The sequence below is a fragment of the Haliotis asinina genome, chromosome 1, assembly GCF_037392515.1.
Source record: "Haliotis asinina isolate JCU_RB_2024 chromosome 1, JCU_Hal_asi_v2, whole genome shotgun sequence".
NCBI lineage: Eukaryota > Metazoa > Mollusca > Gastropoda > Lepetellida > Haliotidae > Haliotis > Haliotis asinina.
The window spans coordinates 37,711,920-37,826,665 of record NC_090280.1 but is presented as its reverse complement, the minus strand read 5'-3'; the positions used below and the strand labels follow the sequence as shown (position 1 = coordinate 37,826,665).

Genomic DNA, 114,746 nt, shown 5'->3' with positions numbered 1-114,746 from the left:
CTTTAAACGTGTGGTGTTAAAATATCAGATTCTAGCACGTTTACTACCTTTACGTCTTTAAACATATGATGTTAAAAAATCAGATTCTAGCACGTTTACTACCTCTACGTCTTTAAACATGTGGTGTTAAAAAAATCAGATTCTAGCACGTTTACTACCTTTACGTCTTTAAACGTGTGGTGTTAAAAAATCAGATTCTAGCACGTTTACTACCTCTACGTCTTTAAACATGTGGTGTTAAAAAAATCAGATTCTAGCACGTTTACTACCTTTACGTCTTTAAACATATGGTGTTAAAAAATCAGATTCTAGCACGTTTACTACCTTTACGTCTTTAAACATATGATGTTAGAAGAAATCAGATTCTAGCACGTTTACTACCTTTACGTCTTTAAACATATGATGTTAAAAAATCAGATTCTAGCACGTTTACTACCTTTACGTCTTTAAACATGTGGTGTTAAAAAATCAAATTCTAGCACGTTTACTACCTTTACGTCTTTAAACATATGATGTTAGAAAAAATCAGATTCTAGCACGTTTACTACCTCTACGTCTTTAAACATGTGGTGTTAAAAAAATCAGATTCTAGCACGTTTACTACCTTTACGTCTTTAAACATATGATGTTAAAAAATCAGATTCTAGCACGTTTACTACCTTTACGTCTTTAAACGTGTGGTGTTAAAATATCAGATTCTAGCACGTTTACTACCTTTACGTCTTTAAACATATGGTGTTTAAAAAATCAGATTCTAGCACGTTTACTACCTTTACGTCTTTAAACATATGATGTTAAAAAATCAGATTCTAGCACGTTTACTACCTTTACGTCTTTAAACGTGTGGTGTTAAAAAATCAGATTCTAGCACGTTTACTACCTTTACGTCTTTAAACGTGTGGTGTTAAAAAATCAGATTCTAGCACGTTTACTACCTTTACGTCTTTAAACATATGATATTAGAAACAATCAGATTCTAGCACGTTTACTACCTCTACGTCTTTAAACGTGTGGTGTTAAAAAATCAGATTCTAGCACGTTTACTACCTCTACGTCTTTAAACATATGATGTTAGAAAAACAGATTCTAGCACGTTTACTACCTTTACGTCTTTAAACATGTGGTGTTAGAAAAAATCAGATTCTAGCACGTTTACTACCTTTACGTCTTTAAGCATATGATGTTAGAAAAAATCAGATTCTAGCACGTTTACTACCTCTACGTCTTTAAACATATGATGTTAGAAAAAATCAGTTCTAGCACGTTTACTACCTTTACGTCTTTAAACATATGGTGTTTAAAAAAATCAGATTCTAGCACGTTTACTACCTTTACGTCTTTAAACATGTGGTGTTAGAAAAAATCAGATTCTAGCACGTTTACTACCTCTACGTCTTTAAACATATGATGTTAGAAAAAATCAGATTCTAGCACGTTTACTACCTTTACGTCTTTAAACGTGTGGTGTTAAAAAATCAGATTCTAGCACGTTTACTACCTTTACGTCTTTAAACGTGTGGTGTTAAAAATCAGATTCTAGCACGTTTACTACCTCTACGTCTTTAAACATGCGGTGTTAAAAAATCAGATTCTAGCACGTTTACTACCTCTACGTCTTTAAACATATGATGTTAGAAAAAATCAGATTCTAGCACGTTTACTACCTTTACGTCCTTAAACGTGTGGTGTTAAAAAATCAGATTCTAGCACGTTTACTACCTTTACGTCTTTAAACGTGTGGTGTTAAAAAATCAGATTCTAGCACGTTTACTACCTCTACGTCTTTAAACATATGATGTTAGAAAAAATCAGATTCTAGCACGTTTACTACCTTTACGTCTTTAAACATGTGGTGTTAAAAAATCAGATTCTAGCACGTTTACTACCTCTACGTCTTTAAACATATGATGTTTGAAAAAATCAGATTCTAGCACGTTTACTACCTTTACGTCTTTAAACATATGATGTTAAAAAATCAGATTCTAGCACGTTTACTACCTCTACGTCTTTAAACATATGGTGTTAAAAAAATCAGATTCTAGCACGTTTACTACCTTTACGTCTTTAAACATGTGGTGTTAGAAAAAATCAGATTCTAGCACGTTTACTACCTTTACGTCTTTAAACATGTGGTGTTAGAAAAAAAATCAGATTCTAGCACGTTTACTACCTTTACGTCTTTAAACATATGGTGTTAAAAAAATCAGATTCTAGCACGTTTACTACCTTTACGTCTTTAAACATGTGGTGTTAGAAAAAATCAGATTCTAGCACGTTTTTCTACCTCTACGTCTTTAAACATATGATGTTAGAAAAAATCAGATTGTAGCACGTTTACTACCTCTACGTCTTTAAACGTGTGGTGTTAAAAAATCAGATTCTAGCACGTTTACTACCTTTACGTCTTTAAACGTGTGGTGTTAAAAAATCAGATTCTAGCACGTTTACTACCTCTACGTCTTTAAACATGTGGTGTTAAAAAATCAGATTCTAGCACGTTTACTACCTCTACGTCTTTAAACATATGATGTTAGAAAAAATCAGATTCTAGCACGTTTACTACCTTTACGTCCTTAAACGTGTGGTGTTAAAAAAATCAGATTCTAGCACGTTTACTACCTTTACGTCTTTAAACGTGTGGTGTTAAAAAATCAGATTCTAGCACGTTTACTACCTTTACGTCTTTAAACATATGATGTTAGAAAAAATCAGATTCTAGCACGTTTACTACCTTTACGTCTTTAAACATATGGTGTTAAAAAATCAGATTCTAGCACGTTTACTACCTTTACGTCTTTAAACGTGTGGCGTTAAAAAATGAGATTCTAGCACGTTTACTACCTTTACGTCTTTAAACATATGGTGTTAAAAAAATCAGATTCTAACACGTTTACTACCTTTACGTCTTTAAACATGTGGTGTTAGAAAAAAATCAAATTCTAGCACGTTTACTACCTTTACGTCTTTAAACATATGGTGTTAAAAAATCAGATTCTAGCACGTTTACTACCTCTACGTCTTTAAACATATGATGTTAGAAAAAATCAGATTCTAGCACGTTTACTACCTCTACGTCTTTAAACATATGATGTTAGAAAAAATCAGTTCTAGCACGTTTACTACCTTTACGTCTTTAAACATATGGTGTTTAAAAAAATCAGATTCTAGCACGTTTACTACCTTTACGTCTTTAAACATGTGGTGTTAGAAAAAATCAGATTCTAGCACGTTTACTACCTCTACGTCTTTAAACATATGATGTTAGAAAAAATCAGATTCTAGCACGTTTACTACCTTTATGTCTTTAAACGTGTGGTGTTAAAAAATCAGATTCTAGCACGTTTACTACCTTTACGTCTTTAAACGTGTGGTGTTAAAAAATCAGATTCTAGCACGTTTACTACCTCTACGTCTTTAAACATGCGGTGTTAAAAAATGAGATTCTAGCACGTTTACTACCTTTACGTCTTTAAACATATGGTGTTAAAAAAATCAGATTCTAGCACGTTTACTACCTTTACGTCTTTAAACATGTGGTGTTAGAAAAAATCAGATTCTAGCACGTTTACTACCTTTACGTCTTTAAACGTGTGGTGTTAAAAAATCAGATTCTAGCACGTTTACTACCTTTACGTCTTTAAACGTGTGGTGTTAAAAAATCAGATTCTAGCACGTTTACTACCTTTACGTCTTTAAACGTGTGGTGTTAAAAAATCAGATTCTAGCACGTTTACTACCTTTACGTCTTTAAACGTGTGGTGTTAAAAAATCAGATTCTAGCACGTTTACTACCTTTACGTCCTTAAACGTGTGGTGTTAAAAAATCAGATTCTAGCACGTTTACTACCTTTACGTCTTTAAACGTGTGGTGTTAAAAAATCAGATTCTAGCACGTTTACTACCTCTACGTCTTTAAACATATGATGTTAGAAAAAATCAGATTCTAGCACGTTTACTACCTTTACGTCTTTAAACATGTGGTGTTAAAAAAATCAGATTCTAGCACGTTTACTACCTCTACGTCTTTAAACATATGATGTTTGAAAAAATCAGATTCTAGCACGTTTACTACCTTTACGTCTTTAAACGTGTGGCGTTAAAAAATGAGATTCTAGCACGTTTACTACCTCTACGTCTTTAAACATATGGTGTTAAAAAAATCAGATTCTAGCACGTTTACTACCTGTACGTCTTTAAACATGTGGTGTTAGAAAAAATCAGATTCTAGCACGTTTACTACCTTTACGTCTTTAAACATGTGGTGTTAGAAAAAAATCAGATTCTAGCACGTTTACTACCTTTACGTCTTTAAACATATGGTGTTAAAAAAATCAGATTCTAGCACGTTTACTACCTTTACGTCTTTAAACATGTGGTGTTAGAAGAAATCAGATTCTAGCACGTTTACTACCTCTACGTCTTTAAACATATGATGTTAGAAAAAATCAGATTCTAGCACGTTTACTACCTCTACGTCTTTAAACGTGTGGTGTTAAAAAATCAGATTCTAGCACGTTTACTACCTTTACGTCTTTAAACGTGTGGTGTTAAAAAATCAGATTCTAGCACGTTTACTACCTCTACGTCTTTAAACATGTGGTGTTAAAAAATCAGATTCTAGCACGTTTACTACCTCTACGTCTTTAAACATATGATGTTAGAAAAAATCAGATTCTAGCACGTTTACTACCTCTACGTCCTTAAACGTGTGGTGTTAAAAAAATCAGATTCTAGCACGTTTACTACCTTTACGTCTTTAAACGTGTGGTGTTAAAAAATCAGATTCTAGCACGTTTACTGCCTCTACGTCTTTAAACATATGATGTTAGAAAAAATCAGATTCTAGCACGTTTACTACCTTTACGTCTTTAAACATATGGTGTTAAAAAATCAGATTCTAGCACGTTTACTACCTTTACGTCTTTAAACGTGTGGCGTTAAAAAATGAGATTCTAGCACGTTTACTACCTTTATGTCTTTAAACATATGGTGTTAAAAAAATCAGATTCTAGCACGTTTACTACCTTTACGTCTTTAAACATGTGGTGTTAGAAAAAAATCAGATTCTAGCACGTTTACTACCTTTACGTCTTTAAACATATGATGTTAAAAAAATCAGATTCTAGCACGTTTACTACCTTTACGTCTTTAAACATGTGGTGTTAAAAAAATCTAATTCTAGCACGTTTACTACCTCTATGTCTATAAACATGCGGTGTTAGTAGAATCAAATTCTAGCACGTTTACTACCTTTACGTCTTTAAACATATGATGTTAGAAAAAATCAGATTCTAGCACGTTTACTACCTCTACGTCTTTAAACATGTGGTGTTAAAAAAATCAGATTCTAGCACGTTTTCTACCTTTACGTCTTTAAACATATGATGTTAGAAAAAATCAGATTCTAGCACGTTTACTACCTTTACGTCTTTAAACATATGATGTTAGAAAAAATCAGATTCTAGCACGTTTACTACCTTTACGTCCTTAAACGTGTGGTGTTAAAAAATCAGATTCTAGCACGTTTACTACCTTTACGTCTTTAAGCATATGATGTTAGAAAAAATCAGATTCTAGCACGTTTACTACCTCTACGTCTTTAAACATATGATGTTAGAAAAAATCAGTTCTAGCACGTTTACTACCTTTACGTCTTTAAACATATGGTGTTTAAAAAAATCAGATTCTAGCACGTTTACTACCTTTACGTCTTTAAACATGTGGTGTTAGAAAAAATCAGATTCTAGCACGTTTACTACCTTTACGTCTTTAAACATATGATGTTAGAAAAAATCAGATTCTAGCACGTTTACTACCTTTACGTCTTTAAACGTGTGGTGTTAAAAAATCAGATTCTAGCACGTTTACTACCTTTACGTCTTTAAACATGTGGTGTTAGAAAAAATCAGATTCTAGCACGTTTACTACCTTTACGTCTCTAAACATGTGGTGTTAGAAAAAAATCAGATTCTAGCACGTTTACTACCTTTACGTCTTTAAACATATGATGTTAAAAAGATCAGATTCTAGCACGTTTACTACCTTTACGTCTTTAAACATGTGGTGTTAGAAAAAATCAGATTCTAGCACGTTTACTACCTTTACGTCTTTAAACATATGATGTTAGAAAAAATCAGATTCTAGCACGTTTACTACCTTTACGTCTTTAAACATATGGTGTTAAAAAAATCAGATTCTAGCACGTTTACTACCTTTACGTCTTTAAACATGTGGTGTTAGAAAAATCAAATTCTAGCACGTTTACTACCTCTACGTCTTTAAACATGCGGTGGTAGTAGAATCAAATTCTAGCACGTTTACTACCTTTACGTCTTTAAACATATGATGTTAGAAAAAATCAGATTCTAGCACGTTTACTACCTTTACGTCTTTAAACATATGATGTTAGAAGAAATCAGATTCTAGCACGTTTACTACCTTTACGTCTTTAAACATGTCGTGTTAAAAAAAAATCAGATTCTAGCACGTTTACTACCTCTACGTCTTTAAACATGCGGTGTTAGTAGAATCAAATTCTAGCACGTTTACTACCTTTACGTCTTTAAACATGTGGTGTTAGAAAAATCAGATTCTAGCACGTTTACTACCTTTACGTCTTTAAACATATGATGTTAGAAGAAATCAGATTCTAGCACGTTTACTACCTTTACGTCTTTAAACATGTGGTGTTAGAAAAATCAAATTCTAGCACGTTTACTACCTCTACGTCTTTAAACATGCGGTGGTAGTAGAATCAAATTCTAGCACGTTTACTACCTCTACGTCTTTAACCATATGATGTTAGAAAAAATCAGATTCTAGCACGTTTACTACCTTTACGTCTTTAAACATATGGTGTTAAAAAAATCAGATTCTAGCACGTTTACTACCTTTACGTCTTTAAACATGTGGTGTTAGAAAAATCAAATTCTAGCACGTTTACTACCTCTACGTCTTTAAACATGCGGTGTTAGTAGAATCAAATTCTAGCACGTTTACTACCTTTACGTCTTTAAACATATGATGTTAGAAAAAATCAGATTCTAGCACGTTTTCTACCTTTACGTCTTTAAACATATGATGTTAGAAAAAATCAGATTCTAGCACGTTTACTACCTTTACGTCTTTAAACATTTCGTGTTGAAAAAAATCAGATTCTAGCACGTTTACTACCTCTACGTCTTTAAACGTGCGGTGTTAGTAGAATCAAATTCTAGCACGTTTACTACCTTTACGTCTTTAAACATGTGGTGTTAGAAAAATCAGATTCTAGCACGTTTACTACCTTTACGTCTTTAAACATATGATGTTAGAAGAAATCAGATTCTAGCACGTTTACTACCTCTACGTCTTTAAACATATGATGTTAGAAAAAATCAGATTCTAGCACGTTTACTACCTCTACGTCTTTAAACGTGTGGTGTTAGAAAATCAGATTCTAGCACGTTTACTACCTTAACGTCTTTAAACATATGATGTTAGAAAAAAATCAGATTCTGGCACGTTTACTACCTTTACGTCTTTAAACATTTCGTGTTAAAAAAAATCAGATTCTAGCACGTTTACTACCTCTTCGTCTTTAAACATGCGGTGTTAGTAGAATCAAATTCTAGCACGTTTACTACCTTTACGTCTTTAAACATGTGGTGTTAGAAAAATCAGATTCTAGCACGTTTACTACCTTTACGTCTTTAAACATATGATGTTAGAAGAAATCAGATTCTAGCACGTTTACTACCTTTACGTCTTTAAACGTGTGGTGTTAAAAAATCAGATTCTAGCACGTTTACTACCTTTACGTCTTTAAACATATGGTGTTAAAAAAATCAGATTCTAGCACGTTTACTACCTTTACGTCTTTAAACATGTGGTGTTGGAAAAATCAAATTCTAGCACGTTTACTACCTCTACGTCTTTAAACATGCGGTGTTAGTAGAATCAAATTCTAGCACGTTTACTACCTTTACGTCTTTAAACATATGATGTTAGAAAAAATCAGATTCTAGCACGTTTTCTACCTTTACGTCTTTAAACATATGATGCTAGAAAAAATCAGATTCTAGCACGTTTACTACCTTTACGTCTTTAAACATTTCGTGTTAAAAAAAATCAGATTCTAGCACGTTTACTACCTCTACGTCTTTAAACATGCGGTGTTAGTAGAATCAAATTCTAGCACGTTTACTACCTTTACGTCTTTAAACATGTGGTGTTAGAAAAATCAGATTCTAGCACGTTTACTACCTTTACGTCTTTAAACATATGATGTTAGAAGAAATCAGATTCTAGCACGTTTACTACCTTTACGTCTTTAAACATGTCGTGTTAAAAAAAAATCAGATTCTAGCACGTTTACTACCTCTACGTCTTTAAACATGCGGTGTTAGTAGAATCAAATTCTAGCACGTTTACTACCTTTACGTCTTTAAACATGTGGTGTTAGAAAAATCAGATTCTAGCACGTTTACTACCTTTACGTCTTTAAACATGAGGTGTTAAAAATCAGATTGAAAAATCATTTGAAGGTTCAGTGTTGGACAGGGAACTGTCACTTCCACACAGTGGACGTGGAAAAAACCAAAGAGGGCTATTAATGCCTCTTGTCAGAGTGAAAGGTCAGTATCTGGTTTACCATGAATATCGATAAAGGTTTGGTTTGGCTGCGGATGCCCATAGAAAGAAGGAGATACCGAATGCTGTGTTGAGGAATGTGTTGATCCTCTTGTGGAAGGACTGCGTCCAGTTCTTGTACAGTCAGGTGGCGGATTACGCGGACTACCCATAGATGTTCAGTGGACGAAATCCGCGGACTACCCATCGATGTTCAGTGGACGAAATCCGTGGACTACCCATCGATGTTCAGTGGACGAAATCCTCGGACTTCCCATACATGTTCAACGGCGACAAATCAGATGATCAACAAAGCTATGGTAACACCTGAACGTTGTATTGCTGGCGGACGCCCTGGGAAACACATGCAATGTGTGGTCGAGCGTTGTCTATATAGCGAAACCCATTCAATGAATCTGTCACGCGCTGAAGAGTTGTCCGGCCGTTTATGATGGCTACCTGCCAACATGTGACACTCCCACGACCAAATCTATCCACCTGTGTTCCAAAGGTATCGGCGCAACGTTCGTTCCGACGTCAGTATGCGCTTGAACGTTCATCAGCACCTCTGAGAAGAAACCTAGACCCGTTAGACTACAAAATTTTCCTCCATCTTGCATACGGCCATCTCACTTGTTGTCTGCACCACTGTAGACGTTCAACCCGGTGACGTTGTGTCAAGAGGTTTTGTGGCAAAAAGTCTGGCTAAACATAGCCGACTGCGCACTGTTTGGTCGGAGATTCAGCGCAGTTCAGGAATTTGGGGTGTAGTGATGCGGATGTTGTGCGTGAACGAAGATGTCTCAACTGAATGTACCGGTCCTGGATGGCGGTGATAAGTCTTGGTCGACCTGACGTGGGTCTGTCATTGACACCCCCAGTACTGTTATATCGGGTCCATAGGTTTGGGGTGGTCTGCCTGGACACACGGAAGTGCCGTGCCACTAATGACTTTCCTTGTAAACGGCTGATGGTGTTGTTTCGTTTAGGTTTTGTCAATATTGGCATTATTTTGTAGTCTATAGTGGCTTAAAGCTACACATTTGGAGTACCGTTGATGTGGCATTTTAATGCCTACAGTCATAGACTTCAGCTCGAGGTGATTTCGCGATGCACGTGCATTTCATGTAGTTTGCGTTTTAGCGATTGACCACAAATGAGAGTGTAACGTTACGTCTTTGTTCAATGTTTCTATTATTAAACGTTTTGTGACCGGCAACCATTCCCACACATGTTGGAATTCAGCATGGATTTGTGTGTGTGAAATACTTTCCTAAAATTAATTTCTTCATATGCCAGGTATATTAATAGTCCTTAGTCCTCTGCAAAGAAAATGTACATCATGTCAATATTTTTTATCGATTTCCATTTGTTGAGCTGTGCTGTTCCAGCACCTAACCGCTGTAACATCCATGCATACGTGAAACTGTATACTGCAAAATTGTAGTTGTATATGAAACAGCGCAATACGTTTGAAATGAAAATGTCATCACTGATAATTGTATATTTAACTGGTTTAATTTCAGAGAAGAAAAAAAAACGTGACTTTGATGTGTTCAGAAGTTTGAGGATCATTGTTTTATTATGTCCGTGAACAAGAGATCCCCATTACGCCCATTCCCTTTGTTGGTGTTGGGAGGTCTTACAGCACTGTACAAACCTGGAGAAACAACAAATGAAACAGTTGACACGAGTACTGTCGTAACCGTTTGGTGTAGCTCAATAAATTCCCATATGATGGCATCATCGCCCTTACGTTTTGCAGACAGAGAGGTGTCTTGTCAATTGTTTTGAGCACAATGAACAGACTCCATTTATCATCCTCATGTGGATGTTACAAATGTCCTGCAGTCTCTTTCGAAGTTTCTGAACTCATATCTCTGCTCGGCTATCATCAGAAACCATAAACGAGTTTAGTTTCAAGAAGTGTCTTGCCACTTGTCTCAGTACAAACTGTGGTCAATATTCTATATTTCAAAAATCTTTGCTAACGATGATGATGATGATGATGATGATGATGATGATGATGATGATAATGACCTGCTAAATAAAAGTGTTAGTACCTACGCTGAAACGTTCTTTGCGATAAAGAAGTTGACCATCCATAGAACTTAAGTTTTCCTCCGACCATTTGTCAACTTGAGTGATGTGTTTGGCAAAATTAAAATGGTCTCTGGCTTCAGCAGCTTAAAGTACCTTGAAACAATCACAAAGTAGTATGTAAAGTGTTTTCGTGACATTTATTGACAACAGTCATGTACAAATATAAAGAATGTGAGTAAGAGCCAGGCAACAGTAAACACAGATATCCCTGGGAAGCCGCAGCAAGCAACAGCTGCAAGGACAAGAGGCAAATGCAAATCACAGCAGAACGCCACTCTGACAACATCACCCGAGGAGTGAACTGTCTACATCAATCAGAAATCAGATGGTCTACGTAAGTTGTAATATCATGAACATAGCAGTGATTACAAAACATGAAGCCTTGTCCGCGTTATCTCCCATTTCTTTGTTGTATGAAAGCATGGGACTGGTCAGTGTCACTGTCTTTGTTTATTTTGCCAGTTTTATCCTGAACATCAATAGGTCTAATCTCACACTGGCCTGGTGCCTCTATCACTGAAAATACAGCATAATCATGCTTCATAGGAATATCGGAACAACAACGAAGATGAAAATGTCAGTGCTACGCAGTCTCTATGTGTAGTGTAGATCAATATTTTTCTATCATTGCTTGCTGCCATTGTAAACAGATATCAGTTATTTACATAGAAGTTACCCAGTGGAACTTTATCCCACAGAACACTTCTAAAGGATCTCTGGGTAAGCAGTCTAACTTGTCAGTTACCCTAAGGTAACAATATAATTATTCCTGATTTTACATTTATGCACCTAACATCAATACTTTGTCACATATTTTTACCCATAATTAGGTCAGTGCTATAAAAGAACAAATCCTGCCTACACAACCATTTGATAATACTTGGTCACATTCAAAACTAACAGTTGGAGCCAGAATAAATTCATTTTAAATACACTTCACAGAAACTGGTCTGCTAACATATTGTCATTTTGTTTGCTTACATATGGAATTATTGCAGGTGCAATGTTGTGCTGTAACACATGTTAGCAAGCCCTGATGTTTAATCAAATTTGGGTAAGAAAGGACTCATGATACTATACATTTTTCAATTCCAAATAATTGTGAATAAAAATCCATTTTTTGAGATCGATAAATGATGTTTATCCTTGTGTCAGCTATTGCCTGCTTATGAATCATGTACTCATGTCATTGTCTTTATGATGACCAGGGTATGTCTCTGTCTTTATAATGGCCATGGCGGGACAGGATCTGCTGAAACCAATAACATTCTCACAACAAACACTGTAACATCTACCAAATGGTTAATTTCAGTCTTTGATTGCTTGGATTTGATTCAAACTTTAACACAACATGATTTTATACAAAATTTCAACATGAACTGAAAACAAATTCATTATGAGGGAATTCAAAGGGTACCCGTGATAAAAGAAAACACTAGGAAAACGTGAGAACATTAAAGCTTGTTCATCAACAACTGTTTCAGTTCACAGAACAAAATAAACCTGTAGAATTGAAGGTCATGAGATCAACAACCTTAGAGGTTTCCTTACACTGTCACTACTTTCAAATATCACTTTACTATTACATAGTACGGTGCTATGCTAAAATCACGAGTTGAAAACAAACTTGGACATGCAAAAGCATACAAAACGTTCAACGACTTGGAAACAAAAATAAACACAGCAACTTCAAACCTTACAATCCTCATGCTAAAAATTTTAAGAACTTTTTTAAAACTATTTTTCTCTTATTAAAAACCTGTCGGTGACATAAGAAGAACTAAAATCCAGCTAGTATTTCATGACTGTCTGTTACGAAATTAAACTGAGACAAGGTGACTCAACCGCTCTTGATCTTTCCATAGAAATGTTGCTACCTTAATGTAGATCTGTCAAACCTCATGGGGTGGACTCCCAGTCCCCATGACATATTTAACAATAAGACAAACTGGCATAGCCACAAGAGAAAGTGCTTAATTTGTTTCAGTGACAAAGAGATCTGCCATCTAACAGGTATCGACGTTGAACAAGAAATAAAGGAAGCACCCAGTAAAGCACAAATGAGAGCACTAATCCAATAACTATTGAAGCACTAATTGAGCTAGCATTACACTTGTTAAGCACAATGATTACATGAAATTGACAATCTTTTTTGCGTTGTGCTGCATGTGTTTTGTCCCTCATACTGAAACAGGAAACTACCTCTGTCTGAAATACTCAGATGCTACAATCTGCTGGGTTATTGTTAAGCTCTAATATTCTCATCTACAGAGATCTGCTATTAATAGGTATCTTGAAAAAATATCTATAATATGTTCTTAAAAACTGCAGGTTCCTCTTCCCATTTGAAAGTAACTTCTAGAATGTGAACAAAACAACCAAGCAGTAACAGTATCTATCTTTTGTCCAACATTTGTCAAACATTATTGTTATATTGACATGCCATGTGAAAATAATATTCATATTTTGTCACTGCTAATAATCTGTGAAGAATATTTAAAGCTTAAAACAGTGAACCATTAAATTTCAAGTTTTAGAAAAATAGCTCTTTCAAATATGAATCACAACCTTCAGATCCATCTTCAGACCTATTTCTGTCATACAATATTTGTTTGGAATCCTAATGGAAATGACTTTTCTTGTTTTCATAAATTATAGATAATAATCAATGTCAATTCTAGAAAGGACACTCTCTTGCTGCAGGCACATTCTCACGTATATGGCAATCTGCAGGATTCCTGACAACAGTCATGTTGTAACATTACCCCCATCCTTGTTATCATTGCCCTGAGTAAATTTGGGCCACCTTTCATCTACTACAGTGGCCTGAATTTCACTGATATAAAGGACGTCTTGCCCTTGCCAATTCCTTATCTTATACTGCCATGAACAGACAACTCTGCCTTTGGCTGCAAGTGCTTGAAAGGCCTGATTTCACATTGTGAGTTAAGATGGATGATGTGTCACGTCTTATTGGGAAACATGTTCGGTTTTACACGTGACTCAAGCCAGTGCACAGCCTACAAAGCCAGAACCAGACTAGTGTTGGACGGAGACAGTGATATGACATTCAGTGGATTCAGAGTCTATGCCATTTATCAAGTTGGGGAACAAGAAGAGATTTTGCTCATGTGGGGCAGGTAAGAAATGACTGGTCATGCTCAAAGTCAATCTGGAGGTTTCAACATTACAACTGAGTGGTAGTTCCTAGGTCATCTTGAGTTATTATGGTCAAAGAGAGACCTTTTTGTGTGCTATGGTCAACAACAGACCACCTGTAGTTCCATGGTTAAAGTCAGACCATCTTGGATTCCATGGTCAAAGCAGACCATCCTGGGTCCCATGGTCAAAGACCAAGCACCTGAATTTCCATGGTCACAGACAGATAAACTTAGCTTCCTCTGGTCAAAGACAGACCATCTTGTGTCAATATGAAATGTCATGACATAACAGAACAGCATCTGCAGAGCATTTGAGACAAGTAGTAACTAACACCCCAGCCTTCCATAACACCTGTTAATTCTGTGTTGTTCGGAACAAACGGAAGACAACATCAAATGAACCAAAAAGCACAGTTGTCACCAAAAATGTCATGCAAAGCTCCTGGAAAGAGGCAGGATCAGACACTACATGTAGCACTACTTGAAAATATGTCATCCTAAATGTGATTATACACAGTAGATATAAGTAACAGAAGGTGCACACTGAGGGAAACAAAAAAAGGGAACATCATGTCATGGCAGTATTCTTTCTTTATCCTCAGATCACCTGCCACAGTGTGACTCAAAGATGGTGATGAAAACTGGAAAATATTACAGGACAGCTTTACTTTTATTGTGTCACCTTATTTGTTGCTCTCAGGATATAATCAACACATTCCCTACCAAGGCAAATTTGAAAATTAGAGTTCCTGTTTAGAGTTCCCCTGTCGCGCTGCTACAGAAGCCTGACAATACACATTGAAAATAATGCAGGATAAGGTTATAGTAAATGTACAAGAAAACCTTCATACAAAAACACTTCCATTGTCATCAACACTGAACCATACACAGTAAAAGCTAATATGAATAAAACACAATATGCTACAAATGTGCCTTGTAAACCACACAAGAGCTGAATGGAAAAACATCTAATGGAATGCTATAGTAATACATCTCACTGAAGTAGCTCTACTGACAGCCAAACAAGGTGGACCTTCTTTCCATGGAGGAGTCTGTTATACCACTGGTTCTATCTTAGATTTCACTAATAATATTGTTCAGGGGCTCTCCTAAAAATTCACTTACAATATGATACCATTTAACTTGTCAGGGTTATTCAAGAACAATGGTGTGTCTATGGGGTTATCTAAATTATTCATGAACAAAGGTGTACCTGTTGCCTGGTCTAATTATTCATGCACAAAGATGTGTCAGTGGTCTTTTTCAGTCTGTTCATTAACCTTTATCCTGCTATAACTCCATTATATAAAGAGATAAATGGTATTTATAAACAATGTTGTAAAAATGGTCTTGTGCTGGATATTGATTGATATATCTAAATAGACATACAATATATGTTTAGTCATGTCATAAAAATGGTGTTGTTCTGAATATTCATGAACGACACTTGCTGTATTTCAAAGACCATTTCTGTGTATTCAAAAAGCTGGTGGATGTCTTGTAGGATATTCATGAACAATCCTGTACTAGTGGTCATGCTCTGAATACTGCTGTGCTATCGTTCTTGTGCTTGATACATAGTGTTGTTCGATCCCTGCTACCCAGTAAAAGGCTCTCAACAAAACTTTCATTGAAGACATCAAACCTTCCAAAATGGACATTTAAAAATATACCAGCCCCTTTTCACAACATTTTACATTACAATCATACTTGGGCAATGAGTCAGACAACTTGGCTGTCTAGTGCCATTCTTATAGTGTTTGACTGACAACCAATCATAACCATTAACTTCTGAAATCTACAACAAAACACAAACAATTAAAGCTTCAAAACCATGCAAAAAGCATGAAATATTTCTACATCTAAACACAAAACTAACGTTGTCCTTGTGTCGAAATACACCTTAACTACACACTGACCAAGAGTAAAAATGTCAACTTGTAAAAAGCCTAACATAAATGCTGTAAATAAAATAAAATAAAATATGTAAAACTGGTGAATAAAACATAAAAAACTATTGGTGCTTAAAACTGATTATTCATGATTATACAATGTCATTTAGAAAATTGATATTTGTTCCAAAACACTATTCGGATCACACACTGGGATTTAAACCCTCAAAAATTTCTAATGACAAATCAACAAGATAATACCATTATTTATGCTCTGAAACAAATCCAAAATAAAAAAGCTTCACTTAAATATGATTTTCAAAATATGTGTATAAAAAAGAAAATCTATAACCAAGTAATCAAGTTTTGCAGCACTGTCAGAACACAAAGTATAAAATAGTACACACAAAAAATTACACTGAAAACAGTTTGCAAGAAAAGAAACTTGGAGGAAATACATCTTGGATTGGTAATGGTCGTATTGTGGATTGGTGTCAGTAATATCAAGTGAGGCCATAATGGTTGTCTCTCAGGATATGACCAAGATACAAGTCGATGCTTCTCACAATGTTGTAATAAATCTAAACTTAATCACACAGCAATCAATGACAACTAGTGTTAGTTAAACGTGTACCACAACTTCAAAAATCACTTTCCAAACAATACTATTGTTTGTAATTAGTTTGTAATTAATTTGCTTGTTAATTTAACAACCCCCACTTTACTCCTGCCTTGTAACTAGACCTCCTTCTAACAATTGAAATAAAACACAATCCAACACTTCTTAACTTTTCTAAAAGACATCTGCTCTATTTAAAGTAAAATACACATATATATTAGTGTTCCTGAAAAATGTCATTGTTTGGATGCTAACTTTTGTCAATGGTCCTGAAAAATGTCATCATTTGGATATTCAACTACTTTTCTCTATCAAGTGCAAGAGTACCATTTTCTTAAAATCTACTGAATTTAATTTGAGCATTAAACACATATTCACTTGAAGTTTCCAAACAAAGATGTTCTCTGTGTTTCAGCAATGTCATCAATTCCTTGATCCAATCATATGAAAATCTAATGAAAACATTTTACCGGTTGCTACATTAGTCATTAATGACAAAAATAACAAATACATATGTATATATGTAAATAACGAAGTTGGACTATATTCAAAAGGCAGTGACTTTACTATTTATTTCTACTTGAATATTGAATATGTACACACAAAAAACCCTGTTCCTAAGGAAGTCAGTGGTGTTCAAAGATTATTTACTCTTTTTTTCACAAGTGAAAACACTCAGATCTAAAGTGTAAACAAAAATAGAAGCACATGAGAATCGTTATTCCAATATCATACAAAACAAAATGTGTAAAATGGCACTGGATTATGGTAATTTAACTAAATCCAAAACACCCCTCTTTGAAATATGTACAGGCAAGTCTGTTAGCAAGACACATCCTGAAGGAATCGTGTCTGTAAGATGTAAGACATATTTCAGTTACATGTTGCTATGACAACCCTTCCAATTGTATGGGTAATGTAATAAGGAATGATTTAAAAAACCATACAACTATTTGTTTTAAAAAAATTTGAAAATCCATGAGCTTGAAGACATCAAATATGAGACATGTCATGAGTATTCAGCATTATGCAAATGAGCAAAAAGTATGTAAAAAGGCATATAACTGAGAAAAAAACACCAAAACCTTTTGATGTACTGTAAGCAAAATAACAGAGGTGACTTAACAAAACGTAAAAGGGAAATCCGGTTGCGAAGATACTGAACATATGGCTAACAATTCGTCCAAACCACTAGTAATGTAGATGTCTCTGTTTAGCTCTCTACTGACAGGACTTGGTCCCTATTCTGAAAGCAGTGATACGGTATGCACAAAAGATGCCTTGGAAAGGCAAGTCAACAACTTGGTTATTTCCGAAAACATTAAAAAAACATGGACAGTTTCATTAACGAACTTGAAGCCCATCCTGACAGCAAAGCGGTTATCTCCCTTAGCTCTCACTACACTTTAGGGTCCTTGTCCTCCCCCTGTGGCTGGGGAACTGCCGACTCTGCTGCTGAATCTGCAGTGGTTGCTGGGGGGCTCTCTGTCTGGGGAGAGCTGGCAGGGGGGGCCTCTTCTTTCACTTCCTCCTGCACAGGTAAACACTTATTTCATATTTTTTTCTGCTACTAGTGACATATTTTATTGTAAGACTAGAACTTGACCCTAATTGAGGCCAATGGACTGTGTAACTCCAACCCATACTGCTTAAGTATTTATGTTTGTGTTTGTGCGTGTGTTTGTTATGCAGAAGAAGGTACAATGTGAATGACACACCACCCCCAAATTTATGTACACAGTAAGTGACCCTGCCTGTATGTCCAGTGGCGGATCCACGGGGGGTTGTGGGGGTTGCAACCCCACCATTTTTTCCAAGGTCATGTTCTGATTCTCAATCAACCACACACACACACACACCCCATCACACACACACCCCACCCCCTGAAGATAAAAATGACAAAAGTGCAACCCCTCCTTTTTCAAAAGGCTGGATTCACCCATGATGTCATGTACAATGTTAAAGCCATGATGCTACATGATAATGTAAACCCCAACCCTAGCTCCTACATGTCCTACTATTGACTGAGTGACTGTGTAACCATGGCACTACATGATAATGTAAACCCCAGCTCCAGCTCCTACAGGCCCTACTACTGACTGAGTGACTGTGTAACCATGACGCTACATGATAATGTAAACCCCAACCCTAGCTCCCACATGCCCTACTATTGACTGAGTGACTGTGTAACCATGACACTACATGATAATGTAAACCCCAACCCTAGCTCCCACATGCCCTACTATTGACTGAGTGACTGTGTAACCTTGGCACTATATAATAATGTAAACCCCAACCCTAGCTCCTACAGGCCCTACTATTGACTGAGTGACTGTGTAACCATGACACTACATGATAATGTAAACCCCAACCCTAGCTCCCACATGCCCTACTATTGACTGAGTGACTGTGTAACCATGATGCTACATGATAATGTAAACCCCAACCCTAGCTCCCACATGCCCTACTATTGACTGAGTGACTGTGTAACCATGACACTACATGATAATGTAAACCCCAACCCTAGCTCCCACATGCCCTACTATTGACTGAGTGACTGTGTAACCATGGCACTACATGATAATGTAAACCCAACCCCAGCTCCCACAGGCCCTACTATTGACTGAGTGACTGTGTAACCATGACACTACATGATAATGTAAACCCCAACCTCCACTCCCACATGCCCTACTATTGACTGAGTGACTGTGTAACCATGACACTACATGATAATGTAAACCCAACCCCCACTCCTACAGGCCCTACTATTGACTGAGTGACTGTGTAACCATGACACTACATGATAATGTAAACCCCAACCCTAGCTCCTACATGCCCTACTATTGACTGAGTGACTGTGTAACCATGGCACTACATGATAATGTAAACCCCAACCCCAGCTCCAACAGGCAGTACTATTGACTGAGTGACTGTGTAACCATGACACTACATGATAATGTAAACCCCAACCCTAGCTCCTACATGCCCTGCTATTGACTGAGTGACTATGAAACCATGACGCTTCATGATAATGTAAACCCCAGCTCCAGCTCCTACAGGCTCTACTATTGACTGAGTGACTGTGTAACCATGGCACTACATGATAATGTAACCCCTTGCTCCAGCTCCTACAGGCCCTACTATTGACTGAGTGACTGTGTAACCATGATGCTACATGATAATGTAAACCCCAACCCTAGCTCCTACATGCCCTACTATTGACTGAGTGACTGTGTAACCATGACACTACATGATAATGTAAACCCAACCCCAGCTCCCACATGCCCTACTATTGACTGAGTGACTGTGTAACCATGACACTACATGATAATGTAAACCCAACCCCCACTCCTACAGGCCCTACTATTGACTGAGTGACTGTGTAACCATGACGCTACATGATAATGTAAACCCCAGCTCCAGCTTCCACTATTGACTGAGTGACTGTGTAACCACAAGACTCCCCACAGACCTCGTGCCCCCCATCGGACTCACCGCAGACTCCGTGACTGGCTTCTCTTCTTTATCCTCAGGCTCCAGCTCCTTCATCTTGTCTTCCTCTCCTGCCTTCTCTGTCTCATTCACCACATCCACACTGAAAGAGACACCTCAAACATTAATGTCTTTACAATGAGTTACATCCAATGCCTTATAACACCAGGTCACTGGACTGTCGAGTTGCTTAGTAGCTGGAATATTGCTGAGTGCCACCAGTATACATCATCAACACTGAATATCATCAACGTCCTGACAATTGCTGATATTCAGTGTCAGCAACTCCATCACCCTAGGGAAACTAACAGCAACACCCTGACAATCAATGAGTCACCTTATCTTTGGACAACTGATGTTACAAGGATGGCAACAGGAAAGTTGGTTTTCAGCTGAAGACTTAACATTGTGTCATCAAATGGGGGTTCAGACAATTCAGAAACCTGTGAGGTCCTATGTTTTCAGGGATGGCAGTGTAGGATGATGGTTAAAGCATTCTCTCATCACAGAGAAGACATGAGCTTGATTCCCCATGTGATACAATATGTATAGCCAAATATTGGTATCCCCCCTCTTAATACTGCAGATATATTGCAAGAAGCAGCAAATGCTAAACTCACTTCGATCATTTTGGCTGTGTGTGTCAGCATGTTGACAATGCATACAGCAATGTTCAAGCTAAATAATGGTTGTTAATAAATGAGTTTGGACAATCCAGTGAATCAGGTGCAATCATCCACGTCAGTGGTGAGTGACAATACACGATCAACCAATTCCATGAGTCTGTTACCCGATTCCATTTGGTTGTCTCATGCAACAAGAGTGAATTACTGGGAACCGATTCTGGCCAAGAATCTCCACAGATGCTTGTATCTGCTACACATATTTCTCATCAAAAGTTTAGTCTCACTAGTCTAAACATACCAAAATATAGTAATAATTTATACTTAAGGCAACTGTTGTCCATTAAATTTTGCAAAATATTCCATTTTCTTTAAAGGTTCTGTTTACACATGAACTAATGTATAGTAAGATAACTTTGTAACGCTGAAAAGATTTTTGTTTGGAGCTCAATAAATTACAATAACCAGTGAAAATTGGCAAATTCTCAAGAAAACTTTACATCAAAATGCAGCTGTTCATATTTGCAAATGCTTTTTAGCACTCTCATCCGTGTGCAATTCATCTGCATTAAGTTTGCAGTTGGTTCTCCACTGGAGGTCACAGGAGGAATCAATCTTCTATATACGTGTACATAAAATACAGTGAGCATTTTAAGGGAGTCTAAATTTTTATGGGAAGTACACTTAGACATGTTTTGAAAAAGTTGTGTGGAAGACCTACTTTTCTTTAGCTGATGGCTCCTCGCTGTCCAGTTTCCCATCCTTGATGAAAGCCTCTTTCTCGTGGTCACTGCAATGGTGGAGAAACAAGGTTAATGAAGGAGAAAGAGTCTTGCCCTTGCCCTAAGCTGTTCCATGTGAAGGATTCGAACCAACTGCAAGGTTTGTTTGAAAATGTAACCCTGTGGCAGGCTGAACCACCCACCTTGTCTCCTGAGGACAAGGGCTTACTTTTTGAAACAAAACCTTGGATTTGGTTTTGATCTGACTTATGAAACGACCAAAGATACACAGTGGATATAATTTACACCTACTAATTACTACCTGCAGATTTTAAATCCCCAGGAAACTACCTGTAGATTTTACTTGGTTAAAGGGGAACCTGATGAGACCACAGAGTGACATCAGTGGAGGTTTATGAAGCATCTACACCATTTTCTAACATTGATCTGTTTGTACTGAGTCTCTGTTGCACGGTCTGTTTTGGAGCTGGACTGGACCTGTGTTGTACTAAGTTTCTGTTACAATGTCTCTTTTAGAGCTGATCTCTGTTGCATCATCTCTTTTAGAGCTGGTCTGTGTTGTACCAAGTCTTTGTTGCACTGTCGGTTTCAGAGCTGATCTGTGTTGCACTTGTAGAGAATTAATTGGCTTTAACTGTTTTGAGTGACCTGTGAGCTCATTTTGCATTTACAGTTATGAGCGCTTCTTTAACATTCTCAGGTAGAGATTTTGTGTTTCATGGTCTGGTTAATAGTCCAGGTAATTTTTCGAACCAGAAGGCAGGGAATGGGAGAAAGTGACATGAGGTCAGAAAGGTTGGGCTGGCGCTGCAGTGTACAACTTCGCAGTATAGAGATAATGATGCCCAAGGTTTCGTGAGTAAAAAGCATTTGCCCTTTTTTAGTGAACTTACACTTAAATATTGCAGGGAGTGATTAATTGTAACATTATTCGCTCTTTAATGTGTAAAAGGAATGAGTCTTAAAATCCGGAAAATGTAACGGATAAAAGCACATGGCTTTCAACTGGAAAATTTACTGGTTGAATGTAAACATAATTAAGCATTGCTACTTCATTCTTTCAAGTTTATATATAAGTATATAGACTTTGTTTCAGTATATTTCTCCACTTATTAGATATTTCTTTTCACTGACAGCTTGTACCTGTCATTACTGTCAACATATCAACATGAAATAGCAAAATAAAGACAGCGAACAAGACCGTGGTGTATTATCTTCTATGGCACTATCGGCTTTGAAGTTGATCTGTGTTGTACTAAGTCCTTGTTGCACTGTCAGTTTCAGAGTAATTCTGTGCTGCATTATCTTAGAGTTGATCTGTGTTGTACTTTGTGTGTGTTCCTCTGTCTGTTTCAGGGCTGATGTGTTGTTTGTGTTGGACCTGATTTGCACTGTACTGAATGTCTGTTGAGCTGGGTCTATGATATACTTTTATACTGGATCTGTGCAGTACTTGGTCCGTGTTTCACTTGATCTGTCTGCCACTGAATCTGTGTTACATGGTTACAAGAAGATAATGACGAATCAGGTTCCTGATGTCAGACATGAACCAAGTTGCTGGTACTGATTCCAGCAAACAAGAACTGAAGACTAAACCCATTTTTCTCAGAACTGCACTGAGTTAACACTTACGCAGCTTCAGCATCAGCCCGTTCACCTCCAGCCTCTCCACCAGTAACCTTTCCCTTGATAGTCCACAGCAGGCCACACTGCTTGGTGAAGTAGAAGGTGACATCGATGACGAGGAACAAGAGGATGATGATGGCGATGAGAATGCCAATGATGGCAGCAGTGGCCATTCCTTCTGTTTCTGAAGAAAATCAGGAAATTTTGGTATGTTAACGAGTCTTATGCCGGTCGGCAATGGCAGACCTGTGGAGCTGCAACATGAGTGGGAAATTTAATGTCATCTTAACTGACTGTAATTAGAGGCCAAGAATGATCTTTCCTGAATGAATATTACATTACAAAAAAAACTGATAAAGTGTAAATATCTAATACAGAACTGTAATCTGAATGAATATAAGACTCCTCAGATGGGTATGTAGACATGGATATTGAAGGAAGAAATAGGATTTTCACCCTACATTTCAAAATAATATGAGCATAATGTAATTATACTACTATTACTTAATTTCTATCAAATATTTAGTTTTGCATTTCTATTTCACTGTAAGATTTATTGTCGAACTCAGCCATATTTCAGTTACATGGTCACAGTCTGTAACTTGCAAAATCCAGGTCAGCGATCAACATACTAAATCAAAGTACAGAAGGTACACACATGCAAGTTAGTGAAACATGCAAAACATTTAACTTTAAACCAGAATGCAGATGCTAGCATGATACAGACATGTTGGCATAAAGCAAATTTAGAAGTTACAAGATACAGTGCAGGTGACTGTAGGACAAGTGTGTGATATGTGAATTGCAGCAAAAGTGTGTGATATGTAAACTGTAACACAAATGAGAAATGTGAACTGTAGCACAAGTGTGACATCTGAGCTGTAGGACAAGTGTGTGATATATGAACTGCAGCAAAAGTGTGTGATATGTAAACTGTAACACAAATGAGATACGTGAACTGTAGCACAAGTGTGACATATGAGCTGTAGCACAAGTGTGTGATATGTGAACTGTAGCGTGTGATATGTGAACTGTAGCACGATTGTGTGATATGTGAACTGTTGCACAAGTGTGATATGAGCTGTAGCACAACTGTGCGATATGTGAACTGTAGCATGTGATATGTGAGCTGTAGCATAAGTGTGTGATATGTGAACTGTAGCACAAGTGTGATATGTAAACTGTAGCGAAAGTGTGATATGAACTGTAGCACAAGTATGAGATGATACAAGAGGTTTTACAAAAATGAGAACTATGACAGCTGAAGCAGAAGTGTGTGATATGTGAGCTGTAGCACAAGTATGTAAAAAAAGAACTAGCACAAGTGATATGTAAACTGTAATACAAATGACATATGTGAACTGCAGCGCAAGTGTGACATGAGCTATTGCACAAGTATGTGATATGTGAACTGTAGCACAAGTATGTCAAATGTAAACTGAAGCCCAAATGTGTGATATGTGAGCTGTAGCTGAAGTATGTGATATGAGCTGTAGCACACGTGTGTGATATGTGAACTGTAGCGCAAGTGTGATATGTGAGCTATAGAAGAAGTATGAGATTTGTTCTGTAGCACAACTGCGTGATATGAGAGATTTTACAAAAATGTGAATGACAGCTGTAGCATAAGTGTGTGACATGACAGCTGTAGCACAAGAGTGTGATATGACAGTTCAGGCATGTGTGTCATATGAGAGCTGTAGCACAAGTGTGTCATATGAGAGTTTTAGCACAAGAGTGTGATGTAACAGCTATAGCACAAGTGTGTGATATGACAGCTATAGCACAAGTGTGTGATATGACAGCTATGGCACAAATGAAAGTGATAAAGCTTTGGTTCATGTGAGTGTTTGGTATGGAGGCCATCACACAAGATGTGAGAGCTATAAGCAGAGCTGAGCGAAGGAGCAGATATGCACAAGTTAACATAAAGTAAAAAAGAGTGGGTGTTAAATGAGGTACAGGACAGTAAGAAAGCGAGTCAGGGTGACATATGACAGAGCAGGCGACAGCACATGAGGAAGAAAGGCTTTGTGACATGACAGTTAAAGCACATATGGACTGGAGGCAGATTCCAAGTCTGTATTTTCTGACACACTAAATTACTTCCTTCTCAATTACAAAGGAAGAGACAGCTTCAACGGAAGTTTACCTGCCACTATAATTTCAGTTGCACATGTTCTTAACAAGATCTCCTTGAATCCACTGAACATCCCACACAAGAAGAGAAGGGAGACACTAGTTGAAGGATCCATGGATAGTAGTGATATTTCACAGATAAATATGTGTTAACAAGTGACTGCAATGAACTTTAATAAACAAAAAATCATCCAGAGTAGGAGCTGGACCAGGCAAAACACTGAAGTTTTCACAGAGTTCATCTTGGAGGAAGGCCAAACTTAAGTGGAGAGCAGTGGGGTTTAATGTCAACCTGACAACTCCATGTCTTGTACAGATATAATATTGCTCTTTGGAATGCTAATTGTGTGGGGTCATGATATGGTGTAATGTGGTCTCATTTTTGAGCGATCTCAGTCACATAAACCATGACAAGCTGAGCGTCACAAGTGGGGTGAATGAGAGATTTATCAACACAATGAGCAGATCCAGTATTCTCTGAGGGAAGAATCTCTGTACAGCACTGCTTTCTGTTAACCATGATTCTCTCAGCAGATGCCTAATAAGAAATTAGTTACATTTGAGTCTATTACACCATGCCTTCAAAACTTGTGTCTTAAAAAATTGCACTCAGTAAGCACTTTTTGGAGGTCATGTATAAAGATGTAATATGTTGTTGAGCATTTCTTAGTCAACAAAAGATTCTGACCCGTCCAAAGAAACAACTCAGCACTGCGAATTCCTCGATTAAGGATATATAAGTTCAACTGTCGAGGAAAACAATTAACTGCACAAGAGGAATATTAAAGCAACATTCTGACAGACAGCATGTGTTTTGACCAATCAAAACATCAACTGCTGAAGTTTTGTCTGCACACAATACATGTATCAAGGGAGATAATTTGTAGTTTCTGTAGTTATCTCCCCTTGGCCTTAGGATCTTCGGGTTCCTGCTTAGCGTCTGTAGACCTGATAGAATTCAGATCGGACAGTTATACTCTTCTGACGTAAATAACCACCCTCCAAAGTCGGAGTAATAATAAAAATTTTATTCAACTCATTACTAAATGGAAAATAAACAAACATGAAAATGTTAAATTACAAGTGAATTATGACAGAGAAAACTACATCGAAACATACAAACATTCAACAAACATTGATCAGAGAGAGAACTAGCTAGTTCATCAGCCTCGCATTACAATACACTAAAATACATATTGAGTCAACTGATGGAGTGACCTTACAAGCTCAGCATCTGTGAAGGCATATTTCTAGTAATCTTAGTAATTACAGAAGGACAAAGTATGAACTGTGGACTATAACACATGCTGATAAGGCGAAAGTGCGGACTTGAATATCTAGGTTGTGAAACTGTTTGGCGTAGACAATATATAGATAGATATATATGCACACAATTGACAAGGGACACTTGAGTAGTGTTGAGTTTGACATACGATAGCTTGATGGAGTTTATATTGCCACAATGTCAAGCCACATCTAATACTTTGTAGTTTCGACAACACAATTTGAAGATACCATGTGAAACTTGGGACAATGTCTACAGTGGTGGGGCAATGAATCACAACATATTCTTGGATGCTCAAATGATTTAAGTATTTCCAAGATCCATACAAGTTTTTTATATTCTAAGCATGAAGATTAGTTTTGATTTGGATATGAGCGATGTGTCCAGGATGAAGATGCCGACTAACGATGATGCTACCGATGACGATGGCGATGGGAACAATGAACTTAATGATATTGTGTATTTGCAAAATTCTCAATCTTGACTTCAAATTTAAGTCAAACTAAACCTAAAACAAAACAGCAAGCAGCAATTAATATCAAAACAATAGCACTTTATCTACATTGTAGATAACTGTCCATTTGTCATAGAGAATCTTTTCTAGAAGATATTTCTCAACTATTAAGAGGTGCTGGGGTCCTGCATCTGCTCTTGGCCATGTTTTAGGTTTGTGTGCAGAGTACAGGCACACATACATGTTTGAGCAGCAAATCTTTAACTCGACCCACACAATTAGATAGTAGTCATCTGAGTACAATGTGTACTTAACCAGGAAAAATACAGAAACATTTTTGATTGTTTTCGAAAGATAACAAAAACACTCTGTGAATGATACCAACAACTCGATTTCAAGTTCTTCACAGGTTTTACGTCTGTAGCCCACTGACAAAGGACGAACGAAAGGAACCCAATATGTGATTGCACGTCTTGCATAGTGGTGGAGAGAGAAGGGTGAAGGACACAGACAACCGAAGCTATGACGGGAAGGGGAGATAATCACCTATTTGGAAATGTACACTTGGAGCTACTAGTGAAACTGTACAGGAACACACTGTATGTAGAATCGGACAGAAACAACGTAACACACTGTATATAGAATCCACAACGAGGCTCCCTTGAGCAACCACACAGACGTGTTCTGGAGCCCTGAGTATTAGAAGGGGAAAAAAGCAGCAGACTCCAGACTGGGACACAAAATATTATAAACTGGTTACCATGGTAACATGATGAGTTTTCTCAGCAGTGACTCATGTAGCAATAACAACAGGAACGGGAAATTGAGGATATTGATTGGTGCATTTCAGGATAGCTTCCCTGACTCAACAAATCACTTTTGACGGGGTATCTATCCCTTTGGGCTAAATTTCCCCAATGGATTAACTATTGATCAAATATTTTCCCCATATGTCTAACTGTTGATCAAACACTTTTGACTGGTTTAACTGTTCAAACATTTTCCCCACTGGTTCAACTATTAAATGAACACATTTCCCACTGATTGAACTACTGATCAAACGTTTTCATCACTGGTTGAACTACTGATCAAACACTTTCCCTATGTTCAACTAGCTAGTGACCGGTCCTCAGTCCAACATCAGCTGACATGCACCAAGAAGAAGGAACTGGACAGAGATCTTACAACAAACAGTAACCAAGGATTTCAGAAACAACCAAATTATCCTACAAGTGAGAAAAGAAAATGAGGTTTGCATGTTTCCCTGTGAGCCGCAACCGAGCATGTTGAGGCAAGAGATACAATGATGGTGATCTGTCAGAGTATGTCTTACTGATATAATGCAATTTCTACCGCTAGTGTTATCTGCCACTTGATAGTAATACTGAATAATATCCCAGATCTACAAATAGTACGTGATAAATTCTTCAAATATTATTGTAGTACCAAATTGGAACCAGAAATAATTTCAATTTCAAATATATTTTTTTTCTAATTTCAGTGTGACATCATTACATAAATCAAAGCAGAATTTTCAAAAACATCTGAAGGTTAGTTTCACAAAATGAAGAATAAGTCTTGAAGATTTCAAATGTTCAAAGATCCACTTTCTGATCAACGAAGATTGAATACAAATGTACACTTATTCATCAAACCAAACAAAGGACCAATGTTCCCATTCTGATCAAACTGAATAAATATGTTCATTGTTAACTGAAGACGGATATTCCAGTTCAGGTCAATCCCAACAAAGACAGATTTCCCTTTCTGATTGATCCAAGTAAATACCAATGTGCACTTTCTGATCAAACCAATAGAAGGCAAATGTCACCGAGTGATCAAACCAACCCAGCATGACTCTTCCCTTTCAGATCAAACCAAATGATGACAAATGTTAACTTTCTCATCAAACCGAGTAATTACCCATGTATACTTTCTGATCTAAGCAACAAAGGCCCAAAGTCACCTAGTGATCGAACCAACAAATACAAACGGTAGATGGCTGGTCCCTCCCCACAAACATGAGTAGAAGATGTAGCACTGGAGTGATTATGTCAGGTTTCTACAAGTAGCATGCTACTTATAAATACATCATGAAAATATCCCCTGTCTGGCATATCGACTAAGCATATGGAATGTTATGCCCAGCTATGACACAAGCTAAATATCTAAAGAACTAATTTGCCAGGTGTTCAGGCTGTTTTTATACTGCTCACAGCTTTTCATGTAGAGTATAAGCGATAGTATGTAAGTGCAGATTGACATACCACTAAGTTCCACTAAACTATTCATAGAAAACAATACATTTCGAAAATAAATACAAACACATTGAAATTAAAAATCAGATAAAGATTCATGTTAAAGAAAAACATTGGGTTGATTTACATTCAAATTAAAATGTATTTGAAATGTTGCTAGGAAATGGGTTAGGTGGTTATTAATAGACATACTGTAGGATATCTACTACCAAACACAAATATCTTTTCAGTGTTACAATAGATATGATAATCAATCTCATCAGTAGTTTGAGTAATTTTGTCATTACATATTACCTGAAACTCTTCAGTTGATTTATTAACACTGAAACCTCAGACTAACAATAACCCTCAGTGTCACAAAGGAGAATGTCAGGAACTCTCAAGAATGCAGTACTTCTGCACTAAAACCAGGATGAGCTTTGCAGGTTTCTTAGTAACAATTTCAAACAGATTATCTGAATATTGTTAGGTGGCACATAGTCACACCATAATCGCTTGCCTAATACCACCAGCTTCCATGAAGCCAAACTTTGTCATTCAGAATACGTCTTCAAACGAAAAGTTATCTTCAGCAAAATATTTCAGATTAAAATATTTTGTAATATTTTCTTGGCCCTGATTTTGAGAATACCACAACCTTCAGGCATCATAAAAGCATTTTAATTACTGTATAAGGAATATATAAAGAAAATAATTAAGTAATAAACAATGGTGACCTTCCAATCAGAGTCAACATATAAAAAAGAAAAAGTTCTTAGTTTTTCAAACACGGCCAAAACAGTGCTGTCTAATTTGGTGAGCATGTGAAGACCGACGGTTTGGTTCAAAGATTCTCAATTTCATTACTTCTCCTGTTTCACAGATTGTTAGACAACATGTATGACAATAAACCTACCCCCCAAATATTGTTCACACCAATGAAATGGTCTCACCAAAATATACACACTGTCATGGTTTAACCATGATTCACACTTGTAAATATCCAACATTCAAACAAAACAGCATTGTTGCGTAATTAAATTATGAAAAGAATACTTATCAGCAAATATTCAACACTGAACCGTGACATCTCAGAGGTTTGATCCAAACTGGTTACAAATGTTACTCGATCAACCACCAAGTACTCAACATTGAAACATCCAAGAGCTTTTGATATCTGCGTTTAACACCATTAACATCTTATATGGCACAGAAAGAGTACCCAATGCCATAGTCATTTGTCATTAACATTCAGAGGCCAACATTGAAAAATACTTGCTACACACACCGATCCAACTGCAGCAAGCGTAACATACGTACAACTAAACTTGACTAGGCTTTTGAGGGTGGCGCACAAAATCATAACAGATTGACTTACTTCATTCATTACAATACCAGATGCTAGATCGACATGTACCTGTGTTAGCAGCAAGTTGAAGGATGGTCAACCGCGGGTCCTATGTCATCAACTTCAATTGGATTGAAATTGATGACATTTAAGTACTGAAACAAATGGAGCCACTGTCTGATCGAAGCCTTCATTCCTGCTAACACACATACGTTACAAAGCAGCAGTCAGAGCTGAACTGTCAAGCATTGAGTAAACTGCACACATTGTAAATTTGTGTATGTTGATGTCTTTTCATACTGCAAGTTGTGCCGTAATTGGAATGATTGATAGATTGGGACCAGGTGCACCGGGTTCCAGTGTCTCCGGTTCAAAGATAATCTTGATGTGCACCTCGCGTTCACTCTTTCATTCGTAGTTGCCCTGCCTATGGCGGACTGGGGAGGCGGCCGCGACGTCGCCATTATCAGCATACGGCCAGACTACGTGCCAGAAGGGCAGCGGACACAACCACCAGGGACGACAGGCTCACGTGCATTGAGATAGCGTTGCCGGTCACGGGAACTGAAAGAGCCAAATAAAAAACAGGTGAGATGCAGCTCGGAATAGTGCGGTCCCACCAAGGGGTGGGTGGGTGGATGGGTGGAGGGGGGTGGGAGGGGGCAGGGAAGGGAATGTGACACTGCATCCCACCTAGGGAAAGCAGCTGGTGTAAGCATGGTGGCGCTGATGTCCCATACAGGCAGACAAGATATATCTAGGGTAACACGGCACTGTGATACTATCCAAACAGAGGGAGAGGGAGATGGTAGTTCTGGCATGTGTGAGGCAGGTAAGAGAGGCAGTGCGGTCCCTTCAAGATGAGGGGAAGGGGGGAGTGATCACTACCAATGACAGGGAAGATGGCGTGGCAAGTTAATCCCAACCTGCAAACTAGTGAGGATGTAAGGGAGATGGAAGGGACTGACAGCCATGGCATTGCTGTCCAAAAGTGGAGGGTAAGGAAGAGAGCCACAACCTTCTCATGTGTAGAATGGTTGAAAGTGGACATGATAGAGTATATTGGTCTTGAATGGCTGGTATGTGACCTTGGTGCCTTATTGACAGATGTGGATTGTGCAGTTAAAGCAAGAAGCCTTGGAAGAGTGTAAGCTTGAAAATGGGGTGTATGTACGTTAAAAGAAATAATCAAGCAATAAGGGAAGAGTCTTGCAGTTAGTGTGAATGGAATTCTTCATACTTTAGGTTGAATGTTCTGAGGAACATACTTAGATATTTTGACATAAATCTCTTTGCCTTTTTAAAAACAAATTACAGTGTAAACTACAACATGTCTGTTGAATACGTACAAACTTCAGTCACTAAATGTTTTATTACCTTTTAGCTTTAGCTGAGGAAAATAAATTACTTTGTTTCCTTGTGTCCTTATTTATATCAACCTGCAAATAACTAACCACCAAGAGTGAGTGATTGAGCGAGTTCAGTGGGCTTCACACAATGTACCCATTAAACCCCAGCAACTGAGCCTGGGTTGTCGATGAGACAAGCAAATGCATTAACCACTAGGCCACCTCACCAAACAAATAGCCTTATCAACATAATCTTTATGCTTGATCATTACAAAGTATTAATATTTTAAGACTAACCGTTCTTGATTGTTTGTACATGCTGCTCAATTAAGGGATATTAGGATTATTGAGATTTTGATTGCTGTAACATTAGTGTTTCATAATGCAATGAACTGCGGTGTCGTTAATCAACTAAAAGAGCTCACAATTGAATACACTGATTTTTTAACAGTAATATATCAGTAATCCTCCAACACATTAGGTAGTATATTTAATCAGAAGTTTACCTTGCCCTACAAACCTAGAGGTCCTAGTGGCCCTCAAATACAAACTTCATGAATTTTGCAGGAAGTACTATAGTTGCGTCAAGTAAGAGGTTATAATTATATCTATGGCAGAAACTTTACATTCTGTAGCTGAGCAATTGTCTAAGGAATATGCACTACATCCTTTGGAATATAATAGGTACATTTCTACAAACAGTCCACACATTTCGACATACTGGATGCACTTTTCAGTGTCGCATTGATCTATGTAATAATGGTGTTCGAGATGTGATAGAATCAGATTGTTCTCTAGCGGTGTGCAAAGGGAGAGAATGTGCTTCATAGAGGTTTGTGTGCTCCTAACCCACTTGGCAGACAGACCGAGGGCATGGCAGTGATGATGATGCTGGGGAGAGGGGAGGGGAGGAAGGAGTTGGTGGGTGCAACGTTGTCACTGCTGTGAGAATTTCCTGGCACAGGGAGAGAGAGAAAGTCACATGATGTGGTTAGATCAATGGGTGGGTGATAAGAGGCACAAAGTTCATGATTGTGTTTCTCATGGTTAAAAATACAGAACCAAACAAAACTGAATTTTGGATGTTTTTTCTGTCGAAAAGTGAAATTTAAGAAATGACAACATGATACCTAAAAATGTGTGATTAGGCAAAGAGGTGATATTAGTTGATGATGATGATGATGATGATGATGATGATGATGATGATGATGATGGACAACATTCCAAGCAAGGGCATGCACTTGCAAAAGTAAGTAAAATAAAAAAATTGTAAAGAAAAAAAATCTGCACTAAACTAAATATAAAACCATGTGCATGCAATGATAAATGTGCTTAGCACCACACATGCACCCTCCTGGACTTGATGACAAAACTGTGCATCTATCAACATCCATACATGTACTTCAGGCAACTGCAGCTTCTACAGTCCTGAAGTCTGCACCAACACATCTGGCAGGTTCAATAGTCACTCTACTGATTTCCTGCACTGCAACCTTGAAATAGGCTAGGCAACAGTTGTCAAGAACATTCCCCCCACCAAATAATGTTCTCAGAATCAACCATGACTATTATGCAAGGTCACCTTCAAGGTCTTTTTTGGCAACTTACGTTACATTCTTTCTTAAAACTACTTTAAGTAAGTTAGTTATTTATCTGCCTCATGAGTGTTTTTCAGGTGTAACGTTTGCAAATCTAGCTTTGCTGTTAATTGACTTATCCTAAATGTGTTTTGCATGAGTCTGTAAGCTAGGTACAACTATAATCATGTAGGGTCTAGTCTGGGATCTGGTAGCGTGCATCTAGCCCGGTGTCTGGTATTGTATGTCTATCCTGGTACTGTTTATCTAGCCCGGTGTCTGGTATTGTATGTCTATCCTGGTACTGTTTATCTAGCCTGGTGTCTGGTATTGTGTATCTAGCACTGTGTCTGGTATTGTGTATCTAGCCTGATGTGTGTCTAACCTGGGGTTAGTGGTGTTGTGTATCTAGCCTGGAGTCTCGCCTTGTGTATCTAGCATGGTGTCTTGTCATGAGTATCACGCCTACTGTCTAGTGTTACGTATCTATTCTTGAATCTAGTACCATAGATCTAGCTTAGATCTGCCACAGATCATATACGCTTATTAATCCACTTATCAGCATGCATACTGAGACAAAGACAAATCTCTGAGTACTAAATCCAGGACATTCCAAGAGAAAGCTCTCACAGCTCATAGTAACAACACTATTCATCCTTGTCAAACATATCACGCAGTACTCGACAAAAGAAAGTTTCATAATTTTTTAAAAACCTTAGAAATTCAAACAATGTCACATATGTCCATCTCAAGGTCATTACGAATGCATTCCTTAACGTAGAGTCTTATTAGATGTTGGAAACAGAGAAACAAGATTTCACTTCATCATTATTCCAGTAGCAGTGCAAAGCAACTGAACAAACACCATGGTAATGATAGAAAGCTTCAGTCACAAGGCCTAACAAATTAACTTAACATCAGCAAGAGTCTTTCAGTCATGTCAGGGTGAGTTGGTGAAGGGTGAAGTGATTCATCACATAACACAAGCTGTTGGCTGCAATCTCATCCTGAACCAACACTACCACCAATAAACAACCTTCTAACCAATATTTACAATATGCAGACCAAGCTCTGTTCCTTGCAAATTTTCAAGTCAACATATTTATGTAGCAGATATAGAGAAACATGGAAAAAAATCTCACTATTGGACAAACAGTTCTTATTCTTATGCATCCACCGATGATGGCATAGAAGAATAAGGACAGATTAAATCTATCAACTACAGATGGACTCGTTTGAGAAAAGGGCTACAAGATCATAGACACCTCCATCAATCAAACAAGAGGTGATGATGTTTTCATCTGTTGGCATACAATGACATCTGACAGAGTCAGTGAGTCTGGCCGCCAAATCCCATTGGTCGCATGGGTTGCTGAAAAATAAATTCAAAGGAATATCTTCATCATAAACGCCAGACAAGTAAGGGGTGATGACGATGTGAATGTTTTCAGCACACCTGTGGCTGAGGCACTTTATAACTCAATAGACGATTGTGATGGTCAGGAACAAGCAACACTAGCCAGTGTCTGCACCTGCTCCTCCAATTGCCAGAGAAAGGTGGCATACCTCTTGCACCAGTTCTTCAGGTTGCTGTGCAACTATCGAATCATTCTTCTAATATTTCCAGATACCAGAAAATGGTGGTACACTTCTGCAACATTTTTTCACTTTGCCAGGAAACATTTGTTGCAGGCAACTGTGGTACAACTCTGGCTACTTCAGGCTGCTTTAGACTTTTAACAATTGACCTATAAACAAGTAATCCATTTTTTTGTTCTGGTTTCTCTTTTTAAGACTACAGACAGAAAAATAGTGAAGCTGTATGAAATCAGCCTGTCAATGTTGTCCCACTTGGGACAAAGAAACTATGGATACAATGACGATGCAATGACTACTTTAAATACATGCGTAGATAGCTGAGGCAAGTTCTAGCCCTGGATAGGGTCCACTTGCGGCTCCATTTTCACTTGTAATGGGTTAACATGAACCTAGTCACATCATGTCTGGGATCATGAAGACTAAACTTTAATTGTGCAGGCAAAATAAAGATCACTGAAGCCATGGATAAGGTAATGAGAAGTAATTTTGTCCCTGCATGAGCCAGGAACACATGCATTGTTCTCATTCTTGGACAAAATACACTGGTGTCCACTGGTACAGGACGGTTGAATTAAGGGAGTCAACTGAAGATCACAGTCGTTACATGTGAATGATCCCTACCTCAGAGAAATCCTCATGCTGGAATGGAGCTCGGGACAGTGTTACCACCCACCACCTAGACTGATGGGCCACACACCATAACATGACCTTAGGTGAGACAGGAAGTTATCTCTTGGCTGAACACTGATAATGAAATAGAACTCAGGTCTTCACTTTAACCAACTATTCCTGTACCAACGAAGCCACATGTGCACAAGGACGGAGTGGGACAAGACCATGTCCCTGGATTGAAACCTAGACATGGGAATAGAACTATGAATAGATTCTTCTTCATAAGGGAACAGATTACACACTGGAAGACAACTTTGGACTTGGTTCTGAGTTGAAATCCAACATTGAAGACAACTTGGGACTTGGGTTGAAATCTTACATAGGAATAGAACTTGGGACTTGGGTTGAAATCTTACATTGGAATAAAACTTGGGACTTGGGTTGAAATCTTACATAGGAAGAGAACTTGGGACTTGGGTTGAAACTCTATACTGGAAAAGACTTTGGAACTTGGTTCTGGGTTGAAATCTGATATTAGTGTTCTTAATGGATCTTGGCTTTGGACTCACTCCTGATACTGGAACAAAACACAGACTTGTCCCTGGGATTCAACCAGATATTGAAATAGAACTCAGGACTCAATGACATACAAAAATCATTCTGAGATTGATATCAGCAGTTTTCTGCAGGCATGGCAGGGCATCAAGGCTAACCAGTCCTGCCGAGAGAGGCAAGCACGACAAGCACCAAGCTAAGAACGGATGCAGAGTACTGTAAATCTACCTGAGTCTTCTGGTGAGGATGCAGTGACGGCCAGGCTACTTGAGGATGTGGCTAGCAAGTACACAACACACTTAAACAACTCGGCCAATACATATTGTCAAACCCCTGCTGAATCAAGTTTGACTGTGGGTCTAATAGCAATGTATTGCATACAGTATGGAAAACGTGTCATCACTTTTGGTTAGGACATCAATTAATGAATGAGTTAGATTTAACGCCGTGTTGAACACTATTCCAGTTATACCATGGCGTGTCAGCTTGACGTGGCTGGAGTGAGTGAGTTCAGTTTTACCGTGCTTTCAGCAATATTCCAGCAATGTCTGGCGAGGGACACCAGAAATGGGCTTCACACAATATACCCATGTCAGAATCGTACCTGGGGCTTAGGTGTGACGAGGGAACACTATACCCACCAGGCTACCCACTGCTCCTAATGTGGGTGGAAGTCTTTGATGGCTGTGAATGAAATGAAGTTATGGATGCCAATGTGGTGCTGACAAACCTAGAAACATAATCCGAGAGAACCAGGATTCAAACCCGCAAACACTGGTTTCTCAGATGTGTCCAAGGGTCACAACCCTGCAAGGTAAACAGTGCCACCATACGAGAGTGGGTCATTTGTGCCCATAAATAATTAATGGTGCTTAGTACTGAAAGAAGAATGAGATGACATGAATTTTTATCAAGGTTGATATGATCATCAGTAGAATGCACATAATCTTTCCTTTGATAGATGCCTAGATACTTGCTGAAAGTCATGATTTCATGATAATGTGTCAGGAAATAGATACTGGAGAAAACAGTTGAAAACAAAGTCTTAAAAATGAGCTGTACCAGAATAAAATAGGAGTTCAATAAGAAGACATTACCGACTTTACTAGGAACAATGAATCCAGAGAGAATTTACAATGAAGCTTCATTGCTATCAACACAGAAACAGATATTGGGCACTACAAAAAGCTGAAACAGGTAAATAGTAATTGTATATCTAGAAAGAGATGGTAGAAAGTTATGAAGTACCGGCTCATCAATATTTAACACAGAATTCATCAAGCAATGTACAGGCAATGGCTGGGGTGTCCCACTGTTGATGGTGTGCAAATCATGCAGGCAGTATGCCACATACATCTGTGGTAAACAAGGAAATAAAACCCAGGGAACGGTGTGCAACACTGGAACCTGATCCACAAAACGTTCATAGTGCTACGCATTCGTAATCCTATGATGAACTAGAGTTACGACAGGTCGTAACGTTACGACTGCTTTGTGGATCTGGACCCTGATTAATCTGACAACACATAGCCAGTTTACCCAAGACCGACAGCCTCTTACTGAAAAAAATCACTACGATTCTACAATATCAGATAACGATGACATGAGGCACGTCTTGGCAGTAGTGACACAACGTAAGCACAACGTCTATGGAATTCTACAAAGCAGCTGTGTCTTGTCCACCAAATATCTTCAGTTCCATTCTATTCTCAGTTCCATAAGTTAAGTACGATGCTGCATTAAGCAATGTTACAGCCAGGTCACAGCAAGGATAATAAAAACACCACTGGGATTCAAACCCGGACCTTCTTCATAACAAGTGAAGACAGTACCCTTAGGGCTACCAATCACCCATTTAACGCGGACACCATTCCCAAACAAATCTAAAAGCACATTCAGCATTCCTGCAAAATAATATGAACAGTGATGGCCGGATATTATTGAGAGAACAAAGTGACACATAGAACAGAGACTAAGTCAACCAGTGGAAATAGGTAGAGCATACAGCCACCCTGGATTCTTCCTGTGCTGGTTTGTAGGTTTCCGGCTGTATCTAAGCAACATTTAACATTCATCTAATGAAAGCACATTTGGGTACAACAGATCTAGACCGAGTGCTTCGTCTTGGTATTATACACATCAATAGCCCTTGTAAAGCAACACATAGTTCTCCATGGTGCATAAACACCCATGGGAGCGGTCTTTCAACTCTCAACTTTTCATGTGCCTCAAAAGAAATCACTTTCAGAAAACATTACACTGTCTTTGAGTCAAACTTTAAAACATCTTTCCCACGTGATCGTTAAATATACATATATATATATATCTAATTTTTAAATTTCATTTCTGATGAAGAAAATTTGTTCATATTTAGAGAAAATTTGTGAAGACTTTTTTTCTTTCACCATTGTAATGATGGATAAATGTCATTTGAAAGTAATGAGGCAGTGAAAGTTGTGAGGGTTTCATAGCGACATGCTGAATGGACGATGCATTGAATAAAGTACCTCCTCCTGTCTGGGGCCCAGTGTCGGCCACGACACCACCTCCTCTGATTCCATCGTCAGTGACTACAAGCATAAGTCAGCATTCAGTCAAGGGAGAAAATCAGTCACTCTGGCTTCAACAGTGAACCAGGTCAGAGAACATAGTTCAGGAACACGGTCGTTTGATCACTGCAGCAACAGTGCCAATTTGAGGCATTCTTGTGATGATAGATTCAGGACATCTTCATGACATTGGTAAGCCTTACAGTGTACAGATTTAGGCACTATGACAGTATACACATGGGATATTGTAAAAATACAGCTTAATGATGTAACAATGGCTCTAAAATTCCTCACATTAAACATATTCAGGGCACTGCAATGAAAATAGATTCCAGATTCTGCAGCAATAATAATTTATGGCATCACCATCTTATATTATACAGGTTTGGGGCATCACAAGGACACAGCAGGCTATAGGTGTCTTTTCAAAACTACAGATTTGGGGTACTAAAATGATTAAGACATAGGACTCTCGCTGGCCAGAAATCCTAGTTGACTTAGGGGCACCACTAGATAAATGCAGGTTTTAGGCAATAATGCTTTGAGATATGGCAACTTTTGTGTTTTCTCTTAAACTTGCTGGCACAAAATCTTGAAGACTTGTCAGGTCAGTTCTAGTTGTTGATACCACTACAGCAGACACACTTAGTGAGACTGTCGAAACCCAACGACATAAAATATACGACATAAATGTCAATCTCGAAATAACATTTTCAAGAAACAAGTGGCAATAACATGAAACAACAACAAAAATACACCCGTGGGTCAAATTCCAGGGCCAAACTGTCAATTAGTTTTCCAATAACAGAAAGAGTAACAACTTGAACAGAAGGAACAGGATGTGTTAGTAGGAATGTCAGGTCGATAACACAGCCTGTTCTTACCAACTCTCTGTTGACTACGATCAATACCCTGTAATATCTGCAGCATTGGAGTCGTTGCTACAACAAAACACAGTTGCTGAAACTTTCAGTAACTCATGGTCTAATTATTCTTGAAATTGAGTAAAACAATTCATTTCACATAACAAATGAAAACACGGCTAAGATCAACACCCTTTGATATCAGCAGCACTGGAGTGGTTGCTAAAACAAAACATATTTCCTTAAACTTTTGGCAACTCTTGCCCTTATTCTTGAAATAGAAGGAAACAATTCATCTCACATAAAAAAATGAGAACATGAATAAAGTCAATACCCTGTCATATCTGCAGCATTGTCGCTAAAACAAAATGCAGGTGCACTTATAGTAACTCTAGCACAAATTGTTCTTGTAAAAATGAACTAGAATATAATGATTCTTCTCATATTGAAAATTAGACAACTAATTTTAATACCCTGTGATAACAGCTCCACTGAAGTGGTCGTAAAACCAAATCACAGTTGAATTAAGTTATGGCAACTCTTGCCCAAATTATTCCTGTAAAAATGAAATCATGAAACAATTAATTTCATATTGAAAATGAGAACAAACTTTTGGACCAGATCTAAAGCTAACTATAACTCTTTCTTCCCGTCAGCAGGGACTAAGCGCTACAGCATATTTGATCCCAGTATCAAGTGATTCCCATGCAAAATTCGTAAGCCTTAATTAGTAACCTGTACTGTTCTTACACCTCCGCTAAAAAATCTGAAATGAGGTCTGTGAAATCTCCCATGATTGTAACAGTTACAATCCTTTACACACAACAAAATGGCTTCCATTCTGAAGAAGATGCCAAAAGGACTACTTTGACACATCGTAATTGTTATGCACATCCTTTCTCTGTCAATAACCTACAATGATGACCACATCTGCTGACTTACGTTCTAAACCATGAATTTACGAGCCATTCCATATATCTATTTAGACCAGGAAAAACTGACACAAAATACAGTCTGTATAATTATCAACCACAACATGATTCCAGTCAAGGAAATGACCAAATCATTCCTGTGCTGCCAGAATAATTGACAGATTCAATTGACTTTGTTCATTACATAGACGGATACTGTCTTTGCACGTGTCCCTGTCCCATGAACACTGAATGTTCATAATTTCAGAGTTTGTACATTTATTGATTATGCACTCAACGATTTTGTCCTTCTATGTGCCATTGTAACATGACCACTGAATTTTCATAGTTTTAGATTTTTTGTATTTAATGATTATGCACCAAACCCTTGTTACATAATTACTGAATCATCAAGCGGAATGATGGTTGGTTGACTGTTGCATAACATCGCTCTCTACAGTATTCCAGCCACGTGGCGGCAGTCTGTAAATAACTGAGTCTGGACCTTACAATCCAGTGATCAAAAGAACGAGCATCGATACACAGAATCGGGATACCTTGACAAATGAACCTGGCAACCGACACAGCCACTACATTACAATTACCCTGCAGTAAGAGCAACCCATTCCTCCACTAGACACAATTATGTATGTAATACCTTACAACAAATGCAGATACAAACTAGACTTCTATGTTAGTTCTAAGAGAGGCTACGTCTCCCGTACTACACACAAGTCATTCCAACCAAACAGACTCAGGCACAGGCATCTGTAACTAGTGATCACAACAACTTTCTTCATAACAGAGAAACAAAGAAAATAAATCAAGATTAACACTGACAAAGTATTCACCTTCACTCCCAAGAGCAAATGACAAATGTCCTTACATGCGAAGAACATCCATTCGAACTTCATCCACTCAATCTGACTTGCTTTCTAGCAAAACCCCCAAACCCTAATTGGCTTTCCAATCAAAACAAGCTTTTGCAAAATTGTTCAAATTAAAACTCAGATTATGACAGTAGTGGGACCAAATACCCTCAAACGATCCTCATTCATGAGACTGAAGAAAGTCATTGTTGTATATTTCTGGCAATGTCCCAGCCAGGATTTTATAGGAGTACTGATCTGACAGCTCCCTGGCTGACAAGGTCAAGATCTTCGGATAGTGGCATGAAGACACTCCATCAGCCAAGCTTACCTTCAGTTTCCAAGGTATGATTCGCTAAATCTCAGTAAATCAGTCAATTTCTCAACTGGTGCCAAGGACCAATTCCACCCACATGGGACCAGTTTAGTTTAATGCCACGCTAGCAGTATTCCAGCAACATCACGGCAGTAGAAACACCAAAAATGGTCATCACACAATGAAGCATGTGGGACTCAAACAGTCTACAGCTTGACAAGCAAACGCTTTACCCTCTTGGCTACCAATGCCCTTATTTGTTAGAACACATCTGGTTATGAACAAGGTGCCACTGACAGATCAACTGTGGAATCTACCACGTGCAACGTACTAATGGAGTCTGCCCATAACACTTGGAATCTGCCTGTAGAGCGCTATAAAGGTTATATCAACATGGGGATGAATGATAGTGAACAATACAAGATATAGCTTACTGCCTGTATTAGGAACTGAAAAACAAACAATATACAATCACTGCAATAAATATGATAAGGAACTGGAGGTTTGGTCTTTCGCTATAATGGGTACTAAGTATTAAATGGGTTAAGTGGGTTTTTTAACTCATTTAGAAAAATTCACATTTATTTTCTACTCAATCCACAACAAACACATGGCTCATGCTATACCATTTGGAAAAATTCAGACTCTTTTCTTTTAAAAGAAGACATGTGTTTACCATTAAGCATGACGAGCTGTTGCTCACCTAAGCAGTGTCTATTCTAGAAGTGAGAATCTAGGGACGATTTGTAACCCCCCACCACCAAACGAGGAGGGGGAATTTGGAAAAGTTGGGGAGAATGCCAGTATTACTGTATTTCAAAATAATGTACCTATGTACCTGTCACCTCATAGAAGTAAAGAATAACAAACAATATGAAATTTGTCTTTTTTTTCAAGAAGACTTCTCTATCTGTAACGATTAAAATGATTATGAACCACTCAATCAAAAAACTCAACATAATTCTGTGAAATTCACATCTTGAAAACTTTATGTAATGCTTACAAAAAATTTGATATTGGTCGCATCCTGGGCAAAGTCCAGTTTAGAACTTCTGATTCAGACTGCTACATATTGAAAGAAAATCTCTGATCCTCCTTTACTTTTCAGCTCTGAATTCCTCATTTTGAGAGGGTCATGGCCAATCTTTCAACCATTTTTTCTGAAAAACACTGATCCTCCTTTGCTTTTCAGTTCCGAATTCCTCAGTTTGAGAGGATCATGGCCAATCTTTCAATCATTTTTTCTGAAAAACACTTGGTTTGGTTTTTTTTACGAGTTGGAGGGACAGGCGTCGGTCTCTGGGTTTTGCTCGGCTTTTGATTGACAAGTCTCTTAAATAGACATATTGGTCTGGGAAAACGAGGTTGTAGCTTTCTCAAAGGGATTTTGTGAGAAAAAGTTCTTTTGTGTGACATTATTCATGGCAAATTACTACAAACCATTAAAGAATTTTGTCTTCATTTGTCATCTGCACTACTTTGAGTGACAATATTAACTGATTTTGAAAATGAAACTAAAAGGAACTCATTTTCTTAAAAAGATCGCTGAAACTGTGTCTTGAAGCACTATAAAATATGCAATATGTTAAGACTTTATAGTCTAATGTTGTCAATGAACTAATAATCAAGTCATAATTTTACTGAAAAGTTTGATCTATTTTATTATTGCCAGTAAATGGAACTTCGGTTCCCCAGTGTCAGTAGTGGTTTTAACCAAGGGCGGATACTCTGTTATGTTTCTCTCAAACTTGACTGTGACAGACTCCGATTTAATTTATAGTTTTATAAAGGAAGGCAGGGATAAAATAAATATGCACAATAGTTCACGCTATGTTGTTTCTATGGGGCTGATTCAATCATTATTGCGCAATTGCGCATCCTAGAATAGACACTGACCTTAGGATAAGAAACAATGAACAAATGTATGATTTTTAACATTTTTCTGTGTTCTTTTTCAAATCTTTTTAAACGTTTGTATACATCCTGTTCTGGAATAACATGGCATATGAGCCGAATTTGTGTGTGAACAACTCCTCTTTCAAGGTATTAATGTGTATGTAACAAACCATAGTTTGCAAATGTTTCCAAAAATAAAACCAGAATAAAATCTCTCAATGAAAAATCACTGTTGAAAGGATTTTGACACATTATATCTCCAAATCACATTCTTACTTGTTTCAAATTTGAGTAATTAAGTTATGATAGAAACAAATGCAAAACAGAACAGGATTCCTATGGAAACTAGCATGTTTGTTGGACATTTAAACACTGCTGATGAAATTTCAACAGTTTTTCTCTGTTTTTCTTAAAGTTCTCGTAAGACAAAATTAAATTCCAGAAGCCATGTTAATATTCCACATGTGTCATATCTTTAAGGGGAATGGGAGTGTGTACTGTCTTACAGTGTGTCAAGAATGGAATTTGGACAGGTCAAGCCATATGTCATTGCCAACATCAACAGATTATTCATCCATCCCAATGACCTTCAGTTGCCTTTGAGAACAAAAAGCCAATTTGGCCTTGGAACCTAAACATGGAGACTGTGTGGGGAATTGAGGAAATATTCAGGCTTAAATCCCCTCGGAAACCAAGGTACTTGTCTGTGAAAGAATCCCCACGAGGAGACTGGTCAACCAATGACCTTGTCTGTCACAGATTCCCCTTTGGTCAACTAAGGCGCCTGTCTGTGAAAGAATCCCCACGAGGAGACTGGTCAACCAATGACCTTGTCTGTCACAGATTCCCCTTTGGTCAACTAAGGCGCCTGTCTGTGGAAGAATCCCCACGAGGAGACTGGTCAACCAATGACCTTGTCTGTCACAGATTCCCCTTTGGTCAACTAAGGCGCCTGTCTGTGAAAGAATCCCCACGAGGAGACTGGTCAACCAATGACCTTGTCTGTCACAGATTCCCCTTTGGTCAACTAAGGCGCCTGTCTGTGGAAGAATCCCCACGAGGAGACTGGTCAACCAATGACCTTGTCTGTCACAGATTCCCCTTTGGTCAACTAAGGCGCCTGTCTGTGAAAGAATCCCCATAAGGAGAATATGGCCAACACTGATCATGTCTGACACAGAAACCCTGGAGACAGTATCAAGGTAACAGCTCACAAAATGTCAAAAGAATCATGCTAGTTTCCATCTATGTGTAGATGCCAGAGCATAAAGAATCACTTACGTCCGCCAGGAGGTGTTGTGAATATTTTATTTGTGGCCATGGACTCTCCGATAGCATTGATGGCAGTGATTTGTAGTTCGTAGGCAGAGTTGGGCATCAGTTCTGTCAGACTAATCTCCGTCGTATCGCCATTGTCAATTGTCTTAGTGATCATCTCGCCAACCACCTTCTCCACCTTCTCAGGGTCATCTGCTTTCAGTTCCACCTGCACACACATGCATTTCCGTGTAACAGAAATACAATATTGAATATGAAAAGCTTATGTAAGCAGGTTCTTTGTTTGTGCATGTTTTCAGTTCTGTTTGCATTCTAATACTTAGCAATATTCTAGGTACTAGAGTATTGTAGTATTGATAATCTGCATACTTTATTGGACGATAAATATATTGATATTTTTTTTCTCACATCATTGACCTCAAAATTGATAATTGTCCCCAAAAGTTGATGGTTATGTTAAAATTTAAACTGTGAGTGAGTGAGTGAGTTTAGTTTTACGCCGCACTCAGCAATATTACAACAAGCTGAGTCGCCTTTTATGGCAAGCACGGGTTGCTGAAGGCCTATTCTACCCCGGGACCTTCACGGGTCAAAATTTAAACTGTCACTTGATATCTAAATGTATGTTTGTGAAGAAAATAACTAAAGACAGAATACTGAAATGCGCATCAAATTGTATTGCATCATTCCAAGGTATCGCGACACATAGCATATCGTGAATTTTCTGTATCGTCACACCTCTACTAGGTATGACAACTTGTGGAATTGGGACACTAAGACATGCATGAATTGCTGCTTTGAAGAGCACTGATTGATTGACTGATTGATTGATTGATTGTTTTATTGACTGAAAACGGTGTAACACCACACCCAGCAATGTTCCAGCTATATGGCGGTGGTTGGAAAATGATGGAGACCAGACAATCCGGTGATCAACATCGTTTTACATAACTGAGATACAATGACACATTTCAAACAAGTCATGCAGAGTGTAAGACATTACATCCAGACATTTCTTTCACAATTAATACACTGAATGGCTGCATTAAGATGTTGGCTAATTTATTGTAACTTGCCCCAAGTGGAACCTGGTACTGAAGGTAACCTCGATTTGACATTTCTGACATGGACTAGAGCAAAACTGCACCTTGGAAACCCCCAAACATGTCACAGATGATCAACATGGTGACAAGATACATACCTGGTAATACTTGACCTTATAGCCAGTCAGGGGTTTGCCACCAGTCTCAGGTTTCTCCCAAGCCAACTTGTAGGTGTTAGGATGGTCACTAGATCTAGTGGAGGTAACTTTTGGACTGCTTGGTTGCCCTGTTGACAAACAACAATGCTTGAATGATGTTAAGAGTCTTGGTTCAATCCTCAGTCTTCACATTTTTTTTAGAGGAACTGGGCCTGTAATGACTTGATAAAAGTGAGTCAATATGTTCTAACGCCAATATTCCTGTAATATGATGGCTGTGCACACCAGAAGTGGGTTTCTTACGTTATAACGGTGTGGAGATTAGAATTTAGGTCAAAGAATGACAAGCAAATACTTTAACCATTAAGAAACTATATTAAGAAAAGAAACCATAAGTGACACCAAACCTTTCCTTTAAAAACACAACACTGATATTTGCTGCCAATGATGACAAATTGAGTTCATGTCAGAATACGGTTTGACTCATGGAGCATGTGAGTGAATCGTAATGACCCTTATGTAGTGAGTGAGTGGGTTAAGTATTACGCCGCACTCAGCAACATCCCAGCCATATGCGGGCGATCTGTAAATAATTGAGTCAGGACCAGACAATCCAGTGATCATCAATCTGTGCAACTGGGAACCAATGACATGTGTCAAACAAGTCAGCGAGCCTGACCACCTGATCTCATCAGTCGCTTCTTACGACAAGCATTGTCACCTTCTACCGTAAGCATGGGTTGCTGAAGGTCTATCCTGCACCTTCATGGGTCTGACCCTTATGTATACCAAGGTAAATCTGCAAAGTTTTCCCAAGCTACTTATTGTCAGGTTTCAACTTACGGACAGCTGGTGTCGTGTCAGCAACTTCGGCTGCAGCTCCATAGCCGACATTGTTGCGAGCCTCCACACTGATGTAGTATGTTACCTGGGCACTCAGATTATCAATGAGGAAACGTGTTCGCAATTCCTGGGCATTTGCACCTGAGAAACACAAAGTCAAACTGTTAAAAAATGACACTGAAAAGAGCTAATATCGCAGACACAACTAACAGTTCTCAGGTGATCTATGAGTACAGGAGCACCGAGAGGGGGAAAATATTACACACAAGAGGTTTGTTTCTTTGTTGTTTGACATTTAAGCGAGTGGGTTTTACTCTGCTTTTATCAATATTACTGAAATATCACAGTGGGGGATACCAGAAAAGGGCTCTACACATTGATCCCCCTTTGGGGAATCAAACCTACTCATATGTAATGAATTAAGAAATCCACTTACTGACAGGGGCCATACGTGTGACCTTGTTCTGTTCATCGCCCTCAGCATAGTACACAACCTTATAGTCAATAATGGGTTGTCCACCAGTTTCTTGATGAGGAGTTATCAGCAGGTCAATGGTTGTGGGTGATACTCCATCGATGGAAATACTTGGGGCAGATGGCACAACTGAAATTTAAAAGGAATATCAGTTACTGGGGGCAATATAATTGTTTAAGAAGGAATATCAAGAGAGACAAGGCTTTTTCTATGGTTCGGAAAGTGCACTCCGAACACAGGACACAATATTTTTATCAAAGCCTCATTCCATCATGAAAGCATTGATCGTAACTGCAAACATCAAAATAATCTTACGACAGTTATAACACTGCCACTATGATCACTTTCTGGAATAGCGTCCTGCCTCTAATGAGAAAGGTTTCAATGCTGCATTGCATTCCAACAATATCACAATGGGGAACACCAGAAATTGGCTCTAAACATTGTTACCACGTGGTGAATCAAATCTAATATTCCAAACTTTGGAACAAGAAACAATTGTTTTGCTCCAGTTTTTACCTTGCCAAGGGGGCTCTTAGTTTGGAATCCTAGATATATCCCACTGTTAAATTATCAAAAGGGGACCAGAATGTCCAGTGATCGATACTTTGATTTATGCAGTGTATTCAAGTTCTATAAAAAACAGGAAGCTAACTGGGTTGATCACTGAAAAGTGTAACAAGCCCTGTTTCAAAACCAGGAACCCCAGATATGTGTTAAAATAATGTAATTAATTAATTCCTCGTAGTTAGGTAAATTTAAACATATGCAAAAGCAAATTTTACAGAGCATAACTTGGTGGTCACTGTCGATTCATTTAGTATCACTGCCATCTGAATCAGAAAAACAGGCAAAGTCAGAATGTTCAGTATCTTTGGCAAGAATGGTCTCTACATGTTCTTCATACAATAAGCACAGGTGATTTGTAATTCTCCATGTGAAAAGTAAGCATTTGCAACAGCAAATGTATCAAATATAACATGGTCACTGAAAGCATTCTCTAGGCCAATCATGTTTAGTGTTAGACAAAAGGCTCGACTGATCTGTGAAAGTTGTCGTTTGATCATGAACTATACATACAGACGTCGTTTAGCTACAACAATTGTAAACTATTTTTGAAATACCACCTGTAGTCAACGACATGGTAAAATATATACCCATGGAAAATGTACTGGCCCACGGGGCTGGCTATAAAATTAAGCTGTAAGCCCGCCATGTAACTAGCAAGCAGCGGGCTGCCTGGCAGACACTATTTCATACACTGACTTACATCAAGTCTTTGAAAAATCCCAAAGCTCCAGCACACTATACACTTTAGTGGCATATCATCTTGTGTCCAGGTCACAAATCATTTGAAGTTAAGCAACGTTGGTCATGGAACACATTTGGATGGGTGTCTGAACTACACAACTTGACACCAGTGAGTTTCTAGTGTTTCTGTCCAGCCCCACAAGAAAGCACAGGGATACATGTGGTCTCATCTCTAGGCAAGCAAGTTTGTTAAAAACAGCATCTGTTAACCTAGCTGTAAATGAGTACCCTGTGGGATAAGTCATATATCTATCATCGTTCTAGCATCTCACAGCTCTCTTGAGCTCACCAGGGTAATAATGTCCATGTGTTGACTGCACTGAGAGCATGTTTTATTTATCATTATGACATGGAGTCATGGAAGATCTGTTATCACTGTACTGACCTGCTTGAAGTAAAGTTATGTCATACTCGGACTCGCCATGGAAGTTCTCAGCAATGCAGGTGAATTTCCCAAAAATGTTTTTCTCATTCTCAACGTTCACCGAAACCTGCAAGATAAACCACACAGTTATGCCTGACTTTCTGCTGGTGAAAACCTTAAATCCTTAAAAAGAATGAGATAAGCCTTGCAGATGGTAGTTTCAAGGATCAAAATTAGTAGTTTGATCATAAAACTAGAAGTTCAAGAAAACTTCATGACAGGTATCTCAGGTTGGTATCTCTGTACGAAGAGTGAACACTGTCACTGTTCCCCTACAGGTTGAAAAACAACAAACCTCCAGAATGCTGGTAATCTGTCGAACTCCTCTCTCTGATGTGATCTTGAAGTTTGGTCCTTCATTGATGATGGCGTCATTGTGCTTCCACTTGATGACAGCGATAGGTACGGCATTAGCCACACACTTGATCTCAGTCTTCTGGTTCAGCCAGCTGTAGGTTGATGAGTAAGGGGTGTCTGCAAAGTTGGGTTTGACTGGAACAAAAACATTCAGTCATGAAGATGTTGTTATGTTATATGTTATTGTCTATCATTTCAGGTTACAATCACTAACCCTTAGGCTAAACCCTGACACTGAATTCCACAGACACAAGTATGGAATACTGGACATCTATTCTAACTCACAGTTATTAATAGTAACAATAACAGTAATGCTCATTTTTGTGCTAAGGGTTCATCACAATGCTGTTCTCCAGTGTCACCTTTTACCCTGACAGAATTGCACTGTCAAAGCCACTGTTAAGTGCTTCTCACAACCATATAGGTGAGTACACCTGCTTCTAAGATACCCATTGTAAACAGATAGGTGAAATGTGGACAAAGTGCCTTGCCCAGGGACATAACACACTATGAAAGCCACATCACAAACTTTTGGTGTCTCCACCAGGATTAGAACCCCAACCTGTGAGAGGCCAGCATACTAACCACTAAACCACTGTGCTCAACACAATTCACCCCATTCCACAGACACAAGCAGAGGGCACTGGAGATATATTCTGACCCTGAATTCAAAACAGACACAAACACAGGGCACCTATTCTGACACTGAATTCCACAGACACATGCAAGGGTCACAATCACCCGTACTGTACGTTGACATTACAGATGTAAGCCTGCTACTCACACTCCACGAGAACCCTGCCATCCTTCTCTTGAGTTCCTGCTTCATTGGAGGCGGAGCATGTGTAGTTGTTAGCATGCTTGGGTTCCAGTTTGGCAAACTTCAGCTTCACAGTCTTCACTTTAATCAGGGGCTGTTCGTCCACAGATGATTCAATGCTGATTCCTTCATCCTGTAAAATTCGAACACATACACTTCAGGGCATACCCAGATGTTTTCTCATAAAGATTATCAAAGTAAGTTATTTATTGAGGAAGGACCAAGTAATATCATTAAGCATTTTAACTATCTTGTGGAAAATTTCTAAAACAAATGCACATGATTTTAATCCTTGTATGAACCAGAATGTTTCAATCCATGTATGTTCCTGAAGTATAGTTGATACGGTTGAAATGAGAAACAATCATGTTTAGAGACTGTAACTTTGTAAGACAACTCTTTTAACTGTGAATATCAACAGGTAACTTGCTGGGTTTTTTTTTTCAAAGCATGGGATCCACAAACAGGATGTGCTCAATATCCTTGGGTGCATGTTTGTTTGTTTCTTTCTTTCTTTGTTTAACACCACACTCAGCAATATTCCAGCTATATGGTGGCGGTCTGTAAATAATCAAGTCAGGACCAGTGATCAACATTTCATAAACATAGATCTACCTAACTGGGTTACAATGAAACGTGGGTTGTAGAAAAACAATTGCAACACTGATTCTAGTCCTGGTTGAAACCAAACAAATCAACAAATGGGCCCTTGTCATGGCAGATGTTCTAATTACTAGGTTACAACCCCAATGAATGGAAGAGAGGTAATATACAATCTTCTTGTGAAAAAGAAGCCGTGAAATACACATAAGAGTATTTTCAGGGACACATCTACACTACTTTTAGCAGGGCTGAGATAAAGGATGGATCACAAAAATAGGAGGATACGGTGCAACACATACAGAAAGACACTCAGGTCAGAAACAGATTGCAATAAGTGTTTGCCACTAACATGGCAATATCCCCCACAGCAAATAAGGTCAATTTCAGGGACTCTCCAGAAGGGACAGTTTTACAGCAACTCACCGGACTGTCTGAAATTGTGATGTCAGATCCCTTGATTCTCCAAGTAACGGTTGGTGCAGGGTCGCCCTTGGCGACACACGCAAGCTCCACTGCATTGCCCTCTGGTTCAGACTGGTTTACGATAGGCTCAATAATAGGAGGCACTGAAGGATGGAAAATGCACATTGGTAACATCATCAATGATCTTAAAAAATGGTGATTTTATCAGCAAAGAACAGGCATCTGAAACATCTGATGAGATAGAGACATGTGACACCTATGACTGGATGAAATAATTTATGATATTAACGTCTTTTCAAAAGCACAGATGCAATTCTCACCATAACTTTAAGTATTTAGAGCTATTATCTAAATCACCATGACTTATGCTTAATGTGTGCACAGAATACCACAGAAATTTTCAAGTAGATGACATTTGGGGCAGAATGGGGGTTGAGATGTTCAACTTCCTGTGCTAAAAAAATTGGCAGACTATGTACGTCAGTATTTGTGTTTTTCTCGCAGTTTAAAGGCCTTTCTGTAACCATGTGTACAGTGTGTACATGGAATGACCATTGACAGTCTGGGATATATTTTTCTAAAAACATAACACTACTTTTAGAGTCAATGGGAAAACATTTGGTGTCATGTAACCTGCATCAGACAAGTAAAAGAAAACCAAAGAGTTATTTCCCTTAGTTTGAATGGGACACTCACCAATGGTGTTGATGAAGACAGACTCGGTCACATTTCCCCCTTGGTTGTGGGCGACACAGGAGTAAGTGCCCTCGTCACTGTCCTGGAGCTCCTCGATGACCAGAATGCCTTGGTTGACTTTCACATCATTGACGATGCTCACCTTGTATCTTTCTCCAGAGAGAACAATATTGTCCTGGAACATAGGGGCAGTCCTCGGGCTAATGACAACATTGTGCAAATTTCACTGACACATGAGGACAGGTTAAGGGTGGCTCTCACAGATAGGTTTCAACTCAAATACAGAAGGCAGCAATGCGGTCAGAGACTGATGGCAATAACGCATGAGTGAGAGAAAGTGAGCAAGGTTTTACGCCGCTTTTAGCGATATGTCAGCAATATCATGGCAGGTGACACCAGAAATGTGTTTCAAACACTGTACCAATGAGGTTGAAGATTTGTAGGGATAACTCTGAAAGCATATTTGAGGTCATAGATAGATGGCAAAATTTGGGGAGGATCAAACCTTTACACAGGAGGCAGGTTGAGGTCAACCTGAGGTTGGATTGCATCACAAGAGGCAGCCATGCAGCATTGATTATATTCAATAATATAAAAATGAACAAATGTGATGAAATAAATACATAATTTAGACTGGAAATACACGAAGTTAAGAATTTCTTCATGGGATGCTCTCATTTCAAGATGTGTTTTCTTGGTATCCAAGATCTAAGTTACTTCTGTGATGCTTATTGGTATTTCACTCATTCATATAATGATGATTGAACTCTATGATATATACTGATATGTAAAAGTACAGGCTATTTTTCAGCAGAATTCCAACACAAACACTGACCTCTACAGATTCATATTGATACGTAAAAAGTAAAGGCTATTTTTCAGCAGAATTCCAGCACAAGCATTGACCTCTACAGACTTATGCTGAGCTAAAAACCTAAGGGCAGAATGCGGTCTTACCTTCTTAAAGGTAAATGATGGTGGTGGAGTGCCATCTGCCACGCATGTCATCTCGAACCTCTTGCCCACAATGGGTTTACTGCGAGTTGGGGGTCCCTTGAGGGAAGGTGGGACTGAAATATAGAATCAAGGTTTAGAAATGGCAAACATGAACATGTGAGTTAGGCATCATTTTGTTTGTTGCTGAACGCTACACTCAGCGTGTGGTGGCTTGTGGTTCTGTGCTCAAAGCATAGATCACGAACCAGTTGAAGTTAAGCACAATTGAGCTCGGACAGTCCTTGGATGGGTGACCGTGTTTGGCAGCTCAGCTCCTGAGAGTTTCTAGGACTTCAGTCCTGCTCCACAACGAAGCACATATCACACATGTGCTCTCACCTCTAGCAAGTTTGTTAAAAATTGCCTCTGTTCACCAAGCACAAAATGGGTCCCCGATGGAATAAGTCATGTAACCACTAACCTTCTAGCAGCTTGGGTTAATCAGAGTAATAATCATCAGATTGTTTGGGCGCTTCGAGCATGAATTGTGCATGGAGTAATGTGCATGAAAAATGGACTATTATTATTTTCATCATTATTCCACCTATATGGTGGTGTTTGTCATTAATCAAGTCTGGGCCAGAAAATCCAGTCATCAACAGAAAAACAATGATCTACACAACTGGGATATGATGACAAAAACATCAAATCAGTGTGCATGACCACCTCATTCTCTTAGTCACCTCTTACAACAAGCATGGGCCACTGAAGATCACTTCTAACCCAGACCTTCAAGGGTCAATGTGAATTAAAACTGGTTTGAACTATGATGGACTGACTATTATCTGAACAAATTATTTTTCTTTTTCAGCAGACATTTTTGTCAGCATGCCCAGTATTTCACTTAAAATCATGTTTTAGTGAATGACCAAATAAGTTGAACGAGTTAATTCCCTCGAGTCTTTGTTTATGTTAGTCTGCATGATGCCTTACAAGCAGAAATAACCACAACAAATAGTGAGAGAGTTTGTTTTACACCACTTTTAGCAGTATTCCAGAAACATCACAGTGGGGACACCAGAAATGGGCCTTAAACCATGTACCCATATGGGGAATCAAACCCCGAGTGAAGAACGAATGCTTTAACCACTATGCTGCCCCATCGTCATTTTTGTGAATGAAAACTTCAACCTACCTGTCACTTTGACAGTGATGTCAAACGGGAGTGAATCGAACATTTCCTGCACAGTGACTAGGCAGATGTAGACTCCATTGTCAGCCTGGGTGATGTTCTTGATCTCCAGCCCATTGTCCAGCTGCTTGTAACGGTCACCTACAATTATCAATTATTACAATTATTAGACATTTCTACCAGTGTATACAGTATAAAACCAATCAGAAATACATACTGAATGTCATCAGTGCTGCAGCTAGTGCTGGTGACGTCTTCAGCAACGAATTTTCAAAAATGACTTTGAGTGAATGAAAGCAAGATAAAAATATGTTCTGCAAATGTTGCGACTGTAATTGGTTAAAATCTCTTAACTGATACCTTGTCATTTATCAAATGCTCCTGTTATCTTTGTTAATGCACAATAAAAATTAAAGAAAAACAAGTACTTCTTTAGTTTGTATTTTTTTTTTTGCAAATCACAGGCAAAATTCATGCTTAAAGGATGACGAGTGTGTTAGCAACATACCTTTCCTGGAATGTTTTAGATTAATTCTATCATGACTTTGAACAAGCTTGTAGTGCTTATGCAATGTAAATTTAATGACACAGACAAAACAAACCTTGTGAAAAATATTGTTGATGCAAACTGTGTCCAAATTGTTTGTGTTTGATTATGAGAGAACAGGTTTGACAGCTTGGTCGTTTCATCACTGAGATAAATGTGTTACTACTTGTAACTTTACCTCTAAAAAAATGTTCAAAGGAAAATCCTACCTACCAACCTTAAATTTTAAAGAGGTGTAACTGGAACCACGACGACTTCTTAGGTGACCTAAGACTAAGACTGTTAAAATGACAAGAAGTGTGAAGCATACTGACCTCTGACTGCGCTCCTGTTGCCAAAGAGCCACTGTACTGTGGGTGCAGGGTTTGCCGTTGCCTCACATTTGATCACAGCATCAGTGTGGATGTTTGGCTGCTGAGTGCGGTTGGACGTCACCTTGATTCCGTCTGTAACCACCAGCAAATTAACATCATCAATGCAAGACACACCAAGCCTTGGACTAAGTTGTGTTTAAGGTTTGGTTTGTAGCAACATTCCAGGTGTATGGCAGATATATGGCTCAGACAATTTAGTGATCAACAGAATAAACACCATTCTACACAATTGGGATACGATGACGTGTCAAACAAATACGCGTGCCTGGCCGTCCAATCTTGTTGGGCTACTGAAGATGAATTCTAACCTGGATCTTCATGGGTCCAGATAACCCACACATATAATATGAGCAGTTTCTCAAAACTTTCAACAGTTAAACTGCTACATAGGGCTGTAATGATTCTGACTGAAACTAATTTGTCAGACTCATTTTTCAATAACCAATATTCTTTCGATATTTTATCACCTATTTAATTTTTTTTCACACAGACAGAACATATTTTGGCTTGAACTGAAATAAGGAGAAACGTGATTGGTTGACACCAGGCTAATTATACAATGAGATCTGTTGTTAGTAGACATCACAAAGTTCACAATGGATTTCATGCAAAAAGGCTGACATAGAGGTTCAATGAAATCTGACGCTTTTCCGTGTATGAATAATGACATCGAGGGTCCTTTATGAAACTTCAAAACGAATCGAGGTCTGGGAGAATCCTTGCAGTCCTCCTGTTACACAGTTACCATAGAGATTGAGCTGTATATCCTTCGTCAAGGTGTTGCCTCCGATTGTGCCTCGGCATGTATACGTTCCCTCATCCCCGTTCTTCAGTGTGTCGAACTGCAGGCGGTTACTGTTACCCATCTGCATGGAGTAGATCCTGCAACACGAAGAGGAGATTTGCACATTATTTTCATTCCATATTATTTCACTTCATCTTGTGCATGAGGGGAAGTCAGACGTTCTGTCTGGAGAATCTGCTAACTGGAGCGACCATGGTTATGTTAACTGAAAGGCCTGGCTATCAGTAGGATCATGATACAAACATCGAAGCAGTAACCTTGAACACAAATACCCTCAATTTTGACACAAATGAACATTTTTAACATCACTTGTGATGGTGACATGTTTACGCAGTACTTACAAAACAGCATCCTGAACATAATAAAGAAGAAGCTCATGAATGACGACTTAACGTTGTGTATTGTGTAGGTAGATTAAAACTTTATTCTGTCACAAACATTTAGGAATAATACTATCAAGAGAATTTGGTTTGGATCAACTAAGTCTGCATGTCTAATCACCTGACCCCATAAATCGCCCCTTACAACAAGCATGAAGACCAATTCTAACCCGGATCTCAATGGGTCCCAGGAAACATGGATAGTGAGAGGTGAAGTGAGTGAGGTGAAGTCTGTAAATGCCCAGTAACCTACCTTGACTGTTCTGCAGGGTTGTAAGGTCCAATGACATTGTCTGCTTTGTCCAACCATTCCAAGTTTGCATTTTGGTCGTCTGCTAACCCTATTGCCTCACAGTATAACACTAATCCTTTTGAGTTTGTTTCTCGTCTTATACTCGGCGCATCTGGGCTAAGCTTAATTTCTTGGGCATCTGTAAGAAAAAATACAAGATATATATACAATGAAACACAGTAGAATGAAAGAGAAATATAGTCACTGTGGTCTTTCATTTGACATTTGTAACATGCGTTATAAACAGGTCAACTCTATGACATTCATAACATGATCTGTAACCAGGTCAGTAGTCTGTCTCACAGTCCCTGAACCAAATTATTTTGCCTACAGCCAAGCCTTCCCTGCAGTGCTAAAGCCTTTATATGAAGCAAGTCTAGAGTTCCTCAGGTTCTGAAACTCTGGTCTCCCCAAGGCTCCTTTTCAATTAAAATGGGTTTGTTAGTTATTATTAAAATTATACATATTCAGAGACTAGGCCTTAGTTACCAGGACAGCTATATGACATTTATAACATGTCCTGTAATAAGGTCAACTATATGACATTTATAACATGTCCTGTTATCAGGTCAACCATATGACATTTATAACATGTTATAAACCAGGTGAGCTATGTGACATTTATATCATGCTCTATAATCGGCATGATGAGCTAACTATTTGTAACATGACTCCATATCTATATATTCTACAATCTCTTTATTTTCCAATGTTCCTGTTGTTAGTGAAACACAAATCACCACAACATACTGTTAGGCATAACGACATCTACATGATTAAGATGAACAGGACAAAATCCCACTTCCAAGTAAGGAGTTTCTTCTACAGACTTGACATCAAGCACTAAGCAGGTTAGACAGACCAGTTATATTTCATCCAAAACACAAACCTTCTATAAGAGGGATAAAAACACTTTGATCATGTCAAACCAGTAATATACTTCTCTAGTCTCCCTGACAGTAAAGTCATTCACGCTGCAGGAATAACCCAAGACTACAGACCCATCAAGCCTGTGATTGACAACTGTGGTATTAGGACTGGCCTTGAATCTTTGATCCACAATTGTATGTTTGCACACTACGTACTTAACTTGATTATCCTGGCCAATATTCATTAAAAAGAATGGCAGTGTAGACTACAGCCCTTCCAGTTGTCACAAGACACTCCAACTAATTACCTCATGGTTTTTCATGATCTCGCCAGCTGCTGTGGGAGTCTGCTTCAAATAGCAACATTAATGGATGTTTATGGAGTGACTTTTCATGCCATGCTGCTCGCCAAGAAATGTTTAATGCGAGACACCAGAAAAATACTTAAATTCCCTTGCTATCAGGAATATCCTTCAGGTGTCAGTGCACTCAGCAAATTGGACAAAATAGCCTCTTGATGTGGAAGACCAAAATCAATACTGTCTGACCACTGTCCATATGACAACACAGTAATTAGCAATCTTAATATGAAATGGTAAGGAGGTTCATTCTCTCCACGATAAATATCACAGGATAAAATGCCTCATTCATAGGGTGATTTTAAATGAAGAATCGTATTATGTGTTTAGAGAGTATGGTTTTACACCAGTTTCAGCAAAACTGCAGCTGTATAATGGCACAGGACACCAGAAATGGACAAGGGACTAGGGGCCAGGGCCCATTTTGTAAATCAGAATTTAAATGGCCCATTAAGACTTCAAGTTTACTATTGATACAAGGGGAATGGCCCATTCTGAATTCAGAAAATGCGTAATCCAGATAATGGCTCATGATCAATGTTCTCTGTCCAATGGGCTTTGTATATTATACCAATGTGGGGAACCAAACACAAGTCTTCAGTGTGATGAGTTGACGGTTAACCACTAGGCTATCCTACCGTCACTATTATGTGTTTATTGTTTCCATAATTGCAAAATTGAATTTTGGTTTGATAAGAAGTGAATTCTCAGTTGATTCCATTATGTGCATGTGCATTCCTACACGTATGGTCAGTCATTAACATCCTATTTTGTTCTATAGTTTAACTTTAATTCTTACAACAATTTTTCAGATTGCTTCCGAATGCAAAATACAGTTTTTCATAATACATATAGCAATATATTCTTTTAAATATCTCATATACTTCGAACTTACCCATCCATTCCGGATTCTATGACAGTGGAACAACTTCAAACTTGGTACATAGTAACTTAGTACATGATATATACTGGACAAAATAAGTTAGGGATATTGGTATTATTATGATGGATATCTTATCAGTGTGTCAGTGAATAACTGCGTCATTATTCATAACTTCAAAATATACATATATCCCTAACTATTCTTGTCCATTATATGTTAAGACAGTATTCATCATTTTTACAGCTGCTGTGCTTCTAATTTCAATACATATTAACTAGTAAATGTCAAGACAACCAGTCTCTAATCAATAGCCTGAACAGAAAATTAATCCTAAAACCTTTATGCCATTTTTTTTCTCACAATTATAACTGTTTTGTTTCATAACATTCTTTAAATGTCACTCACTGACTTGCACATAACCAAAATTCAAGAAAATTAAAATAGATTCCTACAAAAAATCATAGTGATAAATATTCAAAAGTTCAACCAATTTGGTATCAAGGTTGGACAATTTGCTAATCCTCCCAAAAAGGGAAAATCAGTCCAAGGTTTCCATGATTCACTACTAGAGGATAATTGTTGTTATTCCTAGGCCTCCTCCCCTGGACAGTCCTGAGTGATGGCTCCCAGCTGGGATATGCAAGATGTTATTTGTTACACAATGCAGGTCCCCAGAAGCCACCTGCTGCCTCTGTGTTAGTCCTGGTCCAGGACAGGTCAGGCCAGTATCTAAACAATATTGGATTTTATAATCCACCACTTGACTTCTCAACATGAAAGATGTACTAATCTCGACAACTTATTATTACAGCAGCCAATCTTCGTGAACTAACTGCTGGTAACAGCCAGTTTCTGACAATTACACAATCTTTAAATTCATAAATTTAACTTCAGAATCATGAAGGGCATCCATTTGAGGAAACATCGAGATGGTGACAATGCTAATACAGTTTTCTTTCAGCTTTGATTTCATGTTAGTTTCTACTTACTGCAGTATGTTGCTGTTCATCTAATTCACTGTAATTTCAAAATGAGCTAATCAGACTGTACTAAAGAGGGGAATCTTCAATATTTTTGGACATGCCTTGCACGTTAAACCCCCCAGATTCTAATGACCAAGCAAAACAGTGAGTACAAACATACATATTTCCTTCTACTGAAAACTAATTACTATCCATAACATATAACCATTATCAGAGATATCAGAAGATAGAGTTGCGATATCAGTGATAACATATCGTAGTGCTATCTCCCTCTCTTTTGCTCATCACTCATTGATATCTCACCACCCACATGTAATACTCTTTCATCTTTGCTATCTATTCATTAATGTACACTAGGTGAATAAGAGATAGCTGAAAAAGGATTCTGAGTTTATTCAGTTTTCAGTGCCAACTATTTCACTCAGATTGCAAGGATAGAAATGTATCTCTTTTCAAAGCGTGCCACTGGGCACCAGACATATGTGCCTTTGTGAAAATCAGCGTGCCAATACCTTTTGAAGATCAAACAAAACTAGAAACTTCGCAACAGTTACGTTACTTCAATTTAATACTTAATAAATCAGTCAATATCATGGAACCTGCAAACTTATTAAGAAAGTTTCAGCTTCGTCTATCTTGACTCAACAAATAAACCCAAGAACCATACATTTAAAATGGCCTCCCCTATGATAAACTGTGATTGAGAATACTGATGAACAATTTCATGGGATGCAAAAATAGGTTTTGAATAATATAATTTGAATAAGCTATGAGCTATGGTTAGGGCTGGTAAAATTTATCGCATTTACTATAAAACAAATGATGGTGATTATTAAATATAATTGTTTTAGGTGTGCTACCAGGCCACACTGAACATATGGCAGCCAAATTTAGAAGCATTTCAGTTCTTAATTTGCTTGCCTTACAACAGTGAAAGAAATATGATTGTCACACAAATGTAAACAAATAAATACAGAAAATGTCCCTGTGATGGTGCAAGAGCTACCATCATCTCTCAGTCTCTGAACTGCATTTATGTTCTCTTCCTCACAGCCCTTTCCGCTATCCTACAGCCCTAGAAGAAGCAGGTCTAGATTTCTTCTGAATTTCCAATCTCATTTGGGCTCCTTTTAAATTTTAAGAGGATAATTTGTTTCTATCAAAATAATTTATTCCAAGGCAAGGCATTAGTCTAGCCCAGAGACTGCTGTGGTCTGTCGGGATCAATATGGCCTTAATAGATGCAGACATATCCATGGACGGTACCAAGTACATTATTGGTTTTTTTCTTTGTGGACAGACAAAAGAAGAGGGAGTTTCCGCAATACTCCCTGGGCCATGTCCAACATTGCTGTACGCACTCAGTCAACTGTAACACTAGGTCATTGCTCGGCCTGTACAATGTAATAATGTATTCTGTTGATAGTCGTAACTGGTCTGGATGCCGATGAATAATCAATACTGTATATACGGTTAAGTGGGACGCCACTGCACCTGCCTTGCGTTTTTTTCAGTTTCCTCATACAGTTATAGCAGTGCGAACCGCACTATAACAAACAATTTAATTCATTTGCACGTAGCAACTGGCCTTTGAAATTTGCGTTAGTCTGAAAGCCTCAGTGAATAGTGTTTATGATAATCTACTTAATGGAATCCTCGATACCTAATGATAGCAAGCTTACAACATGTGAACTGGCAAGCAAAGTCAAGCTATGAGAACGATTTTGATTTCTTGAAATAAAATGAAAATTCCAAATTGATGTCCCACATGAACACCTCAATCATCCTGACATAACAGCCTAGTATACATCATGAATTTCCAAGTAGACACAGACATAGGTTCAAACAGCCACTGAAGCATTCATTATCTCAGTAATTTGGCAGATAGAAGCTGTCAAGGAACCAAAAGTTCCCTGGCTTCTGATTTTGCTACTTTGTCTCTAAGCTCACATAACCAACTATTGATAAAGTCCTTGAAAAGTTGGAAAATGGTGTCGTATTGCACTGTATGATCATCTGCCTTCTCTTAGACATCTTAAAAGGGCAGTAGGAAAGCCTTGTGGTTAAAGCCTTCACTTCTCATGTCAAAGACAGGGGTTTCCATTCCATAATATTGCTGTAATACTGCTAACAGCGGCATCAAACCAGTCGTAAGTTCTGTTTTAGACTGCTTTTAGCAATATTATGGTGGGGGACACCAGAAAATGGGCTTAAGAGAATGAATTGAAATCATACAAAGAATTATTGTCTAGGCCAGTGCTGCCAGAAAATAGTTCTATCACCAGACACGGCTGATGTACACCACCTATCACCATTCTGCCATCTGTTGCAGTGGCAACACTTGGTGTATATACGCTCATATCCCTGCAGACAATGTTCTAGCAGAATACATTGTGAACATTACACTCATGGTATCTCCGAGTAATTGACTGCAGTCCATTAAAACACAGTCAAGTTTCATTATTAAAGAGAGCTGACTATAGTAGGAAATCGTTTGTATCATGTACCACTGATATTTGAATCTCACAGCTGCAGCAAAAAGTTGGAATATAAATCAACACATTTAGTATCTTAACATCTGCAGTGAGGATGGGAGAATTTCAGTTGCCTAGGATTTTATGTACTTTCCAACATAGGCAAATTCATGCTATCTCTGAATAAGTGACTGGGGCCCAAGAGAATATATTCAGTTATGGCAATGTTCCATAATTAAAGAGCTAACTATAGAAGGATATCGTTTGTCTCATACATCAATTATATTTGATTCATACAGTTCTGACATAAATGTCAGAATTTACTTAAACACATTTGTTATTTCAGCAACTGTAGAGCAGACGGGAGAACATGATTTTATTACCTCTCACACACAAGTAAAGGATACTGTTCATCCTGGATCTTCGGAAATGCAAACAATCCTAACAATATATTGTGTTGAGAAGTGACTGTATGGACCAAGTGGAAAGTCTTGGTCATCACAACCAACATGGTTGATCATTGCTATTAATAACAATAGCAGGTCTGACTTCTGCCAACTCATTTATACTAGGCCACCTGTCATAGGACATGTGGTTGTCTGTTGAAGGTGGTGCAGCAAATAGACAGATTTAGGATCTATTTTACCATCTTCAAAAACCGAAACGGACCAGCAAACCTGCACAATGTTATCGCTGACCTTGAATATCCAAGTTCAGAAGAATGTATCCTTCTTGGGCATACTCAAACAAGGGAAGTAACTCCAGCAGGATTAATTTACAAGTACAATGAAACATTAAAATTTCATAATCTCTCTGAAAACATACTCAAAAACTCATTTTGAGCATGGCAAAAAAATGTGATTGGCTTCATGTATAAACAAGTGTAATAGGTACAAAAAAAAATTACTGTTGTTTCAAGTCAATTTTTATTAGTCACCTTGAGTGAGGTGGAATAGTTGCATGTGATCTTCTTCAAGCCATGCTTCAGCAGTATCGTATCAGTAAATAGCCATCACATATTGTTCCCATATGGGTTTAAGGCATAACGAAGGAACACACGCGCTACCAGCCTACCCTGCTCCCTTGTTGTGAGAGAACAACAACAAAACATTTTGTTGAAAATGTTCTCATACTGAATACTCACAACATGTACTGTGTCAGAATCTTAATCAGATTTGTAATCAGAATGTAACAGATTTGTTTTCCATTTGAATGTGATTATTCAGTAATATCAAAATTATATAAATTCTGAGACTGCAAGAGATCACCACTGGGGGAATAATCAGAACAGTGACCTTGTTCGTTGAATCAAACTGAAACTATGACCTCTGCCTTGTGACCTAATCCCCCAGGCTCTAACACTAACAACTTAAACCTTCACACTGAGGTTTTTCACCAACAATGTCTTCCTCTGGCATTCATCTGACCTGTCTGGATACAAACATGGCAGCAATGCCCGCCAGTGGCCATTTCAGCCCATTTCTTCAGATCACTAACACTGTCAAACATGGACTAACAATTAGTCGCGGAATATATATAATTTTGAACGTAACAAAGAAACCCATTTAAATTGAAACAGAGCCCCAGTCTGATGGGAAATTCAGAATCTACCTTGCATAATCTGGGGCTTTAGAAATGCAAGGAGAGCTATAGTCTGTTTGATTTTATCTTAAATCAATAAGTTGCTCACCAACAAAATCTAATAACTGCAACCAAACCAAATTTTGCACAGTCCCATGAAATCTACAAACTTTGATGATTTGTATCATAATTTGGGATACCCAAATAAAAAAGTTGTATAACAAATTTCATTATTTTGTTGTCCCTTTCCACTGTTTCTTACAAGGGGGAAGACCACTTGCAGGTAGGACTGCCAGGTAATCAACAAGCATGTGTAGTGAAATTTCAATTTCACACATACAACTTGCACATCTAGGCAGCTGAAAATAATGTGATAACGTGTCTGTGAGACAGACAAAGTTAAGCGATATTGTCTCTTGACCCATGCTATTTATATCATTGTTATCGCCTGTATATCTTGAAAATAATCAAACAAAAACACAGAAAAAATTTTGAAAATACTTGGCAGAAATTGTATAAAGAACATCCTGAGATAAATGCTTCTGTATGTATTTTGGGTAAGGCCGCATGTGCCAGTGACCCCTTTCCATCAAAACAGTGATTGCCTAAAGACTGACATTTTGACTGTAATTTACCTTGAAACGTGCATATTTATCTGTTTCGTATGTAAATCTGCCTCTTCAATAAGCAAATAAATAGTTTTAGATAATGTTTGATATTAAATGCTTCTGGCTAAGAGTGCAGGTCCCTGCCAAAACCTCTTTCACAGAATCGTGACCACCTAAAGTCTTACATTTCGACTGCCCTTCGGACAAGCAAACATGAGTAAATTCGACAGATGTGCCAATTTGCACCCTTCTACATTCCAGTGGTGTAGAGTGAAGTCAATCCTGCAGTCTTCCCTCTGATGCCCAGAAACCACTCATGTCATCTAAATCAATCGATGGAATCGAATCAGATCTCAGAAATAAGCAAATTCAAGGCCTTCAGTGCTTCTACCCTCATTTTAATATTTATAGACAACAGATTCCCTTTTCGAAATAAATCAAGCAATCTAATTATTAAAGCGACATTTGAGCCACTTCTGCACAATTCATGCCAGGCTGTTGGACAATACCCTGCAATGCATCCATTCTGCAATCAATGTCGAGCAACATGACGTGAGCTTCCAGCATCATCCATAGCAACAACCAGCATGGCTGACTAACGCTATATATATATAGCTGATGTCATCCTCGTCATCAGGTCCAGTGGGCTCGGGTGCCGCCAATACCTACATCCTTGTCATCTGGTCCCTCGGTCTCAGGTGCCGATACCTACGTCAGTGACGCATGGATAATGGGATGTCTTCAGAAATTAATAAGCAGCCTTGTCAAGTTTGGATTAGATATTGATCAGCAGTACAAAACTGATGCCAGAATGCTGCTGGTCACGCTCCACTGATCACAGGATAATCAGGCAAAATTACTGACGCTTACACTCAGTCTCATGAAACCTTGCAACAAAATTCCTGAAACTCTGTACAAATGGTATTCCAGCCTTATGAATGCATTTAAGCATTCAAGTCAAGTGAGGACAAACCATAGACTGACATAGTGATAATTCATGTTGCATGAGCACTGAACCAAAACTAATCCTCACCACTTGACTCTTTGGCTGTTTTGAACTTTAATTCCGCCTTCAGCAACATTCCATCCATCTCACGAAGGAGAACACCAGAAATGGGCTTCACACATTGTTTCTCTGTGGGAAGACAAACCTGGGTCTTCGGCACGATGAACAAGCACTTGAACCACTAGGCTACCCCACCACCCATACTCGAGTTAATGTTGCCTAATGGAAGAGTCACTATATGTTGCCACCAACACTTTTTCATCTTTGAGTTACCAGAACGATTACATCATTCAACACGTTTGGTTGTTGTACAATGCCATTTTCAGCAATATTCCACCCATATGGCAGTGGTCTGAAAATTATAAAGTCAGGTATTGTCTTAGTCAAGTTTAAGATGTTCCTGTATATATTTCTAATGGAAGAAGTGCTTGTTTGTCATCCCAAAGGCTTGGGTTATCCACAAAGGTACAAAGTGTGAAGACTATTTCTGGTGTCTCCAACCATTATGTTGCTGCAACATTGCTAAAAGCTGTGAAAAGTCCAACTTACTCACTTACTTTTGAGTTTCTCTGGGTTTCAACAGTGTACCTGAATCTAATATTTCAAAACCACTAACGATTAGGTCAAAAAAGGGAATTCTTGATTTCATACTTCAATCAAAACACTGTTTACCATTATAATAGAAATATATATTTGCCCTTTCAATATGTAGCTTTGAAGAATACATTTTCCTGTGTAACAGATATATCTGTGTTCAATATGTAGATTTGATGCATAATTTACCTGTGAAATATGTACATTCCTCTGTTTCATACGTAAATTTGTCTGTTCACTATGTAGATTGAACAGTTACATCTATGATACAATTCATCAGAATACACAACGTTTCCCTTGAAAGAATTAATATTGGATGCTGGAACTTCTCAGCCCCAATACTGACAACACAACTGTTTTAGATGATCTACTCTATCCCCTGTCAAGTGTGGAATTTGAGTGGGTTAGATGGCTGACTTCAAGTCCTAGCAATTAATGCCATCAAGTACTTGAATCCTTAATTCTCTAGGAAAGTTAAACGCCAAATGAAACATCTGGCATGCTTCTGAAATTACCATCATGGAAAGTAAGCAAACATGTAGCAGATAGAATGGTAACAAATAACATGTTTATTTCACCTTGTGGCCTGTAAATAACTTGTCTTTCATTACAATGTCAACGTGGTAAGGCAGCTTGATGAGATTAACATTTTATTTGGCATGAAAAACAAATAATCCTATATCTCAATACGTAACATGTACGTTCAGTGCAAATAACAATATTTTTTTTATCATTTAAATAAAGATGTGAAATGATGTTAGAGTTTCATGTGCATTTTCAAGGCATTTCATAATTTTGTGGAGACAAGTATACATTAATAGTATTAGCTGTCTTTTTTGTCAACTCAGAGATGTGGCAGAAAAAAGATACGTCTAATGCATTCAAAACAGCCCCTTCAACCCGCCCCCTTAAACGAACCAGTGTGGAATCCAAATATCAAATAGAATTACTCATTTTGAAGGATGCCTTCATCACAAGGACAATATACATAATTATTCCCTAATCACTGCAAGGGTTACCATGACACCAAGTCAGACTTCTGATAGGAACTCATGGTTCTGCTAATAACTTACATAAGCTTTCCACATGTCAAAGAAGGAAGTTCCATTAAGTGTAACATAGAGGAATTGAGTGTTTTTCAAATACTGACAAGGGCAAAAAAAAATACTCTTGAAGCATTAAAAAATACTTTGTTTAAAAGCATAATGAAAGCCTTAATGAAATCTTGTTATTGGACAAATCACAATTAATTCAGAAAACAAAAATAACCCATTTTTTATTGATTTCCCAAAGGTCAGGCAAAACTAGCATGCATACTACATTAATCACAAAATAATCCTTCATTTCAGAGGTACTGAAGAGCATCACATTTTACCTGCATATATGAGTCCAGATGCAACATGTCATATTTAAGAGTACACTTTCTTGGTTAAGTATAAATTCTAGTACTTTATTGGTTGAGTCCCATTGTGTAATCATGAATCCAGAAGTGTTTGGAAAGTGCTCTCATTTATCATTGTCATAAGGTTAATCTGTTATTGAAATACCTCTGGCTGTAAGTTGACAAATCATATTTATATGTTCATACAATGAAGAAAATCTTCGTTAGTCTTTGCTAACATGAAGTAGTTTACTTTATTTGCACGGCACAGGGCTGCTACAAAATCACCATAAGGTGAATACGACGCATATCCCTGATGATGTGAGTATGTACGAGGTATCAATCAGTTTTAGTCATTCAAATGTTCTTCATCCTTACTTCATCCATATGTATCGATCATCAAAAAAAAATCAGGGCAGTCTGATTGTGTATAAACTAATGAAGTGTTATAATGCGTTATTTTATACCCGAGAGTGATGGCACCTGCAGGCAAAATGGAGGGGATGTTTGTGTCGTGTTTTTAGGAAAGAAATGGTGCAGGATGTTTTTGAAAGCTGGCACTGGATTTGTGGAAGAACACCATATGTTTACATGCTCATATTGAACAGACAGAGTTATATATCTTACCTACCTTTTGTATAATATAGCTGAAATAGTGAAATAAAAGAACTAAAATATAATGATCAAAGGTCATTGGACCTTTGCGTTCATTATAACTGTAGTTCAGTGTATGTTGTAATCAGGAATTGGGCAAGGTAGGGGCCATGGGTCATTTTGTATATTAGAACAGAAAAAGACCCATTGAAATTCTGAAGTTTCTTATTAATATGAAAATGGCCAACTATCAAAGTTCTCTATCCCAATCCCTGTGTAATATTGCTCAATGTCAGTACATTATACTGCTCCACCTCAGGCAGAAAGTGAATGGGACAGCAAGGGAGCGATCAAGTGGGTGAAGTTAATTTTACACCATGCTTAGCAATGTTCCAGCTATTTCTCAGGTCTGGGGACACCAGACTTTAGCTTCAAAATTTGTATCCAGCCTAACAAACACTTTAACCACTTGGCTACCGCAGCGCTGATCTTAGTAAAAATTACAAAAGTAATGCAGTAATTTGCCATACAGTAGAAGAACGAGTGAGGGAGTTTTACACCACACTCAGCAATCTTCCAGTTATATGGCAGTGGTCGGTAAATAATCAGGTACGGACTAGACAATCAAGTGATCAACAGCATGAGCATCGATCTGCGCAATTGGAAACCGATGATATGTGTCAACCAAGTCAGCGAACCTGACTATCTGATCCCATTAGTCACCTCTTACAACAAGCATAGTTGCCTTTCATGGCAGGCATGGGCTTTCAACATCTTTGATCACATGCAGCAATGTTTAGACAATCATTTCCACACTGTATCTGTTCCCCATCTCACTCCATAACTCACAAACAATTCCTGTTCCGCAACACCAGAGGTACATCTGTGTCCTTGTTTATTGACAGTGTGCATCCTTCCGTGGTTACATTCTGTCAACACCTCATGCACCAGGAGGGTGTATACTTCATGCATCTTGAACTCTGCATTTAGCCCTGTAGCCCTGACTCACACCCCTTTTGTACTTAATCTGTCTCACAGTCCCTGAATCACATTATTTTCCCAATCCTTTCCACAGTAACGACTGGAATGTTTCACACACATGTGTAACATGGAGGATGGGGGAGCCCTGGGGTTAACCTGCAACAATACTTCATCCATATCAGGGAGGAGTCAGTATTTTCTTTCTCATTGACAGCCACGCCTGAAATGGAGCCTGTCATGGAGCCCCATCTCTAAGCAAGTTTTTAGTCATGAAAATTTACAGGCTATCATTCTTACTGGATGGTGATGGTTTTCCCTGGGCATTTTTCCTCTGGAGTCCAGTCCTCATTCATTTTTACACCAACAAGAGGATTTTCTTCAATAATACACGTCTAAACAATTTATTTATCTCCCAGGAGATATACAGACCTTCATACAAGGCAATAATCATCCCAAGGTCTGCAGCACATGAAGGAACAAATTTTCCATTCGTCCCAATGCAAGAATATAAGAATATTTTTAATCCAAATTATCTGATCACCCTTTTATCAATTTCACGCTGATTTCAAAGAAATCAGAAATCTAAATTTTGGAATTCAGACAAGGCAGAATTCTTGCCTGTCAGCTTTCCTAATCATTTCAATATTCTACTGAATCTAAACCAAAATTTGAATTAACAGAAGATCTTAACAAGCAAATCAACATATTTCTGCCTAGATGTCGAACATGTTCACACAATCATTTTTAGATTTTGATATTCACCCATTTAAGTTTGTTTGAGCTATTTCAGTGAAGCGTAACTAATAACAACTTGTTAGGGAAGTAATAAGAGTTTCAGTGTCCATGGAAACACCATTATTCTGTATTCACCAATCATCAGGTATCCCCTGCAGAAGACCACCTCCCTACCTTCAACTGAAAGCTCAACTATCTATTTCCCAGAGACAAAATCTTCCAGAATGTCAGGAATTTCTACAATGGGATGGTGTTCTGTTTATTCCATAGGGACAGCCGGTAAAGTCTGCTGGAGCGCAGGAGTAGCAGACACTGCAGATGCCACGGCTTGTTGTTTCTTCATGTGGAAGTGGATCACAGCCACAACTGCATGACGTCTGCATCTGTGTCAAGCCAGGGAGGAAGGTTCCTTTGGTAAGGCCAAGACAAATAATGTGTTTCATATTTTACCTGAGCGCCCAAAACAGTGTTCATTCGTCAGCTTGGTTTTTGACTGCACATCAATGGTGTAATTTTCGGCTCAAAACTATCAGATATCCTGGGTAAGTACAGAGGTGCCCTTACTGTTTGCTGTCACCAATGTGGCCATTTATGGTGTGTCCCTGCATGACATTGCTTGAATATTGCTAAAAGCATATTCACTCAATCGCTTAATAATGGGACTCAAAAGCTTTCAAATCTATTCCTACAAAAAAATGGAAGACATGGATGTCAATTTGTGCGACATGAAGGACACAGTTTCACAATATACTCATACTCCATTACCTGATGAAGGGAGAAAGAATTTACTCTGTGATGCCATGTTCCTCACTTAAGATGACATCCACAAAATAACCTTCCTTTATATTTTTCTGAGGCCATGCTCTGTTGCAGTTCAGTAACGCCACCAGGCAGGGAGATGTCAGTTAGGAAATCTCCAGACAGGGAAATCCCAGTTAGGGAATCTCCTGGCAGGGTGCAGAGTTCCACTAAACAACCAGGAGACAAGTTCACTGCTCTACATCCCTCTTATAGGGCAAGTATTCCGGTAGACATACCCTGTGCTGGATGAATGGGAAATAAAAGCTTCACACACTACATATAGCAGTGGTTGTCAAAGTACATTAGCCTGTGGAAATTTTGGAGCTTGTTGTCAGAGCTCAAAGAAAAGAAATTTGGGTGCTCAGGTTTTTGTATAATCTCATATTTTTCTGTAGCTCAGAATCCTTCCCAACCGTAACTATGTCCCTAAACTGTCTGGTTCCAACTAAGGATTTACTGAAACCACTGAGAGTGTTTCTTCAGAAAAAATTACGAAAAAGATCAAACATCATAAAACAGATGAATCCACATGAACTGCAATCAGACTTCACCTCTTTAACAAATGTGTAATGATTCAAGGAATATATCTTTGAAGGGCACTTAGAAGAGGAAAGCATAAGGAAAGCCAGATTTATGGATGTCAATTTCTTTATTGTGGATAACACGACGTTTCAGAGCCTACGCTTGCTCCTACATCATCTGGCTTTTCTGATTCAAGGAATGTTAGCAGTGTCTAGTAAAATATCCAAACTGTTCTCAAGCAGAGCTAAAGCAAACAAGGAACTATCTACCACCTCATCTCTCTTCAACCCACTGACTGTCAGTGCATATCTGAAACGCTGCTACAAATACCAATCTCCATGCAACAGTTTACCATAAAGCAGCCATAACATACAAATTCTCCTTCATAACGACTGTACCTAACATCTTTCTTCACTTAACTATTTCCACACATACTTGACAACGGCAAAGCGATTTATTCAAAGAGAAAAAACACAGAGAAGACAAGTCGCAAAAAGACACCATGCCAGAAGTAAGTTCAAGAGACTTCATTACTCTTGAATTTCCTTCCACAGAGTGATTGCAGCCTTAGTTCCATCGTAAGCTGCAACCATTACACTAGATGGAGTTGCATCATCTGGAACCATCCCCATCCCATGATCAGACCTATGAACACGGTGCCAGTTGGAATTGGTTCAATATGTCGACAAGATAAAGCCGAGATAAGAGAGGTGTGCAACATGCATGCTGCTTGATTGACATGATTAAGAGTTACAAGCTGAGCTGATACTGAAACAGGAGGAGCAACCAGGATGTGAAACTGGCTGAAGTACGGAGGCTATTGGAATTTCATCACAGAGTGAGTTTATTTTTAAGCTGCTTTCAGCAATATTCCAACAAAAATCACTGCAAGGATACCACAAATGGGGACTCAAACCCACTAAGTTAACAAGTTAATACATTAACCACTGACAAAACCCAAACTCCCCAATTCTGTCAGCAAAAACATCCATTATGGTGCTGAAAGTGTAATGAACATGAATCAAAAACATTAAAGTGTTTACATGACATTTAGTTTATTGGTTTTTTCCTGCCAGGACACCATTGACAGACTCATTGAACTGGTACAAGTATAACGAATATACACAACTTTGAGAAACAAACACAGTGCACTCGGTACAACTCAGACTCTGTCTTTCCAAGACTGCTGTTCAAACCAGACTGAACTTACGGTATTCCTTCTTCTTTGTCATCATGAAAAACCTCTGTATATCATTATTTTGGATTTCGGACCAAAGTGTAGCCACAAAACGGTAGCTACAAGCAAAAACATGGCTTTATAACCTGGACTGAACAGGAAATCTGCTTGGCCAATAAACCCTAAATGAACAACACCTTGACTGGTTTGGATATTTTGTGTTTTATATTTAACATTAAGTTCGCTTGGCCAATAAACCTTGAACAAACAATCTGTTGAGTGATTTGTGTATTTTATCTAGCCATGAATTTACCTTTGATGTTATCAACACTAATTTGCAAACTATAACTGAGACGATCATAAGGCTGAAAAGAAATCGATATAGGATATTTCTGTGCAACTCAAACAGCTGTGTAATTCGGACTTTTCACTCAGTCCCAAACCAGTCTGAATTAGAGAGAGTGCACTGTAATCACATGTAAATTGAAAACGAGCCCCAATGAGACAGGGAACATAATTAAAGCTAAATCTGCATTGGCTAGAACTTCACACTGAAGAAAAGGGTGGGCATTAGGGAAAAGAGTGAGTGCATGTGTGCAAATAAGGAACTATCTTGTGAGCAAGTGAGCAAGCGAGGGAGTGAGTGTTTCGTCACTTTTAGCAATATTCAAGCCATATCAGAGCAGGGGACAAGCAAACAGTCTAAGCCCAAGGCTACCCACCACCCCAAACCCTGAGGCAGACTGAGCTAGCAGGATTCCCTCAAATGAAATGTCAGGTCAGAGTGCAGCATCACACCATTTGTTCCAGGGACTTCAAAGGTGAGGACACTGGCTGCTACAACAACAGCAGCTCAATCAGCAGAGCTCTGAATCTGGGTCAAACGCACCATCAGCCAGTGGTTGCCATATAGATCAGTCTCCCCTAGCCCCGCTGCTGAATCAGTTAGACCATCATCTGCTGTCTGCATCACGATAATCACTGAACTGGAACAACCTTTCCTGTAATACTGGGATTGAAATGGAAGAGCAGAAACAACAAAAAGGCTCTGAAAATGTTTGACAAAAACATTCTAGCAGCACTGTATACAAGGATGGAGTACTGAATAGGTTCAGTGGTTCAATGTTCACAGGTCATGACTACATGAGTAAAATCAGACGGTTAGTCTCCCAAAACATAGAAGCAAACAGTTCCATTTAAATCAAAAACGAGTTCTGAGAGATGAATGTGGTGAAGTCTAGATTCATTTAGGGCTTTAGCCTTACAGAAAGGGCAGGCAAAAGGGGACATAATAGAGTGAATGAGCCAGTGTATTTGATTTCTCACTGTTTTAGCAATATTATGGTAATAGCATGACAGGAGTCACCAAACATGGGATTTGCACACTGCAACCATGTGGGGAAATCGAACCTGGGTCTTTGACTTGATGAGCTTATAACCACTAGGCTACCCTACCAGGTGCAACATTAGTTCAGGGACTGTGAGACAGAATAGGGTATCATGTGTGAAGCTCAAAGTGGTGTAAAACCATTCTCAGTTCGATGTCCCGATCGACTGAACCATTAATCAAACAGCAATTATAAGCAATAATTATCCAACCTAACCACATACATTTCACAGGTTGGAAACCACTCAGAGCAGCAATTGAGGACAACCTCCATGAATAAAGTGAGAAAACAGTTAGCTTCAGTGATCAAACACTCAGATTAAGTAGATCCAGAAGGTCTCAACTCTTCAATTATGAGGGATCAAACCGGTCTAAACTTAGACCGCTAGCTCTCAAGACCTTCAGCCATCACAAACATCCAACATGCATCCTGAATGCTGCTGCTGTAATTGGTCCTCCTCTCACTGTCAGTACCATCTGCTCCATTAGCTTCACTATGAAAGAGGCTTCACTACACCAACAGATGGCACTGTGTGGAGCTTGAACGATGAACTGGCGTCATAATACCTTATTCATTATGATACCATGGGTTCAGGAAGGGCTGGTTAAGTGAGATTGGCATCTTGAACCAATCTATGACAAAGCTAATGAAAACTGTTCCACGTATCTCCAAAATGATCCTTTTTTTCCTCAAGAAGATTGCTTTGCCCTGGAAAATAAGACTTGGTTCTGAAATCCAGATGGGAGATACGCTCCAGTGCAACGTGAGGTCGGGCATCTGAGACTCAGCAGACTTATCTTATCAAAGGCAAAAGAAAAAATAATATTTCACTGGAATATTTATGCATTGTTTCAATGCTGACTTCACAGTGAAATATGGTATTGCTGTACGGAATATCTTCACATCAAAGGATGACCTGGATCAGATATATTAGACATTTCACGATCAATTATTTTTTCTCTAGCCAGAGTTTCACTCGCCTTGGACATTCTGACTCCAGCATGTATCTCATAAAGCTTCATAAAACTTGTATGCAATTTCAAATCTGATTCTTTTAACTGTCATAAAATCTCCCCTTTTGCCTACAATAACTTTATCTTACAGCTACTAATCACCGGCTACATTGAAGTTCATTAACTGTCGTAATCTAGTATTCACCAAAAGAATGACTACAAATCACAGGCTACTTTTAGTCTGAACACAACCTCATCTATAAATCATATCCTTCTTTTGATACCATCGAACAATCACCTACTAATCACATGGTACCTCCGATCTCACTGAACTGCCAGGTTCTCGGTAAGGGCTGTAGTTTTAGTCCACAAAACAACCCTTAACAAATCACAGACTATTTCATATCTCATAGAACAATGGCCACTAATCACTGGCTATTTATGACCAGTATGGAAAAGAAAGCATTTCACAAAGGTCACAAAAACATGAACCAGAAGTTATTTATCCAACATGAAGTATCCAGCTGATCCAACACACTGTGGAAAGATGTGTGGCCTTGCCTGCTCAACACCACCAATGACTGACTAAGGGGCACCTGCAGAAGTGCTTCTCCCACCAGACACTGTATCTAGATGTGTCGAATGTGATGACAGTGGCACAGGGTTCTGACAAGGATGAGGCTGCCACGGAAACATATTACGACTTTGCTGGGTGGGTTGGTTTGCTGTTAAGTGCTACATTCATCAATATTCCAGCTACCCATGTTGGGAATGAAACACAGGACTTCAGCATGATGATTAAAAACCTTAACCACTAAGCTATCTTACTGCCCCTACCAAGTAAGAAAAGGGACAGGGCAAAATGGCTTATCGTGAACTGAGGGACAATTTTCCAACTTTAACCAAAACATTTTGGCTACAATGCAGCAAACTCCATGGAACTAAACTGCGAACCAGCTTCACATGCCATCCATTATCATCACCAGGCATCTGTCAAGCTGAGAGTGTTTTGTGGCAGTTGAACAGATGATCCAACTACTGATACCTTGCAGGTTGTTCAAATCTTCATTGATTTTGAAGCCACATGAAAACATATTGAACATCCTGACCAACAATTTGTCATGGAATCAAACAGCATCACCCAAACACCATTGCAAAAGAAACTCAACCACTACAACAACACTGCTGCTACAGAACAAGCTCACCAGCAATGCACCTCCACTGGAACTACCACTACAACCCAACCACATCAGCATCACTGCAGCCCATCAGACCCTACAGTCTCTGAACATAAAGTGCTGATCGTAGAACATGAGCAACCGTTTTTAACTTTGCCAATACTCCATGAGTAATCACCGTCATGCACTTGCCAGGTCTTCAAACTCTTAATAGACTTCTGAAGCCAAGAATCATGGCTCGAGGAAACTGAACCTCTTACACAAACAGCACTTGGGTAAATTGGACCATGTTCCAGAACACATTGTCAGATGTGAACAATGTAAGTGCAGCTACAGCTCATAGGAGATCGCTGGCTTACAATTTAACATTAAAACGTCTAGAATACTCTAAGGCTTAGTCTCTGAAAATTTAGAGTTTTGATAGAAGTAAATTGCTCCATAAATATTCAAAAGGAGCCAATTCTGTATTGCAGAGAGAGTATAGTAGATGTAATAATAATGTGGTTCAGGAACAAGAACATGTAATAATGGCTTGGGAAGAACCCTGGTCAGTTCCTGTCAAAAGCATGCTCACACATAACACACACTTTGATATTCACGAATTGCTTACACAACTATTTTCTGGAAATTATATTACTAACTACTGTCATGGAATTACTGAATATGGTCACTTCAAACAAGATTTGATATTCAAAACAGTCCGAAATTTACATTCCAGTAAGACATCCTAACAAGTTTGATCTGTCAATGCCTAATGTCTTTTATTCCAGTCCACAACCGGCATGTCTGTGAAAGTGGAATAAAATAACACGCGCAGAATCCTTTGAAATTAACTGAAGCACAACTCATGTCAAGCTGTTCATGACTTCATTAGATATTCATGAAAGTCCACTTGGTTGTTCCAGTCAGTTTCAATATATGCGCACATTGTCCCATCATACAATCATCTCATAGGAACACCTGACGCTGGTCTGTCCATGGTCCCGGAGCCATAATATTTTCCTTAACTGACCTGCCCTTTCTGCAGTGCTAGTTCCCAAAAATGAAGTAGGTCTTTCCTAATGTTCAGCATCTCCCATGCAACTGGGGTCCTATTCAATGTAAAAATAATTACTTATTTCTATGAAAATTAGATGCATTCAGAGACTAAGTGTTGTCTTACCTCACACCTAAACATGGAAAAGCAAGTGTCGTACAAAGGGCAAGTTCAGAATTCTGTATCTGTACCTGTTTACAAACCCCCACCAGTCAACCTGTCTCATAAAACAAGGCTGTTACTATTTTCTGTGGAAATTTCAGATAATATATGAAATATTTTAGCTACAACACCTGACAGAATTTCACCAATGGGTGATGTCCTGGACTGCGAAAAGGTCTGCTGTGATGACAGACCTGTATGCCCTACAGGAGTCCATTACAGTATCAACTTACACCCGTGTGGTTGTACTAATCTGGAATCAGGTCCATAAACAAAATTATTATAACTATTCTTTATAAAAACAGCTCAAGCATTTGCTGTTGATTTCCTGAATTGAAACAAGAGACCCAGGTGTAGAACAGATGGCGAAGGTTGTGTTCTCTGCCAAGTCACCACTGCAGTGCCTGATGCTGATCTGCTTCTTCAACAGACACAATGTCTGAGTGTACAAGCTCAGGTTATGACTCAACATCAATCCCACTTACACACCTCATTCGTTAGTCAGAGGGTAATCAAGAAAGACAGTGGTTTTTTTTTCATTTCTTTTAACAATATTGGAGTCATATCTCATCAAAAGTTTCATCTTGTTTTTAATATTCAAGCATATCGCCTGCAGACACCCAAAAAGTATCATATTCACCTCTTCATGTATTTTTTACAAACCTGTTCATAACCCTGCTCTTCACAGACTGTCTGTTAACATTATGAATGAGGGCAGTGGGGTAGTATAGACAATAAAGTGTTTGCTTGTCACAAAAAGGACCTGGGTTGATTTCCAACATGGGCACTGTGTGTAAAGTCCATTACTGGTGTCCCCTGCAATGATATTCCTGGAAAAATGCTAGAAGTGACGTAAAAACCTATCTCACTCACGAACAAATTTACGATAAATTATAAACATTGTTAACTGTAAAAATGTAAACAAGTAAGGCATCAAGCATTATCCAAGACAATGATTTAAAGTACCTATGTTTGTATCTGTTCAGCAAGTTAACCTTGAAATATCTGAATACAGCCACAGAATCAAATCCCACTACACACCCTAATCTGACTCCATGGCATCAGCAGTGGCAAACAATTTGGAAAGCTGCTGAAAGCAGGAACCTCATCTCCTGTATCAGGCGATAACAGATGAAAGACACTGACTTTGTTTTGTCTTCAACAAACAATATCCAATGTCGGCATACTTCTGGTCAGAAGAGGTCAAGGTTTATCATAGCAAACACTACATACTGTATTTACAATTGGGCATATTCCATTGGTTACAATTTTTACCTATGTTCCTGATGCATATATTTTTCCCTCATCCCTATTTCCCCCATTATTTGAGGATTGTTTCAAACTTTTTATACATTTAATTGCATTACTATGGTTACACTGGCATTTCTTCAAGTTAAATTATTGTCATTAAAGTTCAAACCTGTTTTGTCACCTACACAAGAAGGCATAACAGAGTGTGAGTTTAGTTTTACACTGCTTTTAGCACTATTCCAGCAATATCACAGGGAGGCACACCAGAAATGAGCATTACACACTGTACCCTTGGGAAAATCAAATCCAGGTTTTTTGGTGTAACGGGCAACCAAGGAAAAGCTTCAACCAGAAGGCTTTAAGAAAGTCCTAGAATGCATAATGTTTTTTAATGTTTGTAAAATTTCATTATATTACTTTGGCATTATTAATTTTGCATTAACTCAATAGGAATAACTATCGATTCAACCTTTGTTTTATTCTTCCTGCCCTATCAAGATGGAAACAAGTAACAACAGCATGTAAAAAGTAATTATTTCTTTTGCTGCCATGGGATTACAAATCATAACAATCATATTTCCAGAAATATTCAATATGACACGATACATGCTTTCAAGGCTGCAGCACATATTCATGTAGGATGACTACCCCAGTATGTATATGTGTGTGACAGACTGGGCGATACGACACTTATAGCCCAAGTACTACTAGCCCTACAACATTCACAGCAGCAGCAGCTGCAACAGATGTAGCAGCAGACTGCATGAGATCAGGTATCACAATTGGAGGTCACAGCGATGTCACAGTAGCTACCATTGTTGCTGTAATACATCCCTGACAACTAGCTGTCATTAAATGTGTTCTTGTAATAAATCAATCCATTTATGATTTGGCTGAATATTTCAGACAAAGGAATTGTTCGTGAAAAACTGTAACTGATATTGTTTCATTTTAATATTATGAAGTTTAGATTAATTCCCCAAAGCAGTAATAATGGAATATCATTTTTCAAATATGTTGAAATGTTTAAATTGATATTTTACTCTAAAATCAAATTAATATGGACCATTTTTACACAAAATATCATTTTTATGTGCAATATATCCATATATAGGCTTTCAACTCACTTGCAAATAACTAAACACCACTCAAGGGAACAAATAACTACATTTCTTCATAGCAGTTATTGTTCCAAGTGAATTTAAATTGAATATCAATAATTTGCTATCCTTAATTTTCACGAAATTATGTCTCTCAATTTGTTGGTTTTCTTGTATATTCTTCACCATTTCTGTACACAAACCCCTTAAAACAGCTCCAGAATTGGAGTATCAGTATCAGTAATCAGCACCATCAGGGATCATGTGAGCTCTGAAAAAACACAAACAGTAATCAGTGATCACACATTTACTGTGTGGTACACTGTTACATGTCTGTGAGGTCCAGCACGGTTATCAGTACAAGAAGTACCTTCATCTCCAACAAGACAAAAACTAACATAGGCTGGAACTAATTTTCCACAATCACTGGATTTTCATCAAATTGCTGTTTCTATTGGTGGAGTTCAGCGTAAGACCAGAAGCTGTGGTGATATCAGCATACAGCCCACAACCAGGCTGTGAGTCATAGCTCAGGGGTCTCAATCATGTTGACTGAGGCTTAAGTCAAATGTCCGATCTGCCATATTGGTGCCATGATTGGATAGCCTGGACTGGCACAGTCTGCAGTGGTCAATATGTAATGCATAGCAGCACTTGTATGGGAGCAAAACCTTTCCTGACCAGTCTGAAGTTCCCCACGAACAGAAACGGCCTATAAGTTGACTTTTTAAAAAGTATACTCCTCCTAATTTTAATGAGTCCTGGTCTACAAAATATGGGTCCAAGACACCTCAATGCCACTATTAATACTATATTGTAATAATATTGTAATTCAGCTACTGTTACTGTATTGTAGATTATGATCATCACAATTGCAATTAAATTGCAAATCACCTGGCTTGTAACAAACTTGGTGATTGCTTATTGTTACTTGATCGAAACTTTTACAAAAAAGTACTTGGACTTTTCTGCATCCCAGTGGACATGCTAATAAATTTTGTTGCATCTATAGTCAATTTTTATGTGCATAGGATGCATGAATTCGCGTCCCGTAAATCCCTGATTTGATTTTATTAGTAACAAAATAATCAAATGTAAACTGACAAAGAGTCCCTGTGTGACGGAAGATTAAATATTGAACATGTGGAAATCTGGTCTTTCTCATGGCTTTATCTTAGCAGAAGGTTCTGGGTGAAGGGAAAATATTACGTGTAAGGGACTGTGAGACAGGCTACACCTCCAGTCAAGGTCACCCCACATGAGGCAATGTGTTATTGTAATCACATGGTGCAGGAAATATATTCAGAAAGTGGTTTAATCCCCATCCTAGCCTTGTTACATAAGGAGGATTTAAATGCATGTGTATCATGACCTCTAAAGCTGTATCTGGGATTGGACAGATTGACTTCAAATAACAATGTATAATGCAGCAATCAGAAAAGATAGCATGGGGCCAAGACGATACCTTTCGCATATTATCTGATTTTATTTTTATAGCTGTTTATCACTTATTCACTCAGAAATATTCCACCTATATGGCAGTGAGCTGTAAATAATCAAGTCTGGACCTGACAATCCAGTGATCAACAGCATTCGCAAATATCTACCCAAACTTTGGAAACACTAATATAGGAATGACATGATTTGTATACAATGAAACAGTACTTTTATCTCACAAGTTGCCAGTGAATGACAACCCTGAAGTATGGCAGAAAAGACAGGGTATTGTAGCAAATCATTGGTTCAACATGTATATTTTGCCGTTATTGTCAACCAAGTCTGGTTTGAGGTAAATTGCAAATTTAGCAACATCTTGATTCTGTGCATTTACAGATATTTTATTGTTAATCTACACTGGGCTTCAGAACATACACACAACTTATGATGCTGTAAGTTTGTTTAATGCCTCTTTTAGCAATATTCCAGCTACATGGCCGAAATAGCACTTTATTTCACAAGGCAACACGGCCCAAATATTGGATGAAGACATCTACATCTACATCTACAATCTACTAGTGCTAATCAAAGAGTTGCTTTCTTCCAAAATCTAGATGCTATAAATTTGAGTCTGAATTAAGGTGTGGATTAGTCTATATGGTCTCTCCTTGTCACAGTAGGTGTTCCTGGGAACACAGTGGGCATCCTGGGAACCTACACAGTGGCTGCATGTACTGGGCTAATAAATCTTTCATCATAAGGACCTTGATAAGGTCTCTTCATTTCATACTTGATTTTAAACAATGCTGTCATATATAGTGTATGGTCCTGTCATGTCAACAGGCAGCAGACAATGCAATATTTGGACTAATGCATGACAAGGGTACAAGGTGATATACGCCCAGTACTCACATATCTCTCCTATGAAAAGTACATACAGCCTGCCAAGGGACAGACGATGATATTCACTGCACAACTGTTGTTAGAAGAAATGTCTGGTCCAGTAATGTGTAAATATAAAATCTGAAAACCACTGTATTCTCCATGTAATTAGTTAAGAAGACCTGTATTTCCTGTAAACCTCTCTTGTTTTTCAGGTTAAGATAAAACCTTGCATTGAGAATGAGATGCAGGCTATGGGGTGCAACAATGCAAGTAAAGTGGCCCATGGCATGGAACATTGCAGTTAACAGGCCAGCATGAAAAGTGTCCTGTGAGATGTAAAGCAGAAGTTAAATGGCTCCTGAGTGGAAGAATACAAGTAAACTATAACGGGGTGGGGGGGAGAGGAGAAAGAAAGAGGGGAAAGGACTAAGAGGTGGAGGAGATCTCAGCACCTAATGTGGGGCAGCTATAGTTAATGTAGTTCTCCACATTCAAATTCAGTTTTACAACCATCGCTGCCCACACTGCAAGCTGTCACATGCAGCTATTTATACAACAAGCAAATATGTAACATTCACTTTAATGATGTAAAAAGTGAACAGCTCATTGATAGTCTGTCTGAACATGGTCTTCACCATGCTGTACAGCATGACTGACAGCAATGTGATCACCAGGGTGTAGCAAGTAAACACTTCAAGGACTGGTGGCACTTCTTGACCAACACAACTGGAAATAGTGCAACATTCTGTCTTGAACACCCCTTTTCCTAAACATCTGTACTTAGGTCATTTGGCATCTGCTGTGTAATACAGAAAACTATTTTGTTTTTTCAAAATATATAGAATGTCATCTTCTGCCCAAACATGGATATGCCACAGCAGCAGTGCAGGTACACTATCTCCTGATCGACTGTCACTTTGGTACTGCAATAGTTTCATGACACAGTCATTTGTTTGCTAATCAGAGACAACTGAAAATCTACAAGAATGAATGTAGTTATTCATATTAATCACAAATCTGTAATATGTGGAACAGTCACCTGACAAATGGTGTTCGAAAAGTCGCCTGACCAATAGTGCACAAAAAGTCACACAACCAATGGTGTCATAGCCATGATATGACAATGGTGTCCAGGGAGGTAAATTTCTATGCATTATTTGAGATGTGTCTGTACTGTAAGCTGAGGCAGCAGGAACTGTATCTCATCACCAGCAAATTCACAGAACAGTTTGTCCATGTTCATCTATGCTTGATTCCCAAAACTAAAGATGACAGCAAATTCCTGCTATATCTCTACACAAAGCAACTGACTGATGTAAAAGCACCTGCTACCATACCAATACATTTCAATGAAATGATAAGTAAATCATGGCAATGAAGCATTCAGTCATCTGGGCTGAATCAAAAGTGAAATAAAATAAAATGACAAAGGTAACTTATCTATATAGAGCAACTTGGTCGGAAGAATTTAATTTTGCAGCAAGGAAATTAACTCTAGACAATCCTTCTGGAACATCCCAATAATCTGTCAAATGGTTCTTGAGCATCCTTGAAGGCTCATATTTCTGAAGTAATTGTTTCCTGTGTGTGTCACAGCTGTTGCAGTAAGGTTATTAGTCTATTAGCCAACAAATCTACAAAGCCTGCCTTAAGTTCTTACACTTGACTGTACATTTAAAGCTGTTTATTTTATCACAAGATCAAGTACTCCACCAGTTTTGTACAGATTATCAGCCATCAAATTCTTGTCCTTTTTAGGGGCTTTTCAAGTCCAAACGAAGAATTTTAAGCAACAATAGAAACACACATAACACATAAGAAGTGAAACACACACAAGGTTCATAAAATGTGTGACCGACAATCTGGGAGTGCAACTCTTCGCTGCATCGCTGCACTAGGAAAGTTTAGCTTCACGATGGTGATCAGGTAGCACCCATAATCATTGCAGGGTACTTTCTTCATATACTTGTGCCTTCTAAGATGTAAACTTGACAAATTGTGCTAAATATAGGGATTTTTAGAGCAAATCAATGCCAGTTAAGACCTTTTTAGGGTGAAATGTATTTTTCACATACATGCGTACTAGGTACAAGGATAGCAGTATATTTAAATCAGGCAATTTTCCTATTGTTCCAGAAGCCATTACAATGCTGACTTCAGACTCAAGGGTAACGATAATGACAGAGACTGACATACAGTCACAATCTGACCTTTACACGCCCACAGTATTAACTCCCCCAGTTTACAACATCCTGTCCAACTCGCAGTAATTACACAAAACCTCCAAATATATTTATATATGACAAGACCACTGCGACATTGTTCATCTGTCACAAACAATAATGGCTGTTCACAAAGCAGGGATAGAAATCAGAACCCTAAATGCGATACTGTGTTGACTTTGCAGCAAATCAATCGTCCACGACCTTGGCATTACATCTATCAAATTCACAAAGCGATGGGGGAACAACGATCAATATTTGGGCCAAGGAGGAGATGAAGAACATGGAGCTTCGTACTACTGTTGGGCCATGAAACTATTAGCAGTAAAACTCTTCATGCACTGACACACTCAAATTGAAACAATTTGAGAAAAACAATTTCAGAATTAAAGACAATAATTTAGACTTAATGTTTGACAATTACAATAAATTCTCTACACACTTCTTTGTGGCATCTTCCAACTACCTTACCATAGAAGCTCCCTAACTTAGCTTCATTGAAACCATGCACAAAAATACATCTGGGCCTCCTTTCACAAAGCATCAAGGTCCTAAGTGCAATGATAAAGAATAAGAGTAAAGGTTAATCTTAGTAGAGGTTGCTTCATGAAAGGAGTCCTGGACCTAGCTGGATTAACTGTATAATAGTAGATCAGAAAAGCGAATACAAAGAGTGAGAGAACTGCAACTGAAGACAAGCTGGAGCCATCAGACTACCACATGACCCCTACTAGCGAGTATGGTTTCACACCGCTTTACGCAATATTCCAGCAATATCACATCAGGGGACACTAGAAATGTGTCCCCCTGTCACACATTACACCCATGTTAATATACCCATGTGGGTATACCCACCACAACCCCAGTCTATCCCACAATGCCCACAGTGACTAAGACCCTTGTGCTGGTGCAATGTCTTTCCTAATCCGTCTTATTCAGATGAAATGAAAGGAGATAATTCATTCAGCGACAACAGCTACAATGCTAGATGAACCCAATTCTCAACAACATGGGCAGTAATTTGCCTCCTGTCTGAAGAGCCGAAGCCTGTCAAACACAGAGAGAGAAAAATAGATAACTCTCATATCTCAAACATGCAACTGTCGTGGTAGGCCTGTTTCTATGGCAACAGAAGGATGAGGAGACAAGAAATGATAAATATTGCATTATTTGAGGAGCCTCTGAATGCAGAGTGCAGGATAATAATCGTCCTCTCATCATACATCACTGTGTTAACTGGGCACTGAGTCTGGCTAACCACACACAACAGCTCCCACAATCAGATTAGGTTACCTCCCTTGCGGAATAACTGCAGGGTGCAAAGCTATATAAGATTAGTCTCTGCTTAAATACCCATTATGAACGGTGTCACCATGTACTCCACTGCTCTACTGCGGGATGACGAATTGAGGAAATGAAGAAACAGACGTTTGTAGTAAATGCAATAGAACTACATTACCAAAAACCTGATATTCACAATAGAGCATTAATGTAAGTGCTCTTCATGAAATCAAGGTTTCCGAGTTTGCACAAATGCAGACATGCACCATATCTACATCACATCTGTTCTAGATTATAAATATATCTACATTAGATTTGATCATACTAGCACAGGAATGTTGGCTGGAAAATTTTATGGACTTAATGTCTCTGCAGAATAAATGTAATTAATCACATGAATATCTTCATTAAGACGTTCCCGTTAAGACAGCTGCCAGCCTGTCACACAGCCCCTGAATCAAGTTATTTTCCCTACTGCTTAGCTGCTAAATCCCTAAAGAAGCAAGTCTAGATTACCTCAGGTCTTCTGATTTCCCTGGGGCTCCTGTTCAATTTAAATGGGTTTCCTTGTTAGTACCAAAATAATATATATTCTAAGCATTAGTCAAACATATGAGAGTGTAGTGCATTGACTGCATGCAAAGCATTTTGAGGAGTCTCATTTATTCGCTATGGCTACCCAGTTGATGGGGGACCAATTCTTACTCGGAATCACCAAAAGAATCTACTTTGAAACAACCAACTTGAGATCAGACACATAGTGACTAGGTCTTTGCCAAGTATCCATGTCAATTGTTTGTTGGCTCTTTTGTTGTATAACCCAGCACTCAGTAATATTCCAGCTCTATGGCAGTGGTCTGCAAATAATCAAATCTGGACAAGACAATCCAGTGATCCAAAGCACACTGATCTATGGAACAGGAATAATTGGACGTGTCAAGTCATCAAGCCAGATGACACCACCATCCCTTACCTCGAACAGACTGTATGTTTTTCCACCGCAACAGGGACATGACACAATAATCAAATTTAGCAAAGGTTACGCTGGCCTTTCAATACTCCCAATCCAGATGCACTGGTAACTCAGGGTCTGATGAATTTGTTTTGTTTTATTGATGAACTCAAATTTATGAAAAGATGTTTCAGATTGCTTCTGAATTCAACATTTGGAGTTGAACATTAAATAATGTGCTTCACAACACAGCCTAAAGTATCATACTATATTGTGACATTATTTGAACCTCCAACCTCCATGATGACAACTAGGGTTGAAACGGTATACTGCATTATCAGCAGAACCACTGTATTATGCCTCCTGGTATAAGGTAATGCAGTCCAAAATTCAATATTTCTGATTTTTTATGCCGTTGTTTCATTAAACTCATAATCCATTTCTAACATGCCCAGAAATCATGTTGTCAAAATCTATCCATTTCTGTAAGGTCTAGCACTTCTTGTCAATTTTCTGCATTATGATCATATTTCAAATACCGAACTGAAACAGCCCCAATCTAAGGTTTTGTACCTCAGAATGCACCATATCATGGTAAGAGCATATAGTTTCGCTCATAACGAAAATTGTATTGCATTATTCGGTGATCATTCAAACACAAATCCATTGTCACCGTGTCAGCAGTATAGCTTACTAGTGTCCGGCTTTCAAAGCTTAATGCATGTTACAGGGCCTAATACAATTAGTCTGCTTCCCCTGACCAGCATAACCTACTTAATCCTTCCAAACACTGACCACGACCAGCTTCTATAAATACTATTGATTAATCAACTACTTCTCCTAGAGTGGAGCAGACGCACCAATCTCTGATCCTTCTGAAGCGAAAATCCATGTGGGCTTGTAACACCCGTCCCAAACCAAAGTCTTGCTATACTTTCTCCTATATTCCTAAGCCCATTTAGCCCAGTAGACAGGCCATATGTCAAGAGACCAGAAGGTGTATGTTTTAATCCCCTGGTTGTACCACACCATAAGACCTTAACAGATGTTTGTTTGTTTGAAACCACTGTGATGTATATTCCAGCTATATGGTAGCGGTCAACAATGAATCAAGTCTGGACCAGATAATAATGTAATCCTGTGATGAATAACATGAACGTTGATCAACACGATGTGATCAACATCATGAACCTCAATCAACACAACTGAGATACATGTGTCCAACAAGTCAGTGAGCCCCTTTAATAACAGACAATGTTTGTCACTCGTCCTGTCTGGCATAAAAGAAGATATAACAAAATCCGGTCAGATCAGAGTAAATATACTGTGTCTGAGAGGTGTTGCCACTACAGTCTTCACTAGTCTGGACGAATACATAAACCACCCATGCAAGCTATGTTTTGAATGAAACATAAACTGCATTACACTCTCACTCTACTATTTTACCTTTTCTCATGAGACTTCATCAAGAAAATATTAGATTTTTTCATAAAACATGTAAGTACTAAATGTAATCTTAACAAAGCATGGCACAATGCTTTGTGTATTCCCCCATAACTTTCATTGTGAACAGCTATGAGACAGTCACTTGTTAGCAAGGTTATCACATTCACAATCGTAGAGAACGCAAGTAAAAAACAGGAACACCATAAAGATTCCAACTTCATTGACACTGCTGTGAATTTCTGCAATATGACTTCATTTCGGGAGCCAGCTATCCCATAAAAATCAAATTAGATGTAAAGACGATCATGAATGTGGCAAACTGATAATGTGGCCGTTTTCCAGCTGGCAAACAAGCAAACTGTCGCATAAATCCAAGAAATGCATATACATTATTCATGAAGAACTATACAGCATCGGACTGCCACAAGTTGTCTACACGATTCCCTTCAACATTGCCTGATAGTGCCCGCTGCTCCCTGCTGTAAGTGTTCGCAGCGTTTGTCTGGGGGTAAAAGTCCTGTTCAACAGTACACATGGACATCGATTTCATCCCCTTGGAAAAAGACAACTGTGTGTGTGGATGTCCCTCAGTACCAAAATGGCTGATGGTCACACTCAGTGTCATGTGAATCACAACCATTAAAAGACAATAATCAAGTCAGTCTGATTGTTTGTTCTTCAACAGCACACTCAGCAAAACTCCAGTCATAGAGGTTTGTAAATAATCAAGTCTTGACCACACAATCCTGTGATCAACACCATGAGCACTGATCAACACAAAATGCATATGATGGCATGTCCACTAACTCTGTGAGTCTGACCACCTAATCCCATGACAAGCATGGGATCCTGAAGACAAATTCTAAAATTACACCAGTATGATCTAATTGTGGTATGGTTCCAACAGTGACCAATGCTACAGCAATAGTGCCGAATTAGTAAAGTTGTGACGATACGCCCATGCCACGATACGATATGTATCATGATACTAGTAGTCCGATACACACGATATGATTCGTATCATGATATTTTGTCCTTGTATACAGAAAAATAAAAGTCCTGGAAATAATGTGCTGTTATGTTATCATTTCAGGGAAGGTATTCTTCTCCCAAGAAAAATAAAACATGTCATCATGAAAGACATTTTATTAATGATATTTAGCATGTGTCAGTAAAGTAGTGTTTTCCCAAAAACTGGAACAGCAGGGATCAACATTGGCACAACTGGCTTTTTTGCACAGATAACAAAATAAATTTGTGAAAATTATCTCAGTCGGAGTATGTCCATGGCAATATTTTCTACGAAAATCTAAATAGAAGGGGAGACAGTGTTTTCGTAGACTGCTAAGTATGTAAGTATCTTGTTGAATCGAGATAACTTGCGTATCGATTAATTTCACAACTCTACGAATTAGTACTGCATAAGAGGCACAGCACTGAACAAAATATAATCTTGATTACGCTATTACTGGGAATTTAATAAAAACCAGAAAATAATGTCATATATGGATGTTTTCCTTCTCATTGCTACTCAAATAATAGAGAGCAGCTCAAATCTGAAGATGACATAATCCTTGCTAGTGAATACAAGTCAGGTTTGAAAGACTATTCTTGATGAATAATCAACATTCCATGATTAACCAGTTGTCACTATTGAAACTACATATCAATTGTTATATTTACTATTGACAAAAATCATCAATATTGCTATTGATTTAGTGCAGCCCCTGGGCATACAATTGTTTGATATATTGTAACATGTATTATCATAATGTACAAATCTGACACAATGGCAGCATTTCAACTCTTGGCATGCAGCAACAACAAGGAAACTCATGATCAACTTCCCTAATAATAAAACATGGACTTGATAAGATCTTATCACTTTAAGTTTACTAATCTTGATCACGCAGATGTAAGTTAATTTTGGAACCCTATCACTGTTCTTAAACTAACTTGAGATCTTTGCAAAAAGATACTGATTATGTCTACATCTGGTGTGACACAGGGTTCAGTCAGTTCATCAATTATGGGAAGACGTCATCAAGGGAGGTGAGTACGCTTTCTATAGAAGTTCGTGATTTCAACCACCAAGCACAGAATGATGTGCGGGCAAAGTTGACGTCCAGCAATTTACTGACCATCGCAAATAATGGTTGGTGAATACGCTTGCAGCAATTACTGGGTTTATTCGTGGACTAGAAGATGAGAACCAATCAATAAGTTACCCTCAACATCGACTCCTCCTCCAGCCGAGCTAGATGATACGGGCTGAAAGTCAACTGTAGTCGACACATTGCTGCTGACAGAAATCTGCACTTCTGATTGTCTGAGCTGTTACTTGGGGTAGAGGTAGTGCTAGTCGGCAGACCGAACACCCGAATCATAAACCCACATGGATATAATGTGCTAATACCATGTCCGATGTTCCCTGATGTCATATTGCTGTATTATCAGTAAAAATGGAGTAACAACTGCTGAAGCCCTAAACACTGAAACTGAGATTACTGCCATGTAAACATAAAAAAATACCTTTTTGTACCTGTTTGTCTCTTTTGTAACTGATCAGCATAGATGAAACTCAAGGATTTCATTTAGATCCCTACGTATATTGCCCATTAGTTTTCCTTCTTTTTTTTCATCTTTAAGGTGACAGAGTTGTCTCGGAAACTAAGTCAGTTTTTATTTCCTTGTAAGAATCTTTCCATGTTTGAAACAAAGTGTTGTGTTTAGGTGCTTAAAGTCTTCTGCTGTATCTGTCACAGACCTACGTCCAAATCCTGGAAGAAGAATCTGCAGGTCACATCTGCTCTCTGCTGTTTTGGAGTACAGCCTCTACCTGTAGGTCTCTCGGTACATCTGAGACAATCTAACCCCAACCAGTGTCAGTATGAACCAACATACCCTCTCACCCTCCAAATCTCACACAAAATCAAACAAGGAGATATTATGGAAAGAGCACTAGTCTTTTCACACTCATAAGCTGTCTCCATACAGTTCAGTCAACAAATAGCACAAGACACCCTGAGAGCCATAATCCAAGAAAAGTACAAGTAGGCATCCATGAAACCCTTGTCTGATGGGGAGCTGGGTTGTACTTGTCAGTGTAGTCTGCTTCACAGTCCCAAAACAGCATTATTTCCCCTTCTGTGTCCTTAGTCTAGATTTCCTCAGGTGTTGAATCTCCTTTCTTACTGGGTCTCCTTTTCAATACAAAACTAATTACTCGTTTCCAACCTAATTACATTACAAACCTATTTCAGTCAAAGAGCCCAGAACGACCAGAAATTCAGGTCTGGTTCAATATAGATTTATTTAGACTTGCTTCATTTTGGACATTATCACTGTTGGGCAGGCAACGCTTTATGGAAAATACAGTCGGAATACAGTCAGAATGGGGGGTGGGTGAACTGTGAGATACACTAAAGGCTCTCTGACAGATATTCCCAAGGGCCAGTACAAGCAGGGAGCAAAGACGCCCTTGTCCTGCTGCAGAACTGGGTTGCAGTTGTCACTGGGGCAGCAGCCATTACTGAACACAAGATAGCCTTGAACATGAAGCGTGCCCCATGTCCTAAATTGCATGTTTGAAGGCAAAGATAATCAATTACACTGGCCGCCACATGGCTCTATTGTGAATAACACTACGCATGCAGCAGGGGCCTGATCCAAGCTAGGAGCATACATTTGCACATCCGGTAACTAAGTCGTGTCACACGTTCAGGCTATCTCCTAACTAGCCCTGCCATAGTGGATCAGGAAGGTTTCAACAAAATTGAATTTGGTTGAAACAAACAGAATCTTGTCACAATTCAAAGATGAGGACGGATCAAGTGGCTGTTGGGTTGTCCGAAAATAGTTCTGGCATGTGCAAATATGATATTTTATTCATTGATCAAAAAGGTTTTTTGTATTTTCACACATGGTATCCATAAGGCAGGCTGCTTGTTGAATCAACATATGCATAAACAGGGAAGATCTATGCGTCTTGTTCATAATGCAATCCTGGCCATTTCAACCGACTGGTTCATTCTTTATGCCCCATGACAATGATAATGTTACTTTCTACCAAGACCAGCACTCCCATGTCACAAGGGACTAGGGCCATTATAACACTGAGCAAGTCGTAAGTTACAAATCAATTTCCTGCCTGGAACAAGTCTCAAATAATCTAATGGTGGATCTCATCAATGCTGCACTGAAATGGAACTTTAAAAGCCAAACTGTCTTCTACACATCTGAGATAAAAGTTGCTTTCAGCTAAGTTCTCTATACCCTGACACTCTCAAAATTAATGGACTCCTCAATAAATTGTTCAGGATAAAAAATGCCAAAGAAAACGAGTGATCTTAGCACTAAGATTGTAATAAGTGTTTAGGTATGGTATTTACAATTACCAAGGTGTCTTCAGCTGTCGTAAGACTATATTAAAAGTATTGGAATTACATGATACAATTGTCATCAGTCTATGTTATTATGGGGCTTACAATCATCTAAGTGCTTGTACTTTTGTCTTAAGTGTGAAGTGTATGGTTACGATCACTTTATCGTCCACTTCCCCTTAGTCCATAATGTAAGCATCTGAAAACAGCTACTTTCTTCATCAGTCAACGATCAAGTATTTAGGTTTACAGTTACACTTAAGAACCATGTGGAAATTTTAGAATAGAAAGATACTCGGTTTTACTGCCAAGACATATGTCAAGTTCACCTGGTGTATTTGATTTTTCAGAAGATAAAATTCAAGAATTTACAGTATGGAAATTTCAGCACACAAGACTGTTTGAACCAAAGTTCTCTGCGCATCTCTTTGTATCTCTATGATGTCTTTTAAAACGATTAATACAGACAGATTCAGACAGCTCAATTTAAATCGAAAATGAACCCCCATGGAGATTTCGATCATTCCAAATGGAGAAAGAGCCAGTTACAAACGAAAGTAGTGAGTTTCGGGCGGAGATGCACTACTGCTTAGTCTCTGTTTGTATACAATTTTGATAGTACCAAATACTTGAAAAGGGGCCCAGAAAGATGTGAGATTCAGCACCTGATTGTGTCCTGTACAAATAGTCTCTCCTGTCTTTGACTAACGCTTAGTCTCTGAATGTATATAATTTTAATTGTAACAAACAAACCCATTTAAATTTTTAAAAAAAGACCAGGGAGACAAGAATACCTGAGGTAGTATAGACTTCCTTCACTTAGGGCTTCAGCGTTGTAGGGAAGGTCATAATAATGTTGCTCTGGACTGAGAGGAATCAGACAGGACAACTCTTCCACTGACAAGGAGGAAGGGTTATCTGAGGTGAATGGGGAGGAGGGCAGAGGTCGAGGGATGGGTGGAGCAGGCACCAGATACATGCATGGTAGTTAGCAGCAAGGGATAGGGTAAGCTGGAGCAGGCAGAGGGGAATCTCCTACTCGCTTTACAGACTGATTTATGAGACAGACAATTAGCTTCCTCCTCCACCCTCACTCTCCTCCCCTCCAATTGCTTCCCATGATCGTTCACCATGGAGAATATGTACAGACTTTAACATGCAGTTAACTACCAAACATGCCATGGAGCAGTTGGATAGACTTCTCCTCAAATGAAGCAGAACAACTTCTGGTGTTCTGCGTGAAGGAAGCAAACATAGATGTAAAAACATTGGGCAAAAATTAGAAAGATTCTGCTGGGATTAACCTTGAGTCCTGTATTTGAGGGTCCCTGGGACTCTTAATTTTCAGGGATCCTGGACTTTAAACAGACACTTAGATATTATCATTAATACTATGTTATAATATTGTTGCAATTCAGTTACTGTTATTGTATTGTGTATCATGATCATCATAATAATTAAACCACAAAATGATATCATAACACTGTTACTTGATCAACATTTCAAAAAGAATTTTTTCTGCATCCCTGTGGACGCGCTTACCTATTTCGTTGTGTCCTTTGACAACTTTATGTGCATAGGACGCAGGAATTTGCATCCTGTCAATGCCTGATTCTGTCACGACCTATGCTGAAGCGCTTCATCTGGTCACTTTTTGAAATTTTACACTTGGATGCCAATACTGTTAGGAGAGCCTCTACCGGAGTGGTGGGACCGGTCACTCCTGAATAATCTCATCTGACATCGATGATAACTATCTAAGGGTATCACTTCAAATGACAAGTCGACCTTCAGTTATTTCAAACTGGAAAGTCTGACCTCAGACAGTAAATTACAAGGAGCCCAAGAGAGTTCATACTGTCTCTGCTTCAAATGAAAGGATTGTTTTAATTTCTGTTTGAACTATTTTCTATATTTTGTAGGTCTACATTTACAAAACTTCAAGGCAAATACAAATACAAATAACGTAGGTCAGGGACTATGATAGAATATCCTGTCAGGTCATCTTGTCACAGAAGAAGTAAAATGCCCTACTGCAGCATGTGGAAGGTGCAAGGTGGTACAGTACCCAAAATTTTAACATGAAAAACAGACTTTAACTGCTTTGCAAAGAGCCACCCTAACTTGGAGTTGAGAGGTGGCCAATGTTAAGAGACCTGAGGCATGAAAAGTGAGCTGGTGACGGAGATACAGATCTCAACACCATAGTGTGAAGAGAGCCAAGTAAAAACTAAAATCAAACTTGGAGTGGACAAGCAAACAGATGCTGACGGTGGGTGGGTGATGTGAGTCAATATGGTGGTGTTGAGATCTGCATTCTGTCAGAACAGCCATGCAAAGACCCAATCTAACTTTGATGTTAAAAGCCATCCAATGATCAGATATCCAAGGTGTAGCATTTAAGATGGTTGCTGGGATACAGATCTCAACACCATCATGTCAGAACAGCCACATAAAGACCCAGTCGAACTTGGAGTTAAAAGCCATCCAATGATCAGATATCCAAGGTGTAGGATTTAAGATGGTCGCTGGGATACAGATCTCAACACAATCATGTCAGAACAGCCATGCAAATTCCCAATCTGACTTTCAAGATATGTGTCTTCACAACGTGTCTGCCATGGAAATCCAACTGTCAGACTCTACTTAACAAGTCACTGACTATATAAGTGGGATTAACAGGTCAGTGGGCCCCATCTCTGGAGTCTCAGTGTCCATGGCAACCACTAACTCGCCATCTTATCATTTACTAAGACTTATATCAGTTGGCTAAAGCTGATAAACTGGGGAAACATCCTAATAGAGGTCTGTCTCTCAGTCCCTGCACCACATTGTTTTCACTACTGTCTAGCCCTCCTAAAGCCCCAGATGAAGCAAGTCTACATTTCCTCTAAATTTTCTAAGATGACCAAGGCGTCTTTTCAATTCAAATGGGTTTATTTGTTGCTATGAAAATTGTATGGATTCGGACACTAAGCATCCGTCTAACATACCGGTATATCCAAAAGCACAGCTCTTGTTATTTTGGGGTGCTCACTCAGCAATTTCTCGCTGTGAAAGTGTTTTGTGAATATTCAGACCTATCACAAATTAAAGGGAAGGAAAACCAAGTTCTATGGATAGTCAGCTTCTTTACTGCATTGGGTGCAATGTTTCGGTGCAGGTACTGTCATTGTTAACATCACTTGCTCGATAACGGTGTTAGTACCTGCATCGAAACGTCGCATCCAATGCAATAAAGAAGTTGACTACCCATAGAACTTGGTTTTTCTTCATCTAAACACCTTCTAAAATGCTTTTCAAAGAAGGTATCACAAAATAATCACAGAAATTCAAGAATTGGTTTTTGATTAAATTCTTTGTAAATTAATAATTAAACCAGAGTACAAATGCTGCATTAAATTCCAGGTATACAAAGATACTTTTACTTGCACATAGGTAACGACCAAAGTTTATGAACCAATATATTGTGATACTTCAAATTTGGATACAAAAATTTTCATGTAATTACAATCCCATCCTCGATCCAACTTAGTTTTTAACACTCTTACCAAAAGTTTGTGACTTTCTCTGCTTAAAAACTTGAGTGTGTTCAAGAATTTTCAAAAGTAAACACATCATTATTTTCTCCCATTTAAATGACTTCTGTAAAAAAGAGGTAAATTGTCAGACTCTGAAAATCTAGCAACATAAACAGAATGGTCTCTCTTGTTGTGTGGGAGAATATTTGGTCAAAGCTTAACAACTGACCACTCTAAAATGACACTAATCCACTTCATATTTCAGGGGCTTTGTGATAAAGCTGTTGAACAGCCCTCATCACGAGACGGACCACTGATGCCTGGCTTCACCACAAAAAGTAAATACCTAAAGTTAATCCCGATATGAGTCTTATACCCTGGTCAGTATTGTCTCGTATCTCCTCACCATCAGTGTGCCCATGGACACTCTGCCTCAATGTAGTATGTTGTCTCTAGAAGACAATCTGTTTGGTTTAGCTGTGATAGGATCTGGCAGCAGTAGGAGCTGACCGCATGTGTGAGCACTTAGCTGTCCTGGACAGTTACTCTTGACCGGTGGCAGGAATGTGGCCCAGCTGGAGGTAATCTGATGTGTATCTAGGATCAGACAATAGCATTCTTCTGGGTCTGGGACTGATTCCGAGTGGTTGAATCCCTCCTGATTGAATAGCGTCTGATGGTACTGACCAAAGCCAGGGGAGAAGTTTAGCACCTGTCCACTTACCTGAAGTGCCTCATGTAATACATACCCTTCAGATCCTACTTGGAAAAAGAGAACTGGTGCTAATTCATGCTTCACACTTTGTCACTCATGAGAGAGTTCAGTTTTACTCCCAACAGAAGAAACCAAATATGTACCATCTCTTTCACATGTATTCAAAGGAATACCATGAATCAAGAACTGTCTTCATGTTCTTGCTGACTGTGGTAACATCGCTTTCAAAGGTGCCAACAGACCAAAACGAAATAGAAGGTAAAATTCCCCACGAGCGGAGCTAATGTTACAGTGATCTGCCAGTGTGCAACACAGTCTTATTTTTACTAGTTCACAAGGTGGTTAGGATAATATTACCTTACGATTGTTTTGTAAACCTATATGCTTGGTATGCAGAGGCTGAATGAATATTCTCAAAACAATGTTAAAAGATGAGTCGGTGAGGGAGTTCGTATATTTTCCAGATTTGTGGTTGCTTCATACCAAGTTACATGAACTAATGAATCATAATGATTGTTTACTGTGCTTGACCTTCAAATTACATCATGATACTTTTGCTACCTCAAATCATTTGCAAAATACAGAAAAATATCATGCTCGCAAAAATTTCATGATTTACAGTAATTATTGCTGAATGCCTAGTCAGTAATTCTGTTCACCATTCAGGGCAAATTTTTTCTTATGTTCGTATACACAGAACATTTGCTGGAAATCTTAAAGCTAATTGTCAACTTTGATGGTGCCTGACATGGGTATCACACATCCACATTTATAGCAGCAATAATTCTGCAACAGTGGGGTGTTGCCATGTACAAGCCTTCAGAATTCATACAGCCCTGGAGCAACTCCAAGTTAACATTTAACTGTCGAGTTGCTCTTCTGTGTGTCCATCACTGCCATTGCATGCATCCGTACCATTAAACACACTTCACTCCAGTTAAGCAGAAACATTTACATGAATTCATCTGAAGAAACAACATAAATCATGATATGCCCTGTTATCCACACAGTCAGTGGAGGGAATAAATCCTGTTATCCATGTAGACAGTGGAGGGTATACGTCCTGTTGTCATCTATGTAAACAGTGAAAGGTATATGTTTAGTATACGTCCTGTAATCCATGTAGAAAGTGAAAGATATACATCCTGTTATCCATGTAGAAAGTGAATAGGATACGTCCTTTTATCCATGTAGTTAGTGACGGGGATATGTCCTATTATCCATGCAGACAATGGGGCTTAATGTCTGTTACCCAAGTAGACAATAAAGGGTATACGCCGGTTATTCATGTAGTTTCTGAAGGGTATACATTTGTTATCCATATAAACAGTGGAAAGCATACATCTGTTACCCATATAGACAGTGAAGGGCAACAGTTTGTTAGCCATGTAGACAGTGGAGGGTATTTGTCTGTTATTCATGCAGACAGTGGAGGGTATACGGGTACACGTCTGTTATCCATGTAGTCAGTAAAGGGGATATATCTGTTAACCAACTAGACAGTGCAGGGTATATGTCTTGCTATCATCCCTGCTGCTGAAGGAATGTACTATCTTAGAATAATAATTCATACAAAAAGTCAGACCCTTATCATATCAGTACCATGGAGGATGTTAATGAGTAGCCTTGCTCATTTCTACCTGGAGGCTGTCCAGTAAACACAGCTTGGATGCCACACCAGTCTAGGACTTCAGGCATGTGTCTTTAATCCACATCCAAATATGTTCACTTCTGTCTACATGAAGCAAGCCCTTAACCATCTAAGTTTTAGAATCTACACAAACAGACAGTTGAAAATGAGTTTGGATATTTTGGGGCCGTAGACTTACTCATACACTTATTGCACATGCACTATCATATTCAAGCTTGAATCCTATCTGTTGAGTCCTGTTCATCCCCCAGGGGGGTACACAACCTCACCATGCTTGACCAATGTTCAGGCCATGAGAAGCCTGACCCATATCGTTCTTCCCTCTGTTGGATAAACAACCATACCCCCTATCAGGCTTCTGTCAACTGAGCTGTTTGTCTAACCCACAGCCAGAACAGTTAGTATCAAGGATTCATACTGGGATACTTAAGTTCAGTTACATCATCCACGGTCTGCTCCATTACCAACGATTAATCAAGAGAATGGTTATCTCACCTCAATGCTCAATAATGAGGTGACCTTGAAGTGGCCTATGGAGCCTTATAACTTGGTGACAATGACATGTTCTAGAAAAGCAAGTCCTTACCGCCCTGTGGAGGTATTTAAATCTAGGCAAAGCCTAAATCTCTATGTTCTTCAAAGGCAAGGATACACATGGTCACTGGTAATTTAGAGCTGACTAACAAAAGTCTACATGAACAAGTTTTGTCTAGCAACAATTCAAAAGGCGTCTTTAGCATCTCCTGTTTTCATCTGGTAGTATATGGACTAGTCAAACTTTGGGTTACTGAAGCAGGGATGCACATGGTTGGACCTCCTGGCTGAAACTGGTGGGACAAGACGTTTTTCTTCAAAAATCAAATTATTCCATAATCACAAGGCTTAGTTCTCTGATTGCATTGTAATAGAAATAGTTTTCTAACTGCATGTCTTTTAATTCCCCCCTCTGTAGGGCACCATTTGTAATCATCTCACCTGCTAGTGATCCCGATGAACATGGAGGCCAAACACACTTGAAATGAGTCTTGCTGAGCAACATCTTCAGAAAAAAAACTGGACATATTCACCACCGTAGACATGGCACATTGCCCAGTACATCATTAGACAAAATACAAACCCTCTTAATTAATTACATGAATCCACACAGACGACCAACGAAGTAATTCCCATACGCATCCTATTGAATGCATTTACTTCAAACAAACCCAGCATCATTATCAACAAAGGATCTTCATCCTGGGTGATAGCCACACCATCTCACCTCATCAGCTTGACATGCAGTGTACCATTATACATTATTGTTCGGCCAACAATAAACAGTTTGCAGGTAGTCAGTTTATCTTTCACCATCAGCCCTTGGCTCGCACTCAGCTGCCATGGCAGTGGTAATTCAGAGCATATGGCTGTAACACTCACCTCCAGCAAATCAGCCATGACTGGACTGCCCACTGGCTCAAAGGAATCCAATTTGCCGCCTGTTAGAACAAGCTGCTTAAAAACAACAAGGGCAATGATGAGAATTTATTCCTGTTGTGACCTGAAGCCGACCCAGTGAACGATCGCTGAATTACCGGTTTTCAGGAAAATAGTGACTGCCTTCCAAATCAGTGTCTATTGAAATGAATTTAGTGACTTTCTGATCTACAATGCTTACAGTCCTGAGTGCTGTTCTACAAAACAACCTTGGGTATATGTTAAGGTATAAGAATGCTCACCACACCACTTCAACCGCATAGTAGAACGTCACCATGGTGCTCCTTTCACAAAGCATTCTTTACTAAGGTTAACTTTACCTCCCATACTTTAACACTGTCCTGAACTTTCTTTACTTTGCAAAAACATAAGGCTGTACAGACCCTGAAGCAAATATATCCAAGAAAGCCTACTCAAGTCTAGAAAGTGTGTCATTTCAGAGACTAGTTGTTAGTCTACAAAAACATGATCCCGGGCGATTTCATACTGCTAGCCACCATTTCGAAATGCAAGGAAACTGCCACAATTCCATGTCAAGGTATGGGACCTACAATTACTCTAGCGCGAAGATCACTAGTACAGCGGCACAAACTGCTCACTGACACTGAACAAAGATCACTTAGTACGGCAGCACAAAGGTCACTAAGTGAATGAAAAACAAAATGACCCACCACTGTCAGACCTTTTAAACTTCATCATAAAACACAATAAAAACAATAAAAATTTTCTCTTGCTTGTTGTTGTAGGCAATGAATGACCTTGAAAATCTAACATTCAGAAAAAGAATAAAATCTGAACAAGGAAGTTTTTTTTCTTCAAAATACAACCATAAAACTGAACAGGTGCTGCCCATTTTTCCATGTATATTGCCAATATGCACTAAAATCAGGCCAACTTTGTGTGTTTTCCCTCAACTGACAATCAATCAAATTAGCCCCAGATCATAAAAAATCCTGCTCAAAACAATTTTACCATTTTTTTTAACTTCATGAAAGTATTTGATACTTAAAACCATTAACAGAAAAACACTTGGCAAATTTCAAACTACAAACTCCATATATAAGCATCAGAAAGGACTTTGTTAAGCTCAAAATCAAAGGAAATATTTTGATTCCAAAGATTCAAGACTAAACATGATATCCAAATCCAATACCATCTATTAATTTAGAACACAGTGTTTAGTTTGGCCAGAAGAATAAGTGCAAGAAATTCTTATCTCCACTTGATTTGTCAAAACTGTAAAGCAGTCATGTGCGCTAGTGTGGGTCACAAGGGGGGACACTGATTATCAGTCTTTCACAGGCATTCTAGCCCATCAGTCCTCAAGCCTGGCCATTTGTTCGTCATTAATGAGGGTCTTGCTTCAAGGCTCACATCTATCTGTCTCTCTGAATCCGACTGATTAGTGATTGTGGTGTCCACCAATGTCTGCTAATGATCAAAAGCATGCAAGCTCGTATCGCAACAAAAACATTCATCATTCACAGATCCACGATATATCTTGACCAGCTAAAAGGCCAATGTGCAGCTCTAAACTTAAGTAACAAATACAATTTATGTTGTGGCATTGAACAGTTAACTTACTTTTATCCAGAAAACATTATCAGGTTTTAATGCTTATGTTAACACTGTCATGCTGAATGGCAGCTGGGTAGCCTAGTGGTTCAAGCTTTCACTAATCAAGCATAAGACCCAGGTTGAATTCCCCACTGGGGTACAATGTGTGAAGGCCATTTGTGGTACCAGCCCCCCTTTCTCCTGACACCATGACATTCCACATCCCCCTCCACCTCTTGCCATGACATTGCTGGAATATTGCTTAATGTGGCGTAAACACTAACACATTCACTATCACACTCACTGTAATGCTTCATTTCAATGTAAACACGAGAAGAACATTATTTTTTAAAAATTCCAATTCCAGTCAACATAATTTTGATTTTTTTCCCCCAATTTTGCAGCTAACTAGACTAATCCTACATACACACTACTTCTGCCTACTAAATATTTCTTGAGACATTAAAAACAGAGAGTAGAATCAAGTTTTAATTAAATTGGAGTCTTCCATAGGGATGATAAAAATTCCACATGGATGTCTTTTCATTGAAAGCGAGCTGTGTATGGAGTGAAACACAGCCTCCCAGACAACCTTTTGTTCTGAGCTGGCCTAGCAGAGTCAGGTCTGCACACCCTGGCTACACAGAGACTGCCTCGCTATTGATTGTTACACAAGTCTCATCTCCTGAGTGGAACTCTCTCTCGAATTTCTGAGAGATCACAAGGCTAAGAAATCACTACAATTTTTCTCCACCACGTGAAGATCCGGGTTGTAATTGGTCTTCAGCAGCTCATGCTTGTCACGTTGTGACCAATGGGATCGAGTGCTCAGGCCTGCGGAGTTGGTTGAGCCTTTATTTCTCATAGTGTAGATGGAAGCTCATGTCATCGATCACTGGATTATTTGGTCCAAATCTGATTAATCATTAATTACACGTAATTGTTGCAGTGCTGGTGTGACGTAAGGGTATGGTTCAACATGAACGCCAGTTGTTATGTAATATTTTTGTCAAATCCTTGCCTGCCTGTTGGAGTGGCTTTTGTTAGGCTGGAGCTTCAGTTATGCAAACCTACTCCACAGCATATCTTTTCATTTTACTATTAATAATATGCCAAAAAATATAACAGGTTTTCTGTTTCCTATCACTGAATAGTTTCAGCTACAGGCACACAATACAAAAATGTACACCCTGACATTATGAAAAAAATAAATAAATAAATAAAACAGACTTTAGTCTATTCCAAATTTGGTCTCAATGGACTGTAGACAAACATAAGTTTTAAGAAATATGAAATAACCAAAACAAACACCAAGAGTGTTTAATTGTGATAGGAAATACCATTTTTCATTTTTAAATGCTCCAATTTCTGCTGCTGATCACTCAGCTTTTTTCTTGCGTTTTTCCTATCTATTCTTTTCTCTCTTGATGAGCATTCCACTTCAACAGATCGCAGAACACAATCTGCACTTTACAGTTAACAAAATACAATCTGTGTGCCACCATTACAATGTCAACAGTGCCATCTGTCTTTAAAACAACAATGTCTTTCAAAACCTAAAAACACACAAAATGCCATAATTTATTGAAAATTATTGAAATCAATCAATATGAGGAAGTTATTGAAATCAATAAATCACACAAATACTGATAATTGCATCCTGTTCAAACCAAATCAGCATTGACAAAATGCCAAAAAATATCACTCCCTGGCAACATGCCACACCAGATTCTGGGCAAGATAGTCCGATTAGGGTCAACATCCTGTAATTGCTACTAGTTAGAACTCATCCCGATTATCATCTGTTATGTATAATTAGCCTTTCCCTATGTCCTGCTCAGAGTTCTGATTAGCAATCTAACAAGGCATGTACGCTATGTGCCGCATTTGCTGTTACGGAATACAGTCATTATGCCACAGATACGAATTACTACTAGATTATGACACCAAGCAAACATTTACTGTGTAAATTATCTGAGAGTCAACTAGATAAAACATCATCTAAAGTTTGGACAACTATCACTGAGAGTGAAGTGGTGTTCAATTAGTTTGGGGAAGCAGTCTGTGGAATTTCTTTCAGCAGTGATTTTGCTGGAGACAAATAGCATTAGGGATTGTTCATAATACCATCAGCTTATGACAGGACATTCTTCTATTATTAGTATTACTAAGTATTACTTAGTATTAATAAGTCCAACACTTTTGAAGACAACCATTCAATATCCATGAAAACTAGAGTTGTGACGATACGCCCATGCCACGATACAATACGTATCACGATACTGGTAGTCCGATACATACGATACATATCACAATATTTTGTCCTTGTATACAGAAAAATAAAAGTCCTGGAAATAATGTGCTGTTATGTTATCATTTCAGGGAAGGTATTCTTCTCCCAAGAAAAATAAAACATGTCATCATGAAAGACATTTTATTAAAAATGTTTAGCATGTGTCAGTAAAGTAGCGTTTTCCCCAAAAAATGGAACAGCAGGGATCAACATTGGCACAACTGGCTTCTTTGCACAGATAACAACATAAATTTGTGAAAATTATCTCAGTCGGAGCATGTCCATGGCAATATTTTCCACGAAAATCTAAATAGAAGGGGAGACGGTGTTTTCGTAGACTGTTAAGTATGTAAGTATTGTGTTGAATCGATACACGACAATCGTATCGATGTATCGTATCGTGCAGCTCTTGAATCGCGATAACTTGTGCATCGATTAATCGTCACAACTCTAATGAAAACCAATAGACATGAAATCTCTCTTGGCAATTCCGTGAGTGAGTCAGTGATAGAGAGTGTATGAGAGAGATTCCTTAGGGTTGAGTTTTACATCACTTTTTTAAGCAATATTCCAGCAATATCATGGCAGCTTCACACACTTTACTTAAGCGTATCCCAACACTTGCCAGTCTTCCAATAACCAGCAAGAAAAATATAAGCATGACACAAACTTTGAGAGGCATGTTTTCAATGATAAAGGATACTTTTATACACAAAGCTGGGACTAAGATCTGTCAGCATGGTTACTAAGATACCAGTTTCAGCACAATTCAAGGGACAAGAAAACCTGCAATTTGATGTCAAATTTCCCATTTAACTGTATCATTTTTATCTATGACACTGAATTCTACAGATGTCAGCAAACTGGATCAAAAGGTACATCAGATATGATCCCCTGGCCATAAACACTTACACCAATTATGATGACCAGTCCATGTGTTGGTAGTACTGTTTCAACAAACAGTCCTGTGAAGGTCCAGGGTATAATAGGCCTTCAGCAACCCATGCTTATCATAAAAGGCGACTGTGCTTGTGGTAAGAGGCGATTAAAAGGATCTGGTGGTCAGGATTGCTGACTTGGTTGACACATGTCATCGGTTCCCAAATGCACAGATCGACGCTCATGCTGTTGATCACTGAATTCTCTGGTCCAGACTTGATAATTTACAATCTGCCGCCATATAGCTGGAATATTGCTGAGTGCAGCATAAAACTAAAGTCACACACTCATTCAACAAAGCAAAAATCTTTACTGTTTTCATTCTTTTCTATTAGTTCTATTCACTACTAATTTGTTGCAAAAACGAATATGTGAGCACTCTTCCAAGTTATACCTTACCTATGCTTATAGCTAGTGAGGCTACTATCATTGGATTTATAAATGCCCTTGTAACAATTTAGTAGCCACTGACTAGAAGTAGAGCATGATTTTAGAAGTCTTTCATGTAGCAGTTGGTTGTATCCGATGCATGAAGGCAACCTGTTTTTATTGTAAAGACGGTATTTCATGTATCTGGAACAGTTTGGACAGGAAGACCTATTTAAGTCTCAGACATGAACCATGTGTTTGCAGCCCCAGACAAATGTACAACACCATCATCTGTGACGGCTTCCACACCACCAGCATCACTCCTCTGTCCATGAAAACAGACTACACAGTCTACGATAAATGTACAACAGCATCAGCTGAGAAGGCCTCACATGACAGGCATCACTCTTGCCCCTGCAGAAACAGACAACACAATCTACCTTCTGTTTCCTGTGTCAGAGGAGACGGTGCTTGTGCGAGGGACACACATGCACTAGCATGGCGGAACTAATGCAGGACACACTACAGGGCACTGACACGTGCCAGACTACATATTTTCTCAATGTCTAGCACAGCTGATTTCACTGAAGTGAAATCCTTCATGGCAGTTGGAATGAGGAACTTCACTGAAGCAACCTCTCCTCTCAATATAACAGATAAGGAATTCCTGAGAAAGTGAAACTTGCACCCTAAGCTAATGAATGAAATTACTACCTATATCTTTTACAGATGCTGGGTTTAGGCTATTTTCATTTTGGTCTGTCATCATAAATGTTAAAAGATATTAAATTCATGACCATGTACTGATGACATCTGTCTCGTGACACATTACTGGATATGAAATGTAAAAGAAATTGTGAAAGTAATAAGCCAATGATAATTCAACATGCTAAGCATGTCGTTGGGACAGTGTTTGTGTCAACGCAGAACATACATTTTTCACATTACAAAATAATAAAAACACGCAGAAAATAATTTGCATGCATGTTTTGAAAGCATAGATTCTAATCTACTTAATTTCAAAAAGTACCTTAAAACAGCAACATACCCAAAAAAAACCCAATAAATTATGAAATGATTCATAATTAAAGTATCCTGCGCAAAAGATCTGAACTACATATCTATACTTTTATTTCTGCACGCACTCATACAAAACCTTTCGGGGGAGAGGGGGGGAATACTGTAGGATGAAGCTCATATCAACACACCCTGACACCAGTCTTGGAGCTGGGAGAACTGAAATAGGTATCTGCAATGTGTGAAGATGTAAAATGGTATGCCAGTTGATATGGCTAAATAACAAGACAGGCCATGAACCGAAATAGTTGTCCATGTAAGATGCGTGAAAAATGGACACACTGTTTCTCTCTCATCAGCTTTGACAACCAGTCTAAACAATACCATAGTAGATTGTCATCATGGTCATCAGCTTTCAGGCTTACATATATCCAGTTTTCTCAGGAAGAGTTTCCTCCAAAGTCTAGCTATTTCCATCCAAACACCGGTTGTGTTGGATATAACACATGCTCAAGTGTATGTTATTCTACATGTGATAAATAGTGATCGGGAAAATACATCACTCATGACCCAATTTTATCATTATGATTTTCAAAAACCTGACATAGCCTCTGATCAACAATTTTGAAAGCACTAAATGCCATGCTATCTGGTCAGACTGCCTAAAACTGTAAGGGTCCTGTATTACTGATTGCCTCAATCTCTGTCACTATGAACAATAGCACTATGACAAGACCCTTGACTTTCCTCCATAAATACAATACTGATAACACATACAAAGTTCACACATTTCAGAAAAACTGACATGTTTTGTCTAGCCAAACTAACAATACAAGACAGGCCTTAGAATGTTTGCAAAATAATGTCTCTACTTTTGAGCGAAAAAGAGTATTTTTCGTGAAACACCTTCAGTAACTCCAATTCAAAGTCACACCATTGGATGCTAAAGCATTTTATTTTTTCCTATCAAACTTGCATCAGCGGACCTAACTGAATGTATTGGTCATTGTAGGCTGACACAACAATGTGGTCTCCCCTCCGCCCTGCCTAAATACAAATATTAGCCCTGGATCTCTTACAGCAGTAACAACCAACATGTGATGTTATCCACTAAGCTCCTACCACCAGCAGCCGAACCTAGGATGAAGGTTTGGATTAAAGATGATTACACCTGTCAATTGTGCCGGTCCCAGTAACACGGACACTGACATTTCGACCGCAATGTGGAGTTGTATATTTTATGTTTGAACTTTGATAATGACAGGAAAATTGGGATGCTACTTAAACTTGAATATGGTTCAGGCTAAAATCGACCAGCTTGTGTTTGTGTGTTAAGTTCACAGTTTCCACAAGGAATAATCTACTGAGCTGTTGTGGTATAACACGAACACACAAGACGTGTCATGGTGTCAAGACAACTATTGGCTTCATTTAAAAAATATGCAACATTTGTAAAACTATATGGTCCCGCAATGAAACTGTGACCACAACCTCTGAATATTCATAGGAATAAAATAATGTGTGCTCTTAAAGAGGTCCATTTCCGATGCATGAGACTCGAAGATAATGACACAATCAATACTCCACAAACGCCAGCCATGAGGCTACACTCAAAAAAGGCCCATCTAATTTTGTACCAAATTCATCCTCATCCATTTTACACTTATTTTTCCCGAGCTGTTATCTGAAGCCAGGATGGCCAGAAGCAGTCCCACACTTAGCTGTAGGTAAAAATTCGGTCTGACTGTGTATTTAGTCCCAGCGGCTGTGTAGTGGAGGTGATTACCTCTGGTTTACGATTACTACTGGCGATGGTAGAACTACTATTCTGCTGTGGCCTCCATTGATGAAGGCTCCACGGGAGGCTGGTGATGTCATGAAGCTGAGGACAATGCTTATTGTCTGTGTGGACAGCAATAAAACAGTATCAGCTCAATCTACGGCTGGATGACAGTTCATGCCATTCATATGCAAGCTGCTTGAACATTTAGTCTCATAGGTTTTATTTGTAGACAATCAATTTAGTCCTTAGAGACAGTAGTTGGTAGGAATTAATCATTTAAAATTCACCATATGATATTTTTAAAGGACTTGTTATACTCCGGTGATTAGATTCTCACAATTTAGCACATACCTATGAACTATTTGTTTTTATATTTTATCAATAATTTGCATCCTACTGCTAAAAACTCTAACTGGAGACTATTGTAAAGTGGTCAAAAATGAAAACTCATTATTAGGAACACATGATATGTTCATTTCCACAGAGTTCTAACAGCTTATCAAGAAATGTATCCTGTCTCACAAAGAGCCTTGTCATAATCGACAGCTGGGAAGCCAGAAATAACAAATTTATCAGGAAATCTTGCCCAGTAAAAACATGGCACTGCTTTGTCATGGGTGATAGCATCAGAGAAACAGTTCCTGTGGCCCTTGAAACCAGGAGACGCTGATGGCATCCTGGTATCACTGGAAGCCCACAGAGCAGAATTATCTACAACATGAGTTAAACATGAGTATCACCATTAGAAGTGGAACGGCTCAAAGACACACTTGTGCAGGTAATCAGTTACAAAGATTGGCAGTTAATCTTAAAAAAATTCACAAACATAAAAATCATTATGAACAGAAATAATCTTTCTTACATTCTTTATTCAATAATAATGCCAAAGAAAGGTTGTGTCTGTCACAAAGCATAGAGACATTGCACCCTGAAATTCTTGTTTAGAAGTAATGACCATACATGCCCTAAGACCTGCTAAAAATAGATACCAATGACCAAACTTGAGATAATTTGATAATCAACAGTAAACTGATGGGCCAATAGTTGCCCTATCAAGAGAATAAATAATTGATAAAGCCCCAATTGAATTATTCTCGCATCAAACATACGTTTTGAGTTTTGTGATCCGTACAAAAAATAACCATAAATGTCTACATCATTGACAGAAATTTCCACAAATGGAAACATGAGAAGATTTTACCTAGTTTAGCTTGTATTTAATTTTGACACTTGACAATGAAACCAAATAAATTTCAAATATTTTCAGATTTTCATAAAGATTTTCTTGATATAGATTTATTATTACTAAAAAAAGTACAGCATGCCACATGTCATTTGTGGGACGATTGGAACAAAGGCATTAATTCCTAATCATACACTATTACTCAGACTCATTCGACCAAAGCAATGACCCTTGATCTCGAATTCTATTTCAAGACACATCGCTGAATTCATTACCCAATCAACATGAGAGGGGCTACTGAAAAACACAAGGCAATTAAAATTAATTGCAATTAAGGCTTGCCAATCACCCCTTGGACTAATTGCAAATCTCTGTGGATTCATATTAACAATGCTCAGCAACACTATCGATAAAATAACCGACGTAAATTCGAAAAAAGTGTCTCAACCATTCACGAAATTCAAACTACTCGCAAATTCAAAGTTTTGTAAATGTCATGTAGGTAACCAATCCTCCATTGATGAAACATCTCTGAAATCTGTTCACTGAATTTGACCTTAATATCGCAAAGCGTTTGGTTTGAAAATAAATAAATGATGCAAATTAAAATATCGATGTTCATATACATTAGTCATACATTAAGTGGGTAGATACGAAGCGAGAAGCGGTTGTTCTGCGCTTCAGGCTTCGATGAGTCAGTTCAGACCAGCACTGTCGCTGCTTTGCAGAACCCTGCTCATAAACATAATAGATCAACATAATTGATATTTTTCGCCATTCCGTCAGAAATATTCTTGGACAATACTTCCAATGGTTTATAATCCTTGTGTATGAGGCATAGAAGCAGTAATCCTGTCACGATTTTGCAAAAGAAACACAAAACACACAAAAAACGTGACAATTTCGCGCGATACCTGGGTATCATCATTTGAATAAGGCTGTCATGTCGAAGCTGGGCTTCTGACAGAGATCACCCACTAATTCACAATACTCACAGCTAATTCCTATGAGCAGCAATGACAACACAACAGGCGTAATAGATAAATCCATTCTGGACACTGTCCTTCCCCAAGCTTGACCAAGCAACGTCTGTTAGTAGTCTATTTCCCTCTCTTAGGCACAATAATCACTCACAGTCTTCCCATCTACTCCGACTCGGAGCAAGTGCGTGATATATTCCTACGCGCTACCAAGCCGGTCGCACTTTTTTTCGTTCACGCAATAAACCGTTACGAGAACTGGAGGTGGGATGTAATTGATGATAAATATCAACTAAATTTCCGCATTCGTGCACATCTTTGATGAAATACCCGAGATGTTGATGCAGGGGTATAGTTCATGTAGCGGAAGGATACCAACAGGAAGTGTGATGGGTGAGGTCGAAAACGAGAGAATTGACAGTTATCACGTGGGCTTTGTTGTGAACAGGATTGTTCAGGAAAGTAGCAGTAGATATAATGATATTAATGATGTATGTATATCACAAGGCTTTATTGGCTTAGCGAGGTAGCATTGATAGAAACAACAGCAGTAAGATGTTTTCTTTATATAGGTAGGTCCACCGTTAGCTTTTTATAATTAACAAGTAATGTTAAAACATGCCGAAAGAGTAATAAATACAGGAAAATGAAACACTGACTGATGTGAGATATTGACAAACTGAAAATACTCCCACATACGTCCATGGTGAACATACTGTAGTGCAACAGAATCATGAAATTTCGTACATGTTTGGATTTAATATGCTGACTAAGCCAAATGTACATGATACACGTGCATGCGGCTTCGAACCTCCTGTCCTGTTGTCCGGTCGTGGTTGCAGAGTGAACTGCTGCCTGTCGAACAGCCACCCCTTGCGCTTTGTCACGTTTTTAATTCATATGATTAGCTAATATTTCAGTACTATCAAAGACGTGGTGGGGGATAATGATTGTTGCCGGGACTTGCATTTGTGAGATCGTCCACTCGTCCACTCATTCCGGAATCGATGACGGCGTACGCGGGTTGATGTCGGTGGGATATGGGGTGTGGGGTGGGGGCGGTATGAATGACCATAGAAATGAAGTCTGCATCCGCTCTTCTTCAAGAGTGTGCAAATCCTTCAACAAAAGACTGTATCCGTCCCTGGTTGTCCCTGGTAAATGCTACTCACAACTGCACTTTACTTTCAATGGCGAACAGTGCAGCAGACAATCGATTCACCAGTGTGTTGTCCGTTCATATTTTTAGGATGAATATCAGCATAACCATAATCTGATTCGAATGCTGTGTGTGATCGAGGCTGGCTCTAAACACATGCCGCGGTGACACAGTCGGTGACATTGTATAGCGTATATAAAAAAACTGATTAGCCTCCTCCAGTCCTACCTCCAAATCACACACACCACCCGTTCTCCACCCGAACAATACCCATACAGGTGTATATGCGGTTGTGTATGAAGCTGTTGGATGTGGTGTTTTTCGAACAAGGTCATTTTATGCGATGTTACCTGATGTGTTGGTTGAAAGTGATTGGGGAACTGACTACAGGCCTGTTACAGGGTGTTATTACCCACTGCTGCTGAGTACTCTGTTGTGGTTATTTATGTATGAAGGTGTATGTTGTTTCAGGATGCTGTTGTTGTCTGGGTTCCAGGGGTCTAAATTAACGCTTTTGCTATTAAAAATCCCATTTTGATACCTGAAAGAAAAACACAGTAGCAACAACTTGTATTGTTTTAGTGAAACCGTCAATTTCCGTCATTTTCAAAGGCTACATCTCCATTTACCTGGAGATGTAGACTGCAGACGGTTACCCTTGAAGATTTGATGAAAATCAAACTTGCAGATCCGCAGACTTTTAGAGAATTCGATCCTATAAATCACAAGTGAACAGGTGGATGGTGAGAGGGTCAGGAGACATATATAATACAGTTCCATGTGGCCAAAGACAACAATGGGACTGGGAGGGAAGAATTAATTAGGAAGGGATGCTGCTGCCAGATAAGTTATTTTGCCACCTATTTTCAGGCCAGATAGCAAGAACATTCTACAAGCTAAAAAAGTTAATTTGGAACACTGTGTAGTGCATCAAATTTGCAGTCATAGTAAACTTAATTAGATTCCGTATTATTCATGATGCGTGCTTATTAAGTATTTGCAGTGCAACGAGTAAAACTGAGCTAATTTTACTTAGACTGGCAAATCTGAGGTTAATTGCTGAGTGTCTTTGATGACCTTGACAATCGTACAGCCGTCAGTTACTGTTGTTCTTGTCGTTTGTTGCTTTTTTACGTTAGCAATATTCCAGCAAGATGATGTAGGTCTGACAATAATCAAGTCTGGACTACACAATCCAGTGGTGAGCGTCGATTTACGCATTTCCTTTAGTCACCCCTTACGACACGCATGGACACGTACCCTTTAGACACCAGCTCTAACCCAGGACTTAACGATTAGTAAGTTAATGCCTTAACTGTTGTGAAAAACAGTGGGCTTTAGCTTGTATGTCTGGCCCCTACCAGCAAAATAACATAACGCCTGATCACTAACCTTAGCCTCAGCCCTAACAAATCTCTCTCTCTCTCTCTCTCTCTCTCTCTCACACACACACACACTCACACACACACACACAGACACAGACACAGACACAGAGTTGTATAAATTTTATACATATAATGCCACAAGGTCCGGAGGCTATTTCAAGTTTTCCGATCTGCTGGATTACAAAGGACCACTACAGACTATGACAAGCCTGGCTGAGTCACCCCGAGACGTTGTCCCATCATTCCTGTTGTTTATCTACACTCATACCCAGGAACATACATCTCTTTTCTCATACAATATTCACTGAAACCATGACGATCGATATTCCAAGGTGTGTTGCGTCACATATAGTGTTGGTGAGCGAGTCTCGATGGCAGGTGTCCAACATGCGAAGGTACACTTACATTTACCTACGTGCAGTTCTTTGTCTTTGTACCGGCGGTTTTGGTTGACTGCTGTTCAATGATAATACATTATTGAACTTTGTTGCAAGTTGCCAAGTACTCCCTTGTCGAAGATTACTATTCAAAATGGTTTCTCATCTCTGAATGCCTATATCGCCAAAACAGGTCATGCCTGGTGTCTTCGATTATTTGAGTGAAATTAAATAATAACAATATGTGTGAACAGACGATGTATTGTAACAAATTGGAAATGCATGTCGTATTTGGATAACTGTTTCTTTGTAAAGTCCAGATTCATACCCTGGGAGATAGAACGTTTGACTAACTATGATTCGGGTTTGAATATTGATCTTCAGCAACGTACGTATACTGAACAGGAAATGAAATGCAACTCTGGATTTTTGTTTCGCGTTTATAAACAAAAAATATCAACATGAACATTTATTTTCACGAGATTTCCTTTTTTTTCGAAACTTGCGTATCTTTGGTTGATGACGAGGATAATCTAGACATGCTTCTTTTAGGCCTTTGCATAGCAAGAGGCTTGGCGGAAGGGGAAATAATTGGTTCTGGGACTGTGAGACAGACATGCATAGAATTTGTACTTGCGTGTGTTCCGTATAAGTGTGTCACATTGTCCACTATAACCAGTGCGAAAATAAATCGTTGTCATCAAATACACCCTGAATCCTTGAAGGAAAGGAAAACCATTTCATTTAATTTTTCCCACATGTCCCGGTTTCGTACATGACAATGGTCGAACAACTCATGGGCACATTCCCCTACTTAAAAAGCACTTGAGGCACTTTCATCTGAAAGTAGTCCCTTCCGACACGCCTTTTGATAGACCTACTAGAGACCAAGCAGTGCCCACTCCGTACAATCAGTGAGAAAAGTCTAATGATTGCAAGGACTAGAACGTGCTATGAAAAAGAGATGCGACGTAACACTTAATTCACTCTCTTTTCTACTCTACAGTGGGAGGGGTGGGGAAGTTTAATGGTTGTGGTAAAGCCCATTCCTGCTGTTCCCCAGAGCGGTTTTTATTTAGCGACTATGCTTGTCGTACGAGGCGACTAAACGGGATCGGGTGGTCAGGCTCGCTGACTTGTTTGACACATGTCATCGGTTCCCAATTACGTAGATCGATGTTCACGTTGTTGATCACTGGATTGTCTGGTCCAGACTCGATTATTTATAGGCCGCCACCATATAGGTAGAATATAGCTGAGTGCGGCGTAAAACTAAACTCAACTCACTCACTAAACGACGTAAAATCATGCTCATTCACCCTGCATTGTAAGCTGGGCACATAGTGTCTGCACATCTCACTGAAACGTCGTGCTGCATGTTGTGTTTGTCTTCGCGAAAGTGTTGCGTTATATTCTGAGTTTGTCTTCACTGAAGCACGTTCACTGTCGCCCGTCGTGATATTAGTGGAATATTGTTGAAAGCAGCGGAAACGTAAACTCCCCACTTTCGCACTCTTTCACTCACTAAATCCAGAACCGCGTCCTACAATAGAAACATTTTAATATTGCTTAATTGTTCCTGCTACATTGTTAACTTGCAATGCAGCGACATTGTGACAATTACTCGAGGACATAACACAGGACATTCCTCTGAACATACAGCATCACAAAGTCGTGCAGCAGATGACCCGGCCTACACATAAACGCCGCGTCACGGAAAGTATCAACGCAACCTTACACAGATAATTGTTCTTGATTGTCTAACTATAGCATCATGCCATTTACCCGTAACTAACATTATCAGCATCTGAATCAATTACTAGTGGTAATCAATCACGTATGTGTTTGACACTAGATCTCGCGATATAGAGTCACCCCGATAATAAGGACAAAAATGACGTGAGATGTAGCCATGCCGATATAGCCAGATATGGCGTCACTACAAAAATATGGGCAAATATATTTCTTCCTGTGAACCATTCATGCCTGACTGACCTGTAAGCGATATAGGGCTACAGACCGTTATACTGACGCCCTCACACAGCGTCATTACCATAATACGGACACTTTCAGAATTTAGGATATGGCCGACGTCTGAAACCTGTTGTTGGGCAATATAACCGTAAAACAACGATATTCCCTCACCCCTACAGGTCTTGGTCTGAAGACACTGCATGCGTGGTCAGGTCTCATTTTCTCATTAATACATTCATACATTTGTTTATTCATAGAGTGGGTTAGTTTGTAAATATACATTTACAGAAACGATAACAACCTTTCAGGCATATTTAAGCCTCGGACTGGAGACATATAGGCTCTACTTCTGTTAGTATCACATGACCGGCTTACGGCAAGTAAATGCATCTGTCACGTGTCCATCGAGAGGTGCGTCACATCTAAAACTATGACTTCATAAGCTACAACATGCCCATGTCTGGGCATCAAATCCTTTAAAAAGATCCCGAAAATCTGAAAATATTCAACTTCAGAAGGGGTTCAATATCTGCATGTGGACTCTTGATTGCACTTCCTGAGTTAGAATTGATCCTCAGCAACCCGGGGCCATGCTTGTCGTAATATTTAAGGAATAACGGCCTCGCTGACTTGGTCGTATCCAGATTGTGTAGATCGATACTAATGCTGTTGATCACTGGATTGTTTGGTCCAGACTCGATTGTTTACAGATCGCCGCAATTTACATACTTGGAATACTGCTGAATGCAGCGTTAAACAAGCAA

At 38.7% G+C, this 114,746-nt stretch overlaps 1 protein-coding gene across 5 annotated transcripts; it reads right to left on the bottom strand.

Moving 5' to 3' along the window:
- Positions 1–10,831: 10,831 nt before the first annotated feature.
- On the bottom strand, positions 10,832–109,306 carry LOC137291031 (fasciclin-2-like). Of its 5 annotated transcripts, XM_067822291.1 has the most exons (21): positions 109,103–109,306; positions 56,347–56,524; positions 55,654–55,790; positions 54,849–54,980; positions 53,991–54,128; positions 52,817–52,929; positions 51,860–52,034; positions 51,164–51,306; positions 50,102–50,270; positions 49,256–49,452; positions 48,922–49,027; positions 47,187–47,354; positions 46,751–46,891; positions 45,908–46,035; positions 44,710–44,914; positions 38,532–38,594; positions 36,253–36,303; positions 22,876–23,053; positions 21,222–21,290; positions 19,881–19,980; positions 10,832–17,916 (listed from the first exon to the last, which is right to left on the bottom strand). In XM_067822291.1, exons 1-21 carry the CDS (start codon positions 109,155–109,157, stop codon positions 17,785–17,787), a joined length of 2,778 nt encoding a protein of 925 aa, XP_067678392.1. In that variant the 5' UTR covers positions 109,158–109,306; the 3' UTR covers positions 10,832–17,784. The 5 variants fall into 5 exon arrangements, with proteins under 5 accessions (XP_067678392.1, XP_067678400.1, XP_067678409.1 ...); XM_067822299.1 differs by lacking the exons at positions 36,253–36,303; positions 38,532–38,594 and adding an exon at positions 41,967–41,981 and having other exon boundaries at positions 109,103–109,305; XM_067822308.1 differs by lacking the exons at positions 10,832–17,916; positions 19,881–19,980; positions 21,222–21,290; positions 22,876–23,053 and adding an exon at positions 26,022–30,896 and having other exon boundaries at positions 109,103–109,304.
- Positions 109,307–114,746: the final 5,440 nt, after the last annotated feature.

Excerpts from the sequence above, each read along its gene's own strand:
- LOC137291031 (XM_067822291.1), bottom strand. The coding sequence starts at position 109,157 with ATGGATTTATCTATTACGCCTGTTGTGTTGTCATTGCTGCTCATAGGA. Across the intron at positions 46,036-46,750 it reads TGACACGACACCAGCTGTCC|GGCAACCAAGCAGTCCAAAA; the intron begins GTAAGTTGAAAC and ends GTTTGTCAACAG. Across the intron at positions 23,054-36,252 it reads ATCCTCACCAGAAGACTCAG|AAACAGAAGGAATGGCCACT; the intron begins GTAGATTTACAG and ends GATTTTCTTCAG.